This window comes from Chiloscyllium plagiosum, unplaced genomic scaffold, assembly GCF_037043375.1.
Source record: "Chiloscyllium plagiosum isolate Xiang-an unplaced genomic scaffold, Cpla_swu_hap1 HiC_scaffold_35, whole genome shotgun sequence".
In the NCBI taxonomy this organism is placed as follows: domain Eukaryota; kingdom Metazoa; phylum Chordata; class Chondrichthyes; order Orectolobiformes; family Hemiscylliidae; genus Chiloscyllium; species Chiloscyllium plagiosum.
Genome location: NW_028270173.1, coordinates 17,031,372 through 17,175,550, shown reverse-complemented (window position 1 = coordinate 17,175,550; position 144,179 = coordinate 17,031,372). Strand labels below are relative to the sequence as shown.

The following is a 144,179-nucleotide window of genomic DNA, read 5'->3' as shown; positions in this document are numbered from 1 at the left end:
CCAACAAGTCCACACCAACCCTCCGAAGAGCAACCCACCCAGACCCATTCACCTAACACTACGGGTAATTTACCATGGCCAATTCACCTGACCTGCACATTTTTAGACTGTGGGAGGAAACCGGAGCACCCGGAGAAAACCCACGCAGACACGGGGAGAATGTGCAAACTCCACATAGACAGTTGCCTGAGGCGGGAATTGAACCCGGGTCTCTGGTGCTGTGAGGCAGTAGTGCTAACCACTGTGCCACCGTGCCATCCAAACTGCGGTTATGTTGTGCACAAACCACGCATCTGCGGCAGTACTTGGCCATGTCTCTTCCCATTCCCTTCCACCACCACTCTCTCCCTCGGCTTACTATCATGGTCTCTCTACCTGTATGGGAGAGCCCGTGTTGCAGTTCAAGCAATGTGTTCTGTATGCACACTGGTGCTGCCACCTTGTCAGCGTGTCTCCAGACACCATCCTCCCCTTTGAATGGCCCCTGGCAGTTCCCATTTCTCTCTCTCTCTTCCTGCAGGGTGTCCTCCTGAAGCTACTGAATTTGGATAGCATCTTTTGCTAATTCAACAGTGGCTATTGCAGCCTTGTCAATGGCTTCTTGTTCTAGGGCTTTCTGAGCTGCTCAGTCTGCCTGGTTTCCTTTGAATTTTAGCCAACCTGGACTCTCCTTTTGCTGGCTCCTTTTGATGGGCTTTTATTTTTCTTACTGCAGCCTCTTTTGGCTGTTCACTGGCACACAATAGTGCCTGAATTCTTCATTGGTGTCTGATACGGGTTTCCCCCACAGTGGTGAACCCTCTTCTACCCCATGCCACCATATTAGTCATGGACTACACTACACCGAAGGCATATTGACTGTTTTGCCTTTTGCTAGTTCCAGTGCATTGGTGAGTGCTACCAATTTTGCTCCCTGTGCGGACTGACTTCCATCAATCCTTCCGGACATAACTGTTTATAACTTATCATTTACCACAGCCTATCCTGTTTGCGGCGACCCTGCTACTTATTTTCGCGACCCGTCTATAAAGAGTGTCTCCTTGGCTGTGTTTAGGGGGGTATCTTTTACACTCCCCCCATCTTCATCCTCATATTTATCCCCACAATTGTGGAGTTCCCCTGCATCTAGAATTCCCTCAGCTGAGTTTTCCCGTGTATCCCTAACTATTACCACAGACTGACTTGGGGATAAAAGAACTGCCTCCCACTTTGCCCTTTTCTTTCTGGAGATGGCCCTCAGTTTCCCCATGTTTAGCATCTCTACTGCGGTGTGTTTAGTGTGGAGGATGACATTCTCTGTCATTACTATGGGCTCGCTAATCCTAACGACCCAAGCAGCACAGTCTGAGGCTGCTATGCACCTGGGCACCCGGTGACTACTGGCCCTTCTGTAGTTGAGTAGTACCCTATGGGCCTTATTCTGCTACCATGGTCTTGGTTGACCACTGTGGAGTAAAACCCTCCCTTATTATTACAGTGGATGTGAAAATCCTTGTTGGGATCTGGCAGCCCTAGCCCAGGGGTGGATATGAGTCAAGTTTTAAGCTGACTCTAAGCCTCCTCCTGTTCTGGCCCCCTTGGTTACAGGTTCCAAGGCAGGTTTGCCTCCTTTTAATTAATCTCTGGATCGGTTCAGCCAATTTTGCGAACTTGGGTATAAAGCTCCAACTGTAGTTGAATAACCCCAAGACCTTTCTGACTCCCCTGACAGTGACAGGTCATGGCATCTGTTGAATGGCCTTCTTGAGGTCATTGGGCATTTCTTTGATCCCTTGGATATAAGGTGTCCCAAGTGTAAGAATTGTGTTGTGCCAATTTGTGCCTTTGTGGGACTAACTTTAAACCCTAAGGTTGCCAATTCCTGTAATAATAGACATAAAGCTTCCTGGTGTCCTGACTTGGACTCTGAGGCAATTAGGATATCATCTACAGATTGGAGGGCAGTGCCATCCTTCGGTATATATATATTCTCTTCAGAATGTTACTCATCACCCTGTGAAAAATAGTGAGGCTGCAGTGGAACCCTTGTGGCACCTGCACTGCCTGTCCCTTACTGTAAAAGGGAATTTATTCTGGGACTCTGGGTGTAATGGATAGACCAGAATCTGTTGGCTATGTATAAAACAGTAAAAACCTTGTATTTGGGGACTAAGGCATTTAAAATAGTGAGGGGTCTGCTACCATGGGGTGCAATTTGAGGTAACCTTATTTCGTTCTGTATAATCAATGGTGAGCCTGTAGCTCCCATTAGGCTTTATTACTGGCCAAGTTGGGGAATTAGTTGTACTTATGGTTTCTTTCAGGATTCCCTGTTTTGCTAGTCCTTTCACTATCTCCACAACTGCTTTTCCTGATTCGGGTTTTATTGGATATTGCCGGTGGGGCTAATGCTCCAGTCCGGGAACCCTTATCGGGTCTATGTTAACTAGACCTGTATCTAACTTGGTTTCTGCCCATGCTCCGGGCATGGAGGTGCAGATGGCTCTGAATCCCCCACTTTTCAAGGCTCCAGTCACTATTGGTGATGATAGCAACTTTAATAGTTTCAAGGTGACTTGTATATTTCCCAGTCTTGGTCTTTCGACCATCCTGTCTGTGCTAAATCAATTTCCCTTTTGCACAATCAGTTAGAACATTATATTCTCTCATGGGGTCATTGCCCAATATGGTGCCCTCGTTATTTTTGGCATATGTAGAATTTCATGGGGATATATTGTTTATTTCTACGAGGGTAGTTTCACTTAGGTAAGCCAGTGTTTATCCCCGCCTTCCCCAGGTAAGTGAATCATTTTATTTGTGTAGGGTAAGGGCAAGTTTGTGATGGATACGGCCGCTCCTGTGTCTACTAGCATTTCACATTTCCTCCCTCCTATTACTATGGGCAAGTAAATTCTCCCCTCTCCCTTAACCTCACAAATGGGGGCAGCTGGTTGTCAGCTCTGCTGACCTCGGGACCCCCACGGTTCTGCAGTGTTCCGGATGGTGGTTGGGAGTACCCCATGCTTTTCCCAGCACACTGCTTCTATGTGTCCTATGCTGTTGCAGTGGCTGCAGTATTTTACATTGTTCTCTGCTCTATTCCGTGCTCGTGGGGCCCTACGTTCTCTAGCAAAGTGTCCCTGTTGGCCACAGATGTAGCTGGATAGTTTTATCCTACTCTCGCCTCTGTTTCGGTCAGCTGCTTTGTCAGGCCTTGCCTTTATTGCAGGAGCCTCCTGCACCCCGCTAGCCCCACTGTGCTAGAGAGCCCATCTCTCAAAGCTTGGATGAATACCTGGTTCCCCCCCCCCCCCCCCCCACGATCTGGGTTTGCTTGCCCTGAGTATTCCTGAGAGACCCTAAATAATCATTTCCCATACTCATAGGCTCCTTCCCCTTTAAGTTACTTAGTGGTCATGATCTTTCTCCAGTTCATAGGAGCATTTCCAAGCACCCTCTGGATTTCCCCTTTAAAATTGGCGAAGGAGGCCTGCTGGGCAACTATCTGGGCTGTAAGGGCGACAGCATGTGTCCACTGTCCTCCCTAAAGTCTCAGGCTGCTGTGGCATCGGGTCCGGACCAGCTGGTGTATGTCTCTCAGGTGTGGTTGGTGCCCTGCCCATACACTACCCAGCTCTTCCCAGAACCTGGTGTTTGAGCTTCGGAGCTGTAATTTGCCGAGGGAGGCCATAATCTGCTGCCTCTCCCCTGGGGTGAAGGGTTTATAATTCACTTGGGGCTGTAAGTCTGTTCCTCCTCATAATTGGCGCTAAGTTATACTCTTGCACAGTTTGTCCACCAGAGGGAGCAGTTGGTCCCTGCTGGACGGCCCCCTAAGGAGGAAGCGAATCCATGTCTGAATTTTTGTGCTTGTTCCTTAGCTCCTGCTCTAACTCTTGTAATCTGTCCTCCAACTCTTTAATTTGTTCCTGGTCCTTTCTCCACCTACTTGTGGAGGCACTCCCATGTTCAATTAGGCCTGCTAATATTACCCCTATCTTTTTAGTTTTAGAGTCATAGAGCCATAGAGTCATAGAGATGTACAGCACGGAAACAGACCCTTCTGTCCAACCCGTCCATGCCGACCAGATATCACAACCCAATCTAGTCCCACTTGCCAGCTCCCAGCCCATATCCCTCCAAACCCTTCCTATTCATATACCCATCCAGATGCCTTTTAAATGTTGTAATTGTACCAGCCTCCACCACTTCCTCTGGCAGCTCATTCCATACACATACCACCCTCTGTGTGGAAATGTTGTCCCTTAGGTCTCTTATTCTGTTTCTGTTTACCTATCCACTCTCTCTGTTGTGCTAATGTCTTGGGATGGATCCCAACCACTTTTATTCATTTGTTCTGTCAACCCTTGTCTGTCTGCCTTGTGTTTCTCAATAAGGACAACCTGAACTATTCCCCTTAAAACTTTGATCTGCCATTTAACAGATTGTGTACCCCTCTGATATTACCAACAGTAAAGTGTTCCTATCCAGTGGAGACTTCTCTACCCCCCAGCCAATAATACTGTCCCAGCACCATTCGTACAGCTGTAGCAGCCTCCTAGCAATGTGTGCTCTCTACTGGTGGGACTGCTCTACCCTCACGGCCACCACTACTATTCGGTACCTACCAGTCGGCTGGGAATGCTGGCTCAGTAGGGTGTACTCTTTACCGGGAATCTTCTACCCTCCCGGCCACCTCTACTGACCCAATGCCTCCTCCCAATCGGCCCAGAAACCTACCTGTAGCCCGGTGTGCTCTCTACGATGGGACTCTTTACCCTCCTGGTCACCGCTACTATTCAAGCTCTGTTGTTCTACAATGGACTGACAGGGTATCACAGTTACTCACAGTGTCCACCCTCCCCACTATGGTAACATGTGCTCCACTGAGGTTTGGCTCTTGGTCAGAGTGATCAGCTCCTCTTCCTCACCACATTGGAAATTACAAATACAAACAGCACTCAACTTTTAACTTAAATTCTAACTGGACTCTGCATTGTTCGCCCCTACAGAGTCCAATGTTACCTGACTTTGCCTCACAACTCCTAGTGTCCTTGGTGCCTCAATTCCCACTTCAAATCCCAACCTTCGTGTAGTGGGGGGGGGGGGGGGCTACCCCTCTTAACAACCAGTTTAGGGTAGGGTTTTTGAGACAGGCACTACCTTGTCCTCTGGTTGTTTCAGCACAAGCAGCAGGTTCTTACAACAGTTAATACAGTTAACAGTTATTCTCCACAGACATGCACGTAAATGTTTTAGAAAGTTAGTCATTACAATTGGTATACTTTTTAATCTGTCTTTGGCCTGGACTGACTCTTCCTGTTTGCAGGTACAAATTGGTTCTCGCCCCAGCTCCCTGATTGTGGCCTTCCACCAGGGCACCAGTAAGAAGAACCCTGATCGCAGCACCAATTGTTGTGGGGAAAATCACCAGCCTCAGAGTCAGAGTTGGAGTTCAATGACAGAGTTTGTTGTACAAGGAAATATCGGAGCTCCGGGGAGAGAAAGACACCAACAGCACAGTGGTCAGATGCGAGTCTTCTCTCGACCCAGAGCATATGTCAAGATACTTTTATACATTTTGTAATATAATAGGTCAGTGATGAGACTATTGTCTTTGTAACATGGTTTGTTTATTGTAAACATTGCAGAATCATTGATAGTTTCAGTGCAGTCATTGTCAGTTCCAGCACAGCCTTTGTTAATTTCAGCGTGGTCATTGTCAGTTTCAATGCAGATATTGTCAATTTCAGCGTCTGCACAGAAGTCCATTGCTGTAGTAATGGACGCTAATCACTCTTCCAGAGAAGAATGATTACTACAGCCCTGGCTATTAGCACTTTGTATTGAGTCCATATCAAACTGTTAGCATTTCTATCAAAGGTGTTGGCCGGACCCGGACACTTAGTGTATTCGTGTGTATTCTCTCCCCCACCGGCCTTAAACTAATCAACTAGGTTGTGAGTGCATTGTGCTGGCATTCTGGTGGCCCCATGTAGTGTCTGTATTTGCTCTGTTGTCTCTCTCCATATGTGGTCTGGCAGCCATCTTGTGTGTCAAGTAGCCAGCTTATGGCTCAGTGGCCATCTTGTGTGTCTGTGTGTCTAGTGTCACCCTGCCCTGTGCCATCTCCCACTTTACCACCTTGGCAGATGATGAAATTTGAATTCAATAAAAGTCAAAATTGGGAATCTTAATGAAGTCCATGAATCAATTGTCAGGAAATCCCACCTGGTTCACTAATGTCCTTTAGGGAGGGATACTGCGGCCCTTACCTGGTCTGGCCTGCATGTGATTCCACACCCACAGCAATGTGGTTGACTCTCAACTGCCCTCTGGTCAATTAGGGCTGGGCAATGAATGCTGGCCGGGTCAGCAACACTGTTATCCTCTGAATGAATCACAAAACAAATGGTGGCCCAGTCAGTAACATTCACACCTTATGAATATAAGAATAAACGGTGGCTGACTAATCATCTCTGATGACTGAAGACTAGTTGAGGTAATCGAGGAAAGGAATGGAAAGGGAGCAATAGAGACAGAAAGAGATGGTCCAAGATTTTGCAAGCATTAGACCAATGAAGATGGGTCAACAGGTCAGACGATCAGAGACAAAGGAACAGGCAAGGGGACATAACTAAAGGTTAATGCAACATCTGGATAAACCTGACAGAATTAATGTTTCAAAATTGTATCTTCCAGAACAGACTGACAGCTCAGTCAAATAAAAGAAAAGGGCTGGAGTGAAAGACTGGGACTGGCTCAGAAATGAATGTCAGGATTATGAGTCTTCTTCTGCACCCCTCTGTCTCTCTCACCTTAGCTCTGGAATCTGTCCATGTTTTCACCAAGGCTATAATAAGGTCAGGAACTTTGTGGCCCTGACAGAACCTAAACCAAGTGTCTGTAAGAAAGTTATTGCTAAACATTTACTACTTAAGCTCACTGTCAATGACCACTTCCATCACTTACTGATGATTAAGAGCGGATTGAAAGGGCAGTAGTTGACTGGATTATTGTGTTTTTTTATTCTGGACAGGATTCAAGGGCACTTTTGTCCATTGCCAGGGTAAATGCCAGTTTTGTAGCAGTGTTGCAACAACCTGAGGAGAAGCATGGCTAGTTTTGGAGTACAAGTCTGCAGTCTTATTGCGGGAATTTTGTCAACCCCTTTGCAGTGTCCAGAACCCTTAGTTGTTTTTTGATATCACTTGGAGTGACTGGAATTGGCTGAAGGCTGGGGGGGGAGGTCATGATGTTTCATCCACTTGACACTTTTGGCTGAAGCTGGCTGCAATTGCTTTAGCCTTGTCTTTTTCACTAACATGTTGGGCTCCTCACCATTGAGGACGGGTGATTTGTTTGAAGCCTCCTCCCTCTCCTGGTGGCTGTTGGTTATCCACCACCATCCACAACTGGAATGTGGCAAGAGGTCTAAGAATAAGAAGCTGCCTGAGAAATGATCTCATGAAGGTGTCTAAAGAAACTCTGCAAATATAAGCACAGGGTAATACGAACGGTGGATTGATGCTAATGAGTGATTCTTCACACAGAGAGGCACAAGGATTGATTGAGACTTCAAACAATCTCCCAGCATAATGCAAACTAACACTCTGGAACTGGTTAAGAAACAACAAGTTTTAATTTCTGCACTAAATGGCCTTCCAAATTCTTCGACTTCCCTCATTCTTTTCTGTACACTCGTATTTATTCCCCTTTTCTCCACCTCTTTATCCTGCCTCTCAATCTCTTTTATTCTATCCTTTATCCACTCTATCCCTGTCTCTTACTCTCTTGGTAAGTCTGTCTCCTTTTTCTCTGTGGGGTGAATTTGGATTTTGAATATAGAGTCACAGAATCCCTACAGTGTGGAAGTAGGCCATTCGGCCCATCGACTCTATTCCTGATGAAGGGCTTTTGCCCGAAACGTCGATTTTCCTGCTCCTCGGATACTGCCTGACCTGCTGTGCTTTTCCAGCACCACTCTGATCTAAACTCTGGTTTCCAGCATCTGCAGTCCTCACTTTTTTCCACACAGATCCACCACCCCGCCTCCACCCTGCGTTTCCCATGTCTAATCCATCTAGTTTGTACATCTTTGGACTGTGGGAGTAACCAGAGAGTAGAATTGAATCCAGGTCCCTGGCCCTGTGATGGAGCAGTACTAACAACTGAGCCACTAGGCTGGCCTATATTTGATGGTGGATTAGCAGGTCATTTCTCACATTCTGCCTACTAACCTCCTTTGCAATTAAAAGCTGGAGTTATTGTGTGGGCTGCTCCACTGGCTGTCAACCACACAACTCTGTTATCCAGAGTCAAAATTAGACACTTTCTGTTTCCCTTACTGCTTTTGTCCAGCCCTGTGTCCTATTGCAGTCTCCTGTCTCTAATCAGCCCTGTGCAGCTTCAGTACGACAGTGAATATCAGATTCAGAGAGAGAGAGAGGGCAACTGATCAAACTGTGTATCAACACAACACACCCTTTCCAGTTTCAGGGGCTCTACAGATATCAGTGAATACGGAATGTAGAATGAAATTGCCAGTATGGAATCCCTCGCCTGACATGGAGAATATAGAGTAAATATAGGAGTATTGCAAATGTATGAATGTAATGTCTGGAGAAAATCTTATTGCCCCTTATGCAGTTTTCAATGAGAATGCTTTGGAAGGAACTTTTACAAATTTTATGTATAAAGGATATTTTTGGAACACAGAAGGATATGTCAGTGTGCCCCGTGCCCAGCATTCTGGAAGTTTTCCCTTACACTCCTCTCCTGAAGGGGTTTGAGACATGGCGGGACAAATGTATGCAAACAATGACCACAGTTTGCGACTTAACCAAAATGGCTGTGCTCCATACTCAAGTGCTCCATGTCAGTCAGGATATTTGTTCCAGGGTGAGGGGGGACATACATATCACCACCACTCCGCTCCACTTACTGGGTCAGTCAGTGGACAACAGTGCTACATAAGTCCAGGCAGATGCCACGGCTGAAGGTCCAACCCTGCCAGGTGAGGCAGCAACAGGAACTTGCATTGCCGTAGCACCATTAACATAATGAAGTATTGCGAAACGTTCACAGGAGCATAATCGTAGGATCATAGCAATATAGGAGAAGGAGTAGCTCATTCAGCATATCAAGCCAGCCGCACATTCAACAGGATCATGGCTGATCATCAATATCAATGCCTAACTCCATATCCCTTGATACAACTAGTCTCCAGATATCTGTCTTTTGAATCTGCTTAGTAATTAAGCTCCCTATGTCAATAGTTCCAAAGATTCACTAGCCCCTGTGAAATTCCACCTCACCTCTGTCTTAAATGGATTGCTCATTATTCTGAAATTACATCCCCTGATTTTAGACTCAACAACAGGATAGATGGTGGAGTAGTGGTAATGTTACTGGTCTAGTAACATTAGGCCAGTGACCCAGGTTCAATTCCACTCTCAAAACTGTTTGTATGGCATTTGCACATTTTCCCCATATCTGTATGGGTGTCCTCCCATACTCCAGATATGTGCAGGTTAGGTGGTTTGGCCATGCTAAATTTGCAGGTTAATTGAATTTAGGGTGGCACGGTGGCACAGTGGTTAGCACTGCTGCCTCACAGCGCCGGAGACCCGGGTTCAATTCCCACCTCGGGCGACTGACTGTGTGGAGTTTGCACATTCTCCCCGTGTCTGCGTGGGTTTCCTCCAGGTGCTCCGGTTTCCTCCCACAGTCCAAAGATGTGCAGGTCAGGTGAATTGGCCATGCTAAATTGCCCGTAGTGTTAGGTAAGGGGTAAATGTAGGGGTATGGATGGGTTGCGCTTCGGCGGGACGGTGTGGACTTGTTGGGCCGAAGGGCCTGTTTCCACACTGTAATGTAATCTAATCTAATCTAATCTAATAATGAATTAGCCATGGTAATTGCGGGGTTACAGGGCTAGGGTAAGGGGGAGATGCTGGGTCTGGGTGGGGTGTTCTTCAGAGGTTCAGTGTGGACTCAATGGGCCGAGTAGCCTGCTTCCACACTGTTGGGATTCTATAGTAGTAATCCAGACCCAGGATAATGCTTTGGGGACCTACATTTGAGTACTACCATGGGTAGATGGATTGATTTGAATTCAACAAAAATCTGGAAAACTGGAAGTACATTTGTCATTAAAAATAAACCACATCTGGTTTATAATCTCCTTTAGGGACGGAAATCTGCCAACCTTACCTGTTCTACAGGTGACTTTATACCACAAAGTAAGGTCATTAATTATAACTGCTCTCTGGCCAATTAGGAGTGGGCAATAAATGAACACCAACACCCCATGAATCAAGTTATAAAAAGGCAGACATCCTATCTGCATCCACTGTGTTAGAATTGTGTAAGGTTTCAATGAGATTACCTCACTTTCTTCAAAACTCTAGAGAATACAGGCCAGGTTTCCTACCCTCCTAAACGTTTTCTGCACTCTGTCTGTTGTCAGCAATTTCTTCCTTTGATCAGGAGAACAAAACTGCATAGAGAGGAACTTCAATTTTCCAAACAAGATGCGCGGGCATGATTTCATTCAGATAATTGATTATTCGGACAATCAATTTGACCTTCAACAAGGGAAGCCATGCTGATCTAACTCTGTGCTCTTCTGGAGAGTTTGTTTCAGTCTATAATTTTGATGAGCTTGCTATTTAAACAAACTAATCTTTGCATTCTGAAAATTGCAGGGTGAAGTGAGACTGGCTAAACCCTTACCATCACATAAATATATGAAATCCCAGCATTAAACAAGGTCCTGAACAGCTTCTACAATCATAAGAGCATTTGTCAGTTTCCGCCGAACTCAGTGTTGCGATCGAAAACCAGCCTTGTGCATACGTTTACTTTCTCCTCCATTTTTTTCATGAACGCCCAGTAAAGTGACAGGAGTGAAGCACTTACTTTTGCAAAGAGCTGTGTAACTAACCCACATGTAAAAAATATCCAGTCGCTGATGCTGAGGGTGCTTGTGTTTCTTTTTTTATTGCTATCATTTCCACATGTTCTTCAGCAGAGGTAATCCAAACTCACTTACCTCTTTAATGTAACATTTTTAATGGGACCTTGAGACCTAGTTTGGATAATTCGAAATTCAGTTAATTGAGATAATCAAGGTTCCTCTGTACAATATTCCTGGTGCTGTCTCTCCGTCACTTCCCCATTTTATACTTAAAATTCACCATTTTAACGGGTCCACATTTGACCAAACCAATAGTTTCTTTACACCTATGGAAAGAAGCTTTTACTGGCCAGCTTTATGTTTCTCAATAGCTTCCCAGCAAAACATTGACACAGTGTGACATCAAGAGATATTAGGATTGGAGACCCAAAGGCTTGGTTGAAGAAATAAATTTTAAGGAGTGTTTAAAAGTGAGGGTAGTAGATGGTGAAACGGAAAAGGAATTCTAAACTGATGCTTTAAGCATTATTTTGCAGTCTATCAACCTATTAAGCGGCTGGTGCGTCCTTCCACTACTTAGTCTTGTTCTTTGAGCAAAGCAGATGACTATAACTTGACTTGTGCAAAAGTACCTGATTAATTTTGGGCAGCATGGTGGCTCAGTGGTTAGCACTGCTGCCTCACAGCACCAGGGTCCCAGGTTCGACTGTCTGTGTGGAGTTTGTACATTCTCCCAGTGTCTGCGTGGGTTTCCTCTGGGTGCTCCGGTTTCCTCCCACAGTCCAAAGATGTGCAGGTTGGGGTGAATTGACCATGCTAAATTGCCCATAGTGTTAGGTGCATTAGTCAGAGGGAGATGAGTTTGGGTGGATTATGCTTCAGAGGGTCGGTGTGGACTGGTAGGGCCGAAGGGCCTGTTTCCACACTGTAAGTAATCTAATCTAATATGGTGACAACAGAACAAATGAAGTAAAGAAGGAATAGGAAAAGGACAGGCATTTGGAGAGACTTCTCCTTTAGCGGGGATTATAGGAAGAGGCACAAGTACAGAGGTTTCTTGGAAATCTGATAAAATGGCGTAAACATCAACAGCGTCACAGTAAGTGCTGAGGAGGAGCTCTGAGGGTTTAGGAATAAAACAAGTAATTCCTTTCCTGGATTAAGACAGTCTTCAGTCGTTGAGCCCAACAAGAAGGGACGCAAGATGACGGGTGAGTGGCTGCTGATTTTCTTTTCCTCTGACCAGATCAGACATTGGTGTTGTGTTTGTTTCTGTTAAGTTCAGCTATTTGAGTTGGGAGCAGAGGCATGACTGAACATTTTGTCCCAACATTGCATTGCATTACCCTAAAGGGAATTACTTCATGCATATTTTAGGAAGGATGTGAAGGCATTAGAGGGGGTGCAGTAAAGGATAATTTCAGGGATAAAGAACGTCAGATCCTCAAAGTGGCTGCAGGGGAATTGAGACTGTTACAAATCTCCAGCTGGAATGTGCCTTTGTAAAGGTGGTCTGGAGGGAAATGCAGTGGTTTTTATCAAGGTTCATCTGAAGCAGCTCCCTGATGCAGGACTCTGTGCTCTCCGGTCTGTTCCCTGGGATGCACACCGAAACAAACATTTGGAGGACCATCAACTCAGTGAAAGACACTCTTTGGTCTGCCCACAACTTGATCTCCCAGAGCAAGGGGTTGATCCCGACCAGGTGTTGCAGACTGGCACATCCCAAGGCCCAGGACTACATCCTGAGGACGCAGTAAAGACTGGGGCAGCTGCCGCCAAGGCAGACCACTATCTTGAGGTGTTACTGTTGAAGTTAAATGTGGGTCCGTTCAGTTATTGAAGGCTTCTTTATTCAGTTATTGATTGCCTCAAATACATGCAAATGTAATCTTGTTTATTTGTTGAACAGTGTCAAACTCCAATGTTTGTATGTTTCTTTGTGTGCTACTGTAGAGCACTGAACTACTTCAGTGACTATGTATGTACATAAAGATATTTTTATGAATAAAGTGTTTTTGAAATTAAAAAGACATCAGTACATTGTTAGATTGGAAAGGTTGCATCTGTTTGCAGAAAGAGATGACCAAGCAGCTTGGTAGAGTTCTTCAAACAACATGGGGTGTCCAGACAGAAACAATGGAGAAATGGTGTTCCTCTTGCTGGAAGGATCAGAAAGCAGAAGACATGGATTAGTGGAGATTGGCAGAAGCAAAAAATATATCTTCCTTACCTACACAGTGAGGTGATTTGAATTTGGAATGTACTGCCTGAGAGTTGTGATGAAGATAAATTCCGTTGAGCATTCCAACAAGAATTGGACAGGCATCCGATGAGAAAGGACTCTGAGGGAAAAGGGCCTGACTGGGTGAGTTGCTGAGGCAGGGGGCTAGAAGATGCTCAAGAAAGAGGGGCTGAATGGTCTCCTTCTGCGAATGTGACCACTGTTATGACTCCACGGGTGGTAAATTGCTTTAGAAGCCACCTCTGCATTCCCCTGGATGTATTGCCAAAAGGGACAGTGATAATGGAAAACAGTGTGAGCAAAAGCGACAACAAAAGTCCCTGTGAGCTGAGAGGAGCTGTGCCAGGAATAATTCTGAGAAGGCGATTGTAGGGTGCTGAGTCAGCGCCTCTCCAGGAATTGTAGCCACTGGTTTATCTCTTTTTGCACCTTTATCTGAGCAGACGGGCATGTATATAAATAAATAGGCATGTCAAAAACAAACACAGACACACAGATTATCTAGAGGAAACATTGGGAATTTCATCTTGAGTGTGGGAGCAAGGCCCACAATAATTTGCTTCTCAGGCAGAACATGAAATGAGCCTTTTTTTCGTATAAGCTTTCTTTTTTATTTAGCCAGTACTCAGTTGCAACTTCTAACCTTCTGCCACCTGACAATGGGATAATCCCTCAGCCTTGGGGTGGAGACCACTGCTCAGTGTAAGTGGAGAAATTCCACATCCATTGCCTTCACTCTTTGGGGAGTTCCATAGCAGTGCGGTTTTCGAGATTAGTCAGTGCTCACACCCAATCTCCATTTCCCCAGTCTCTCCCACACAATTTGTTGCCATTGTCTTGAAGTTTAATGGCTGCAATTTTTTCATTATTTTGATCTGCAGTTTCAGCGATGAACAAGTTTCTAACAGCCATGGGCTCCAGGAGGAAGAGAGGTCTCTGTAGTTTGAGACTGAATGGCAGTCTGATGTTGTGGTGCGGGTATCTCCTGTTCCTGGGACAATCCAGCCTCGCTGATGTGGTGAGAGAATATATGACTATTACAATTCTGTCATTCCCAGCAATGGAACAATAGCGCAGACTGGGAGTGAGGTAGACAAGGAATGACATCTGGGAATGAGATAGATGGGGAATATTATACCAGAACTGAGATGTATAGGAGCAGCGCATGGGAGTGAATGATATGGGAAGTAACAGAGTGGGATTCATCGATATGAGAAATAGCATTCTGAAGTAGTGACTAATATGTGGAGCCACTCCTATAATTATACAGACTAGGAATGAAAAATTATATTTTAAAAAAATAAAACCAGGAGATGAAAATCTCCTCTGGCAGGCAAAAAAGGTTTTTAAAAACCCAGGAAATTTAGAATCTCCTCAGTTCAGGGGACTGACTCTAAGCTAAAAAAAAGACTAGGAATGAATTACATCATAAGATGTAGGACTGAAGGGTCTGTTTCCGTGCTGTACTATGATTCTATGTAGGAGCAGAAGTAGGCCATTCAGCCCATTGAGGTAAAAACCTGGTCAGGTGCATGCCCCCCCTACGACCCACCCTCCCATCCTGGCACTTTCCTCTGCCACCGCAGGAACTGTAAAACCTGTGCCCACACCTCCTCCCTCACCTCTATCCAAGGCCCTAAAGGAGCCTTCCACATCCATCAAAGTTTTACCTGCACATCCACTAATATCATTTATTGTATCCGTTGCTCCCAATGTGGTCTCCTCTACATTGGGGAGACTGGGCGCCTCCTCGCAGAGCGCTTTAGGGAACATCTCCGAGACACCCGCACCAATCAACCACACCGCCCCGTGGCCCAACATTTCAACTCCCCCTCCCACTCTGCCGAGGACATAGAGGTCCTGGGCCTCCTTCACCACCGCTCCCTCACCACCAGACGCCTGGAGGAAGAACGCCTCATCTTCCGCCTTGGAACACTTCAACCCCAGGGCATCAATGTGACTTCAACAGTTTCCTCATTTCCCCTTCCCCCACCTCATCCTAGTTTCAAACTTCCAGCTCAGCACTGTCCCCATGACTTGTCCGGACTTGTCCAACCTGCCTAGCTCCTTTTCCACCTATCCACTCCGCCCTTTCCTCCCTGACCTATCACCTTCATCCCCTCCCCTACTCGCCCATTGTACTCTATGCTACTCTCTCCCCACTCCCACCTTCCTCTAGCTTATCTCTCCAAGCTTCAGGCTCACTGCCTTTATTCCTGATGAAGGGCTTTTGCCTGAAACGTCGATTTTGCTGCTCGTTGGATGCTGCCTGAACTGCTGTGCTCTTCCAGCACCACTGATCCACATTCAGCCCATCGAGTCTGTTTAACCATTCAATGAGATCAAGGTTGATTTGACAATCCTCAACTCCACCTCCTTTTCCTCACCGTCTTTGGTTCCCTCACTCATTAAAAATCTGTCTATTTTAACTTTGAAAGTTCTTAATGAGCCAGCCTCTCCAAATCTCTGCAGCAAATAACTTCACAGTTTCAATTATACAGGGAACAGCATCAGGTAGTGAGCTATACAGAGATCTGGGAATAAATCCTCCAGGTATAAATTTACGGAATAATACCAGGGATTGATCATTTAGAGAATAACATCTTGGAGGGAATTATTTTGACAATAAGACCTGTAAGGGGCGAATTACATGGAGGATAATCCTCAGAGTAGCTCATTTAGAAAATCATACCTGGGACTGAGGTGTTTAGAATATCACATCTGTGAGGGGATGAGTTCTTTGGAGAGTGGCACTGGGGATGGGTTATGTGGAGAACAGTAACCAGGAGTGAGTTATTTAGACCATGGCACATGGGAAGGGGGGAGTTCATTATAGATTAACACCTAGAACTGTAACATTTTGAAAATAAAACCTGGGAGAAAATTTCTGAGAGAATTAAAACTGGGCGGGGGGTATTTGAAGAAATAACTCATCCAAGGTTATTCTGACAATGATGCCAGTAGGGAGGGGGTTATTTAAAACATAAACACCTAAAAAGAGGGAATTATTAAACTGGGAATGAGTTACTTAGAGCAAGAAGCCTTTGGGGTGGGTCATTTAGACCTGGGAGGGAGGGAGATACTTCGAGAATAACACCTGGGGTAGAGAGTGTTATTTAGAGGTTTACAGCTCAAGGTCAAACATTGTGGAGAATAACAACTTGCAGAGAGTTACTTTAAGGATAACAGCTGGTGGGGTGAGGAAGTTATTTTGAGACTAATACCTGGGAATGAGCATAACACCTAGAAAGGAAATGTTTAGAGAGGAATACGATGGGAGTGAGATATTTAAGAAAGTAAGACCTGGGAAGGAGGTAGGTTTCTTTGCAAGATTAAGTCTGAGATTGCGTTGTTTGGGGATTAACCCCTGAAGACCTGCCCACAACATTTGTACTCATACTTCCTGTGTGGTACTGAGGGAACATTCAACTGTCAATGATATGACAGATTTCCTAATTAAAGTTACAGTCTTATCTCCCCTCAGAGACAGGCTATAAATGTTCAAGTAGTCACTAATTCTAAGAAGAGCAGTGAGTAACCTTCCCTCCAACATTTAGCAAAATAGATTCCTAGAGCTGAAAAGAGACTGACTAGTCCTTTACTTTCTGCTGTTGGTGGGATCCTGCTGTGCCCCATCACCAATTGAATTTCCCCACATTACGGCTTCCGTGGCTGTCACGTGCTTTATTGCAACAGGATAAGGTGCTGCATGAATGAAGATTTATTGTCTTCAGGGGAGATGGGAGTTCAAACAAACATCTAGGAAAATGACAGTGAAATCTGTGGCTTTAAGAAGTGTAGTTTGCCTTATTTTTTAAAAAAAGAGAGGTTTTAAGACAGAGGTATTGAGCTGCCTGCTTAGAAAGGTGGTAAACCTTGGGAGGCCTTGGGTGCTTTTTAAAATGGAACAATAGAAGCAGCCTGGCTGGGTGTGGCCAGCTCTCACAGACCAAGCTTTCTAATTTAGTTTTAGTCTTAGACTTAGCTTTAAGGAGCTGCTGGGGTTTTGAAGAAGTAGAGGCTATTTTTCCCTCACTCAGTTACAGCTGGAAGCTGGGGTTTCTCTCAGCTGCTGGGTTATCTGTGAGGCAAATCTATTTCTCTGAATTTTCTGTTTTTTGCCATGGGTGGTATTTATGGGATTTTAATATATTAGAACAGTTAATTTGTAATAGTTACTGCATCTATTATTCTGTTAAGTTTTGCAATAGAGTTAAGTTATTCTAGGACTCTTTTTGCTGTATTTTTAACTATAGCGTTTAAATAAATGGTGTTTTGCTTATGTTGAGTAGTTTGACCATTTGAATTGCACCTGGAACACAGCACGTTATGTTTAACATAAGAAAATGTTAGGGTTGAGGGTACTTTCTTATAATGTTTTGAGGGGGTCTGGTCCGGATCCTTGAAGAATCTCTTTTCTCCACAGGCAAAGTGCCCCGCACAGTGTCACTGCCCAAAACCCATGCCGTGCCATCCAAGCGTGCCCCTGGTTCTAGACGACTGCGGCTGCTGCTCAGTTTGTGCTCGGCAGTTCAATGAGGAATGTGGCTTGCTTCGACCTTGTGACCGTGATCGCGGGCTCCGCTGCCAATTGGAGGCCAGGACAAATGCCACAATCGGAATCTGCAGAGGTAAGGAGACCTGGTGGCCCCTGACTAAGACATTCCCCTTCCTCTCACACAACCAGCCACATCAGGAGACATTCAGGGCAATTACAGATCCACGGCACTAATTGAGGGCACTTACAGAATGACAGCAACGTCATGGTGCAAAAAGGGGCCATTCGGCCCAACGTGTCTGCACTGACTCTCCGATTGAGCACCGTGACTCGGCCCATCCTCCTGCCTTTTCCCCTGAAACCCTGTTTCTATTTAAACAATCATCTCAGATCCTCTTGAGTGCATGCATTGAATCTGCCTCCCCACACTGCCTGGAGGGTCATTCCAGACTCGCTGCATTGAAAAGTGAAATAACTCCACGGAGGCTGGTATCCCGTCACCAAGTCACCCTTTATTTACACATGAACATAGAATAATGGAATCCCTACAATGTGGAAACAGGCCCTTCGGCCCAACAAGTCCACACTGACCCACCCAGACCCATTCCTCTACCCAATCACTCTACATTTACCCCGACTAATGCACCTAATCTAGAATTTAGCACAGCCAATCCACCTGACCTGCGCATCTTTGGATTGAGGGAGGAAACCGGAGCACCCGGAGGAAACCCACACAGACACGGGGAGAATGTGCAAACTCCACACAGACAGTCGCCCGAGGCTGGAAGTGAACCTGGGTCCTTGGTGCTGTGAGGCAGCAGTGCTAACCAATAAGCCACTGTGCCAGCCCATTCTTGCAATTCACACTGCCTGTTCAGAGTCAGTTGTCAGAATGGCAGTATCTCTGACACTCCCCTTTTTATCTATCAGCCAAGGCTCCCTTATTGGACCAGATTAACAGCCCCAATCAGGGAACTCATATTCTAGAAGGTCCAGCCGAAAGTCTCTGTTTAAATCATTGTGTAAAGGATTGTTTTTTTAAAAAAATATTAGCATCACATTCACTGGCTTCAGTAAGTGCTCTTGTGACACAGTGTCTCCACCTCAGATGCAAAGTCCTACCTGCTCCAGAGGCATGTCATACCCTCCCTGAACAGGTCGATTAAAAAAAAGTACTGGTTTAGGTCACAAGAGCGGCATTTAATCTGACATCAATGGGATCAGCACACTATTCCTGCCAAGTAACCTTCCACTAGGATTAGCAGATGGATCAGAAAGGGTGGATCAATTTGACATTGATCAATTTGACAGAGGCTGTCATTGCTGAAAACATATCCCCCAACCCCCTCAGAAACAGGCCAGATATCTCAGAGATTGCTGGAAAAACTCAGCAGGTCTGGCAGCATCTGTGTTGAATGTCGCACCTGGAACACTGATTTCTCTCTACAGATGCTGCCAGACCTGCTGAGTGTGATTTTTCACCTCAGAAATTTCTGTTTCTGGGGAAACGAGACAGGGGAGGTGATGGCCTAGTGGTTTTATTACTGGACCGTTATTCCAGAAACCCAGGTAATGTTCTGGGGATCTGGGTTCGAATCCCGCCATGGCATATGGTGTGAAATTTTCAATTTGAACCCAATAAAAATTTGGAATTAAGAGTCTAAGGATGACCATGGTTGGAAAAACCCATCTGGTTCACTAATGGCCTTTAGGGAAGGAAACTGGCCAACACGTGACTCCAGGCCCACAGCAATGTGGCATGACTCTCAGCTGCTCTCTGGGCAATCAATGCAGACCCGAAAGGAATGAACAAAAGAAAACATTCCAGCATCTTTGGCTGTTTTTCCAGTTGCTACAATCCCTCCCACCCTCTCTCTCTCTGTCCTCTCCTTGCAGCCAGCAACGTGGGACGGCCTTGCTTCCTGAACGGCAGAGTTTTCCAACACGGCGAGAGCTTCATGAAGAGCTGCAGGCTGCAGTGCAGCTGCCGGGAGGGCAGGGCCCACTGCTCCCCGCTGTGCCCGGAGAAGCTGCCTGCGCCGCCCGCCTCCTGCGCGGACGCTCGGCCCGTCAAGGTGGCTGGCACCTGCTGCGAGCGCTGGAAGTGCGTGACGCCCCGCTCAGGGGACCGCAAGGCGTGGGCGCCACCCGAGTGGAGGGAGTTTGTCACCGGCCTCGCGAAAGCGGTCAAGTCGCCGAATGCAGCGCCCCGAAAGTTGGAAACAAAACACAAGGCCTTGAACCCTGACCGCCTGGATGTCAAACGCTACTTTGACCGCCCTGGTATTTTTTTGTTAAATTTCGAAACTATACTTTCTTCAGTTAAAAAAAATATACACACACACACACACATATATAAGTCACAAAAGCAGTTCGGTTCTGTACATCAGGAAACAAGCAAACACTGGATAAAGAACTGCTGATGCTGTAAAATCAGAAACAAAAACAGAAATTGCTGGAAAAGCTCATGCTGGCAGCACCTGTGGAGAGAAATAAGAGTTAATGCTTTGGGTCGAGTTACCTTTCCTCAGAAGCAAACATTTGACTCTGTCCAACAAGCCGACCCAAGGCATCTCTTACTTGTACAAGATTATATTTACATGGGAGGTCCCATAACTGAACAGACCCCCCTCCCCCTCCCCCCCCAACGTTTTCCTGATTTCTGATGAAGGGCTTTTGCCCGAAACGTCGATTCTCTTGCTCTTCGGATGCTGCCTGACCTGCTGTGCTTTTCCAGCACCACTCTAATCTCGACTCGAATCTCCAGCATCCGCAGTACCCACTTCTGCCCCATCTAACTTTGGCAGAAAGACCTCAGTCAGTGGTCTTGCGCCTTGGCGGCATCTGCCCCAGGCTTTAGTGCGTCCCTCTCAGCATTTCGTCTTCATAGCCATCGCTCGCACTCCGAGATCAGATGCAATTCAAAGGCCTAGCATTGTAGGGTGCAGGAGGAGACCACTAGGTCCTTTATCCCCGAGCAATTATTTTGAAGAAATCCTCGAATTAGTCCTATTCTCGGGACCTTTTCCCAGTGTGATCCCTTTTGATAACAATTCTGATTTTGTGGAATCATTACTAGGGGCATGGTTTGCAGGCAATAATTCAATTCTAAATTTAACCACCTCCTACACTTTTCCATACCACCTCTCCTCGGATTGGCTAAAGCCAGATCTCAATTCTATACAGAGACTGATTAATTGTATTCTCTAAGCAAGTTTAATAAAACATAACATGGACAGGAATATAAAATGAATATTTTGTCTGAACCTGTCAAGGACTAATTAACTCCATAGATATTAACATAGGCAGTTTCACAATTGACATGAAAGTAAAATGAAAAAAATGCATGAAGATAGTACTGGAGCATTTGTATGTTTGGGTGTGTCCATGCATGCATGTATGTCTCTGTGTGAGTATCTGTGTTGTGTGTGTAGTGTGCATGTGTTTCTGTGTGTGTATATGCATGTATACATGCTTGTGGGTGTGCATTTGTGTGTCCGCTTATGTGTGTATATTTGTCTGTGTCTGCATGTGTACATCTGCCTGTATGTATGTCTGTTGAGTGTGTGTCATGCAGCTGTTCACATCTGTGTTTGTTTTGTGCAGTTCGAGTTCTTGAAATTGTATGTGGTTGTGCACATATGTGTATGTGGGTGCAGTAGAGGATGAGATAGCCTGGTGCCATTAATTATGCTGTGAATGTCCCTGTGTGTTTGTGAATGTGTCATTATGCTTGCACTTCTATGAATTGTGTGTAAAATATCACAAGTGTTTATGTGTGTGTGTGTGGAGTGAGATCTTATAGTTGTGTGCTGGGGCATGTTTTGTGAGCGTTTATGCTGTGCACAAATGTAAATCCATTTGTGGAGGCATTTGTGTGTGTATGCTGTTTTTGTTGTTCATCTCTTTGTTGCTTCAGAGCTGAAAGGTCAATTGAAGAGACAAAACTTCAGCTATCCTGATTGCCTGGTCAGGAACACAAAGTGGTCGACCTGTTCGCAGACCTGTGGCATAGGAATTTCATCCAGACTGAGCACCAACAACACCTGGTGTCATCCGAAATGGGAGACTAGATTGTGCCAGATCCGGCCCTGTGATATGCTCAATGAGGTCAATCTCCAGGTTAGTCTTAGCAGAGGGAAGAACCACGTGGCAGATCCAGTTGAATCAAACATTATCATATCTTATTAATTACATTATCATTCCTTATTATCATATTAATCAATGTAATAGGCAATACATTAATGTCTTGTTTTGATCAATGTGACAGTTTTCACTGTAATGTGTTGTTATAGAGTCATACAGTCAAACTCAATCATGTCAACCAAGATTCCTGAACCAAACTAGACCCATAGTGTCTTCACTACAGTGTGCTGTTCTAGATCAATATAATAGTCTTTAGTGGCAGTGTGTTATTCTATAATAGTGTGGCAGTCTTTGCTGTGATGTGTTATTCTAGAACAATGTGAAAGGCTGCTTCGTAATGCTTTGCTGTTGTACAGTGTGAGGGTGTGCACGGTAAAATATAGTTCTACAGCAATGTGCAAAACTCCACTATAACGTTGAGTTTTAGATCAATATGACAGCCTGAATTTTAAGTGCAGTTCCACAATGTGACAACTTCCACTGTACTGAATAGTACTGGATGAACATGGCAGCATACCATGTAAGGTATAGTCCTGGATCAACATGAACCCTGAACTGTGAAGTGTATTTTTAGATCAATGTGACAAAATGAACTGTAATGTGCAGCTCTCGAACATGAGAACCTTCACTGCAGTGCATGGTTGTAGATTTTGTAGCAACCTTTGCTGTAAGGTATAGGTTGAGATCAACATGACATCCTTAACTACTTCTAGACCAATATCATAACCTGTACCATAATTGTATATTTCTCAGTCAATGCATCAGTTTTACTGTAAAATATTGCTCTGGATCAACATGACAGCTGAAGTGTAATGCATAGCTGTAAATTAATATGGAATCTAGACAGTTCTAGATCAATGTGACACTCTGAACCATCATGTGTAGTTCTAAAGCAGTATGGTAATGAACTGCATCATGTATTGATCAATGGTGGCATCTTCCACGATGTATTGCTGTAGATCAATGTATTGGGCCATACTGCAATATGATGTTCAGGATCATTTTCACAGGTTGCACTGTATGAGTGGAATGACTACAAATTTGTCTCAGAAGTAGCTTTCAAAGAGCACATCACAGAAGGGGGAGAGCTTGAAGGAAAGAGTTTCACAACCAAGCCCCTCAGCGGCTGAAGGTTGGCCACCAATCGGGGAAGTGCATGAAGCCAGAATTGGAGGAATACAGATTTGTCAGGAAGTCTCACAACACCAGGTTATTTTCAAACGGGTCTATTTGAAGTCACAAGATTTCAAATCGCAGCAGTGCTCCAAAAACTTGTGATTTCAAATAAACAGGTTGGACTATAAGCTGGTGTCACGTGACTTCTGACTTTGTCCACCCCAGACCAACTCTGTCACCTCCACATCAATTTTCAAGAAGTTGTGAGATGGGAGGAGATCATGGATAAGTCTGGGAGGGGCAGGTCAAGGAGAGATTTGAAAGTTGTTGATGTTTTGAAAACACAATAATGTTCTTCAAAAGGGACTTGACCTATTTTAGGAATCTTCACCCTGGCCAATTTTCACTGTGGGCCAAATCCTTCTGTGTTACAGGGAGGCAAGAGGTGTCGGAACAGCAAGAAGGAGCTAGAGCCCAGGCTGATTTCTTACCAAGGTTGCACCAGCCTGAGGAAATACAAGCCCAAGTACTGTGGCCTGTGCACGGATGGGCGCTGCTGTTACCCTGCTGAGACCAGGACCATGAGAGTGCGTTTCTACTGCCTGGTCAGAGGATTTATTGTCAAGCACGTCATGAAGATCAAGAGGTGTGAATGTAACTGGCAATGCCAGCACCAGAGTGCCCACTTCTGGTTAGACAATGACAAACCCTACAGGTCCATTAACCGACAGATGGGTACCAAAGGCATTCATGGAAATTTTTAAACCATTGTTGCATTCCAGTTTACAATTGACCTGCAGTGTTCAATGGTTTAATTTGGCTTGTGGATTGATCTATGATCACTGTGTTTGATTGATTAGTGCTTAGATGCTGCTTCTAAGCTTAATATAAACAGAAACTTGCAAAAATACCTAAGGAACTCATTGCAGGCTAGAGGGCCTGTTCTTGTGCTGGACAATTCAGTTCTAAGCCAGAGTTGTGAATATGATTTAAAGTTCACTTTCTACTTTGCGCTGAGCTAAACTGTATAAGCTCTACAGCAAGCCAGTGAATAAACAGTAGATTCCAAAGTTGGCACACAGGTCTCCCACTGGAGCGTGAGTGCCAACTGCCCTCTTTAAGGGGAACTATTTTGCTGCAGTATTGCTTTGCTTTAGCATTCCTCTGACCCAATTCACTTTCATGTCAGTGCCAGGGAAATCTTTCATATTTTAATAATAGATTCCTAAAAGCCTGGAAATAGCAATGCCCCTAACAATTAAACTCATATCGATTGTTAATTAACAATTTCCACCTTAAGACCACATCACAGCAACGTGTCCAGAAATTCAGAACTCCTCACAGTGATATCAAAGTCATTACTAACACCTTCCCTTGAAGGTAGCCAAGATTTTCAATCATATGAAAATTCCTGTCTCCTTTTACACCACCTTAGAAACATGCATTTATTGTCTAAGTCTTGCTGAGCTTGCTGCTGTGTGTTTTATATGAGATAAAGTCAAGAAACAAATGCCTGGACACAATCCATCACTGCGATCTCATTGTAGTAAATATCTGCTTCTCCAGACATTCAGGATCTGGGCCCACTAGCACGTAGACATACTCTGGCAATCCAAACGCCCAGTTGTGGGTGAAGGAAAGAATGTTTGGAGGCCATGACTGTCCTCTACTAGAGATTTATTGCAGAGAGCAGTATTCAGCCCGAAAGGTGAGGCACTATCGCCACCAGTTGGCAGGATCCCATATTGTAGGCAGCACTTCACTGTGTTGTGATATTCTCAATGTGTCTAGATTAAAATGAAAAATCACTCAACACCAGGTTATAGTCCAACAGGTTTAATTGGAAGCACACTAGCTTTCGGAGCGACGCTTCTTCATCAGGTGATAATGGAGGGCTCGATCGTAACACAGAATTTATAGCAAAAATTTACAGTGTGATGTAACTGAAATTATACATTGAAAAATTGATTGTCTGTTAAGCCTTTCATCTGTTAGAATACAGTGATAGTTTCACTTCTTTCATGTGTAAATCACAAAACCTTTTTTTTAAAGTTGCATTCTCGTGTTAGCTGTTAACAATGGTGATAGCTAGACAATATGTTGAAGGTGTTGGCCCCCTGTGTTCTCTGTCAGGAGCTTTCAGTCCTGATGAAGGGCTTTTTCCCGAAACGTTGATTTTCCTACTCCTCGGATGCTGCCTGATTTGCTGTGGCTTTTCCAGCACCACTCTAATCTAGACTCGGATTTCCAGCCTCTGCAGTCCTCACTTTTGCCTATATTCTCAATGTGACCCTGTACTGTGTAATCCCAGTTTCAGACAGTTACCAATAAATCAGTCAGGAATTCAGGAGAAACTTCTTGAGCCAAAGTGTGGTTAGAATGTGAAACGCTTCACTGCATTGTAAAGGGAAGGCTGAACAAGTTTGAGGGAGAAAGAATGTAATGATGTACTGATGGGGTGAGATAAAATCGAGTGACATGAAAGATGTTGATGTGGGCCTATCCCTGTGATGTAAAGTTCTCTGTGAACGCTGTGCTACATAGTATATGTAATCCCAGCAATAAATTGAAATGTATTCAGTGCCTACCCAGAAGAGATATTTTAATGAACATGTAACTGTGTGTAATTTTTTTCTACTTAATTTAACAGTGAAATCTGTACAGACCTACACACGGATGCTTTCTCACTAATCATTCTTCACACAACAGAAAACGTGAACTCAGAGTTCATCCACAAAACCCCCAGCCCTGTCAACCAAGGAATTCTTTTTTTTATATAGATATTTTTATTAGAAATTTAACATTTTTACAAGTTTACAAAAATAAACAAAACTCTCAAGTACAAACATTGATATACAATTAAATCTTAAATATATAATAACCAAAATTTAACAAAAGAAAAATACCGAGAAAGAAAAAAACAACTCAACTAACTACTAATCCAACCTACAACTAGCCAGAGTGTTTATTTAAGTCTCTTATTTGAATAATGTAAGAGAAAGAAGAAGAAAAAACAACGGATAACACAGAAATGGGTAGTGAGATACATGCTCAGAATGTGTTAACATCAAATGTAACAAAACCCATATTCGTGCGGGATTCCTCTCCCAAGGACCAGCCAGTTTCGTAATCTCAATTAAATAAAAGCCCTTGTTAGGATAGCCGAAATATCTGTATTCATATAATTCAAGAAGGGCTGCCATATTTTATGAAATAATTCGGTCTTTCGGTGCACCATATTTGTAAGGAAGTCAAGGGGAATAATTAATCTGTGCCAATTTGAAAGTCTAGGGGGGCCCTCAGCCACCCAGTTTACCGAAATATTTTTCCTTGCACAGAAAGAGAGAATAGAAAATAGTCTCTTCCTATGCATATCCAGGGAGGGTAAGTTCGAAAAGTCCAAAACGAGAGATACAGGGTCCACTTTAATTTCTGTTCCTAAAATTTCTGTCATGATACTTGCTACTTTAGTCCAGTATCTACAGATCTTATGACAGGTCCATAGGCAATGTACAAGAGTGCCCACCTCTATTTTACATTTGGAACACATTGGAGATGCTCCTGCCTTAAATTTTGCCAATCAATCCGGTGCTATATGGGCCCTATGAAGTATCTTCAGCTGGATAGCCTGAGTTCTGTTACAGATGGTGATTCTTCTGGCATTTTCCCAAATGTTATTCCACGTTTCTATAGAGATTTCTAGTCCCAATTCCTGATCCCATGTTTTAAGCAGATTGTCCATATCTCCCGATACTTCATCATGTAGTAAATGATAAATAGTACTGATGGAAAATACTCTCATTGGTCGTAGTACTCTACATTCTCTATCTGATTTATAAAGACTATCTAATAACGTAGTCTTCTTCTGTATATAATCTTGAATTTGGAAGTATCAAAAGAGGTCGCCATTAGGTAATCCGAATTTCTGACGCAGCTGTTCAAAAGACATCAGGATCCCATCTTTAAATAGGTCCCCTAGACATGAGATACCCCTGGATCTCCAGAGTTTAAAAGTGGCATCTGTAAACCCCGGTTGGAATCCCCATGCTCCCACTATCGGTGCATAGGGGGATGTTTTATGTGAGTTGCCCTCATTTTGCCACATTATATTCCAAGCTTTAATTGTGTTTAGTATTATAGGGTTTTTACAGTGATCCGTAATGATTTTCCTCTTGTCTGAAAATAAAAGGTTAATAAGTGGGCATTTTACTTGAGAAGCCTCGATGTCCAGCCAGATTGATTGCGGATCAGACAAGACCCAATCAGCTATGTAACTTAATAGGGAACTTAACTGATATTTCCTAAAATCTGGGAAGTCCAATCCTCCCCTCAGCTTAATGAGGGACCGTCTATGATTCCAGATAAAGGAACCCAACCAGCCATATAATTTACGTAGTGCCAGCCTTGGCAGCATCACCGGAAGCATTCTCATAGGGTATAGGAGACGGGGCAGGACATTCATTTTAATTAGTGCTATTCTACCCAGCCAGGAAATTGGAAGGTCTCCCCATCGCTGGAGGTCCTGCCTTATCCTTTCCAGTAAATGCACAAAGTTAGCCTTGTATAACTGACCAAATACTGGGGTAATAAAAATGCCTAAATATAAGAAACCCTCCAGGGACCAACGAAAGGGAAAATGGGATCCGTCCACTAAGTGGGGTATCATAGCAAGGCCACCCATTGGCATAGCCTCCGATTTTGAGAAATTAATTTTATAGCCTGAGGATGCACTAAATGTATTAATAACTTGGATTAAGTGAGGTACAGACATCAGAGGATAACTGAGGAATAGAAGAACATCATCTGCATAAAGGGTAATTTTATGTTTACCTGTACCAATCCTCAGGACCGTTATATTAGGATCAGCCTGTATAGCTTCTGCTAGTGGTTCAATTATTAGCGTAAATAACAATGGCGAGAGAGGGCATCCCTGACGGCAGTCCCTACCCACACTGAAGCTATCCGAACCTAATCCATTGGTAACCACAACTGCTTTAGGATCACTATACAATGTTGAGACCCATTTGGTAAACACCTTTCCAACGCCAAACCTTTCCAATGTGTAAAATAAATATGACCATTCAACCCTATCAAATGCCTTTTCCGTGTCTAATGAAACTACTACTCCTGGTATCTTTCCCTGATGGCAGGCTTGAATCATATTCAAAACCCTTCTAATATTATTGGATGATCTACGGCCCTTAATAAACCCCATCTGATCCTCCTTTATGATATGTGGCAATACCCTTTCTAGTCTCAATGCTAATGTTTTAGAAAGGATTTTAAAATCTACATTTAGCAAGGATATTAGTCTGTATGACGTACAATCTTCTGGATCCTTTCTTTTTTTAAGGATAAGAGAGATATTTGTCTCTTTCAGCGAAGGTGGGAGACAGCCCTGACTATATGCATAGTTATACATGTCCATAAGTGGACAAGCCAATATTTCTGTAAATTCTTTATAGAATTCAGCTTGAAAACCATCTGAACCAGGTGCCTTACTGCTCTGAAGTTGCCTGATTGCGTCAAGTATTTCTTGGACTGTTAGGAGAGCATTTAAGACTGATACCTGTTCCGGAGTTAGGCCCGGAAAGGTCAAATTTTTAAAAAATGATTGCATCCTCCTAGTCCTGTCTTCACAATCCTGCAATTTATATAAATCAGAATAAAATTTTCTAAAGATTGCATTAATCCTTTTATGATCATGAGTCAAAATACCTGTACTTTCCTTGATAGATGTGATAGTTTGAGGGGCCTTTTTTTCTTTGCAAGAAATGCTAATTATCCACCCGGTTTGTCACCAAATTCATATAACCTTTGTTTTGCAAATAATATTTCCCTCTTAGCCGTTTGGGTAAGCGTGGTGTTTAGAGCTGTCCTAAGGGCCGTAATCCTTTGCAATTTGACAATAGAAGGTCTATCAGCCTATGCTGTTTCAGCTGCTTTTAAGCGGGCTTCGAGCAGATGCTGTTGTTCTCCCTTTAATTTTTTCTGGGTCGCTGAGTAGATGATCAAACCTCGCGCGTAAGCTTTGATGGTCTCCCACATCATTGATGGGTTGCTAGCCGTACCTAAATTAATTTCTAAAAAAGTTTTAAATTCTTGAGAGAAGTACTTTACAAATTTACTATCTTTCATCAGGAAGGGGTCCATATGCCAACGCCTTGATTTCCATATATACAGCAGCATGATCGGAAATTGCTATACTACCTATTTTACAGGATGATATGGAATTTAAAAAAATCGAGGGGGCAAAAAACATATCAATTCTGGACTGACATTTATGTGGATTGAAGTAAAAAGAAAAATCTCTGCCCTGTGGATGAAGACATCTCCATACATCTACTAATCTTAATTCTTTGTTCAGATCCACCAATTGTCTAGATCTGGGAGATACTCCTGCAGTACTCTTGGGAATCCTATCTATTTCTGGATCCATAATACAATTAAAGTCTCCCCCTATAAATGTATGACGGACACCAAGAGCCATCAATTTTGAGAAGGCTTCCATTATAAATTTAAAGGGGTGTGCCGGGGGGCAGTACAAATTTAAAATCCCATATTCCTCTCCATTTATGAGGGCTTTAATGAGAATATATAGTCCAGATTTGTCTTTAATCTGATTTAGGATTTTGAAAGGGAAATTCTTCCGAATAAGAATAACAACTCCCCTACTTGTTGAGCTAAAAGAAGAAAAAAAGGCCTGATCAAATCCACCCTGTCGTAATTTCAAGTGTTCTTTATCCAACAAGTGTGTCAGCTATATCAACTCTTTCTTTCTTGAGATTTGATAATATTTTCTTCCTTTTGACTGGTGAAATACTCCCCTTGACATTCCAGGTGCACCACTTAGCCGACTGATCAACCATAATCGTCCGAGACCCCTCGGGAGGGGAAACCCCATCCAGAACATCCCGAGCATAGAGCATATAAAATTCACAAAAATAAAGGCTCTCTAATACACTCACACCAGTATAATAAAAAACTATTCCTAAATAATAAAAAAAATATAAAACGTATTTAAATGGGGATTTTCCCCCTTGTTCCCAGGGAGTGTCACTTCCTTTCCAAAGGTCCATCGTATCCTCTCCCAACCAGTGCCCCACCCTTGACCCAGGCGCTTCTCAATAGGATGAGGAGAATTCAGTTATACTACAAAGCTAGAGTTAACAGTGAGCACCCTACCCCCACCAACCCCCCCTCCCCACCCACACCAACACCTGGATATATTTGGTAATGTTAATACCACGTATAAACATGTATAACTATAAAATTACAACCTCAACGAATAATAATTAAATATAATAATACAAAATAACAAGGGAAAACAACCCTGCTCTGAGAGACAGAGGTAAAATAGAATAAGGTAACCACCTCCCACCACCAAAATTAACTAGACCCCCCAGCTTATTTATATATATATATATATATATATATATAATAAAATTAAAAAAAACCCAAGGGGAGGAGAAAATCGTTAAGTAGAGAACAAATGAATAAATCCCTCTCCCCACCCCCAAGATAATATTAAACAGTAAGGAAAAAAAAAGGGGGGGATATAAACCGGAATGGAGGGAAGGCAAACCAACATCCATTATCTCTTACAATTTATCTAAGAGAGTCCAAAAGTTCCTTAGCCTTTTCTGGTGATCCGAAGTTATACACGGATCCTTCTTGGTTAAAGCGTAGCGTCGCTGGGTAGCATAAGGAGTACAAAATAAACACTTCTTTGCCTCGTCGAATGCCTTCCTCTTTCGGACCAGAGCTGGGGAAAAGTCTTGGAATAACATGATCTTGGATCCTTTATAGATCATGGCTTGGGAATATTTTCCAAGATTTCTAGAGGCTTTTAGGAGTATCTGCCTCTCCTTATAGCTCTGCAGCCGGAACAGAACTGGGCAGGGACGCTGGTTCGAGCCGGGCCTGTGTATTGCGACCCGGTAGGCCCATTCCACCCTTACCTGGCCTGATCCAGCTTCCAGATTTAAAAGCTGTGGCAGCCACTGTTCGAGAAACGCTGTAAGCTGGCCTTCCTCTTCCCATTCGGGAAGGCCCAGCAAACGAATATTTTTTCGACGACTTCAATTATCGAGGTCATCGATATGATTCTCTAAGGTCCGGACTTGCTGTTCGAGAGTCCGGACCTGATCCACAGCCGACTGTGCTGTAGTTTTGGAGGTTGCGGCCTATAGCTCCGCTCCGACTCGGCACTCGATTTAGGAATTCTTGAAAGTTAACCGGAATGAAAAATTAATAAATCCTCCAAAATAATCTACACCCCAGAGAGTGTTGAAGGGGGCTAGAAAGATAACATAAGCATTGGTGTCTGTTTTAAAAAATGTTATAGCAAGTAACATATAACATCGTGGGTGGGCTGGTGATGGCCTAGTCTCATTATGGCTAAGCTATTCATCTAAAAACCAAGGTACTATACTGAGGACCCAAATGTCAATCTGGAATTATGAGCCTATTGATGACCATGAAACCATTGCATGAATTTCAGGAAAACTCCATCTGGTTCACTATAGCTCTTACCTTGTCTGGCCTACATGTCACTCCAGACCCACAATAATGTGTTTGACAGTTAATTACCCAAACCCATAAGATCATAAGAGATAGGCCATTCAGCCCATCAAGTTTGCTCCAACATTCAATCGTGGCTAAAACGGTTTTCAACCCCATTTTCCCACTTTCTCCCCATAACTTTTGATCTCCTTGGCAATCAAGAACTTACATATTCTGTCTTTAGATATACTCAACGATGTGGCCTCCACGGCCTTCTTTGGATTCACCATTTCTTGGCCAAAGAAGTTTCTCCTTATCTCTGTTCGAAAAGGTCTTCCCTTTACTCTAAGGCAGTGCCCTCAAGTCCTCATCTCTCCTGCCAATGGAAACGTCTTTCTAACATCCATTCTGCCCATTATTCTGAAAGCGTTAATCAGATCCCCCTCATCCTTTTAAACTCCATCGAGTATAGTCCCAGAGTCCTCAAATATTCCTCATATGTTTAATCCTTGAGTAATCACACGAGTAACCTTTTTTAATTGTCATTGAAGGAACTAGCATAGAAAGCTCCAGATGTGTCAGCTTAACATCAGGAAAATGTTAGGATCAATTATAAACGGCGTTATAACTGGAGATTTAGAAAATAAAAGTAGGATCTGGTGGAGTCAACATTCATTTATAGAACATAGAACATAGAAGAATACAGCGCAGTACAGGCCCTTGGGCCCTCAATGTTGCGCCGATCCAAGCCCACCTAAACTACACTAACCCACTATCCTCCATATACCTATCCAATGCCCTCTTAAATGCCCATAAAGAGGGAGAGTCCACCACTGTTACTGGCAGGGCATTCCATGAACTAACGACTCGCTGAGTGAAGAACCTACCCCTAACATCAGTCCTATATCTACCCCCCCTTAATTTAAAGCTATGCCCCCTTGTAATACCCGACTCAATACGCGGGAAAAGGTTCATACTGTCGACCCTATCTAACCCCCTAATCATCTTGTACACCTCAATCAAGTCACCCCTAAACCTTCTTTTCTCTAGTGAAAACAGCCCCAAGTGCCTCAGTCTTTCCTCATACGATTTTCCTTCCATACCAGGCAACATCCTGGTAAACCTCCTCTGCACCCGTTCCAATGCCTCCACATCCTTCCTATAGTATGGCGACCAAAACTGCACACAATATTCCAGATGCGGCCGTACCAGAGTCTTATACAACTGCATCATGACCTCAGGACTCCGGAACTCGATTCCTCTACCAATAAAAGCCAGTACGCCATATGCCTTCCTCACCGCACTATTTACCTGGGTGGCAACTTTCAGAGATCTGTGTACATGGACACCAAGATCCCTCTGCTCATCCACACTACCAAGTATCCGACCATTAGCCCAGTACCCCATCTTTTTGTTATTCTTCCCAAAGTGAATCACCTCGCACTTAGCTACATTGAATTCCATCTGCCACCTTTCTGCCCAGCTCTGCAGCTTCTCTATATCCTGCTGTAACCTGCCACATGCTTCCTCACTGTCAACAACTCCTCCGACTTTCGTGTCATCCGCAAACTTGCTCACCCAACCTTCTAGCCCCTCTTCCAGGTCATTTATAAAAATGACAAACAGCAATGGTCCCAAAACAGATCCTTGCGGAACACCACTAGTGACGGCACTCCATGAAGAAACTTTGCCATCAACTACTACCCTCTGTCTTCTTCCATCCAGCCAATTCCTAGTCCAAACCTCCAACTCACCCTCAATGCCATATCTCCGTATTTTCTGCAGTAGCCTACCATGGGGAACCTTATCAAACGCCTTACTAAAATCCATATATACCACATCTACCGCTTTCCCCTCATCAACCTCCTTCGTCACCTTTTCAAAGAATTCAATCAGGTTTGTGAGGCACGACTTGCCCTTCACAAAACCATGCTGACTATCCTTGATCACATTATTCCTATCTAGATGTGCATAAATCCTATCCCTTACAATTCTCTCTAAGACTTTGCCCACAACAGAAGTGAGACTCACCGGCCTATAGTTACTAGGGCTATCCCTACTCCCCTTTTTGAACAAGGGAACCACATTTGCTATCCTCCAGTCTTCTGGGACTACTCCTGTAGACAAAGAGGACATAAAAATCAAGGCCAATGGCTCTGCAATCTCCTCCCTTGCTTCCCAGAGAATCCTAGGATAAATGCCATCAGGCCCAGGGGACTTATCTATTTTCACCTTTTCCAGGATTTCCAACACCTCTTCTCTACATACCTCAAAGCCATCCATTCTACTTATTTGTGCCTCAGTATTCTCATCGACAACAATGCCCTGTTCCTGAGTGAATACTGAAGAAAAGTATTCATTCAGTGTCTCCCCAATCTCTTCCGCCTCCACACGCAACTTCCCCCTACTATCCTTGACTGGACCTATTCCTACCCTAGTCATTCTTTTATTCCTAACATACCTATAGAAAGCCTTAGGGTTTTCCCTAATCCTATCTACTAAGGACCTTTCATGTCCCCTCCTTGCTGCTTTTAGCTCTCTCTTCAGGTCCTTCCTGGCTACCCTATAACTCTCAATCGCCCCAATTGAACCTTCACGTCTCATCTTGAGATAGGCCGCCCTCTTCCATTTAACAAGGGATTCCAATTCCTTATTAAACCACGGCTCCCTCGCACGACCCTTTCCTACCTGCCTGACAGGTACATAATTATCAAGGACACTCAATAGTTGCCCCTTGAACAAGTTCCACATATCATTTACACTCTTGCCTTGGAGTCTACTTTTCCAAGCCACACATCCTAAGTCATGCCTCACCGCATCATAATTTCCCTTACCCCAGCTATAATTCTTGCCCTGTAGTACACACTTATCCCTCTCCATCACGAGTGTAAAAATCACCGAATTATGGTCACTATCCCCAAAGTGCTCACCAACCTCTAATTCTAACACCTGGCCTGGTTCGTTACCCAGAACCAAATCCAGTATGGCCTCACCTCTTGTTGGCCTGTCTACATATTGTGTCAGGAAACTCTCCTGCACACATTGAACAAACACTGACCCATCTAACGAACTTGAGCTATAGCTTTCCCAATCAATATCAGGAAAGTTAAAGTCCCCCATAACAACCACCCTATTACTGTCACTCATCTCCTGAATCACCTTCCCAATCCTTTCTTCAATGATTCTAGGACTATTAGGAGGCCTGTAAAAGACTCCTAACAGGGTGACCTCACCTTTCCTATTCCTAACCTCAGCCCAAACTACCTCAGATGGCAAGTCCTCATCCATCGTCCTTTCCACCGCTGTAATACTATCTTTGACAAGCAATGCCACACCTCCCCCTCTTTTACCCCCACCTCTAAACCTACTAAAACATTTAAATCCCGGAACCTGCAACAGCCAATCCTGTCCCTGTTCTAGCCATGTCTCCGTAATAGCCACAACATCGAAGTCCCAGGTACCAACCAATTTATGAAAAGGGGATACTGTTTTCGAGGACGTTATTGTAGAAGGTTCAATAATCACACATATTTGAATTTTCAGGAGGCTTTTCATAAGGACCCACACAGGAAGTTAAAAAATAAAATTACAGCACATGGGAATTGGGGGGTAATATTCTAATGTGGATTGAAAGCTGATTAGCAGATAGAAAGCAAAGTGTGGAAGTAAACAAGCCATTCTTCCAACGGCAGGCTGGGGTTACACAACGACTAGTTCTAGGTCCGCAGCTATTCAAAATCTATATTAATGGTTTCAATGTAGAGATCATCTGTAATATTTCCAATTGTGCTGGTAACACAAAATTAGATGGGAATGTAACTTGTGAAGATGATGCAGGGCTTCAAGCAAATTTGGACAGGTCAAGTAAATGGGAAAGAACATAGCAGATGGAATATCATATGAATAAGTATGAAGTTATGCACTTTGGTAGAAAAAAGAATAAATGGTGAAATGCTGTGAAGTGTTGATGTCCAAAGTAGACTGGTTAGTAGGGTTAGATTGCATGGGATCCAGGGAGAGCTACCCAATTAGTGATAGTAGAGGGTTGTTGTTCAGACTGAAGGCCCGTGACTAGTGGTGTACAGCAAGGATTGATGCTAGGTCTACTGTTGTTTACTGTTTTTACAAACTATTTCAATGAGAATATTGGAGGCATGGTTAGTGGATGATATCAGAATGTGTGCTATACTGAACAGTGAATAAGGTTATCTAACAGCATAACGTGATCTGGATCCACTGGGCCAATGAGTGGTAGCTGGAATTTCATTTAGATAAATCTGAGGTGTTCCATTTGGGTAAGACAAACCAGGGCAAGACTTACATTGTTAATGGTGGGGTCCTGGGTTGTGTTGTCAAACAGAGAGATCTAGGGGGGCAGGTGCATACTTCCTTGAAAGTAGTGTCAAATGTACACAGGGTGGTGAAGAAGGCATTTGAAGTGCTTGCCTTCACTGGTCAGAGCATTAAGTGTAGAACTTGGGACGTCAGGTTGTACCTGTACAAGTTATCGATGAGGCCACTTTTGCAGTACTGCGTGCAATCCTGATCACCCTGTTAAATGAAGGATGTTAGTTAATTGGAAAGGGTACAGAAAAGATTTACAAGGATGCAACCGAGACTGGAGGGTTTGAATTAGAAGGAGAGGCTGGGTAGGTTGGCATTTTTTTTCCCCTGGAGCATTGACTTTATAGAGATTTATAAAATCATGAGAGGCATAGATAAGGTGAATAGCCAGGGTTTTTTCCGAAGGGTAGAGGAGTCCAAAACTAGAGGGTATAGATTCATGTGAAAGAGGAAAGATTTAAAAGGGACCTGAGGGACAACTTTTTCACTCAGAGGGTTTTGTGTATATAGAACCAACAGCCAAAGGAAGTGGTAGAGGCGACTACAATTACAACATTTAAAAACTATTTGGACAAGTACATGAATAGAATGTTCTATTATGGTTGTATGGTATGATCTGCGTGTACTGCACGCAAACAAAACACTGAAGCTAGGTACACGTGACAATAAAAAAAGGTTTAGAGGGATATGAGCCAAACGTGACTAATTCAGCTATCTGATGAAGAGCAGTGCTCCGAAAGCTAGTACTTCCAACAAACCTTAGATTAGATCAGATCCACTACACTGTGGGGACAGGCCCTTCGGGCCAACACGTCCACACCGAACCTCCAAAGAGTAACCTAACACTATGGGCATTTTAGCATGGCCTATTCACCCCTAACCTGCACATCTTTGTGACTGTGGGAGGAAACCTGAGCACCCGGAGGGAACCCATGCAGACACAAGGTGCAAACTCCACACAGACAGTCGCCCGAGACTGGAATCGAACCTGGGACCTTGGTGCTGTGATGCAGCAGTGCTAACCTCTGAGCCACCGTGCTGCCCCAAATTAATGAGGTACTTTTGCACGTTATATTGCAAGTTATATTCATCTGCTTTGCTCAAAGAACATCCTCGCAGCCACAGCAGCGTTCCGGCGAGTGCGCAAGCTCGTCAGTTCCCTCCCGGTTGCACCGACGTCCGACTACGCAGACTCAAGACCGGCAGCCGGCTTCGCCCCGCCCCGCCCCCTCCTCACCACCTTGGGGTGTCGGGCGTATGCAATAGCGCAATGCATCATGGGAGGTCTGAGATGCCATTACACCTTTGCCGAAAGAACGGCGGTTGCTGGAATTCAGTAACAAAATCACAAATTGCTGGAAAAGACTATGCTTATCCAACACTCTCACGTGGAGTCATGAGAAGGGTAACGTAATAGGCTGCTGTGATACTATCTAGCACGCTCACAACTGAATGCACATCTATCAAATCTTTATATAACCACATCTGTTACATCAGAAAACAACCAGTCTGTAAAAAAAAATTTCCACAGTTCTGAAATTCTCCAGTTTCAGCAACATACTCTCCAACTGTCCTCTATTCTGTCGAACTTGATCACATCTTTTGTGTAACAGTGACCAGAACTATACATTGTAATCTCGTTGTAATTTAAATCGTGCCAAGAGGTAGAAGCATTCAAAGAGCTCAAATCTTTGAAGAGCGCAGGCAGAAATAAAATGAGTTTTATACAAGAGGCTGTAAATTAGTAACATAAGACTTAGACAATGAATACTAGAACATACTTTAATACAAGACATGTAAGAAATATGATGGATGAGTTGAGAGCACAGGTTGATACGTCATAGACATTATCATCATTACTGAGGCATAGCTAGGCAGGTATAGAACAACAATTCTGCTGCCAGGGTTTTCAGAGATAGAGGATGAAAGAAAAGTAATGGGAGATCATGTTGTTGAAACAATTACTGTGAGGAGGGGTGATTTAGTGGAAGGATCATTTATTTGTCCTATTTCCCCTTATTCCAACTCACTCAGTGGGTAGCAGAGGTCTGAATCTCACTGTCCAACGAAATGGTAGAGGAAGAAACCATCTTCACTTTCAAAAAGAACTTGATCTGATATTGTGCCTGCATCTCTGTCGGAGTGTGTCATGCCATATGTCTATTTCAACATGATTATCTCATTGCATTTGTGCATCATGTGTGTGTCTGTTGCTGTGATCCCATAGGAGTGTATTGCTATATGTGTGAGATTGTCTGAGCGTGCCACTGCGTCACTGTATATCAAGTGTTTTTGTGGCAGTTAAGAAGTCTGTATGTCACCCTCTATCTTTCTGCACCTGAGTGTGTGTTGCTCTATCGTCATCACTGTATGTCTGTGTCTCTGTTGCCAAGTATGTCTCATTGTATTTCTTCATCTTCAATACAATGCCACTCTAAGGATTGTTGTGCTCCCTATCTCTGAGCCAGGAAACCTTGATTCAAGTCCTACCTGCTCCAGAGATGTGTAATAACATCACAGACCAAGTTGATTCAAAAACAGATAATGCAACCTTCTGCTGAGTGCTTGATGGTATAACACTAGTGGAAGGGGAAATTATTAGTGACTCAATAAGACTGATTAATGAAAAGTGACAAAAGGAGTAAAAGTCATAATTTCACAGTGGAGATAGATAGCAAAGTATTCCTTAACACTACACTTGGGAAGCTTGTAAAGACTTTGATTAAGTTTGAAGCACTTTTGAAAAGGTTGATTTACATTGTGGTAAAACACATGGTATAGGTATGACTGGGAGAAGAGAAGAGATTTCAGTAAGGCGTTTGCTAAGGTTCCCCATGGTCAGCTATCGCACAAAATATGGAGGCATGAAATGGTCGGTGATTTAGCGGTTTGGATCAGGAATTGATTAGCTGAAAAAAAGACAGAGGGTGGTGGTTGATGGGAACTATTCATCCTGGAGTTCAGTTACGAGTGGTATACTGCAAGGATCTGTTTTGAGTCCACTGTTGTTTGTCATTTTTATAAATTACCTGAATGAGAGGGTAGAAAGATGGGTTAGTACATTTGTGGATGACACGAAGGTTGGTAGAATTGTGGATAGTGATGAACGACATTGTAGGTTACAGAGAGACATAGATAAGCTGTAGAGCTGGGCTAAGAGGTGGCAAATGGAGTTTAATGCAGACAAGTGTGAGTGATTCACTTTGGAAAGAGTTACAGGAATACAGAGTATTGAACTAATGGTAAGATTCGTGGTGTAGATGAGCAGAAAGATCTTGGTGTCCAGATACATAGATCCTTGACAGTTGCCACCCAGGTTGATAGGGTTGTTAAGGCGGCATACAGTGTTGTTAGCTTTTATTGGTAGAGGATTGAGTTTCAGAACCGTGAGATCATGCTGCAGCTGTACAAACCTCTGGTGCAGCCACATTTGGAGTATGACGTGCACCACATTAATAGGAAGGACGTGGAAGCTTTGGAAAGGGTTCAGAGGAGATTTACTAGAATGTTGTCTGGTATGGAGGGAAGGTCTTATGAGGAAAGGCTGAGGGACTTGAGGCTGTTTTTGTTAGAGAAAAGAAGGTTGAGAGGTGACTTAATTAAGACAATCAGAGGGTTAGGTAGGTTTGACAGTGAGAGCCTTTTTCCTTGGATGATGATGCCTAGCGTGAGGGGACATAGCTTTGAATTGAGTGATAGATATAGGACCAATGTCAGAGGTAGTTTCTTTACTCAGTAGTAGGGGCATGGAATGCGCTGCCTGTAACTTGCCAACTTTAAGGGCATTTAAATGGTCATTGGATAGGCATATGGATGAGAATGGAATAGTGCAGGTTAGATGGGCTTCAGATTGGTTCCACAGGTTGGTGCAACATCAAGGACTGAAGGGCCTGTACTGCGCTATTGCAACTGATACAGTTAAAAAGGATTTCAGAAATTATGAATAATTGAGCATTTGGGAGCAAGTGGAATTTATTTTAAAGAGTGTGCATGATTATAGACTCAAGCCTTTACAGCATGGAAGGAGGCCATTCAGCCTATTCTAGCCACGCCGGTCAAAGATCTGACTGCATTAATTGAAACTTCCAGTTTTTGACCAATAATCCTGCTCTTAGCCTTCTACCTCTTCCCTTTAATCTCTTCCCTCTGGTTACTGACCCCTGTACTAATTGAAAAGTCAGCTTCCTATCCACCCTATCTGTGCACTTCATTAACATCTCTCAGCTTCCCCCTCAATTTCACTTCTCCAAGCAAAACAAAATCCAATTATCCCTCACAACTCAGACCCTCTGCAAATTCTCTAATGAAATCACACTGTTCCTGTAATGTGGTGACCAAACTGCACACTACTCCTGTTGAGGCCTAACCAGTGTTTTGTCAGTTTCAGCAAAATCACCCTGTTCTTCTATTTTATGCCTCATCTAATAAAAGCAGATGTCTCATGTGCCTTCTTAACTCTCTTATTTACCTGCTCTGCTACCTTCAGAGATCTGTGGATCTGCCCAAGGTCCCTCTGATGTTCAATACTTTCCAAGCTCCAACTATAGGCCGGCATGGTCTAATCCCAGTATTGTTAGCCCTCCCAAGTGCATTACATCACAATTTCAGGTTGAATACGATTTGATGGCCTCTCATTTTTCTAGAGATAGGGAGGATGGAGGGTTGGGAAGGTTATCAAAGCTATTGTAGGTCAGCAAAGAGTAGAAGGGGGTGATCGATTAAGATACCAAGCTTGGAGTTAGGAACATGGGCAGTAGAGATTCAAATGAGTTGAATTTTACAAAGGGTACAATGTTTGTTAGGGTTGGAGAGGCAATAATATTTAAACACCACCAGGATCATTCACAATTATCTTTATTAACAGAGCTATGAAACATCTGTGAAAACAAACTGATCAACAGCTAAATCCAGTCTAAGCAAAATGACTGAACCAGTCCGTAGTCTAGTGCAATGATGTTGTGAGAAAGTGCTGGAGAATCTGGGTTTACAGCCTGGATATTAACTCCAATACTGTTTGCAAACATTTGATTTCTCATTCAGAAAAGTGCCATTCAGATTAAACCATTGAGTTACAGGATCTAGGAGGTCACTATCCAGTGAGTGACTGCAGACCACTGTTTATCATAATGGGGTGGAGGAGAGAAAAAAAACAGTTAAGATGTTTAAAGAGAAACATGATTATTCCAGCTGCTCAGTTTTGGAAGCTGACACCATAATTCACATGACTCACTCATGTCCAATGCACAGCAATTAAAAATGTTAAGCTTTCATATAAAATTCACTTTGTTCATCTTTAGAAGTAATTAGCATGGTATAAAAATCATGAGCAGCGATTTGGATAGTAAAGGACCTCTCACGATGAGCATTGGGCTGCAGCACAATCCCATTCTGACATTCAGTCAACTCTCAGTCCACTCATGATCATAATCTAAAATCTGAAAGGATTTTCCACCGAGCTCAGGTCTCGCTTAGTGTCATCCAAATTATTTTGTCCAGAAGCAAATTGTCCTCAGCTCGTCAAGCAGAGAGATGTACAAGGCACATCTTAAAACAATGGAAAATAACAATTACATCAACCGGATTGTAAATTTAATCCAAAAAGTGTCAAAGGCACCGAGGTCCAGACTGGGTCATCACAATTTGGCTCAGAGATAACCTGAGAAACCCCATTCCACCTGAGAAACACCATCCCCCAACCCTGTCACCTCCAAGGCACATGTTAAAGACAATTCAGACACTGGAACACAGGTTACTGTGCTCAGTGTGTGGACAAGCCCAGCAGTCTGTTCCAGGAAGTGGCTTCATGCAGACTTCAGGCCCTGCTGCTATCATTAGCCTCCTCAGTGAACAGGTTGAAGTGCCAGAGTGTCAATTCATTACAACAAACCCTCCTCCCTACCCCCCAAAAACAAGATTAAGAGGGAAGACCCTGTTCCCCCTTCTTCAAATCACTGGCTGCTTAAAGAATCTCAAAGTGCAATCACGGTTGGATACCAGAAACTGAGATACAGAGGTAGAGAGACAGAGAGAGAAAAAGGGGGGAAAAGAAAGTATTCTGATTGATCATGACGGGAGTGTAGGGTAACTACAAAACGCACACGGTCTGCATTCCCCATTTCCCAAACCCACCCAGAAATTTTCATTCAATTGGAAGTCACTCAGCTTGGAGTTGGTAAAGGTCATGTCACTGTAGTCGTAGAGAAGCTGGTCTCTCGTTGGAGAGGGGTGACTGTTGTGGTTTATCCCAAGGGTCATCACACCTTAAATGAGGGATAAGACTGAGGAGTTGGGACCTTCACTGTAGCCTTATCTCATGCAGGAATTGAACCCGCGCTGTTAGTGTCACCCTGCAGTGCAAATCAGATGTCCAGCCAGCCAATCTAACAGACAAGGTTACCCTGAAGGTTTTGCTTTAACTTAAACATTTAAGTATTTTTAAAAATCCGATTTTCATACCAATTAGGAATTCTTCAGAATTGTATTTAAAGCATGTTGGAACCCAGCAGTAAAATCACAAACAGCCCAAGGAGATTGCTATTAACACTAATATAAATGGGCTTCACAACTGTTACCATCATATGGATGGGGGTTTGATGGGGGAAGAACAAGAATTTGAACAAAATGTTCTTTGTTGGATAAATTGTGTAAAACAATCAAATAAATAATCAAAGTCGCACCCTTCAATAATGTGTGGAGCCTCAGCATGGTGCAGAGCTCAGTGACACCAAACAGCTGGTGCTGGGTTAGTGAAGCCAGTGACCTTGGGGCTGGGAAGATTAGTCACTGGTACAGGCTCTTAACTGAATGCTCAACAACAGGAAACAAGGGAGCCCCCTCCTCACTCATTCCCTCACCAGATGACAAGCCACATGCCCTGTGAAGAATCACCCCAACACAGAGAGATAGAATGAAAAAAATCAGAAGGGTTACCTTTTTGCTTGTTGCACAGAAAAAAAAACATTTGCCTCAGATGGGAGACATCTGAAGCTGTCGGTGAGTCCAACTGTTGATGGAGCCTAAGACTAACTGCAACGCTTGCAGATGGATTTTGTTTGGCTTTGATAATATATCCAGAAATTTTGTTCCGACCTTTGAAAGGTGGGAAATTACATTGACAGAACATACCTCTCCCACCCCCTGAAAAGGCGGAGGAAACAAAGGGATTTAATATCCAGTGAACATTACAAGACTGGGTGATTTGGGCGTTAAGGGGGAGTCAGACATCAGAGCAGCACAGACTCAATTACCGGCTGACTGATCTTGCCACCACAGCCCTAAGGGCATTCAGTTCCTGTCTCAGGCCCAAGGGCAGACTTTGAAAATCATTCCTTTTTGTGGTTGCTGTTCACCGAAATCCAGCTACAGCTATTCAGTCCATTGCAGAGAATGAGTCCATATGAGACAATGTCAGGCAAACTCTTGTGGCCCCCAAAGTGGGACTGAGCTGAACAAAGGCCAATAACTGCAGTACCAAGGTGCCACTTCACATCATCACCTTCCCTTAGCACCAGAGGGTAAATAAAGGCAGAGACTGGAGAAGGCTTGGCATTCACAGAGCTCTAGATCTGGTCCAGCTATAGGGGCTCCTGGAAGATTAAAGGGGATGTGCACAGCACATTGTCCCCTCCCATCCTTTTCTCTACATTGATCCCACTGGGACTATAATGTAACATGGTGGCATTAACAGAGACATTGTACAACACTGTTTATCGTGACATGGTCGACATTACATTGGGGTCTGAACACCGCTCTTGTCCTGGGCTTGTCTTAATTTCCTGTTTCTCTGCTAGCCCTTGACTTGGCTCAATGCAACACAACTATCAAAAGGAGTAGGTTATAAACTGACCCCTACCCTTCAGATCCCAGGTGACTGAGGAAGAGAGGGAAGGCTGGAGGCATAGGGGAAGGGAATGGAGGGAGGAAGCAGATGCTCAATATAGGGAGGGGGGAAGGAAGGAAACTGGAGGGAGGGTTATGGAAGGGAGGAAATAGGCAAAAAGAGGAAAGGAAGGAAGTGAAAATGCACATTTAAAATATGGTGTGAATGGGGGTGGGGGGGGGGGGGGGGAGTGAGATTTCACATTGGTGCTGTCTCAGGTTCAGACGTCAAGGACTTCCTGCCTGGCTTAGGCTGCTGTCAAGCTCCTCCATGTACTGAGGGCTCAGGCTGGTCTTATAACAAGAGAAAAATTTTCCATAATGAGGATGGTACATGTGGGAACACTGTTTGTGACCTAAATCAATCAGAATATTGTCTTATCCATATAAATGAGAGAGGAGGGCGAGTGACAGGAAATGAGGGAATGTTAGAGAGAAGGAGAGATAGAGTGCATTTAGTACAATTTACTTCAGGAAAAAAAAAGTTTTTTTTTCCCCAAAAGGCACAAGTTGTAAATATTAAGGTCAGGGAGGTCTGACTCAATAATATCCGTGGGCCAACCAATGTTAAATAAAATTAAAAACATACTTTAAGCAGCTTATGGGCTCTGGAGGGCATCACCGAGCCAATCCTGAACGTAGTTATTAAGGTGCCAAGAGTGTGTGCCAGTAGAATCCCTTTTATAGAACTGGCAAGGGAAGGGAAAATTGCCAGGATGGGGAGATCCCGAAACGCGGAGGTGCAATCCCGTTCATTTACAGAAGTGGAAAGAATCCCCATGTTATTTCTAATCTATTCCACGATGGGGCTGTTGATCTACACCCAGAGAGGGAGGGAGGAAGGGAGTAGGATTCTTCTGGAAGTCTTTCGGTTAACCCTCCCCAAGTCTGCTCTCTTCCCCTTGAACATAAAAGTAGTAACGAATGGCGTTCAACCGTCTTACAACGTCTGAACTTGCAGGCGGCCGGGAGCTTATTTCTTCTCCTTGGATTTGACGGGTTTGTTTTTCTTATTGAGAATTTTCATCAGGGATGAGGGCATGTAGTAAGGCTTTTCCGCCGAGCCGTCGTTCCTTTCGAGATCCTCCACTGCGGGCGAGAACAGAGAGAATTTTTTTTTAAAAAGGGGGAAAAAGACGGACTTGCATTGAGATAGCGCCCTCTGTGCTGCCGCCGTCGCCTTTACTAAGCAAGCGCCCCCTCCCGCCCCCGCAGTGAAGTGCTTTCTGAAGTGGGATGTGCAGTCGCCACGCGGGAATCTCCCTGCAGCAAGCTCCCCGGGAAGAGCGGCCAGAATCTAAACACGTCAGTTTTTTTCTTTAAAAATTCCAATTTAACTAGATTTTACTTTATTCACATTTAATTTTATTTTAATATCGTTTCCTCACGAAAAGTCCTGCCCAGACCCGCCTCCCGCTGGGGATGTGCAAGAAAGAGAACGTGTTACTTACAGAAGCAGAGGAACAGCGTGTCGACGCACATATTGTAAACACTGAAGAACCCGTGGGCAATCATATAGGAGCCGACTACCAGAGTCTGTGTAGGACACGGAGAGAGAGAGGGGGTGGTGTTAAATCACAGATTTCTTCCTCCTCCCACATTCCTGGCAACTAACTGAAAGAACTTTCCTTCTCTCCTCTCCACCTCCCCCCCCCCCCCACTTCCCACTCAGTTTTGTAAATGGACTGTAAGGGATTGGGCCTCTTCTGAAACTGTATGGTTCGGTGATTTCTTTCCCAAAAGGGCATTGGCGAACCCGATTAATTTTTTTTTACAACAAGAAATGAGAGGCTCACAGTCACTGAACCTAAAATTCTACCAGTTACCTTGGTAGGATTTGAACCCTGGCCCCTAAGAATTAGCCTGGGCCTCTAGGTTACTAGCCCATTGATGTTAGCACTCGGACCCCTTTCCCTGCACTCAGGCAGTTTCCGGATTCACACCTACCAGTATTGGCACCCAATAATAGTTCAAGGTAGGAACCTGGAATGTCGGGTTAGGAATTTTTATCCGTCCAGTGAAGAAGAAAAATGCCAAAACACCTAGCAAAGCAAAAACATGAGAAAACAAATTGATTGTATTTTTTCTTAGGAGGTGAAAGGCCAAAACTGCAGTAACAATGTCTATGTAAAGATAAGATGATTCTGTGAACTGGGATGGATTAGTTTGTGGTGAAATTTAGGAATCCCCCAGATGATGGCAACTCCCAAACCAATGGCATTTCATGTAATCCTTCAACATTCCTTCCTGCCATCGACTTCCCACAATTACTACATTCTCTGCAGAGAATGACTCAGCTTTTATTTGACCTCCAAATGTCAACACATCTCTTCCTGGTTGGCACCAACCTCTCGCCCCAGGACCTCCAATACATCCCGCCGGGATGCGGGAAGAAGTTATGACTGTTCAGCCCCTCTAAACAGTCATCCAAAACTCTGCTGGTTCATTGCCTACCTCACGACCAGTCCCGTTCCCCTACCTACTCTCGCTTGAACCAGGACGAGAGTTTGAGGTGTTATTCGAACACCCGTTACAGATTCCTCCGTGGCCTTCACCTGGTCAATGAGAGTCAGCAGCCAATGAGAGAGAGAGAGAGAGAGAGAGAGAGAGAGAGAGATATGTGAGGGGGTGGGGGTGAGGGGGTGGGGGTGAGGGGGTGGGGGTGAGGGGGTGGGGGTGAGGGGGTGGGGGTGAGGGGGTGGGGGTGAGGGGGTGGGGGTGAGGGGGTGGGGGTGGGAACGAGGGTGAAACGCCATCCACTGGAGAATGTCCACATTGCAGGTAGGTGGCCTCATGCCATGTTAAAGCAACCAGTCCCGTCCCACTCACATCATTGTGCCCACTCCAGCTCCATATTCCTTCATGGTGCCTGCCTTGCAACGGTCGACCAATGTCTGGTTTGATTCGAACAGTACAGGCTAAATTGAAGAGTTCCATGTACTATTGCCACTGTGTGAAGAATCATAGAATCTTAGAGTGTGGAAGCAGGCCATTTGGCCCATCAAGTCCACACCGACCCTCCGACAAGCATCCCCCACTCCCCTGACGCAACCCCCTATCCTAAATCTGTAACCTTGCATTTCCCCTGGCTAATGCACCTGACCTGCACATCCCTGGACACTATGGACAATTTAGCACAGCCAATCCACCTAACCTACACATCTTTCGACCATGGGAGGAAACCCATACAGACACAGGGAGAACATAAAAAACTCCACACAGACAGTAGCCAGAGGCTGGAATTGAACCCAGGTCCCTGATGCAGTGAAGCAGCAGTGCTGACTACTGTGCCACCCTTACAATGATCTTCTGAACATCTCTCCCAAAGAGTCTACCTCCAAACTTCTCTCTCGGTCCTAAACTCTCCAACCTGCAGGAATAGTTTCTCTACTCTCCGTGCAAAGCTTCCAACAGCCGGTGAAATCATTAACCTCTCATTAAGCAAAACTAAAACTTAAAGCAGGGTTTCTAAGATCGTGCACACAGCAGATTAGAAGAGGGATTTTCTTTATCTGCTCAACGCAGCACACTGTCAGTGAACTCACCTACACCACCAACAACAAGGAGCTTCCCAAAAAGCAGCAGCAGGTCTGTGATCTTGTCCAGCACCACCACCCTGATGGGATGAAGGAAAAGGAAAACAGGTGCATGGTGAATGGTTGCCAAGGTAACAATGTAGATCAGAATTTTGACACTCCAAACCCACCCCTCTCAAAAACACAAGGCACCCATTCTCTCCAGGATGCAAGCACTGTTTCCACTCTCCCTCTCCCAACACCATCCCATTCTCCCCAGGTGGCTCAGAGCCTACTGCCCCACAGGGTCTGAAGACTCAGGACACTGGGAGAGGGTGGGGTTGGATGGTCAGGGGAGGATGGAGAGTCGCGCATTTACAGTTCATTTAATATCAGATTCCCTTTAAGAGTCATTATTGCATGTGTGTGCGTCTGTCAGTCATTCATTCATTCATTCTTTCGGACAGCATGCTCGAATGCACAGCAATGCAGTTTTGATGAAAGGAAATCTCTCACTGCCTCCTGTGGATTCTGCTTCTTCACCACTCCCCCCACTCCCAAAATATGACTTTTTTTAAACATGTTAAAAGTACATTACTTGGCATATCAAACTGAACATTGCATAAAGTGAAATATAGACCAGTTTCATTCAACACAGTACATGAACTCCCTCACTCTACTTACATTACAAATATATACAATATATATTTCCAGTTTGTGTAAAACATTTTCCGAGGTTGTCAGCCTTTTCTCTCAGTACCCGAGAAGCTGGAAACTATCATAGAATTGATATTTGCCCCTTGTGCCCTGAAGCAACTGCCCCAAGCCTAATACTTCCATCAGCACATAGTCCTTGCCCATGGAATGTGCCAGGCTCCAACATTGGTCATCAAAATCATTGTACACTGGAAGGGGAGTAGGTTTCAGGAGGCTGAAAAGTGACTTTCAAGGGGTTGGTGGACCTGCAGCTGCAGTCTGTAGTTATCTCAGTGAGTACCCCAGAGAACTGCTCCAAGGATCTGCATCATGGAGTTACAGGTGACCAACCTCAACAAAAACCACTGCATCTTTTTGTTGACCTACTTTGTGGAAGAACAGGCAGCCCTGTGGAAGGGTTTGAGAGTTCTGACATGAAGGAAGGATCACCGGGGAAGAGCCTCTCTCACCAGCAGCTAAGATACACCTTGATGCTTGTTTAGCCCACTTTTCTGCCACCAGAAATCTTACTCACTACGATCAAAGGAGAAGCCCCAGACAGCAGCTTTCTCCTTACATTTCGCAATCCAATCAATGCTGGGTAGGAGGCATATGACATTTTCCAATGAGTATTCATCAAGAGAATCAAATCATTGAAAACAGTGAGAGAGTACAAGATTGCACCAGAGGGGCAGAGAGAGAGAGAGAGACAGAGAGAGAGAGAGACAGAGAGACACACACAGGCAGAGAACACGGGTCCTGGACTATGCCATGGAGCATAAGATTGAAGAGTTGATTTCCTCACAACTGCAACAACCCTCCACCTCTACTCTCGCCCCCAGATGCAAAAAGACAACACCGAGTTTGATTTCAGAGATTTCAGCAACATACACCTACCTGACCACATTCCTCATCAAGAGCTTGAATGCATTTTTGGCTGACACACAGAAATTCTTACCGTAGACAGCGATCTATAATGAGGCAGAGACAAAAAGGTGATGAATCACCTAGGAACTATTCAGTAACGTGAGGTTATTTACTATTACGGCAAACTCCTTACTCACCATGATGTAGGCGTTACGATTTATGAACTTGATAAATTTCTCCAGACACCAGAAGCAACACTTAAGACAACACAACAGGAATTTGGTAAAGGGATTATGGTAATCTGTGGGAAAGAAAGGAGCAGCAATGAGATATTGGGAAAGCCACAAACTGTTGGAAATCAGAAATTGTTTTCAGGATCACAAAACAAGTAAAAGCCTGTTGTTTCCACTGAGAGGAAGAGGTGTTCCAGAAGATACAAAGTTAAGATAATTGACAAGTGAAAATGAAGAAACCTTATTTTAGTTAAAAGAAAATCTCTAACAAATCCATTCTCAGCCTTTGCTTTTCAGTTAACATAGTCCTATGATCCTATTAAATCTTTAATTTGATCCAAGGCCACGCCAAAATAAAGCAGACACCCAGATTTATAAAAATTATTATTTTACTCCAGCCCAGTTAATGGGGCATGTTAGGACACACCTTCAGGATAGGCAGGACTTGAACCTGAATTTTCTGGGTCAGAGGTAGGAATGTTAACACTGCACCACAAGACCCACAATTCACCTGATTCTACCGTGAATCGAAAATAGTGATTCCCATAAATTCTGCAAGATGCTATAGATATTTTTAATCAACCTGTTCAAAGATATTGTTGCACACCTGTGGAGCAGGTCGGTCTTCAACCTGGGCTTCCTGCCCCAGAGGTATGGGCAGTGCGCCACGACCGCCTCGTAAAACAACAAAAGCTTCATCCCTAGATGGTCTTGAATCAGCAACCTTTTGATTAACCCTTCAACGCACTGGCCAACTGCACCACAGAGACTGATCCACAGGACATTACAAATATTGTTAATCAACCTATTTAGAGATTTACAACACACCTCTGAAGCAGTTGGGTCTTGTACATTGACCACTTTGCTCAAAAAAGATAGGAACACGACCACTGGGCCACAATAACCCCATAACACATTGCAATGTTCTGCTGAGGCAATAGTTCCAGCTGACTGCAGGAGATCTCAAACGATCGTAATCTCAAGCACAGCAAATTTCATTGCCCTGATAGAAGTTCAGTGAGGGAAGGATGACTCATGTCAATCCCTGCTTTCTCCCTTACACCCATACACACAGCCATATTACATCTCTCAAAGTGCAATGACAGAAAAATAAACAAAGTGTTGGAATTCAAGGCTCTTACGTTTCAGCTTGTGATCCAAGTATTCCAGGATAATTCTTATGAGCTGGACAATGGTTAGGATCAGTGCTCCAAAGGCCAGAGAGCCAGTGTGATACCTAGAGATAAGCAAGCAGTCAATCTCATCAAACCATGTTAACTTACAGCATGCATGCAGGAATCATCTCCATCCCAGTATACATATGATGCCAACCCTCTCAACATCTCACTCACTTGACGTTCCAGTGAGACACATGGGATAGGACCCAGGCATCTTGGGAAACCATGTGGACACTGAGGTGTCTGTCTCAGAGTTTCTAGCTGGGAAATCAGGTGAAACCAACAGGAGAAAGAACATCTGCGATATCGGTTTGGTATTCTGTGGGTCCTGCAGTGGTTTTTTAAAAATCTGTACATGGATGTGGATGTTGATGGCTCAGCCAGAATTGGTCTGGAGTCACATGTAGGCCATACCAGAAAACATCCTTCCCAAAGGATGCACGCGAACCAGATAGTTTCTTTTCACAACAGTCAATCATGATTACCGGATCACCATTAGACTAGCTCTTTTAGCTAATTCAAATTTTGCCATCTGGCCCATGGTGCGATTCAGACCCATGTTCCCCAGCACATTAGCCTGGATTCTGGATTAGTAGCATACTATGTCATCATCTCCCCACTGGGTGTGGATGTCAGGCAGGAAGACCCATGAGGTGGGCAAATAGCAGCACTTTGAGCCTCCATCATTATTTAGTCAGACCATGGCTGATCTCATCATGACCTGGACTCCACCTTGATGCTCCTTGCCCTCCTAATCTTTGACCTGCCAGGGAGATCAGAAATCTAAATCAGTCTTGAATATATTCAAAGACCTCGGCCTCCACTTCACTCGGGGTGGGGGGGTAAAGAATTGGAAGGATTAGCAATTCATTAGAAGTTCATCCTTAGCTCAGTCTTACTGACTCCAGTCAGTTTAGTGTAATCCCTTGATCCCAGGAATTGGCCGAGCCTACATTCTTTGAACTTTGTTTATTGAATTGTGGGATTCACTGGTTAGGTCAGCACTTATTGTCCATCCCTAATTGCCCAGTGGGCAGTTAAGACTCAACTGCATTGGAGTGACATGTCAGCCAGATCAGGTAAGGACATTAGTCAGCCAGGTGGGTTTTTTCCCCAAACAAAGTTTCCTGGTTGACATTTGACTCTGATTTCCAGTTTGGGGAATTTCAATTCAATAACCAATCTGCCATGGTGGGATTTAAACCCAGGTCCGCAGAGTATTACCCTGGTCTCTGGATTAACAGTCTGGGTCACTGCCTCCATGCTTCCAAGGAGACCAAAGCTGGATTCTGGAGTCTCGGAGCAGTCTCACCCTGGTCTGTACAATTGCAACAAACCTTCCCACTTTGTTACTCCAAACTCCTTGGAATAATCACCAACTTTTCTTTTGGATTTCTAACTAATGTTATGGACCAGACCAAACCCCCTCAAGAGGAAAGCCTAGACCCTGACTGTTTCTATTTTAAAAGGAAAGTGTAAGGAGTTGTGTACCTGATGCAATTCAATTTGTCAAACTACTGGGCTTGAAACAAAACACACATAGTATATATAAAATAAAAATATATATAAAATAATAAATATGAAAAATAAATAAGTAACATATATTAGAGCTGTTCCAAGATAGTAACATCCCATAACTACACCCTTGGCAAAGGCAAATTCAGTGAAATAGGTTATCTCACATGCAATATTTTTCCAGTCCAGGAGAGGGAAAAAAAAGAGAAAACTCAGAACTCAAGTGTTTTGCTATAGCAGGGAGAGATATATAGCAGCTTCCAAACCCCATAAACTACTGAAAGTTAACCTAAGATCCTGGTTCTGTGGGAGCTTGACCCCACCCATTCACACTGATTCTACTGTTCCAACTTTAAAAAAAAAATCCCCAAGGCCTCACAAGTTGTTTACTTTATTGGCTTGGAACTGATTGCTCAGAATCTCTGTCTCAACCTACACAAAAAACACTAAAACACTAGTATCTTCACATTACTTGCTAGACCTGCATACCAACATGTAACAATTAATGCACCAGGACACCAAACTTTTCCCTATACAGCACTGCAGCATTCTGCAGTCAGGGGGATCTGGGGAGAAATTAGAGGGCAGGTGGTGGCCTCGTGGTATCATCACTAGAGACTTTACTCCAGAGAACCAGGTAATGCTCTGGGGAACTGGGTTCGAAACCAGTTTCAGCAGACAGCTGAATTTGAATTCAATAAAAATCCAGAAGGAAGAGTCTAAGGATGACCATGGATCCATTGTTGGTTGTCAGGAACAGCCTATCTGGTTCACTGAAGTTCTTTAGACAAGGAAACTTACCTGATGTGAGGTGGCATGGTGGCACAATAGTTAGCACTGCTGCCTAATAGCGCCAGAGACCCGGGTTCAATTCCCGCCTCAGGCAACTATCTGCGTGGAGTTTGCACATTCTCCCAGTCTCTGTGTGGGTTTCCTCCCACAGTCACAAAAATGTGCAGGCGAGGTATGTTAAATTGCCTGTAGGGTGGGTCAGTGTGGACTTGTTGGGCAGAAGGGCCTGTTTCCACGCTGTAAGTAATCTAATCTAATCTATATGTGACTCTTAACTGTCCTCAGCAGGGGAACAAGTGGTATAATTAGGGATAGGCACTAAATGCAGGCCGAACCAGCGATGCCCACATCCCAAGAATGAGTAAGAAACTCCATTTACTTTTCTCCCTTACTACTCTACCTGCTGACATGGACAAGTTCGTATATTTCCCCCACATCGTATGTATTATTGCCACATGTGTTCAAATGAATCTTGAAATAAAAGACAGACAGACAGGTGTCCTGACCCCTTAAATTCTGAAGGAACTCCATTCCAGTGGTGGAGTGGAACGCTTACCTGAGGGAGCGCATGAAGGAACTAGAGACTGCAAAATAGGGAATGTCCGCTGGTTTCTTGAAGGCCCAGTAATAGGAGGCAAAAGCCCCGGCCAGGGTGCACTGGCCCAGTGCGAGGACAAAGTTCATGCACCATAAGAAGCCAACGATGTTGTAGATCTGGAGGTTGAAGAGGTTCCGCTGTAAGATTCCCTCGTCGTTGTACTTGTAGAAGGCACACTTCACCCCCTCACAGTTGTACTTGGAGGCGTTGAAGGACTGCAGAAGGAAGAAACAGTTGCAATTCACGAGGACCATTTCCACATCCCCTAGTCTCTCAGGCCAGTCTCACCACTCCTTCTGATAATCTGCAGAAGACCCTGATTTAGGCCCACGGGGTTGGAACATCAACCCTCAAGGCAGACAGGAAACGTGAAATAGTGAAAAAGACCAGGGAGGTTTGAGGTGGTTTCAAGGCAGTCTGATGAGATGGGCAGACTAACTTCAAACAAAAAAAAAATGAACAGAGATATTGCTGGAAATACTCAGCAAGTCAGAGTATATATTTGTGGAGGGGAAGTTAAAGTTTCAGGCAGGGATGATATCGCATCAGAAACAAGAGTTTTCCCGCCCTTTGTGTTTTTTTTTAATTTTGGATTTACTGTAATTCTGTAATTTTGTAATTTGATTGTGTGTTCTCGCAGCAGTAATGCAAGCACTGGCAAATGTGAAATGATGCATTTTGGATGGAAGGCAGAGAACAGCCAATTACAGGGTTAAAAGTACAATGATAAATAATTTACCACAGGAACAAAGTCCTGGGGATACATTCTGTTCTTAAAAAGGTTCAAGTCGGGGCTCGGAATCCGTTAGTCTAATCTACTTTGCTCATCCTCGGATGGCAATGAAGAATCACATTGGAGAAGGGGACATTCCCACATTGGGGAAGTGCGAGCTGTTGGTTCCTGGTTGGAATGCCAGTTTAAGCGGCAATGAATTTGGAAATGAAAACAGAAATTCAGACTCAAATACAGTTCTGAAGAAGGGCCCTAGACTGAAACATCAACACTGCTTTCTCTCCACAGGGAGTTCTCGAGTCAGAGAGATGAACAGCACAGAACAGACCATTCGGTCCAACTCATCCATGCTGACTAGATATCCCAACCTAATCTAGTCCCATTTGCCAGCACCCAACTCATATCCCTCTAAATCCTTCCAATCCCTGTAACCATCCACACGCTTTTTAAATGTTGTAATTGTACCAGCCTCCACCACTTTTCCTGGCAGCTCATTCCATACATGCACCTCCTCATGCAAGAAGAAATTGCTCCTTAGATCTTTTTTATATCTTTCCTCTCTCACCCTAAACCTATGCCCTCTAATTCTATTCTCCCCCACCCCAGGGAAAAGACCTTGTCTATTTATCCTATCCATGCCCCTCATGATTTTATAAACCTCTGTACGGTTACCCCTCAGCCTCTGACGTTCCAGGGAAAATAGCTCCAGCCTATTCAACCTCTCCCTGTAGCTCAAATCCTCCAACCCTAGCAACATCCTTGTAAATCTTTTCTGAAGCCTTTCAAGTTTCACAACATCAAGTTTCACACCAGATGCTGTCAGACCTGCTGATTTTCCCCAGCAATTTCAACTCTTTTGTTTCTGATATCCAGAGTTTGCAGTTCTTTTTTGTTCAATGAACTGTTATTTACGGTAAACGCCCAGAGAGAATGGATCGGTTTACGTTTCAATTGTAGTCAACGTTTTCAGATACATGAATGAAGTAGAGTGAATTAAGTATGTAAAGTGTGAGACAATAACAGAGTTGAAGCAACTGACCTTATAAACATTTCACTGTGTTCCTGTACTTCGATACTTGCATACACATGACAATAAAGGATATTCTATTCTATGGAGGTTTATTAAAATCATGAGGGGCATAGATAAAGTGAATAGCAAAGGTCTTTTCCCTAGGCTGGGTGAGTTCAACGTACAGGGCACATTTTTTAAAGGTGAGAGGAGAAAGATTTAAAAGGGATTTGAGGGACAACTTTTTTTTTAAAACGAGATTGGTTCATGTGTGGAATGAACTGCAAGAGGAAGTGGTAGATGCAGGTATAATTACAACATTTAAAAGACATTTGGATAGGTACATGAGTAGGAAAGGTTTAGAGGTTTATGGGTCAAACACAGGCAAGTGGGACTAGATTAGTTTGGGAAACGTAGATGGTAGATGGCGTGGAGGAGTTGGTCTGTTTCCATGTTGTATGAATCTAAGCTGTGCCTTTGAGGACACTTTCTGGTTCGGCAGGTGTCTGATTTCGTCTGGGATGTAGGGCAATGGGGGCCTTGTGAAGTTAAATTATTTTCTAAAGTAATTATGTGAAAAGTAAAAAAAAAAAGGGAATAATTTACTTCCTGTCTACTGGTGCTGAACCTGTGCTATGAGAAAAAATGGATACGTGGTTAACAACTTTAAAAATATAGTTTGCAAACATGAATACTCCTGGGTCTGGTTATTAACAGCTCCAGACAGTGGGCCTTACATCCAACTGACCCCAACCTCCTTCAGTCCAACAATCCTCTGAAATTGGAGCCCCCTTGGATTCGGAGGTTTGGGAATGTCTGATGTTGATGGATGCCACATTGGAGTTAGTGGCAATCGTATTCAAGAGACTTCTCATCTGGGGATTAATTGGACAGAGGCTGGAAGATAGTGAGGTCAGCATTGAAACCTTCTTCCTCACCATTACCTCCACACAGCATGTTCAGGGCAAAGGGGCAGAGGGCACCAGATTGCTCCCGATATTTCTGACAGATCTACTTACCAAGGGGTCACAGGTTTCATTGCCAGGGATGGCATCGCAGCTGGGAGTTGACTGGCCCAAGTTCACCACCCGATACAGTGGCTGCCCGGATGTGGCCAGATATCTGCATGGCATCAAACGTTAAAGAAACAGGCAGTGGCTGGAAAAGTAGCTTTTGGAAACAAAGACCATTTAAAAAATAAAAAGAGGAATCCCAAGTCAACCCTTGAATTGAAAGGCAGCGTTCAGATTCTAACCCCACAGTGGTCTTTTACAGTGTGGAATAAAGCCATTTGGTCCAACAAGTCCACACCAGCCCTCCGAAGAGTGACACATTCTCCTACCCTATTGCTCTACATTTACCACTAACTACTGCTCCTAACCTACAGGCAATTTAGCATAGCCAACTCAACTAATCTGCACATCTTCAGACTGTGGGAGGAAACCAGAACACCTGGAGGAAACCAACACAGACATGGCAACAATGTGTAAATTCCACGCAGATAGTTACCGGAGGCTAGAATCGAATCCAGGTCCTTGGCGCTGTGGGGCAGCAGTGCTAACCACTGAGCCACCTCTGCCACATTTGGTTGCATTGAATATGCTAGCAACATTCAGCTCTACCTCAGCACCACCAGTCTCTCGAATCCTCCACTGTGGCTAATCTATCTGACCATCCATCCCACACTGGATCAATGAAACGTCCCCTGCTTTGGGAAACTGACACTGTAGCTCTTGATCCAAACTCCACTGCCTACGCAAATCACTTCCATCCCTTTCCTTGGCGACAGTGCCCATCTCTGGCCTCAGTCTCAGTGTTACTTTTTAACCCTGAAGGTGTGGTCCTGACCTCTTCCCTACTCCTGCCAGCTCAGATACGTTGCCCGACTCTCTACTCCTTCCCCTGGCTATCTGTGCACCTTCAATTCTGTCCTCTCCGGAATGTGGCCGATTGGAACTGGTCCATTGCTGGTAGTCGTGGTCTCACTGGTTTGAGGCCTGAGTTACAGAGTTCACTCCCTACATTGCTTTGTTTTTCCACCCTCCTTTATGACACTCCTCAAAAATCTACCTTTTTTTGACTCGGCTTTTGGACACCCAACCTAAAGATTCCTTATGTGGCTCAGCTGCATTGCTGTTTGTTCTGCAATCCCCTCCTGCACATTGCCTTGGGAGATCTCTGTTAGAGGTGCTTTAGAAATGCAAGTTGTTGTTGGGTATGGGGAATGAAGGCAGTCAAGTCACTCCCCCTTACAACACACGACATGAGATAATGGAGACATTTCTATTGTAAGTTCAGGCCAGCGTAATCCCAAGTCTGCAGTGGTGGGACAGACCAAGCAGTGCAAGGATACAGAGCAGTCAATCCCCAGTAAGCCACACAAATCAGCAGTAGAACAAAGGTGACTAAGGGATAAAGTAGTGATGACATGATATGACCAATCGCCCTGTTGAATAAGAGAGAAATAAATAAGTTTTCCATACATCATTATTGGTACTGGCACTCATTTGTAAAGAACATAAATTAGTCTTAACTATCCATGTATAAGCACCATTTAAGATAGATATCACATTCAATCTCTTCCTCAAAAGGCCATGGAAGCCACGTCCTTTTTTTAAAAAGGGTAGAAGTGGACAGATTCTTGATAAGCAAGGGGTGAGACTCTGTCAAGAAGAGGTAGGCAGCAATGTTGAGTAATCAGAGCACCATGATCTTACAGAATGACAGAGCAGGCTAGATGGGCCGAATGGTCACGCGTCAAATAGGAAACGCAGCAGGAGTTGAGTGGTCCTGGCAGAACCCAAACTGGGTGTGACTGAGCCAGTCACTGCTGGGCAGGTGCTATTCGATAGCACTGTTGGGGGACACCTCCCATCACTTTGCTGATGATAGAGAGAGTGGACTGATGGGGCAGTAATCAACCGGGTTGGATTCGTCCTACTGTGCGTACAGAACAAACCTGGGCAGTTTTCCATATTGTTGGGTAGATGCCAGTGTTGTAGCTGCACTGGGTAGAGCTTGGTCAGGGGTGCGGCAAGTTCCGGAGCATAAGTCTTCAGTACTATTGCTGGAATGTTATCAGGGCCTGTAGCCTTCACTGTATCCAGTGCCTCCAACTGTTGCATGACATCACGTAGAGCGAACCGAATTGAAATCAGGCCAATCGGACTGTAGCCTTGACCTGGCGTTTCTACCTGCCCCATCAGTAACCCCTGACTCATTCGTTAATAGAAAATCACCTCAACTCAGTTTAGCTTAAGTGACCTCTTCCTCGACAAAGGACTGAGTGAGTCCTTTCAAAAACCACACCAGCACAATTGTGTGCTGGAGGTGAGCAGGTTGGACTTGTAGGGGTCTTGATAGGGGAGATGTATGAAAATGCTTCCTTTTGTGGGAGCATCTCAAAGTACGTGCAGTGTTTAAAAGTAAAGGGTACCCCCATTCAACAACAGAGGGGAGGAAGCATTTATTTTCCTCAAAGGATCAAGAGTCTTTGGAACTCTCTTACCCCTGGAAAAAAAAACAAAAGTCTGATTATATTTTAAGACCGAGATAGACAGATCCCCAGGAGTAGGTGAGATGCTCCCAGGGGCAGACAGAAATGTGAAGTCAAGGTGAAATTGGCTTTTTAAAGGTGGAGAAGGTTCAAGGGGCTGAATGGCCTACGGGCGTTCCTAAGCCATGCCTTGCTAAGTCTGGAGGAGTACGTCACCCATACCTTGGAGGATTAAGAAGTAGTGAAAAATGTGTTGCTGGAAAAGCGCAGCAGGTCAGGCAGCATCCAAGCAGCAGGAGAATCAACGATTTGGGCATAAGCCCTCCTTCAGGATTATTCCTGAAGGAGGGCTTATGCCCAAAACGTCGATTCTCCTGCTGCTTGGATGCTGCCTGACCTGCTGCGCTTTTCCAGCAACACATCTTTCAGCACTGATCTCCAGCATCTGCAGTCCTCACTTTCTCCTGGATTAAGAAGTGGGTTTGAAAGCCAATCGAGGCTGACGAGGGTCTTGGGAACAGCGATGGGTGCCCTGTTTGCCTTCTAGGCTCATTCAGCCCACGCTGACAGGGTGGCATTGGGAACTGCACAGTGACACACATCACTCAGTACCGGGGTGAGAGAGGACACTCTTCCCCAAGTTGGTGATTTGCCATGCCAGGCACACATTGCAAATGGCTGGGCACAGGTTGCAAACGCTCTACCTACTTGCTGGCCTCTTTGATGAGCGCGATTGCAATAAGGATTCTCTTCCGCAGGAAGATCAGGAGCAGCAGGATGATAACCTCCAGGACAGCCAGGATGATCACTGCAAAACAGGAATATTGTACACTCTCAGACCTAACTTCCTCTCCCTGTCACTAACCATGAGGCGACCCACACAACACGGTCAGGGACGCGACAGCATTAGCGAGATCACAGAAAAGATTTGCAGAAGTGGCTCACAGGTGAGTAACACAGGGTCGATTGGAAAAGCCAGGACCCCATTCCTTGGAGAAGGGAGGGCCAAGAGGAGTTCTGATATAGGTGGTCAAGAATCTCAAAGGGTCCAGGCAGGGGAGATAGGGAGAAAAAGTGTTCCCTTTGTGGTAAGGACCAAGAACCATGGGGGCACACAAAGTAACCCGCAAAAAGAAACAATAGCAAATAAGAAAAAACCTTTCCATGCAGCAAGTAGTTAGGATCCACTGAGCACTGGCAGAGAGTGCATTGGATGCGGTTTTAATTGAGGCATTCAAGAGGGAATGTCCAACGATGTGCAAGTTGGGTGTATTGGCCATGCCAAATCACCCATATAGTGTTTAGGAACGTGTCAGTTAGGTGCATTAGCCATGGGAAATGCAGGCTGATAGGGTAGGGGGATGGGTCTGGGTGGGATACTCTTCAGAGTGCTGTTGTGGACTTGTTGGGCCGAAAGGCCTGTTTCCACATTGTAGGGATTCTGTGGAATGGGATTATTATCCAAAAAAGGAAGAATGTGCTTACTCATGGGGAGAAGACAGAGGGAAAGAGCAGCGGGCCAGTTGAAGAGGCAAAGCAGACATGATAGGCTGAACAGCCTCCTTCCGCACTGTCCTGCAACTGTGAGATTTTCACTGGAGACCCTTCACAGGGTTACTCTAATGAAGAGCATGAAATTGAGAGTCAGCCCTTTTCCCACCTCTTCGTCAGGGCAGAATCTGGGAGATTACCCTCTTGCAGCAGGGAGGCGATTTTGTGCCTGTGAGTGATGCACACTTTTCTGTAGCTTTCCAGAAATACTCACATACAGCCAGCCAGGTCTCCTTAACTTGTCCGTAGACCCGGATATCTGTGGTGAATCCGATAGACGCGATGGTCGCCCCTTGCTTGTTGAGACTATCATACTCCCAGTAGCTGTGCCAGATCCCTGAAATGAGATGACACAAAGTATTGAAAGCAGCCATTGATTACAGCAAAATTGAGACCAGGGCAAGTGTAGAAGGTTTCTAAGCATTTTAATGAACGAAGGATTCCCAAAATCAGCCTATGCTGCTGAAAGCAGACCACACAACTGATGTGGACTTCAAAAGTGACTTTTGGAGCAGAACGATTGATCGAAAACTGAACCACTCTGTTAATTCCCTTAGAGAGAAATTACTCTGAACTGACAATGTTTGCAGCCTCTGGACAGATAGAGATGGACATGACCTGATCTGGATCACTCACACCTGAAGAACAGACCAATGCAAGAAAAGGAATTGTTCAATTTTCTTCACGTGCCTCTGCCTCTCTCCTGAGCTCCTTCCATTATCCCCATGACCACTGGTTGTTGAAAGGGCCCCTGTTGTTGACGGATTTCCAGCAGCATTGGCTGGAATCTCCTCCTGTGAAACATTGAGAAGGCAGCTTCTAGAGGTGCAACAGGAGGTGGTGGTGCAGTCATAGGGTTTGTACAGCACAGAAACAAACCCTTTGGCCCAACCCATCCATGCTGACCAGATATCCCAACCCAATCTAGTCCCACCTGCCAGCACCCGGCCCATATCCCTCCAAACCCTTCCTATTCATATACCCATCCAAATGCCTTTTCAATGTTGCAATTGTACCAGCCTCCACCACTTCCTCTGGCAGCTCATTCCATACACGTACCCACTCTTTTTGTGAAAACGTTGCCCTTTAGGTCTCTTTTATATCTTTTCCCTTTCACCCTAAACCTATGCCATCTAGTTCTGGAGACCCCCCACCCCAGGGAAGAGACCTTGTCTATTTATCCTATCCATAACCCTCATGATTTTATAAACTTCTGTAAGGTTACCCCTCAGCCTCTGATGTTCTGGGGGAAGGGGGAGGCGGGGGAAGGGGGAGGCGGGGGAAGGGGGAGGCGGGGGAAGGGGGAGGCGGGGGAAGGGGGAGGCGGGGGGGGAAGGGGGAGAGGGGGAGAGGGGGAGGGGAAGGGGGAGAGGGGGAGGGGAAGGGGGAGAGGGGGAGGGGAAGGGGGAGAGGGGGAGGGGAAGGGGGAGAGGGGGAGGGGAAGGGGGAGGGGGGGGGGGGAAGAGGGAGAGGGGGGGGGGGAAGAGGGAGGGGGGGGGAAGAGGGAGGGGGGGGAAGAGGGAGGGGGGGGAAGAGGGAGGGGGGGGAAGAGGGAGGGGGGGGGAAGAGGGAGGGGGGGGGGAAGGGGGAGAGGGAGAGGGGGGGGGAAGAGGGAGGGGGGGGGGGGGGGAAGAGGGAGGGGGCGGGGAAGGGGGAGAGGGGGGGGCGGGGAAGGGGGAGAGGGGGGGGCGGGGAAGGGGGAGAGGGGGGGGCGGGGAAGGGGGAGAGGGGGGGGGCGGGGAAGGGGGAGAGGGGGGGGCGGGGAAGGGGGAGAGGGGGGGGCGGGGAAGGGGGAGAGGGGGGGGCGGGGAAGGGGGAGAGGGGGGGGCGGGGAAGGGGGAGAGGGGGGGCGGGGAAGGGGGAGAGGGGGGGCGGGGAAGGGGGAGAGGGGGGGCGGGGAAGGGGGAGAGGGGGGGCGGGGAAGGGGGAGAGGGGGGGCGGGGAAGGGGGAGAGGGGGGGCGGGGAAGGGGGAGAGGGGGGGGCGGGGAAGGGGGAGAAGGGGGGGCGGGGAAGGGGGAGAAGGGGGGGCGGGGAAGGGGGAGAAGGGGGGTGCGGGGAAGGGGGAGAAGGGGGGTGCGGGGAAGGGGGAGAAGGGGGGTGCGGGGAAGGGGGAGAAGGGGGGTGCGGGGAAGGGGGAGAAGGGGGGTGCGGGGAAGGGGGAGAAGGGGGGTGCGGGGAAGGGGGAGAAGGGGGGTGCGGGGAAGGGGGAGAAGGGGGGTGCGGGGAAGGGGGAGAAGGGGGGTGCGGGGAAGGGGGAGAAGGGGGGTGCGGGGAAGGGGGAGAAGGGGAGGGGGGTGCGGGGAAGGGGGAGAAGGGGAGGGGGGTGCGGGGAAGGGGGAGAAGGGGAGGGGGGTGCGGGGAAGGGGGAGAAGGGGGGTGCGGGGAAGGGGGAGAAGGGGGGTGCGGGGAAGGGGGAGAAGGGGGGGGCGGGGAAGGGGGAGAAGGGGGGGGGCGGGGAAGGGGGAGAAGGGGGGGGCGGGGAAGGGGGAGAAGGGGGGGGGCGGGGAAGGGGGAGAGGGGGGGGCGGGGGAGAGGGGAGAAGGGGGGGGCGGGGAAGGGGGAGAGGGGGGGGCGGGGGAGAGGGGGGGGCGGGGGCGGGGGAGAGGGGGCGGGGAAGGGGGAGGGGGGCGGGGAAGGGGGAGGGGGGCGGGGAAGGGGGAGGGGGGCGGGGAAGGGGGAGGGGGGGCGGGGAAGGGGGAGGGGGGGCGGGGAAGGGGGAGGGGGGGCGGGGAAGGGGGAGGGGGGGCGGGGAAGGGGGAGGGGGGGCGGGGAAGGGGGAGGGGGGGGCGGGGAAGGGGGAGGGGGGGCGGGGAAGGGGGAGGGGGGGCGGGGAAGGGGGAGGGGGGGCGGGGAAGGGGGAGGGGGGGCGGGGAAGGGGGAGGGGGGGGCGGGGAAGGGGGAGGGGGGGGCGGGGAAGGGGGAGAGGGGGGGGCGGGGAAGGGGGAGAGGGGGGGGCGGGGAAGGGGGAGAGGGGGGGGCGGGGAAGGGGGAGAGGGGGGGGCGGGGAAGGGGGAGAGGGGGGGGCGGGGAAGGGGGAGAGGGGGGGGCGGGGAAGGGGGAGAGGGGGGGGCGGGGAAGGGGGAGGGGGGGGGCGGGGAAGGGGGAGGGGGGGGCGGGGAAGGGAGAGGGGGGGGCGGGGAAGGGGGAGAGGGGGGGCGGGGAAGGGGGAGAGGGAGGGGCGGGGAAGGGGGAGAGGGGGGGGCGGGGAAGGGGGAGAGGGGGGGGCGGGGAAGGGGGAGAGGGGGGGCGGGGAAGGGGGAGGGGGGGGGCGGGGAAGGGGGAGGGGGGGGGCGGGGAAGGGGGAGAGGGGGGGGCGGGGAAGGGGGAGAGGGGGGGGCGGGGAAGGGGGAGAGGGGGGGGCGGGGAAGGGGGAGAGGGAGGGGCGGGGAAGGGGGAGAGGGGGGGGCGGGGAAGGGGGAGGGGGGGCGGGGAAGGGGGAGGGGGGGCGGGGAAGGGGGAGGGGGGGCAGGGGGAGAAGGGGAGAGGGAGAAAGAGATGAAGGAAGGAAGAGATGAAGGAAGGAAGAGATGAAGGAAGGAAGAGATGAAGGAAGGAAGAGATGAAGGAAGGAAGAGATGAAGGAAGGAAGAGATGAAGGAAGGAAGAGATGAAGGAAGGAAGAGATGAAGGAAGGAAGGAAGAGAATAATGATGAAGTGAAAGGGATACTCACCGTAACCGATGACAACAACCAGGGCAATGATCATGATCCAGACCAGAATTCCTGCCAGGAACCTCAAGAGTACCATGAACAGCAGACTTACTAGCATAGCAATTACCAGGCCACTTTTCAAGGGAGGCAGTGAGGGATGAAAGAGAAAAAAAAAGCCTTAATTTTCACCACCAGTTACATACAGTTTGAACAGGAGAAGCAAGGGTCTAATGTTAGCTATTAAAGGTTTCTAACAGACAACACTGTGGGCCAGAATGCCGAGCTGCCTGAAATGAAGTGATCTGGGATAGGCACAGGGACAGATCTATCGAGAAGCAGTGATGGACATTGAAGGAGATATTTCGGAATACTTAAGATAAGTGCATTCCTACTATAAAGGACAATCCCAACAGGAGGACTCAATATTTGTGGTTTGCTAAAGGAGTTAAAAGCAAGCACCAAACTGGAGGGGAAAAAAACCATACTATTGCTTGAGAGGAATTGCAGATCAGATATTTGAACCAAATATAAAGAGAATGGTCAGATGATTAATTGGGTAGCACAGTGGTTAGCGCAGTTCGATTCCACCCTCAGGCAAACCGTCCCTGCGGAGTTTGCACATTCCCCCCATATCTGCTGGGGCTTCCTCCAGGTGCTCCGCTTTCTTCCCACAGATGTGCAAGCTCGGTGGACCGGCCATTGGAAATGCAGGCTTACAGGGATAGGGTGGTGGGGTGGGATGCTCTTCGGAGGGTCAGTATGGACAAACTGGGCTGAATGGCCTGCTTCCACATTGTAGTGATTCTATGATTCTATGAAAGGAATCAATTAGAATAACAGAGGGAGCTAGATAGGAATGTGAAAAAAAAAACAGATGGTAAGAGTTTTAGAATTAAAAGGAAGAAATGTAATTGGAGTGCTGGTCTCCGACAGAGTGAGAATAGGTAGAATTTATTAGGATAGAAAAAAGGAAACAATGGATTAAATGAATAAATATTTCACTTCTGTCTTCACAAAATACATTTCATTGACATCTGTAAATCTGGATCTGGTGGAGAGAGAAATGTTAGTGAAGTTACAATATTAGGAATGCGGTACTGAGCAAACTGATGTACCTGAAGGCTGATTGGTCCCTGGGTCATGATGAATTTCATCTGACTTAAAGAGTTGGGAAATAAGGTAGTGGATGCATTGGTGTTAATTTTCCACAATTCACTTGATTCCCAAATCACTGAAAATTCCTATCGGAAAGATGTTGTGAAACTTGAAAGGGTTCAGAAAAGATTCCTGTTGCCAGGGTTGGAGGATCTGAGCTATAGGGAGAGGCTGAACAGGCTGGAGCTGTTTTCCTAGCAATGGAGGCTGAGGGGCATGAGGGGGCAAGGATAGGATAAATAGGCAAAGTCTTTTTCCCTGGAGTCGGGGAGTCCAGAACTAGAGGGCACAGGTTTCGGGTGAGGGGGGAAAGATATAAGAGATCTAAGGGGCAACTTTTTCCACACAGAGGGTGGTACGTGTATGGAATGAGCTGCCAGAGGAAGTGGTAGAGGCTGGTACATCTGGATGGGTATATGAATAGGAAGTGTCTGGAGGAACGTGGGCCAGGTGCTGGCAGGTAGGGCTAGACTGGGTTGGGATATCTGGTCGGCATGGACAGGTTGGGCTGAGGGGTCTGTTTACATGCTGTACATCTCTATAGTGAATATATCCAAGAAGGGAAACAGGCAGTAAAAAAGAAAAGCATAGGCTGATTAGCTTGTCCTGGGAGGATGTTAAAATCAAGCACTAAGATGGTTATACAGTAATGAAACATGTAGAAAAACAAGGAATCAGCATGGTTTTGTGAAATCTATTTAACCAATTTACTTTGAAGGGGTAATGTGGATTATAGTAAAGGGGGGCTTGTAAAGAAATCAGAGTTCCAGAATTTCCAGGCGTTATACTGCAGTTATACAAAAACCTTGAATAGACTCCACTTGGAGTGCTGTGAGCAGGTCTGTGTACCACAGCCCAGGAAGGATATCTGGCCTCTGAGGAGCACATTTAGGTTCACAAAAATGACACCTGGGATTAAGTTATGAGGACAAAGTATACAAATTAGACCAGTTTTCTGTGGAATTTAGAAAATTAAAGGGAGATCTGATCAAAGTCTTCAGGGGTGGAACACTTAATGGTTAGCACTACTGCCTCACAATGCCAGGGACCTAGGTTGAATTCCAACCCTGGAGGTGACTGTCTTTGTGGAGTTTGCACATTCTCCCTATGGCTGTCTGGTTTTCCTCCACAGATATGCAGGTTAGGTGAATTAGCCACACTCAAATTGCCCACAGGAATGTGTAGGCTTAGTGGATTAGTCATGGGAAGTGCAGGGGTTACCAGTGATGGGTAGATGCCTTTCTGAGGGTTGATGTGGACCTAATGTGCCAAATGGTCTGTGCCAAAACTGTAGGGATTCTCTAGCAAAAGATGAGGAGAAATGTTTCCTCTAAAGGAGGTTGTACAACTTTGGGACTCTGTCAGGGAATATTGGAATGGAGCGTTCCAATATTTTTAAAGGCAGAGGTAGATAGTTTCTTACTTGGGAAGGGAATCAGGTTGTTGGGGACAGATGGAAATGTGGAGTTTGCAACAAATAGATCAGCCAAGATCTGCACCTAATTCATATGTTCATACATCCATAATCTTATTCCCATGTTATCAGCTCCATTCCAACTCCAAGCGACTAGAGTCCTCGCAAATCATCAACATCTCAATGTGATAGATGGTCCACTGATTGCCAAAGGAAGCTGGTGGATTGTGCAAATAGCAGATTAGAAACAATCCTGGGAGAGGGCACACACTATAAAAGGTGGTGACCTTGACCATACCATCTAGATGGCCTCTGACCTGAGGGCTACCCCACAGAGCACCAGAAGAATGACATGATGTGACTACACAAGAAGTCCCCCAGTTGGAAATGGAGGGAAGTTCAGTTTAGGAAGAGTAGGAAGCCCCTTGTTCTATCATTCAATGAGGTGGTGGCTAATTGAATTGTTGCCTCCTCCAGCCTGTTGCCCCATATATCCTTGATTCCCTTATATGTCAAGGCACAGAACGAAGTCATTCATGCATAGCAGCCAGTATTAAAAACATTGAGTCTGGCCTGCCTTAACTGGACAGTTAAAAACTGTCCCATTGCTTGGAGTTGGAATGGAGGGAAACCTCAGAGAAGGTACACAAACTGGGTGGGAAATGAAATTAAAAAGGACAGCAGCAGGGAAATTATTATTGATGAAAGAAGCAGTGTGTTAGCAGTCCCAGTTAAGTCTGGTGTGCATGGTGAATCAATGGATGCAAAGGGAACTCACATTAATATCCAGTACCAGGACTTGGTAAAATCTTCAAAAATCCTCATCCCCACCTCCCTGGCATTGAAGCTACCCAACAAATCCCTGGAACAGACAAGATAATAGTTAGCATTCAACACAAGTAACATCAAGAAATGATCTCACCTCCCCATCTGCCCCCTCCCAGCAAACCTCATACAAGAACCCCCACCTCAAACAGCAACTCAACATACAGTACCTTCAACATTGTACATGGCCCCAAGATACCTCACAGGAGGCTACTATTGCAAACATCTGGCATGAAGCCTTGGAAGAAAAGGGGTACGGATGGGTTTGGGTTTGGGGTGGTGGATGGTGGAAAGGGAAAAAGTAGTTTCAGAAGTGCAAGGCAGAAAGGAACTGGGGCCCAAGCAACAGAAGCCCCTGGCGGCCAAAGGAGGAGTGATTGAAACGAGAGGCACACAGGAGCAAAGAGTTAAAGGATTCTGCAGAAAAGACTGGTGCACAGTGGTATCGTCACTGGGCTAGTTATCCATTGATCCAGGTCATTGAGGGCATGGGGTCGAATCTCACCATGGTGGATGGTGAAATTTGAAATCAGTGAAAATCTGGAATTAAGATCCAGCCTCATGGTGAGCATTGTTGATTTCCAGTGCCCTTTAGGGAATCTGCCAATTGATTCCGAGTCTGACCTACATGCAACCCAGACCCACAACAACGTGGTTGATGACTCTTAACTGCCCTCTGAAATGGCCCAAACCAGCCAGTTATTTCAAGTAGCAATTAACAATGGGTAATAAATGTTGGCCAGCCAGCGATGCCCTCAGGGCTGAATAGGCTGGGACTTCTCTCACTGGAAGTTGCCTTGTTAGTTAAGAACAAAATTAAATCTATGGTATTGAATGACATAGCGTCAGATGATGTGGAGTCTGTGTGGGTGGAATTGAGGAACCACAAAGGCAAAAAAAACATAATTGGAGTTGTGTATAGACCTCCTAACAGTGGTCAGGACCAGGGACGCAACATGTACCGGGAAATAGAGAAGGCATGTCAGAAAGGCAAGGTTACATTGATCATGGGAGACTTCAATATGCAGGTGGACTGGGTAAATAATGTTGCTAGTGGATCTAAAGAAAGGGAATTCATGGAATGCTTACAGGATGGCTTTTTGGAACAGCTTGTCATGGAGCCCACAAGAGAGCAGGCTATTCTGGACCTAGTGCTTTGCAATGAACCAGACTCTATAAAAGATCTTAAAGTAAGGGAACCCTTAGGAAGTAGCGACCATAATATGGTAGAGTTCAGTCTGGAGTTTGAAAGGGAGAAGGCAAAATCGGATATTGAATAAAGGTAATTATGAGGGCATGAGAGAGGAACTGACTAAAATAGACTGGAAGCAGAGGCTAACCGGGAAGACAGTAGAGCAAAAATGGCAGGAGTTTGTAGGTATAATTGAGGACACTGTACAGAGGTTCATTCCCAAGAAAAGAAAGATTAACCGGGGAGGGATTAGACAACCTTGGCTGACAAAGGAAGTCAGGAAATGTATTAAAGAAAAAGAGAGATCCTATAAAGTGGCTAAGAACAGTGGGAAATCAGAAGATTGGGAAGGATACAAAAGCAAACAGAGGATAACAAAGAGTGTAATAAGAAATGAGAGGATCAAATATGAAGGTAGGCTAGCCAGTAATATTAGAAATAATATAAAAGTTTCTTTCAATACATAAGAAACAAATGACAGGCAAAAGTAGACATTGGGCCACTTCAAACTGATGCAGGAAGCCTAGTGATGGGAGATAAGGAAATAGCAGGAGAACTTAACAACTACTTTGCGTCAGTTTTCACAGTGGAAGACATGAGTAATATCCCAAAAATTAAAGGGTGTCACGGGGCTGAGTTGAATATGGTTGCCATTACGAAAGAGATAGTGCTAGAAAAGTTAAAGAGTCTTAAAATTGATAAATCTCCTGGCCCCGATGGGATACACCCTAGAGTTCTGAGAGAGGTGGCTGAGGAAATAGCAGAGGCATTGGTTGAGATCTTTCAAGAGTCACTGGAGTCAGGAAAGGTCCCGGATGATTGGAAGATGGCTGTTGTAACCCCCTTGTTCAAGAAAGGATCAAGGCAAAAGATGGAAAATTATAGGCCAATCAGCTTAACCTCGGTTGTTGGTAAAATTCTAGAATCCATCATTAAGGATGAGGTTTCTAAATTCTTGGAAGAGCAGAGTCTGATTAGAACAAGTCAACATGGATTTAGTAAAGGGAGGTCATGCCTGACAAACCTGTTGGAATTTTTTGAAGAGGTAACAAGTAGGTTAGACCAGGGAAACCCAGTGGATGTGGTCTATCTAGACTTTCAAAAGGCCTTTGATAAGGTGCCACACGGGAGGCTGCTGAGCAAGGTGAGGGCCCATGGTGTTCGAGGTGAGCTGCTGGGATGGATTGAGGATTGGCTGTCTAACAGAAGGCAGAGAGTTGGGATAAAAGGTTCTTTTTCAGAATGGCAGCCGGTGACGAGCGGTGTCCCGCAGGGTTCGGTGCTGGGCCCACAGCTGTTCGCATTATATATTAATGATTTGGATGAGGGAACCGGGGGCATTCTAGCGAAGTTTGCCGATGATACGAAGTTAGGTGGACAAGCAGGTAGTACTGAGGAAGTGGGGAGGCTACAGAAGGATCTAGACAGGTTGGGAGAGTGGTCCAGGAAATGGCTGATGGAATTTAACGTGAGCAAGTGCGAGGTCTTGCACTTTGGCAAAAAGAATAAAAGCATAGACTACTTTCTAAATGGTGAGAAAATTAATAAAGCCAAAGCACAAAGGGAATTGGGAGTGCTAGTCGAGGATTCTCTAAAGGTAAACATGCAGGTTGAGTCCGTGATTAAGAAAGCGAATGCAATGTTGTCTCTTATCTCAAGAGGGTTGGAATATAAAAGCAGAGATGTACTACTAAGACTTTATAAAGCTCTGGTTAGGCCCCACACCTCAGGAAGGACATACTGGCACTGGAACGTGTCCAGCGGAGATTCACACGGATGATCCCTGGAATGACAGGTCTAACATATGAGGAACGGCTGAGGATACTGGGATTGTATTCGTTGGAGTTTAGAAGATTAAGGGGAGACTTAATAGAGACGTACAAAATAATACATGGCTTGGAAAAGGTGGATGCTAGGAAATTGTTTCCGTTAGATGAGGAGACTAGGACCTGTGGACACAGCCTTAGAATTAGAGGGGGTCATTTCAGAACAGAAATGCGGAGACATTTCTTCAGCCAGAGAGTGGTGGGCCTGTGGAATTCATTGCCACGGAGTGCAGTGGAAGCCGGGACGCTAAATGTCTTCAAGGCTGAGATTGATAGATTCTTGTTGTCTAGAGGAATTAAGGGCTACGGGGAGAACGCTGGTAAGTGGAGCTGAAATGCGCATCATCCATGATTGAATGGCAGAGTGGACTCGATGGGCCGAATGGCCTTACTTCCACTCCTATGTCTTATGGTCTTATGGAATGTTCAACGTTGAGAGTCGACCTTAAGAAGTTTATAAAATAATGAAGGGTATGGATAGAGTTAATGGTAGTTGTCTTTCTCCTAGAATGGGCAATTTCAAGACTATGGGGTACATTTGTAAGGTGTGAGGAGAGAAATTTTTTAAAAAAAGACATGGGGGCCAAATCCTTTTTAGACTGAGGGTGTTTAGTGTGTAGAATGAACTTCTTGAGGAAGTGATGGATGCGGGTGCAATTACAACATTTTGAAGACATTTGGATTCATTGAATAGGAAAGGGATTGGAGGGATATGGGCCAGGAGCAGGATATTGGGGACGGGTTTAGTTTAGGTCAGCATGGATTAGTAGGACCAGAGGGTCTGTTTTCATGCTGTATGACCATGACTTTATGAATAAGAATGAAATTGTGGTTAGATATCTCAGGAGGTCATGGAGGACATTACACGGATTGGGGTGGGGAGAAATGGGATTCAGGCCTATGGGAAACTGAAAACAGAATGTGTATTACAAAATCCAAGGTTGCCAACAGAGGTCAGTGAGCACAGAGAGTGGAAGCAGTAGGAGTGGAGGTAAAATGGCAGAAGACACTGAGCTAAGACATGGGTTGCAGTGTTGTGAATGAACTGAAGCTTATGGTAAGTGGCAGGTGAGAAGGAAGGAAGGATGCCTTTGAATTAGTCAAATTTACAGGCAATGAGGACGGGGGCTGAAAGAGTCAGTGGCAGACGAGTCAAGAGAGGAGGTAAGTCGGGGAAAGTGGAATAAAGCACCCTTGAAAATGCTTTCAGACAGACAATCACACCTCTACATAAGCCTTCTCCATGGACTTACCCAACAGCAGTTTTCACCTCTTCAGCTGTCTCATTGGCATCGTCAACATCATTAAGGGTAAAGTTGGCAGGGAACACACCACCTATCTTTGGCACACACCGACCAAGGACTGCAAATGACAAACAGAAGCTGGTGATTTAGAGATTCAGCACAGAAACAGACCCTTTGGCCTAACCCGTCCATGCTGACCAGATATCCTAAATAAATCTAATCCCATTTGCCAGCATTTGGCCCTCTAAACCCTTTCTATTCATAAACCCATCCAGATAATTTTTAAAAGTTGCAATTATACCACCTCTTCCATCTCACCAGGCAGCTCATTCTGTGCACAAACCACCCCCTGAAAAAGGTGCTCCTTAAGTCCCTTTTAAAATCTTTTCTTTCTCACCTTAAACTTAAGCCCTCTTGTTTTGGACTCACCTACTCCATGGAAAAAGACCTTGTCTACTTACCCTACCCATGTCCCTCATGGTTTCATAAGCCTCTATAAGTTCTCCCTTCAGCTTCCGACACTCTGTGGGGAAAATAGCCCCAGTCTATTCAGCTTTTCCCTGTAGCTTAAACCCTCCAACCTTGGCAACATCCTTATAAACCTTTTCTGAATCCGATGTTTCACAACATCCTTCCAATAGGAAGGAGACCAGAATTGCACACAATTTTCCAAAGGTGGCCTAACCAATGTCTTGTACAGCTGCAACATGACCTCACAACTCCTATACTCAATGCACCGACCAATAAAAGAAAGCATACCCAAATGCCTTCATCACCCAGTCTACCTGCAACTCCACTTTCAAAGGAACTATGATCTGAGAAAAAAAAAGCGTAGTGTTTTTACACTGTCAACCCCTAAGTCCCAGAGTACACAGCACTCAGCACTTGGGAGTGAGAAATCACTGAAGGAAATCTATGACAAGCAAGATCTCCCCAACGTCTGCACAGTTAACCGCTCAAAAGCCCCTGCACCACACACAATTTGACTCTTGGCATTCAAATCCCTCCCTGTTGCCCGCCCATTTGGAAAGTAATTAAGAAGTTCCCAACCCTTCAGAGAACATTCCTTCCTCATTGCTGAAAATCAGATGCTGAAATGGAGTTTCTCCTACAACCCGTGAAACTGCTCCTTAAAGTACAGATACAGGGACAGCAACATCCCCAAGGAAACATCAGACACTTACACGGTGTGCTTGGAATTGTGTATTTTGGACACAGTTCTTTCAGCAAAATATCTTGTGGTGTCTGCAATAAAAATAAAAGTTGAAGACGGATTTAGTTTGTTTACTTTTGTTTCCTGACAACACACATGACGGACACTCACTGATATTTTGATTGAGTGTTGTGTGTCTATGGTGCAGAGGGAAGGGAGGATACTGAACAGTGGTGAAAGGGGTTCAATGAAGAAAAAAAAAGGAAAAAATTTTTAAAATCCTTTAATGGGACGGGAGTATCCCTTGCAAGGCCAGCATCCTGAATGGCTCTGGTGAGGAGTGAAAGGCCAGCCACAATGCTGTGGGTCTGGTCAACAAGAGGAACTACTATCATCATATGGTTCAGTGGTACCCATAGGTCTTCACAAAAATTGATGATAGGTTCACAGCCAATGAGAGCTTTTCATTATTTTAATTAAAATAAAGTTCCACCAGAAGATGTGGTGAGATGTGAACCTGTTCAAGGCTTGTGTAAAGATTTGTAGCGCAGGGTGCCAGTTGCTGTGGTTCGCCGAGCCAAGAAGTTGATTTGCAGACATTTCGGTCCCTGCCTAGGTGACATCTTCGGTGCTTAGGGCCGGCCAGTGGCCAGCGCTTCTGCCTCACAGCGCCAGGGACCCAGGTTTGATTCCAGCCTCTAGGGGCTGTGTGCGGAGTTTGCAATTCTCCCCGCGTCTGCATGGGTTTCCTCCCATAATTCAAAGTTGTGCAGGTTAGGTGAATTGGCTACGCTAAATTGCCCATAGCATTCAGGGATATGTAGGTTAGCTGCATTAGTCAGGAGTAAATATAAAGTAATAGGTTAGGAGAATGGGTTGTTCTTCGGAGGGTCAGTGTAGACTTGTTGGGCTGAATGTTTCCACAATGCAGGGACTCTAACGATACTATGTTTTGGAGCCTCTCGTGAAGCATTGCTGTACTGTGTCTTCTGGAATTTATTTGGTTCTGTTTCTGCCAGTTCCGGTTATGTGTTGTAGTGGCCGGTATATTGGGTCCAGGTCTGTTAGCTTGTTGATGGAGTCCGTGGCTGAGTGCCATGCTTTTAGAAACTCTGTCTGTCCTGTGTTTAGCTTGTCCTATGATCATTGTGTTGTCCCAGGCAAATTTGTGGTCCTTATCATCTGCAGGTATGGCTACTAAGGACAACTGGTTATGGCATTCAGTGGCCAGATGCTGATTGCTAGTTGTCTGTCTGTTTACCCTATAACAGGTGTTTTCTCCACACCCACCCAGCCAGTGTTAGCCTGGGCTGGTGACTTGCTAGTCCAGCGACATTACCACTATGCCACCATCATTCTCCCCCCCCCCTGTCAGCAAGGAGAAAATAGTCCAGTCTCAGGATATCCCTGAGCAAAAAGCAATGAACTGATTACATGCCTCAACCTGGTTTGTGCACAGCAAGCTCCCACAGGCAGGATTGATTCCACTGGTAGGAGAGTCTACGACCCAAAGGCACACCCTCAGATCGCAGGGACACCCCTTTAAAATGGAGAGGAGGAGGAGGAATAATTTTAGCCAGAGGGGGGTGAATTTGTGAAACGTATTGCTGCAGAGGGCTGTGGAGGCCAAGTCATAGAATGTATTTAAGACAGACATGGATGGGTTCTTGGTTGGTGAGGGCATCAAGGGTTACAGGGAGAAGGCAGGGGAATGGAGGTTGAGAAACAAATTGGCCATGATCAAATAGTGCAGCACACTTGATGGGTTGAAGGGTCTAATTCTGCTCCTTTATCTTATGGGTGTTACAATCCATGTGATCTGTTACTTTAATGATGTTGTCGCAGCAATAAAAATGGTCAGGAATCCACATTTGGTGTAGGAGGGTTTCTTGTAGTTGGTGGATCTTTCCCGTCATCAGACAGGACCTTGGCCAGAGCACCGCCCCTCATGATTGACAGTGGACTGTCATAACCTTGATCTTCAAGCTCAAGGGTCTGGTGTGAAGTTCCAACACACAACTTTCCAATTCCACAGCAAGACTGACTCACTGAGCTACTGCGACAGACACTCAGCACAGAATAGTTAGTTAACAAACAGCAGGTAGGTGGTACTATTGCTGGACTGTTAATCCAGAGATCCAAATAATATTCCGGGTTCAAAACCCGCCATGGCATTTGGTGGAATTTGAATTCAATAAATATCCAGTATTAAGAATTTAATGATGACCATGAATCCATTGTCGATTGTCAGAAAACCCCATCTGGGTCACTAATGCCCTTTAGGGAAGGAAACTGCCATCCTTACCTAGTCTGGCCTACATGTGTGACTCCAGACCCACAACAATGTGGTTGACTCTTAACTGCCACCGGGCAATTAGGGATGGGCAATAAATGCTGGCTTGGCCAGTGATGCCCTCATCATGTGAATGAATAAAGAAAAAAAGGTATCAAGCAATCACACGAGACACTGTTCAAGGAAATGTTTGTACACAGCCAGGAGAAAGTGACGACTGCAAATGCTGGAGAAGCGAGTTGAAAAATGGTGGCTGGAAAAGCACAGCAGGTCAGGCAGCATCTGAGGAGCAGGAGAGTCAATGTTCCAGGCATAAGTTCTTCATTAGAAATCTTATCCATGCCCCTCATGATTTTATAAACCTGTATAAGGTCATCCCTCAGCCTCCGACCCTCCAGGGAATATAATCCAAGTATGTTCAGCCTCTCCCTGTAGCTCAAACCCTCCAATCAGCCATACTCACCAGGGTGGTCGTTGTCAGGTCAATGGAAGGATTGCAGTATTCCTGTTCGAAGACAATTGAAGGCGAAATTCCTGATACAAATGATGTTACTGGAAGCCAGAATTTATTGGGACATTGCGAAACACAGACCTGCCAAGAAAGAGAGGTGGAGCATTTCAACTGGGGTAAAAGAGGGGAACAGCCTGTGAAAGTGCATGGGTCCTCTGACGTACAAGAGCAGGATTAGCCTTATATTGATATGGTCAGCAATAAAGTTAAAATCCATTCCATTAACATTGCTGAGAAATTTTTCAGCGAAACCAGCATTGGGACAGCACAGGAACCTCAAGCAAGCCCCTTGATGATCATGAAAAGGAAAACACTGGCAATTCTGGTTCATAAGGGACACTGTTTCAAGACTCTAGCTGAGCGAGACATAGGCTGAACGTTGTCGCAAATTTGGTTCACTTGGAATTCAGTGCAGAGGGTGTAAATGGTGTTTTAAATTTGGTTTATTGCAACTTGTAAGGGGTGTTAAATATTAGTCAGATTTATCAGTGGAAGTAAGGTTTTATTAATAATTGTAATTCATTTGTTTATTAATACTGATAAGACTTGGTTGGCAGTAGCAAAGTTAATAAATAAAGGAATGGCTTTGACCATGAGAACGCATAACCTGCTCCACGTGGGAATTTCAGGATGTTCCCTATATCCTGGATAGTCACTCGTGCAGGGAGTGTCATCAGATGCAGCAGCTCATGCTCCGGGATTCAAAACTGAAGCAGCAACTGGGGTCATGGCCGTGCCTCAGCAAAGCTGAGAGCCACACGGAGAGCAGGTCAGCTAGCAGCAGAGGGATAGCAAAAGACAGTTGAAAAAGGAACATGCAGGCAGTACAGGAGTCCCCCTAAATACATCCCACTCCTCAACCAGGATTCCCTTCCTAAAACTGATGAGAACAATTGTTTGTCAAGGGGCAGCAGCCAGAATCATGTCTAAGGCACTGCAATTTTTTTTTTTAAATCATTTGTGGGGCTTGAACATCACTGGCAGGGCCAGTATTTATTACCCATCTCTAGTTGCCCTTGAAAAGGTGATGGTGAGTTGCTCTCTTGTTATGAAGGTGTAAGGGGTACTGTACCTTTAAGAGTGTTAAAAACTAGCAGAATGACCTGACAGCACCAAGTGTTCTGAACAAGGTAATAATGTAACATTTGGTTGAACAGCTAGATTTGGGGGTGGGGGGAGGTTTCAAAAGAAATTCAATAAACTGTTCCCTGGGGAAAAAGGGTGCTCTTATCAAGAAGAGCTGAACAGGTTGGGCTTTAATTCATTGGAGTTTTGAAGCACGAGGGGTAATCTTATTGAAACATACAAGATTCTCACAGAGGGTACTCGACAGGGTAGATGGTGAGAAGACATTTCTACTACTCAGGGAATCTCAAATCAGGGAAGACAGTCACAGAATAAGGGGACCTTCAGGGGCATGGATAGGATAGTCAAAGTCTTTTCCCTGGGATGGGGGGAGTCCAGAACTAGAGGGCATAGGTTTAGGTTGAGAGAGGAAAGATCTAAAAAGAGACCTAAAGGACAACTTTTTCCATACATGCACCACCCTCTGCATGAATGAGCTGCCAGAGGAAGTGGTGGAGGCTGGTACAATTGCAACATTTAAGAGGCATCTAGATGGGTATATGAGTAGGAAGGGTTTGGAGGGATGTCCGCTGGGTGCTGGCAAGATGGGACTAGATTGGATTGGGATATCTGGTCGGCATGGACAGGTTGGACTGAAGAGTCTGTTTCCACGCTGTACATCTCTATAACTCTAAAACTGAGATGCGAAGGAATTTCTCAGAGGGGAGTGAATATCTGGAATTCTTTACCTCAGAGAGCAATGGAAGATAGATCGCTGGTAGTATGTAATGAGGAGAAGGATGGATTGTGGATATTTTGAGGAGTTAAGATGGGATGAGAAGGAGAAAAAAAAAGAGAACTTAAGGCCTAAGGCAGATCAACCATTATCTTACAGAATGGCGAGGAAGGATCAAGGGGTCAAATGGCTGACTTGTACTCCTATTTCTTATGTTCCTCAGACTCGGGGGTGATGCCAGAGAACTACATACTTACAAACAATGTGCTTCTTCAAGAAAATACAGACAGACAGTTTAATAATATTCACATGGGCAAACGGGAGTTAATTGAACAGAACCAGCTTCTCCCGGGAAAATCATAACTGACTAACTTATTGGAACTTGAAGAGGGCATATAGAGTTGGCCAGGGCAATGTGGATGATGCGGTGAGCATAGACTTTAAAAAAGGCTGCACAATTACAGCAAAGTTACAGGTCGTAGAATATAAGGGACAGTAGCAACATGGATACAAAAATTAGTGGGGGACAGGAAACCGAAAGCAATGGTCAATGGATGCTTTTCAGCCTGGAGGAAGGTTTGTTGCAGGTAGTCCCAGGGGGCAATGTTGGAATCCTTGCTTTGTGATATATCCAGACCTAGGATACAGAGCACAATTTCAAAACTTGGAAATGATATGATATTTGGAAGCATTGTAAATTGTGAGGAGGAAAGTGCAAACTTCAAAAACAGGTATGGGAAAGTTGTTGAGTGGGCAGATAAGTGGCAGATGTAGTCCGATATGGAGAAATGTGGGGTGATTGGTAGAACATAGGGAGACAGTAAATTAAGAGGGTACAACAACTCAAAAGGGGTTGCAGGAGCTAAGAAACCCAAGTCTATATGTACACAAGTTATTAAAAGGGTGACATGGTTAGTGGACAGAGCAATTACTAAAGCAAATGGTATCCTAGCATTTATTAATAAGAGTGCAACTATATATAGAGTGAGGTGAAGAAGTTGACCTCAACTGAAGTATTCAATCTAGCTCCGAACACCTAATTTTAGGATTGAGGCGAAGAATTGGAAACAGTGCAGGTGAGGTTTACAAGGATGGACAATTTCAGTTATGATGATAGATTAGAGTAGCTGAGCCTGTTCGGTTTGCAGAGAAGGCAGCCAAGAGGACATCTGATGGAAGTATTCAAACTCACGAGGGGTCTGGAATACAAACACAGAATGTTACCACTGTTGCAAAGATCAAAAATGAGTGGGCTCAGATTTAAAGCAATTAGTACAAGGAGGAAAAAAGTGACATGAAGAAGATCTTTCGCGTGCAGCAAGTGGTTAGTGTATGGAGTGTGCACTGCCTGAGAGTAAAAAGGGGGAGGAAAGTTGATCAAGGCATTAATTGCTTGGATGTTAAGAAGGAAACAATGTATGGGGTTACTGGGCAAAGCAGGATAACGGCACTGGGTAAGATGCTCATTTGGAGAGTTAGCACAGGCACGGTGGGCTGAATGGCCTCCCTCTACACACTAACAATTCTGATTCTGTAATACGTACTATTGTTAGGACATCTGTCAGGGCACTGGTTGCAAGAGGTGACATACAGCAAGATCTGTGCATCCTTGTGTAGTAATCACAAAACGTTATGTACGTACAGCAAGTACTTAAGAAGTTAGTCTTTATTACAAGGAGACTTGCGTATAAACAAAAAGTATAGAAATCCTTTTACAATCATACAGGACTACTGGAATTCTGTGTACAGATTTAGTGTCTGTACCCAAGAAAGAAATTATTGCCCTCCAGGGTGCAATGACAGTTCACCATGCTGGTTCCTGGAATGGGGGAAAAATTGTCTGATTTGGTGAGATTGAATAGACTAGGCCCTTATTCCTTTAGGTTTAAAAGGATGAGAGATGGTTTTACGGAAACTTCTCAAATTCCTAGAGGATTGACAGAGTAGGTCATGCATAATTTCTTCATCTAAATGATTGCGACTCTTTCGTGGATTTGTCTACCTCAAGGTCACTTGAGCACGGAGGGGCTTCGGGATATAGAGGGTCATGCTGAAAGCTATATTCAAGGTTGAAAATCACTCATGATGTCAACGGAAGGGGAGACATATTTGCAGGCCTACCCCTATTTCTTGTGCTGCAACGAACAATCCTCACACGGACATTACCTGAGTTGTTGGACACTGAAGGCCATTGAGGGCAGAGGCCAGGATGCCTGTCGGAGAGGCACATTTCAGGATGTCAAAGTAGAAGACATAGGGTTTATCCCTTGGAAAATAAAATGCATGTGTTAGGGTGTGGACTTCCAAGAAACATTGAAACATTTCTTCATCACCATCCCAGCACAATTGATAGGTGTCTGGGATGTCAACTAAGCGAAGCGAACACTTGTACCCAACCCCTTAATCCCATCATCTCGTCAATGCACCGTTAGTTTCATTGGTAACAGGCAGCTCTGGTACCAAGCTTCACAAACTCACTGCCAAGTTATTTGACTGGAGGAACCATCACCTTGGAATCTACACATATTGCTAACCTGACAGCAATTCACAGGACAGGATTTCCCAGCGGCTGCTGATACCGCTGTTTTGTCTTTTGATGCTATCTCAATTCTGAAGAATAAACTCAATATACAGAGAAGTAGGTGGTGTTACACTTTGTGAGGAAGAACAGGGAGAGAAAATAGGGGCTGTATGAGCAGAGGAGATCTATGTATCTATGCATTGAAATGGATGTGGACATACTTGTAACCAACAGGTCCAGCTGACTCCCGCAGTACACTCCCAAACCCCAATGCTAAGGTGATATAATGCACATTGAAGCTGCAAAGTCTTTTGGTGCCATTACCCTCTAAAACCCAGCACGGCTGCTACTTACTCATTAGTGCCAATGCCACAGTACAAGCCAGTGGAGTTCCTGGGATAGATCACTTCACGTGGGTCTCCATATAACCAGGCTGGAAAAATACCACAACAAACAGCCAACAATAAACACTGATAATAAGCTCATTTCAAACAGTCAGACTTGCTGAAATAAATGGCCAACAGGCCAGTGCCAAATGCAAATGGGAAGGAATGTGTATTTCAGAGAAAGGTGTGCGCTATTTTGTCCAATCTGTAAAAGGACAGGAGCTGATGGTTATTTGAATATATATCCCAGGTGACAGATTCATTCTCACACTGCAACCATGTGCTGAGTAACAATGCACAGTATCAGCTTACTGAATACAGGGAGAGCTGAAAGAAATACACTCCATGTAGGTCTAATGTTTCACACCTAAACTATGACTATTTCTAGCTTTTGGGAACCAGAAGACAATAAAAGAAAATAATCGAAAGAACTGCAGATTCGTCAGAAACAAAACAAAATCAGAAATTGCTGGAAATGCTCAGCAGGTCTGGCCACATCTGGTGGAAAGAAAGTGGAGAGTTAATGTTTTGGGTCCAAGTCCAGGTTTCAGGTCCTCAGGAAGGGTCACTAGATCAGAAGAATTAACTCTCCACTTTCCCTCCACAGATGCGGCCAGACTTGCTGAGCTTTTCCAGCAATTTCTGTTTTTATATCTGAAAAGACATTTTGTCAAAAGTTTTCATCTTGCACTCATCAGGACAATTTGCAAAGTATCAAGATAAAGGTAAATCAACATTTTGTACTTTGTGGGGGGGGGGGGGGGGGGGGGAAAGTGTTGATAAGTTGAAAAGTGGACACTGATTGCAAGGAGGCATTGCCATTGTGGATGCACCAGTTAATGATGACTGTTAGCTAATGGTCAAAGTGTTATTGCAATTTTAAACCAGACAGGTTGAATGGTGATTAGTTTCTAACGGCAATGCCCTGACAAATGAAAATAGTTGTCACCCATTTCCTTTTGCTGAAACGGGCACACAGTGTGTGTACATGTTTTTTTCCCCTGTCTGCATACAATAGAGTTCCATGTATTAGTACCAATATGCACACATGCACCACACTAAAACCCATCTGACAATATAAATTGGCTTAGCGTAAATCTACACACAAGATTTAGCAAATGTGGTCCTATTACATATCTAATGTTGGACACTTGTGTGATTTCAAAGCATGGTCTGGTTGGGTGCAGTTAGTTACTTGCTTGTTGTGAACAGATGCAAGTATGCATAGTTTGAGATAAGTGTACATTGTTTGAGATGAGCAGCCAGTCTTTGGGATGTTTAGTCTGCATACTTGGTATCACACCAGCACTACGCTATGTTATTCAATTGAGAGGTGGGCAGAACATCTTTCTGAATGGATAGCCACATCCTATTAGAGGAAAACGTGCAAATTGTCCTGACGAGTGCAAGACAGAGACCATGCCAAAAATGTCTTGAGTTTAGCAATGCCTGTACTGAACAACAAAAAGAATTGAATGCACATTTAGGAGGAGGAAATAATGAGCAGAGCTGTGTGAGGAAGAGTAGGGAAAATCAGAGGATTCCTTCAGTGGTTCATGATATTTTTCGATTTTTATTGAAATTTTACAGAGAGAATCCTCCCTACGTGAGAAACTATTCCTACAATCGCCACGTTTAAATTCCCGGGAAAAGTTGTATAGCTGCAGTTTCATCTTGCTACCAGTTGGGGGAAGTATGGAATTAGTGTGACAGGTTTATTAGTTAGACAGCATTATATATATAAAAAAAAAGAGGACACAGGAATTTTGAATGGGATGTTCAAAAAAAAAACTCTTGGGATGTAGGCGTCACTGGCAAGACCTGTTGCCCATCTCGAATTGGTCTCATGTGGTGGTGGTGAGCTACCTACTTGAACCACTACAGTCTGAAGGCATTGTCAAGCCAGCAGCAGTTTGGTACAAAATGTGGCTTGCCTGGTAAATTCAAAGTGAAATTAAGAATTGGGCTCATTGCTGTGGGTCTGGAGGAATCACATTTAGGCCAGATCAAGTAAAGAAGGCAGATTTCCATCCCTAAAGTACATTCAGGAACCAGATGGGTTTTAATGACAACAAGCTTCATGATTATTAGTACCAAGAATAGTTTCTCTAACTCTACATTTTACAAGCTGAGAACAAATTTCCAAGTTGTTGTGGTTGGACTTTGATCTCAAGAGGAGAAGAGTTAGTCTGCAGTCCAAAAACAGTAATGTGACCATGGCACCACCATCGGGCCCAGAGGGTGTTTGGGGATAATTTGGGGACAGAAAGGCAATCTGGAGTGTACAAGGCAATGGGACAGAACTCCTCTTTCAGTAGAGTCACACTGATCCCATGATGCAGTTGATAAAATGTCCAAGAAATGTAATCATTGAGGGGGAGGGATCCTTGGTGGCTCTCTCAGTACCAGCCCCTTTGGCAAACAGAACCACTTTATTTAAAAAGGAAGAACAAAAAGCAGGATATCTCAGTGCCATGAATTAACTGGTCCCAGCCCTGTCCTGCTGTGTAAATATTAGGCAGGATTCCAAAGATGTTCATGTTTGTGTCATAAACATTCACCGAGCTCAGTCTTTGCAGCATTCACAACCCATCCAACAGTGTAAACATCCACAAAACACCTTGCAAATGGTGTTCTATACCTGTTGAACAGATTTTCAAAATCTCCTGGGAAAGTCTAAAAAATGATGGAAATTAAGGTTAAGCCAACTGCGGTGAGGGTGGAGTGCAGCTTTTCTTTGCAATTATGCAATCAACTAATGGTGGTGCTTGACTGTTGAAAACAACAAATGTCCAATTCATCTTGCAGACATTAAAACACACTGCATCAAAACAGGTGCTTCGAGTGAGATGATGTCAAGCTTCCCAAGTGTTCTTGGAGCTGCACACACCGAACAAGTAGGGAATGTTTCATCACACTCCTGACTTGTGCCTTGTAGATGGCAGATAGGAAACAGGGAGGTGCATTATGCATTGCAGAATTCCTAGACTCCGCCAACACACCATACCAGTGTTATTGGTCCAGATCACTTTCAGGTCAGTCCTGGATCGAGAGACATGGGTTTAATGCAATAACGTGGATTTTAGGTAGGAGATCAATTGTGATTGGATCGAGTGGTGAAGGAGGATTGAGAGGCTGAGTGGCCTCTTTCAGAGCCCATTTAGGAGATTCTTATAGATAGACAAGGTGCAATTTGTCTTGATGCTCTTTGGGTAACATACAGGGTGAGAGAAGGCATAACAGGTAATATTCTTCCTCTTCCCCAAAGATTGGATCCACTGATCACCTGCCATTTTAGATCAAAAGATACGGAAGTCACTCAGGTGTAAAAGGTTGGAGTGGAAGGAGAGAAGGTCTGCGTGTGATGGAGGAGACCACAGGGTGGGGGTTTAAATCAGATATAACAAATCATGGCAATATAGTGACTGAGGAAGACAAAATTAAACCCAATGCAATACTTACCCAATATCCCCACGATCATGTAACCCACAATGAAGACCATAAACAGCACGCAGCAGAGGATGTCAGTGCAACTCCTGCAGGCAAAAGATGGACAGAGGTATTGAAGTCCGTAACCAGAAAAAAAAAATCAATGATTGAAATGTCCGCTCAGCAACTGGAGAGCACTGGCCCCCAGCTAGCTCCACAGATTAGTACCATCCAAGGGCATTGGAGACAGTCCATCAATTTTATTTTTTATTCATTCATGGGATGTGGGTGTCACTGGCTAGACCAGCATTTATTGGCCATCTGTAATTGCCCAGAGGGCTGTTAGGAGTCAACCACATTGCTGTGGGTCTAGAATCACAAGTAGGCCAGACCAGTTCAGGATGGCAGTATCCTTCCCTGAAGGACATTTCTTTCCCTGACAATTGACAATGGATTTAGTCATCATTAGACCTCTAATTCCAGATATATTTAATTCCACCATCTGTCTTGGAGGGATTTGAAAATGGGGTCCTCAGAACATTACCAAGGTCTCTAGATTAACAGTCCAGAGACAAAACCACTAAGCCATCCCCTCCCCCTTACTCTGAGCACCACATCCTTACCTTCCCAGTGTACATTTTGTGTTTCGGGATCATAGTTATCTAATATAAAAAGTGAACCATTCATAAGGAGTTTTTAAGATAGTTTATTACGTTTGTCAAGATGCAACAGCCTACATGTGATATATTACTTAAATCAGACAGAAAACGTAATGGGATCAACTTTACAAATGTTTAGACTCGTCAATAAGTTATGGTCATTTATTTCATGCCCAGGTGCATTGTGGTAAACTTCATATCATGAGGTGTAAAACTCACTCTGGTGGGTAACCAAACATCTTTGTGCAGGTTACCGCATATGTATTACAATTCCCACACTTCAATCAAATATCCACATGTCTCATGCTATCTTGTCTTTACACAGACATCGTCTGTTCTTTTACCTAAAGCTCTGACCGCATGACCTCGCTAGTAGCCTTGACAATTTGAATATCTCATTTGTTAAACATTTCTCTGCTCGAGCTTTGCTTGTTACAGCTAAAACTTTAATTCCTAATTTAAACAATACACGATAGTCGAGGTTAATTCACAAATGAGGACAAACGAGGTAGCTCCACAAAATGTCTTGATCACATTAAAGTGAAGGAGTGAAAGAGAATCCTGCTCTCTGGCCATGCCAATCAAAAACTCTTCCGAGTTTTCCTCCTACTTTTCCTGGTTCATCTTCCAGCTGAAGACATCAGCTGCCTGTTGAGCACTGCCACTTGACTAGGACTGCCCTGGAATCTGAGCACTTTCCTATATACCCTACGTCCAAGACCTGGCTGTTTACATTGTGTTAGCCACATGCCTGAATCCTTCTAGTCAGAGAGCACAGGAAAATTGCTCACAACATTAAAGTAACTGTCGCTCCCATGCTCAACCCCTCAGCTGGAGTCAGCTTTCATGATGTACAAATAGACTTTTGTTTTCCCTAAAGGACTGGGCTTCAGTGGCCTGGTAATCTTCATCTTTAAAATGCCTTTTGTCTTTGTTTTGAGAGAGATGTTTGGACATATAGGGAAAGATTCAAAACTTTCAGCTAAAAGGTTTCAAACTTGGCAAAAGGAAAAACGAGGGCCATAAATCCTTACACCAGGCCTCTGATGGGGGTAACGCAGCCCAACCTCTACGGGGACCCTTCACGCCAGCACCAACAAAAACAAAAAGCAAAATGTTGCAGACATTGGAAATCTGATGACAAAAAAATGCCTAAGATGATGGAAATTCTCAGGTCAGCCAACACCACTGGAGCGAAAAGCAAACTTAATGTGTCAGGTCGAGTTGACCTCTCACTAAAACACAGGCCTATTTTCAGCAGTGATGTAGAGGAGCCAGTGTTGGACTGGGGTGGATAAAGTTAAAAATCACAACACCAGGTTACAGTCCAACAGGTTTATCTGTAAGCATTATCTTTCGTAACACTGCTCCTTCAGGTGGTTGAAGGAGCAACGCTCCGAAAGCTAGTGCTTCCAAATAAACCTGTTGGACTATAACCTGGTGTTGTGTGATTTTAGTTTGAGCAGGTTTTGTTAGTGTCTCAATTGAAAACTCGTTTTCCTCACAGGCAAAGATACTGAAAGTGAATACTTGGCCAGGATACAATTCTGGCTCGCTTCAACCTGCCACCATGCCTATTTGGGATGGGCTTCACAAGGTTTTTAAAAAAAAAATCAGGAAAATGCTGTACAGAGAACAAGTCCCACGCACTTGTAACAACATTGCGTTGTACTTAGACTGCAACCTGATGTGTATCAATAAGGAGGTGGTCCCTTCATTCCCAGTTTATAAACACCTTTGCCCATAATTGGTTGCTTAACTAAAATGCCTGAAGCGCCTTTAAAAGGGAACGCCTCTATTCCCTTTTAAAGGAGCCACAGGATAATTGCATTTAAAAAGCGCCTTTAGTTAAAGCAATCTTCAGGTGCAACACAGGAGCACAAACAAAACTCAGTTCAATACCAAGCCACATGAGACGCTTTTGTAAACCCGTTCTAATATCCTGATCAACCCAAAACACTGACCAAGCGACCAAAGTATTTCACACAGTCAATTGTACCCTTCCAAGGCGAAAGTGAGGATTACAGATGCTGGAGATTACAGTCAAGAGAATGCGGTGCTGGAAAAGCACAGGTCAGGCAGCATCCGAGGAGCAGGAGAGTCGACGTTTGGGGCAGAAGTCCTTCATCAGGAATCACTCCTGCTCCTCGGATGCTGCCTGACCTGCTGTGCTTTTCCAGCACCACGGTCTCTCGACTGTACAGTACCTTTCTAATATCAGTGAAGCTGAATCTTGGTTTGAGGGGAGGTGGGAGGAAGGTTGTGTGCTCTGACAGAGAAAAGGAGAGGCAAGAAGATGAAAAAACAAACCAAAGTAAAAGTAAATTGAAAAATAAAAAGAAAGCAGCTATGGAGCACGGAACATAAAAAGAGACTACATTATGCCGCGCCCATTCCAATCACGTTATTGTACCCGGTTAAAACTGGGAAACAGTACATTAAACAGTGCTGCTTTATAAATAGCTGGGGGAGGGGGGGAAAGAGTCTCTTTCATAGACTTTTCATGGGTATTTTTATCTCCACAGTCATCTGCGAAACTAATAATCCCAAGTTTCAGACTCCTTCCATTTTTAGGAGCGAAGGTGAATCCCTAGTTAATGCATACACTTAAAAACAATTCATGTTCAATAAACAAGCATCGGAAAGTTAACAAAAAGGGAGATCTGAATTAATGTAGGCGGAAGTGAGGTCTGCAGATGCTGGAGATTAGAGTCGAGAGTGTGGTGTTGGAAAAGCACAGCAGGTCAGGCAGCATCCGAGGAGCAGGAGAATCGACATTTCAGGCATAAGCCCCAAAATTCCTCAAAAACCTTAATATAATGCACTTAGGCCACATTGTACCTTGGGCTCGCAAGTTGAAGAAGTGTGCGTAGCATTTGAGTATCGATCCTGTCCAAATCTCATCAGGGCACATCGAGAAACGGAATTCGATCACCATGGCACATTTGCAGACTCAGTCAGTGCCTTCCGACCAGGAACACACTGGGGAGTCTCCAAGAATTAAAAACTGACTGACTTACGAGCAAAGTAAGATCAATAGCTTATTTCGATGTCTGTTAACCGGTGTTTGCAGGTTTTGTATCAATAATTTAAAAGGAAGGAGTGAAGGCTCACTGGGTTGATTTGACAGATGTGATGCACAGGGTTCGAGTCAGAGCCAGAAAGTCAGGTCTTCAGCACTGAAGATTGCTGAAGGCCGGTCGGATTCAGGCCAGTCAAAAAGAACGATGTTCTACAATGGAAAGCTGAGTAATTCAGGTCATCAGTTGCTGGAGCTCAGAAGAATGGGAGGTGCATTGTACCGAAATGTACAAGCTTTTGAAGGGGCTTGATAGGGTAGCCAGTGAGTAGCTGGTTGGGGAAGCTAAAGCGCAGAGATCATTCAGCACCATGGTGGGGGAAACCTCTCCATCAAAAGACTCTTTGGGATTATCCACCCCAGAGTTGTGGGGACAGTACACGTTTTGAATCTTACCTGTTTTTGATTGGACCCCTGAAAGTCGGATCATATTTGGCTGGTTCCCCTGGTAACAAAACGGAAATATGAAGTGTTAGAGCAGCCTGCGTTTCAGCTGTTAGCTACAAATGCAACACCGCGTTCCACACCGCGCCACCCACCCCCACAACAACTTCCCTCACCAGCCCCCTCCCAGTGCCCAACAAACCCAGCTCCGTCTCAGGGGTTTTAAAACCACAGAAAAAGGTCAACACAGCAGTCAAACCAACCAACAAATTCACAGGAAAGGTGCAAGTAAACCAGCGGTAAGACTGCCTGAGATTCTAACTTTACTTACATTAAACCAGGACCGCTTAAGTGTCAAACGATTAGATGGGGGTGGAAATTCCAAAGTGCATTCAGGAGAGCTTTTTGTGCTGATCTGTACATAGTGCTACTGGGGATGGGGACAGCCCTAGACGTAATCCTGGGGAATGAAGGCAGCCAAGTGGTTGAAGTTAAAATGGACATGCATTTTGGGGATAGTGGTTGTAACGTTAAGTCTCAACGTCATAATGGAAAGGGAGAAGGAAAGTGCAGAAGTTGGGGTAAGGCCAATTTGCCTATCATTAGGCAGGATCTAGCAAACATGGACCGGGAGCAACTACTTGCAGATAAACCTATGTTTGCAAAGTGGGAATCTTTAAAACGTAGTATAGCGAGAATTCAGGGCCAGCGTGTCCCTCTAAAGGGTGACCGGCGAGGGCAGCAAGTCTAAGAAACCCTGGATGTCGAGTGACATTGAAAGTTTGGTTAAAAAAAAAGGAAAATTAAACATTGGTTAGGCCACAGACAGAATGCTGTGTGCGCTCAGTTCTATTGGAAGGATGTGACTGCACTACAGAGAGACACACAGAGAGACACACAGAGAGACACACAGAGAGACACACAGAGAGACACACAGAGAGACACACAGAGAGACACACAGAGAGACACACAGAGAGAGAGAGACAGAGAGAGAGACAGAGAGAGAGACAGAGAGAGAGACAGAGAGAGAGACAGAGAGAGAGACAGAGAGAGAGACAGAGAGAGAGACAGAGAGAGAGACAGAGAGAGAGACAGAGAGAGAGACAGAGAGCAAAGGAGATTCACCAGGATGGAGTTGAAAAATCTCAGTAACGAGAAGAGACTGGACAGGCTGGATTTGTTTTTCTAAGAGAGAGAGAGAGAGAGGAGGCGTACAAAATCATGAGGGGCATAGGCAGAGCAGATCACGAGAATTTGAGGAGGCTTCAAAGATCAGAGGGCAGACGTTTAAGGTGAGAAGCAAGTGGTTTAGAGGAGGATGGAGAAAAACAAAATATTTTCACCCAGAGAGTAGAAGAACATGAGACCTGAGGGGATGGTGGAAGCAGGTACTCAAGATTTAAGAAGCATCTGGATGAGCAATTAAAATATCAGAACATTGAAGGCTATTGATCAAGTATCGATTAGTGTAGTTTAGCATTTGTTGGTTGGTTGGTAGAAACATGGTGAGCCAAAGGGCCTGTTTCTGTGCTGAGAGATTAAGGAATGGCTGTTGATAAGTTGATAAAAGAAGATTTTAGTTTCTAAAATTTAAAATGAAAAGAACACCATTCAGTATTCCAAAACAATCATTGCACCAAAGCTTATTTTAAAATGCACTGGAGATTTATAAAAATGTGATATGCATTGAAAAAGAAGCTGCTTTACAGATGGAGACTATGTTTCAGGCACTGATCATGTTTACATCGATATTTTGAAAACGGATTTCATCTTTAAATAAAAAGGCTGTACATTTAAAAGGGGAGATTGGAGCATTCACTTTTACTTTGAAATCCAAATTCCCAAATGACAACAACAATATTAACAATAATACAAACATTCATCCAGAGTTACAACACTAGCATCTACCTGGTGGTGTGGAAAACTGTCCAGATATGTCCCATCTACAGGACAAATCCAACGCAGTCAGTCAATTAATGCCCCAGTCTACTCTCAGTAATCAGCAAGGTGAGGAAAGGGGTCATCGATAGTATTATCGAGTAGCACTTATTCAGCAATAACTTGCTTACAACTCTGTCAGTTTGAATTCTGCCAAGTCTACAGAGCTCCTAGAACAGCTGAACTCACAGTAGGAAGTGTGCCTGCCATTAATATCAAAGGCAGCATTTGACTGAGTGGATCAAGGAACCCTAGAAAAACTGAAGACGTGGGAACTGGGGAGGGGTGTGGGGAGAAGGAGGAGCTCTCCCACTGGTTAGAATCATATAGAGTCATACACCCTGGAGTCAAAGAGAGTCATACTTCATGGAAACAGACCCTTCAGTCCAACCAGTCCATGCTGAACATAATCCCAAACTAAACTAGTCCTACCTGCCTGCTCCTGGCCCACATCCCTCCAAACATTTCCTAATCATGTACTTATCCAATGTCTTTTAAATGTTGTAATTGAGGAAGACGGTTGTGCTTGTTTGAGGTCAGTCATCCAGGACATCTCTGCAAGAGTTCCTCGTGATAGTGCCCTAGGCCTAACAATCTACAGCTGCTTTGCCACTGACGTTTCCTCCATCTAAAAAAGGTCAAAAGTGGGGATGTTTGCCAATGATTGCACAGTGTTCAGCACCATTTAATGACTCCTCAGGTACTGAACAGTTCAAATGCAGCAACTGGAAGTCAGAGTTGTGGTCACAGACTTCAAGGAGCCATTCTGCAAAACACTCAACTATACACATTCAGCCAAGCCATTGTGAAAGATTCCAGGTCATGAACAAACTGAATCAAAACAACTGTAGGTGAATCACGGTTTCATTTAGAAGGTGGGATGGTGATAAGGAAGGACATGAAGTGTTGCATTTCTGCTTTTTAATGTTTAAAAGATATCATAGAGAAGGTTTGGCAGTGACTGAGGAGGATTGCATGAAGGCTTCTACCCAGTTACTTCCTCAAGATTCAATAAACATTGGCTTCACAAGACGTGCCCCTTTTAACATCATGTTGACTATTCATTAATTCTATTCTGTCAAAGATCAGGTTTGCTGAAACCGACAGCACCAATGTATCGGGGAATCAGCTAAACCAAAACACACAAAAAGACAAGCCAAGACTAGGAGAAAGTGAGGACTGCAGATGCTGGAGATCAGAGTTGAGAGTGTGGTGCTGGATAAGCACAGCAGGTCAGGCAGCATCCGAGGAGCAGGAGAGTCAATGTTTCGGGCATAAGCCTTTCATCAGGAATGTGGGCCACGTTCCTGATGAAGGGCTTATGCTTGAAACATCAACTCTCCTGCTCCCCGGATGCTGCCTGACCTGCTTTGCTTATCCAGCGCCACACTTTTTGACCACAAGCTAGGATTAGTCTAGTCTCAAGACCAGATTTGCAAAACTGGGATCAGTAAGGATTAGGGTTAGATAGTTGGGAGGACAGCCCAGTTGTAACACTGGGGAAAGATCAACATGATCTCATTGAGCAGGAGAACAGACTCAAATAGACCTACTTCTACATTTTATGATTTAACATGGTGGCATATTGGTAATGTCACTGGACTAGTTACCTGGAGGACATGGTGAATCTTCTAGGAAAATGGGTACAAATCTCAACATTATTGGAATTACCATTCAGTTGAATGGAGTATAGAGTTAGTCTCAGTTAGAGTTATCATCAATTGTTTGGAGAAAAAGAAAAGACTCATCAGGTTCACTGATGTGCTTAGGGAAGGAAATCTGCCTTCGTCACCCAGTCAGGCCTACATGTGACTCTAGACCCACAGCAATGTGACTCAAACATCCTCTGGAATGAGACCACACTTGGGAATGGGCAATAAATGCTAGCTTGCCAGTGACATCATCATCCTGTTGAGGCCTGAATAAAAACAAAAACAAGTCCCTGAGTCACTAACAACTAAAACACAATTCTATACGTTAGAGCAGACTGCAGATCAAAGTCCTAGCAACAAACACAGCATGTTACCTCAGGGAAACCGATCTGCGATTGAGAAAGGCATGGAAATCTGAAGAACATTAGCATTTCTGACTGTGTACTAATTTTGAATTAATCACTACCATTAAACTTCTGAATAATTATTCTCTGTAGTCTTATCAGACAAAGTGGTCCACTTCAACAAATCGCTCTCTCCAGCACTGATACACAATGGCAGCAAGAGTTTACACACAAGGTACATTGCAGTAATTCACAAAGCACCCTTCGACTGAACTAACCCACCATCTAGAAGGACAAGGGCAGCAGGTGTGTCGGGAACACCACCATCTGCAAGTTCCCCTCTGAGAAATTCACCACTGTTACTTGGAAATATGTCACTGTCACTGGGTCAAAATCCTAGAACGCCCATCCTAATGAATCTATCACAGCACAGTTCAAGGCAGCAGGCTACCACTACCTTCAAGGGCAACTAGGGATGGGCATTATATGATGGCCTAGCCAACGATACCCACATCCCATGAATGCATTTTTCAAAACTACTGTTATGGACTAGGCCACACCACTCAAACACTTTCTTAAGCAGGAAGCCCAGACCATAACGTTGCAATTTGTTTTGCTAAGGGTACAGTGAAAATTACCCAGAGTCAGTTAGTGATGCTGATTTCCAGGTTTTAAAAACAGAAAAAACGTTATTCACAAAATTACACAACGAAACACAAAGGACAGAATAAAGAACCCCTACAGAACTTAGTCTATCCAATCTAGCCTTAATTATGCTGTTCCAAATATACACAACAGTCCCAGTAAGCAAATCCACCCCCCCCCCCCCCCCCCGACTTAAAATACAGTTAAACAAAATGAAATAGATGCTTACAGGTTGAAGTCAGAAGGGCAGAAAGAGAACGTTTAGGAAACGGTTTCCACACAGCCCACAGTTGAACTCCTAACTAGTTCTGGACTGAACTGCTCAGCTAGAGAGCTGACCACTCCCCTTCCATTATATAGGTCTAAAACATAACCACTTTGGCCTGAAGTCTCATCTGTTTACATACAAAGGTCTCTCAAAATCCTTTTCATATCTGTACCAAACTAGTCTAAATTGGAGACTGGCCTGTTTACGACCCCTCTGAAAAAAAAAATCAAGGACAAAAAAAAAAAGAGACCAGCTTTGTGACACTACTTTATCGTTCCTTCACTGTTGCTGGGTCAAAAACTTGGAACTCCCTCCCTAATAACACAGTGGGTGTTTCTATACCTGAGAACTGCAGTGGTTTGACAGGGCAGCCCACTTTCTCCAAGATAAGTGGGGATGGGCACTAAATGCTGGCCCAGGCAGCAATGCTCAAATCCCATGAACAATTTTTTTTAAAAAATGAACAAAGTGATCAATTTGACAAATCAAACTGTAGTTGACCTTTACCTCAATTTTATATCCCTCAAAACCCTTACTTTCAAACTTCAATTCATTTCGCTCAGTCTCAAAAATTTCAAGTCACACAGATCTTCCTCTTCAATCTTCTATCTACTTTCTCAACAGCATTTGAGTTCCGATGTGCATGATGGTGTGTATATAAAGCACTATCCTCATGTCACAATCACTGATAGTGCTTATGGTTCACGAGTCATTTTTGGGCTGTCAGAAGGCATCGAACTCACCTTTCACAGTCTCTAACACACTGATCACTTATTGTGAAGAGCAGGCCTTAGCAACACACTCCTCACTGCTAAAACAGTGTTAAGATATGCTTCAAGACAAAGGAATGTAAGCAAGCCATCAAGTCTTTTGTTCTGCCATTGAAATGAAATCATAACGTAATTAAAACTCAACACCAGGTTATAGTCCAGATTTATTGGGAAGTACTAGATTTTGGTGTGCTGTTTCTTCGTCAGGTAGCCAGTCAGGACTAGCTGCCTGAAGGACCAGTGCTCCGAACGTTAGTACTTCCAAATAAACTTGTTGGACTATAACCTGGCATTGAGAGAGTTTTAACTTTGTCCACCCCAATCCAACACCAGCACTTCCTCCTCCTCATCATCTAACAGTGCTCAACTCCACTTTCCTTCCCTATATCCATCATCAGTGATTCCCTTATGGATTAAAATGTTGCCAGTTTCAGCCTTGAATATACTTGATTTCCCAGTCTCGCAGACCTTGACAATAAAGAATTCCACAAACTCACCACTCCCCATGAGAAGAAATTCCTCATCTGTCCCAAACGGACGAGCTCTTACTCAGATTATCCTCGTTTCTCTCTTGTGGGAGAGTCTCTTTATGCATCTACCCTGTTGTGAAGTGTCCTATGAATTTTCTATGTTCCAATAAAGATCCCCTCCCAATCTTCTGTATTACAAGCCCGAGCTACTCCTCACCCCAAGATAACTGCTCCAAACCCAGGAGCAACCGACTGAACCTTCTCTGGACTCCAGTTCGTTAAGATCTTTCCTTAGATAAGGGGTCCAAAAACTGTTCACAGATACAAAGTGTGGCCTGACTAGTGCCTGGTATAGGTTTAGCAAAGTATTGTTTTACTCCAAGCAGTTTTATTCATCTCATTCTCCCAGCTCTCTCTTTCTGCCGCCCGCCCCGCCCCCCCCCCACCCCCACCCCCCACAAATCTATGGGCTGTGGGCAACTTCAGCATTTGTGGTTCATCTCTATTTGCCTAAGAGAGCAGTTAAGAGTCAAGCATGTTGTTATGGGTCACATGGTACACATATGCTAGACTTTGGCAAGGATGGGATTCCAACAAATTAATGATCGCTTCATGGTCTCTCATGAAATTTTGATTCCAGATATATTCAGAAATTATTTAAGTTTCGTGGTGGGATTTGAAACCATGACCCTAGAGCTTTAGCCTAGGCCTCTGGATGAACTAATCCAGGGACATTACTATCACAACTAGCTCAAACTAAGTTTTGCTTTCTCACCATTCAGTCTAATCTCAGTCAATCTTTCCGTGCTGTATGACTCTTCCTCATCTGCCGACCATTCTGCCCATTAACTCTCACTGGACTATACCCGCTAGAATTTGAGGTGGGGGAGGATCTGATAGAAACATATAAAAATTACGAAGAGATTAGATGAGATAGAAGCAGAGAGGTTGCTTTCAAAGGGTGAAACTAGAGGTATAGCCTCAAAGTAAGGGGGACCAGATTTCTGACAGAGTTGAAGAGGAACTTCTTCACCCAAAGGGTTGTGAATCTGTGGAATTCCCTGCCCAGTGAAGCAGTTGAGGCTACCTCTCTGAATGTTTTTATAGGCAAAGATAGATAGATTTTTGATTAGTAAAGGAATTAAGGGTTCAGATGAGCGGGAGGGTAAGTGGAGTAGAGTCCCCAAAAAGATCAGCCATGATCTTATTAAATGGAAGAGCAGACTGGAGCACCAGATGACCTATTCCTGCTTCTTTTTCCTTCCTCCTTAAACCTCTCCCTTCTACACACCCCCTGTATTAAAATCATTACTAATTGCAGCAGCCCTGCTCCCACCCCCAACACCAATAACCGATTTACCCCAGAACACAGAGTTGGACAGTCTGAAAACGGAATGGGGGGCAAACAATTACTTCCTCAAACACCAAAAGCGAAGAAAACATTTCAGTGATGCAGTCAGGTAACAGCAGCTCAGTTAGATTGTACACAATTCACAGTCCACAGGGAGCAGAGCTGTCCCTTCAGAGGATTGACAAACAGATGGTGCAGCACACAGTAAGTCTCACCACAGCCTCACCTCATCGGTAATACCGAGCACCGCAGTTTACCAAACAGACAAGAGCATTGCAACCCTGGATAAATATTGACAAAAGAACCACACAAACTCCCCACCCCAGGAGCACAATGTTCTCCAACCAATCCACATCCAAATTGCAGAATCAAACCTCCTCCCTCCTCAGCCACCAAGACATGCCATCCCAGGAGTAGAGCTCTTTTGCCAACCCTCCCACCCTACCCTGAGCCCGGCCCTGTAACAAACATAATGGCTCACCAGTTGGTCAGAGACCCACAGAGCCCCAATATAATGAACACACCCCTAGGAATTGAAGTTTGTAATTCTTAGACATGACGCCTCACTCACTGCATTTTAACAGTTATTCTTATCAGAACACAGTGGCTGGCCAGATATGGAGGAGGAGGCTTCAAAGTGGGAGCCTACAGATCTTTCCCCCAAAGTTTCTCTGACATCCACGCCTCGAGATGAAATGCAAGCCGCAATGTGAAAGAAGAGTTTAATTTTCTTTAAAAATCACATTCCTCAGGCTCTCTATAAATTCATAAAGGTAAACCTCAACAAGAATACTTTGATGCAACGGTAAAGCAGACCCTCCTCACAAAAGATTGAGGGAGTGCCACACCGTTAGTGGCTCTGTTAAATCACCATCCTGTCTCCCCCTCTCTGGAAAACGTAAACTACTAAGTAATCTAATCTAATCTAATCTACCTCATTGCAATGATTTGGAGAGGATGCAGATTAGATTCTCCTACAGTGTGGGAACAGGCCCTTCAGCCAAACAAGTCCATACCGACCCTCCGCAGAGTAACCCACCCAGACCCATTTCCCTCTGACTAATGCATCAACTACCATGGGCAATTTGGCATGGCCAATTCACCCTGACCTGCACATCTTTGGACTGTGGGAGGAAACCCACGCAGACACTGGGAGAATGGGCATCTGTCTGTGTGGAGTTTGCACAAGGTGGGAATTGAACCCAGGTTCCTGGCACTGTGAGGCAGCAGTGCTAACCACTGAGCCACTGTGCCACCCACTTGAGGCTACAAGAAAATCAGTCACATGGTATTCTTGTGGTGCAGTGATCATGTCTCTACCTCTAGACCATGAGACGTGGGTTGAAGTCCCACCTGCTGCAGGAATGTATAGTATCAGGCATTAGCTTATTGACTGGTCGAGCAGGCTTGACAGGCTGAATAGCCTACTCCTGCTCCTTTTTCATAAGGAGTAGGATGTGGAGTGGGCCATTCGGCCCCTTATGTCTGCTGCACCGTTCACCTTGATCATGGCTGATCTGCCCTAGGCCTCTGTTCCTCTTCAATGCCAATTCACCTTTTGATATTTCAAAAACTTTTGTACCTCTTTTCAAATGCTTTCCACGATCTAGCCTCCAGAGCACGGAGGTAGAGAAAATGACATTCATTACCCCTCTCTGGGAGAAGAGACTTTCTTGCAACTGTTTTAAATGTCTGTTCCTTTATTCTGTAACTATGACCTGGAGCTGAGATTATCTGGCTAATGGAAACTTCTTCCCATCATTTAACCATCCCTCAGAATCTTGTGAATTTCAATAAGATCATCCCTCATTTTTCACACGTTTGTCAGAGCACAGGGATTGTCTGCAGACTGGGCAATATTTATCCCTTAATCAAGATGATCAAAAAAAAACCCTAGCAGCTGCATGTCCGTTACCTCATTGCTGTTGTGGGATTTTGCTGTCCACAAAGTCTCAGAGCACATTTCGTACATTGCAACATTACTTGACTACACTTCACAAAGCTCTTCATCGGCTGTTAAAGACCTGAGCTCAGGGAAGGCACCGCTGCTTCTGTCTTGCAAATGATTCGAAAGGAGGGCTGTTCTCTGCGAGCAACACAAAACTAAACGCATGGACACGCGGAGACTTGTTATATCCGCGCGGCGCTCTGACTCCTTTAGAAATTCAAATCAGGCGAGGCTTTCGGAGACTTGCTCCTGGTTTAAAAATTAATCAGAACAAATCGGTTACCCGAGAGGCAGCTATGCAGAACAACACAGTACAGTTCCGCACGGCTGCTCGATTAACAATGAGCGCGGTTGCATTCATAATGAGAGAGCTCAAGTGTTAACAGGGATCAGAGACAGCGAAGGTTAACTCTCAGATAGGGGAAAGGCAGTGCACACAAGCAAAACCCACAGTCATTCAACACTATTTCACAACAGTTGAAATCGCATCACGCTTCCAGCTCTGAATTTGGACACGCTCAAAAGACAGAGGGAAGTCATTCAACGATTGTAATAGGCCTAACCACAGCCTCTTCCCCTCTATTGCTGTCGCTCCCGGGCCTTACAGCTGCAGGCGGAGGTAGAGAAGCCAAAAGCTTCAGGGAGGGAATTCCAGAGCGCAGAGCGGAGGCGGTAGACCCGGGTGACAATCCCAATGCAACGCGGAGGGAATCTTTCAGATGTGTTGTCAAACCGACATCCTGACTGCTCTCTTGGGTGGAGGCACGTTACCCTTTTTAAGGAAGAGCAAGTTTTGATTTGATTTGATTTGATTTATTATTGTCGCGCGTACCCAGGTATGGTACAAAGTTCTGTTTTGCGAGCAGTACAGGCAGGTCATAACATACAGGGGGATAGAACAGAGCGAGGAATACAACGTTACTGCTGCAAAGAAAAGTGCACCAGGGAGAGATTGACATTAGGTTTGAAATTTGAAAGGTCCACTCAGAAGTCTAGGACAAGTCATGAGGACAGTGCTAAGCTGGAAGTTTGGAACTGGGGTGAGGTGGGGGAAAGGGGAAATGAATAAACTGTTGAAGTCCACATTGATGCCCTGGGGTTGAAGTGTTCTGAGGCGGAAGATGAGGCATTCTTCCTCAGGCATCTGGTGGTGAGGGAGTGGCGAAGGAAGTCCAGGACCTCCATGTCCTCGGCAGAGTGGGAGGGAGATTTGAAATATTGGGCCACAGGGTGGTGTGGTTGATTGGTGCGGGTGTCATGGAGATGTTCCCTAAAGCGCTCTGCTAGGAGGCGTCCAGTCTCCCCAATGTAGAGGAGACCGCATCGGGAGCAACGGATACAATAAATAATATTGGTGGATGTGCAGGTAAAACTTTGATGGATGTGGAAGGCTCCTTTAGGGCCTTGTTGGACAGTGCTGAGCTGGAAGTTTGGAACTGGGGTGAGGTGGGGGGGGAAAAGGGGAAAATGAGGAAACAGTTGAAGTCCACATTGATGCCCTGGGGTTGAAGTGACTTGTCCTACCTGCCTATCTTCTTTTCCACCTATCCACTCTACCCTCCTCCCTGACCTATCACCTTCATCTATGCTACTTTCTCCCCACCCCCACCCTCCTCTCACTTATCTCTCCACCCTTCACGCTCTCTGCCTTTATTCCTGATGAAGGGCTTTTGCCCGAAACATCGATTTTACTGCTCCTCAGATACTGCCTGAACTGCTGTGTTCTTCCAGCACCACTATTCCAGAATCTGCAGTCATTGTTTTTACCTTATGCCTAAACATCTATTCTCCTGCTTCTGGAATGCTGCCTAACTTGCTGTGCTTTTCCAGTGCCACACATTTTGACTTTAATCTCCAGCATCTACAGTCCTCAATTGCTCCTGTTCTTTGATGATGTTGACAGAGGCAGCCAGAAGTGTAGGTGAAATCAAATGGATGGGAGGTTGGCTTGCATGGACTGGACTGTATCAGAGCACTCTGTAGTTTTACAGTCCTGGGCAGAGCAGTTGCCATAGAAAGATGTGATGCACCCAGCTTGAATGTTTTCTATGGTGCAGAGATAAAAGTTGGAGAGAGTATCCTTATAGACATGTCAACTTCCTTAGCCTCCTGAGGAAGTAGAGACACTATTGTATCTTTTTGATGTTGCATCAATATGGGTGGTCCACGACAGATTGTTGGTGATTGTCACCCCTAGGAGCTTGGCTCAAAAACACAACTCCCACAGCTACCTGGACTACACCTCCTTCCAGCCTATCTCCTGTAAAAAGATCATCGCTCATTACCAATTCCTCTGCCTCTGCTGTATCTGTTCCCAGGATGTCCAATTCTACCACGAAACATCCCAAATGGCCGCCTTCTTCAAAAACTAATTTCCCCTTCCACATGATCGACAATGCTCTCCAGCATATCTCCACCACTTCCCACTCCTCCACCCTTGATCCAAATGGGATCAATGTGGATTTCACCAGTTTCCTCATTTTCCCTCCCCCAACCTTATCTCAGTCCCAAAGTCTCCAACTTGGCCCCTCTCCCTTGACTGGTCCTACCTGTCCCTCTTCCGCCCTGCCCATCTGCTCCACCCTTCCCTCCAACCTATCATTTCCACCCACACCTTCAACTATCTATCACATTCCCAGTTACCATTCCCCCAGCCCTAACCCCCTCCCATTTATCTCAGTCCCCCTGGCCCACAAGCCTCATTCCCAATTAAGGGAAACTGCCCAAAAGGTAGATTCTCCTGCTCCTCCGATGCTGCCTGACCTGCTGTGCTTTTCCAAAGTCACACTTTAAAAACCTATCCAGTCATGATTGAATGGTGGAGCAGACTCAATGGGCTAATGGCCTAATTTCTGCTCCGCTGTCATGTACATGAGTGCGCACGTGTATCGATCAGGTGCTCTGGTTTCCTCCCACAGTCCAAGGATGTGCAGGCTAGGTGAATTGGCCATGGGAAATGAAGGGTTCCAGGGGTGGGGTGGGGTGGGTATGGGTGGGATGCTCTTCAGAGGGTCAGTGTGGATTCAATAGGATGAATGGCCCGCTTCCACACTGCTGTTTGTGGACTTCCTACATTCCAACAGTGAAATATATGTCGGAAGGGCTTCAAGGCAGACAAATCTGTCTTTCTAGTGCATATTAGATCTCCCAGTCCTGGATTCATGTTCAAATTCCCTGGCACAAGTACAGAAAAGGGCTAGGGAAAGTGAGAAGAGAGAAACAAGTGGTTAATGTTTGTCTGGTATGACTGTTCTTCAGAATTTTTCCAGCATTTGGTGTGTTTGCTTCAGATCTCTAGCATCTGCAGTATTCTCTTTTCATTCAAATACCTTGGATACCTCTGGGGACTGTAGTCCCCATTGTCACCAGCTCCCCCAGCATAACTGAGCTCATAAATCCAAGTTAGATCCTTCCGTTTTGATGAAGAGTCACCGGATCTGAAACATTTAACTCTGCTTCCTCCCCACGGATGCTGCTAGACCCGCTGAGTTTCTTCAGCGATTTCTGTTTTTGTTTCAGATCCTGCTGCATTTTGTAACAATCGGATCCCAAAGCTCAACAAATACTTTAAGATCTACATCGGCACTGGAGAAGGGAGTGAGGTGAAGTTAAAGCAGTGGTATGACTGTAATATATCACTCTGAAGTGCCAAATTCCTTTAATACTTTTTGTGACAAGATTTGTACTTGTATATAGCAATTCAATGGGGGGGAAAAAAGTGGGCAGTATTGTGGGCTCAAGAATAGACAATAGGTGTAGGAGTAGGCCATTCTGCTCTTCGAGCCTGCACCACCATTCAATATGATCATGGCTGATCATCCTTAAATCAGTATCCTGTTCCTTCCTTATCTCCATAACCCTTGATTCCACAATCCTTGAGAGCTCTATCCAACTCTTCCTTAAATGAATCCAGAGACTGGGCCTCCACTGCCTTCTGGGGCAGAGCATTCCACACACTCACCACTCTGGGTGAAAAAGTTTCTCCTCATCGCTGTCCTAAATAGCCTACCCCTTGTTTTTAAGTGTGTCCTCTGGTTCAGGACTCACCCATCAGCGGAAACATGTTTCCTGCCTCCAGAGTGTCCTTTCCTTTAATAATCTTATATGTCTCAATCAGATCCCCTCTCAAGTCTTCTAAACTCAAGGGTATACAAGCCCAGTCACTCCAATCTTTCAACACAAGACAGTCCCACCATTCCAGGAATTGACCTTGTGAACCTACGCTGCACTCCCTCAATAGCTAGAATGTCTTTCCTCAAATTTGGAGACCAGAACTGCACACAATACTCCAGGTGTGGTCTCACCAGGACCCTGTACAGCTCTTAGAAGAACCTCTTTCCTTATTTTCTCAATCCCTCTTATTATGAAGGCCAGCATGCTATTAGCCTTCTTCACTACCTGCTGTACCTGCATGCTTGCCTTCATTAACTGGTGTACAAGAACACCCAGATCTCTGTACTGCCCCTTTACCTAAATTGACTCCATTGAGGTAGTACTCTGCCTTCCTGTTCTTGCCACCAAAGTGGATAACCATACATTTATTCACATTAAACTGCATCTGCCATGCATCTGTCCACTCACCTAACCTGTCCAGGTCACCCTGTAATCTCCTCACATTTCACCCTGCCACCCAGCTTAGTATCGTCAGCAAGTTTGCTAATGTTACTATTAATACCATCTTCTATATCATTAATATATATTGTAAAAAGCTACGGTCCCAGCAGAAATCCCTGTGGTACCCCACTGGTCACTGCCTGCCATTCCGAAAGGGAGCCGTTTATCACTACTGTTTCCTGTCAGCCAACCAATTTTCAATCCAAGTCAGTACTTTGCCCCCAATACCATGCACCCTAATTTTGCTCACTAACCTCCTATGTGGGACTTTATCAAAGGCTTTCTGAAAGTCCAGGTATACTACATCCACTGGATCTCCCTTGTCCATCTTCAGAGTTACATCCTCAAAAAATTCCAGAAGATTAGTCAAGCATGATTTCCCCTTCATAAATCCATGCTGACTCTGACCTACCCTGTTACTGCTATCCAGATGTGTTGTAATTTCATCCTTTATAATTGACTCCAGCATCCTTCCCACCACTGAAGTCAAACTAACTGGTCTGTAATTCTGTTTTCTCTCTCCCTCCTTTCTTAAAAAGTGGGACAACATTAGCCACCCTCCAATCCGCAGGAACTGATTCTGAATCTATTGAATTCTGGAAAATAATCACCAATGCGTCCACGATTTCTAGAGCCACCTCCTTCAAAACCCTGGGATGCAGACCATCAGGCACTGGGGACTTATCAACCTTCAGACCTAACAGTTTCTCCAACACCAATTCCTGGCAAATATAAATTCCCTTCAGTTCAGGTCCTTCAGCCACTGTTATCTCTGGGAGATTGCTCGTGTCTTCCCCAGTGAACACAGACCTGAAGTATCAATTCAATTCTTCTGCCATTTCTTTGTTCCCCGTAATATATTCCCCTGTTTCTGTCTTCAATGGCCCAATTTTAGTCTTAACCATTTTTTTCCCTTTCACATACCTAAAAAAGCTTTTACTATCCTCCTTTATATTATTGGCCAGTTTACCTTTGTACCTCAAAATTTTCTCTGCGTATTTCCTTCTGAGTAATCCTCTGTTGTTCTTTAAAAGCTTCTCAGTCCTCAGTTTTCCCACTCATCTTTGCTATGTTATACTTTTTCCCCTTTTGTCTTTATATGGTCCTTAACTTCCCTCGTCAGCCACGGCCACCCCTGCCTCCTCATAGGATCGATCTTCCTTTTTGGAATGAACTGATCCTGCATCTTCTGCATTATACCCAGAAATATCTGCCATTGTTCCTCCACTGTCATCCCTGCTAAGGTATTGCACCATTGAACTTTGGCCAGCTCCTCCCTCATAGCTCTATCGTTCCCTTTATTCAACTGAAATATTGTCACTACCGATTGTACCCTCTCCCTTTCAAATTGCAGATTGTAGCTTATTATATTATGGTCACTACTTCCTAATGGTTCCTTCACTTCGAGGTCCCTGAACAATTCTGGTTTGTTGCACAATACCAGATCCAGAATTGCCTTCTCCCTGGTAGGCTCCAGCACCAGCTGTTCTAAGAATCCATCTCGGAGGCACTCCACAAAGTCTCTTTCCTGAGGTCCAATACCATCCTGATTCTCCCAGTCTACCTGCATGTTGAAATCCCCCATAACAACTGTAGTAACATCTTTGCGACAGGCCAATTTCAGCTCCTGATTCAACTTACACCTGACATCCATACTACTGTTTGGGGGCCTATAGATAACTTCCATGAGCGTCTTTCTACCCTTAGAATTTCTCAGCTCTATCCATCCCGATTCTAGGTCTCCCCGCGCAAGGGACAGAATATCATCCCTTACCAACAGGGCCACCACACCCCTTCTGTCCGTCAGTCTGTCATTATAACCTTGAATATTCATTTTCCAGGCCCTGTCCACTTGAAGCCACGTCTCAGTTATCCCCACAATATCATAGCTGCCAATTTCCAAAAGAACCTCAAGTTCATCCATCTTATTTCTAATACTTCTTGCATTCATATATAGTATTTTTATATATAGTAACCAGACCTATATAGTGGCTCGACTGGTTTATTTGGAGATTAAAAAGCAGTGAGATTTAAACTACTTTGCATGGAGTATGAATTGGGAGGTCATGTGACTATACAGAACACCGGTTAGGCCACATTTGGAACAGTCTTCAATTTCCTGCTAAACGAAGGATGTTATGAAACTTGAAAGGGTTGAGAAAAGATTTACAAGGATGTTGCCAGGGTTGGAGGGTTTGAGCTATATGGAGAGACTGACTAGACTGGGGCTGTTTTCCCTGGAGTGTCGGAGGTTGACGGGTGACCTTATAGAGGTTTACAAAATTATGAGGGGCATGTGTAGGATAAATAGACAATGTCTCTTCCCTGGGGTGGGGGTGGGAAAAAAAAAAAAAGGAGAGTCCAGAACTAGATTAGATTACAATAGATAGATTCCCTACAGTGTGGAACAAGCCATTTGGCCCAATACGTCCATACCAACCCTCCAAACAGTAAACCATCCAGACCCATTTCCCTCTGACTAATGCACCTAACACTATTGGCAATTTAGCATGGCCAATTCACCTGATCTACATGTCTTTGGAGTGTGAGGAAACCGGAGCACCCAGAAGAAACCCACACAGACAAAATGTTCAATCTCCCCACAGACAGTTGCCAGAGGCTAGAATTGAACCCAGGTCCCTGACACTGAGGCAGCAGTGCTAACCACTGAGCCATAATAGGTTTAGGATGAGAAGGGAAAGATTTAAAAGGGACCTAAGGGGCAACCCTTTCATGCAGTGGGTGCTGCAATGTATGGAATGAGCTGCCAAAGGAAGTGGAGGCGGCTGGTACAATTACAACATATAAAAAAAAGGTATCTGGATAGGTATATGAATAGGAGGGGTTGGGGGGGGGGGCGGGGTTTGAACCAAATGCTGGCAAATGGGACGAGATTAGGTTAGGATATCTGGTCTGCATGGACAAGGTGGACCGAAAGGTCTGTTTCCGTGCTGTGCACCTCGGACTCAGGAGGGGGAAACAGGAAAGTCAGGTTTCACTGGGAGAGTGGGAGGCCACCAATGGGCAGGGAACAAACCCGACAATCAACATTCGGGGATTGGTTCTCCTGAGAGGATCACAATTCCCGCTCCTTTTCAAATGTAGGTAACCGTCCAGTTGACTCCTAACTTCCAGGAACAGCCAGCCACCCAGTCAGTAACATGCAGCATTTCCATGACAATCAAACTCGGGGGGGCAGGTAGATTGATTCTGGGCAAGAGCAGGAACATCGTTTGGAGAGAAAATGTTCAGGCACGGAAAGCAGCCGTTCGGCCCATCGGTTGAACGTACTAGCCACCCATCCTCCTCCCACTGACCTAGGGCTACAGTGCTTCAGGTAGGCACACCAATTCATTTGAAATAGGTTTCGGGTTTCCACTGAGCATAATGCAGACACAGCCCCGGTCTGCATGACAAAACATTTTCCTCACAAAATAAAAACACACATTGCTGGAAAGGCTAAGCAGGCCGGGCAACATCTGGGAGAGAAATCAGAGTTAATGTTTCGGGCGGAGTGAACGTCTCTCAGAATCAGACCTTTTCCTTGCAGTTTCTGTGTTTGTACCGGATTTACAACAGGTTTTATTTTTAAAATAAAAATGCTTTCCTCATTCGCGTTCTGAACATGGGCAACTGGAGCCAAAACGTTGACTCGGTTCCTCTCTCCTTAGATGCTGGTTGTTCACATCACCCCCCCACCCTCAAACAAACAAATAAATGCTGCTTTTGCTGAGAATTTCCCTGGAATCCCCTCTAACCTTTCTTGGTATTTTCTCACCAATCTCTTCAGACACACTTCTGCAGAAGACGGGCCTTGAACCCAGGCCTCCCAACCCAGAAGTATGGACATTACCACTGCCACACAATACCCTTCCCCACTGATTCTTCTCCGGTTCATCTTCAGGACAGAGCACCTGGTGACTGACTCACCACTAGAGGAAAACAAGTCTTCCTTGCCCATTCTGTTCAAGCCCCTCGTTATTTTGTTCATCTCGATAAAGTCACCTCACTGCCCCAAGAGGAGAAATAAAAGACAACCCTAGCCCCTTAAATCTTTGCTCAAAAGCGGCTTCTTTTGAGCCCTGGCAACGTTCTTTGGAAATGTCCTCTTACAATGGTTAGCACTGCTGCCTCACAGGTTCGATACCAGCCTTGGGCGACTGTCTATGTGGAGTTTGCACATTCTCCCTCATGTCTGTTTGGGCTTCCTCCTATAGTGAGAGAGACACATGCGGGCTAGCTAGATTAGCCACAGGAACTGCAGGGTGAGGTGCTCTCTGGAGGGTCTCGATGGGCTGAATGGCCTCTTATAACAAATTGACAGTACTGACACTCGACAGTAATGGGACCCATCTGTACTCAGTCTCTCTCACACTACCAGATTAGGTTCACTACAGTATGGAAACAGGCCCTGCGGCCCAACACTTTCACACCGACCCTCTGAAGAGTAACCCACCCATTCCCCTGCCCTTTATTTATCCACCTAATCCATAGTGTTAGGTGCACATCTTTGGACTGTAGGAGAAAACCCATGCAGACATGGGGACAATGTGCAGACTCCACACAGTCAGTTGCCAGAGGCTAGAATCGAACCCAGCTCCGTGGTACTGAGGTAGCAGTGCTAACCACTGAGCTATTGTGCCAACCTCATTCTTTCTGATCTTCGCTGCCATTTTGAACAAGTCAGGTAAACTCCAGAAACTTTCAGATTTAGGAAATGCCTAGCTGAAACAACTTTACAGCATCAACTCCATACATTCCATTCCGTAAATTATGCACTTCAGTTTTTTTTTAAAAAAAGATTTCCCTTGCACACAACAGCACAGGCACGTTCAGAAAGTTACATCTTTTCTTACCCGATCTATAATCCTCTGTGTTGAGTGTGGTGCTGGAAAAGCACAACAGGTCAGGCAGCATCCAAGGAGCAGGCATTCCTGATGAAGGGTTTATGCCCAAAACGTCGACTCTTCTGTTCCTCGGATGCTGCCTGACCTGCTGTGCTTTTCCAACAACACATTCTCCAGTCCACACTTTCTCCCGCAATCCCAGTGGTCCTTAGAGGATTCTCTTTTCTGTCATTTAACCCCTTCCAGCCCATCGCGGACCTGTCCTAGCCATCCCTGCTCAATTATATCTCCAAATTCTCTCAATCCCGGATCGGAGACAAACTGAAATGTTCTAAGAAAAAAAAAGTATTTTTAAATGGTGAGAGGACAAAGATTTAAAGAAAAAAAGAGTGGGGGGCATTTTTTAAAAAAAAAAACATGGAGTGGTTCCTGTGTGGAATGAACTTCCTGAGAAAGTAGTGGATGCGGTACAGTCAATGTTTAAAGGCATTTGGGTAAGTTCATGAATAAGGAATATTTGGAATGATATGGGCCAAGCACAGGCAGGTGGGACTACTTTAGTTTAGCATTATGGTCAGCATGGACTAGTTGGACCTAAGGATCTGTTTTTGTGCTATGACTATTAAGTGTGTCAAATGAAAACTGCAGATGCTAGAATCCAAAGGTAGTCAAGAACTTAGCAAGCCAGGCAGCATCAGGAGGTAGAGTAGCCAATGTTTTGGGTGTAACCCTTCTTCAGAGCTTGGGGGTAAGGTGAGCTACAGATAAAGGAAGGGGGTTGGGAAAGGGAGAGGGGTGGAGTGGTGAAGTAGTGATAGGTAAACACAGGTAGAGGATATGGCCTGGTTGGTCAATGGGAGGAATGAATCAGATTGGTGGCTGGAAGGGTCAGTCAGAGGGATGGATGGGAGAGCGAGGGGCTGGAAGGAGTGTTAGGGATGGAAATAGAGGTTATTTGAAATGGGAGAACTCAAATGTTGAGTTCTGGGCTGTAGGCTGCGCAGGCGGAAGATTAAGGTGTTACTCCAAGTTGTGGTCTGATTCACTGTGGCAGTGGAGGAGGCAGAGGATGGTCAGGTCAGAAAGGGAGTGGGAAGTAGGCGGTGACTGGCAACTCAGGTCAGCCTCTGTAGGTCCAGCTGAGATGCTTGGCAAAATGTGCCCTTACTTGACATTCAGTCTCACCAATGTAGAGAAGACTGTTTATTCTCTCCAAAGATGCCATCTCCTGCTCTCATATTTCTTGTTTTAGAAAATTTCAGATCTCCAGCAATAATGTGCTTTTTGGGTTACACTTCCATAAATTATGCACTTTAGGAATTGTATTGTCCTATAAACTAAGCCAACAGGGCGAGGGAAATTTCAATTCTGCCAGATCAACTGGAAGCTGCACTTCTAGTAATGCAAAATATTTACCGTTCAGAAACAGGCTCTTTAGCCCATCTGTTCCATGCTGATGTTTATTCTCCACATGATCCTCTTCCATTATGTTATCGATGGACCGTTCTGTTCACTTCTGCTCCAAACACTTTTCTAGCTTCCCATCAAATGCATCTCTGGATGCCCCCATTTTGTCCCACATTTCCAAGATGTGCAGTGTAGGTGGATTGGCAATGGTAAATTGCCCCATAGCGTGCAGGGGCATGTAGGCTAGCTGTGTTAGCCATGAGAAATGTGGGATATCTGAATGGCCTTTAACTGCCCAATAGGGATTCTAGGACTCCATGTAGAACCACTCCCAGTCACACCCAGTTCCATATTGACACCATTCTCTGGCTAAAGAAGGGAGAGTTGGAAGTTTCCACTGAATTTATTTATTTATTAATGATTTTCTTACATTGGTGACCTCTGTTATGACCCTACAGTGGAAACATCTTGTCTGTACCTCCCCCATTGAATGCCGTCATAACCTTCAAGCCCCGTCAGGTTTCTCCACCCCAAACAGTCTTTTCTCTTGCTCGAAGGACAAGCCCAGTCTGTTCGTTCTCCCATGCTTTCAGTGTTCAGAATCTCAATTGCAACTTCCCCAAGGCTGTTTTATGTCCCTGGTAATCTTGGTGATCAGAGCACTGCACAATGCTGATAAACTTGGTTATTCCCAAGATCAATTCAGCATCTCCCCTGTTGTGACTTTTGAGCGGCGTGCACTCCTGTGTTAGATGGCAAGGTTGCCAACAGTACTATGGCCTTTCACTCTCTCCTCAAACAGACTGCTTATTAGATCAGACTTAGAAACAGATACATTATCAAACTTCCTGGAGATATCCAGTGACAAAGAGCATTATTATACAAGTATTTGCATATGTACATTTAATTAATCACTATCTAACTCTGACATGATACTGCCACTCTAACAGGAGTGACAAAAAACCCAGTCATTGAATATTAAAGATATACAGCATGGAAACGGACCCTTTGGTCCAATCCGTTCATGCCGACCAGATATCCCAACCCAATCTAGTTCCACCTGCCAACACCCGGCCCATACCCCTCCAAGATTACGAGAGAGCTTGACTCATTAGAAGCGGAGAAGACTTTTACCCTCACTGACAAAATCAGGGTTAAGGGACATCAATACAACAGTGTCACTAACAAATCCTACTGGGGAATTCAGGAGGAGCCTCTTGATCCAGAAAGCGAGAGTGAGACAACTCACCCACACAGAGTGGTCAAGGCCGCTGGATTCATTCAGAGGGGAGGCTGGAGGGTGAAAACAGGAGAAGGCTAATGTTGGCAGGGTTTGATTGGGGGGGGGGGGGGGGGGGGGGGGAAGAAGGAGGAAGGGAGAAAAACTCGAGCTTTGATTCAAGCCATCACTAACACAGTACTGAAAGAGTTCTGCACTGCTAGAGATGCCATTTTTCAGATAAGACCGCATATTCTTTCTTGGTTGGATGCAAGATTAAATCCACTAGGCAATTTTTCCAAAAGAAAAAAAAAAAGAGAATTCTTGCCTAGTCAATATCTATTCTGCAAGCCATACCACTAAAATAACCAGGATCCATGTCAGTTTGTGGGATATTGCCGTGAAGAATTGAACCACTGCATATCCTGTGGTGGTGATTATACCTCACAGGGGAACATATGTGAAGCACATTTGAATATCCTGAGGTCATAAAAGTCACAAATGGTCATTATTACAGGGTACTGTGAAGTGTTTTCTAACATGAAAGGATCATGCAAAATTCCCCAAGTTATAGTGAGATATTTTCAATCAACCTGTTCAGAGATGGTCCACTGCTTTTTGTAATTTCAAAATAATGCCTTGGAAGTGAACACAGGAGGTATGATTAGCAAGTTGCAGAGGGTACCAAAATTGGAGGGGTAATGGACAATGAAGAAGGTTAACACAGTACAATGGGATCTTGATCAGATGATCAGGTGGGCAGAGGAGTGGCAGATGGAGTTTAATTTAGACAAATGTGAGGTGCGGCATTTTTGAAAGGCAAATCAGGGCAGGACTTACACACTCAATGGTAAGATCCTGAGCAGTGTTGCTGAACAAAGAGAATGTGGAGTGCAGGATCATAGTTCCTTGAAAGTGGATTCACAGGTAGATAGATTAGCAAAAGTGGCGTTTCACATGCTTGCCTTTATTGGTCAATGCATTGAGTAGGAGTGTTGGGAGGTCATGTTGTGGTTGTACAGGACATTGGTTAGGACACTTTTGCAATATTGTGTGCAATTCTGGTCTCCCTGTAGGACGGTGTTGTGAAACTTGAAAAGTTCAGAAACAATTTATAAAGATGTTGCCAGGATTGGCGGGTTTGAGCTACAGGGAGAAGCGGAATAGTCTGGGGTTGTTTGGCCTGAAGTGTCCAAGGCTGTGGGACAACCTTATACAGGTTTATAAGATCATAAGGGGCATGAATAGGGTGAATAGCCAAGATCTTTTTCCAGGGTAGCGGAATCTACAAATAGAGGACAGAGGGGAAAGATTTAAAAAGGACCTAAGGGGCAACTTTTTCCACACAGAGGGTGGTGCATGTATGGAATGAGCTGCCAGAGGAATTTGTGGAGGCTGGTTCAGTTATAACATTTAAAATGCATCTGGATGGGTATATAAATAGGAAGGGTTCAGAGGGACATCGGCCAAGATTAGGTTGGGATATCTGGTCAGTTGTACGAGTTGGACTGAAGGGTCTGTTTTCGGGCAGCACAGCTCGATGGCTCTTACTGCCCACTTCTGGATTTGAACCCAGGCTCCTTGCTCAAATGCAAGGACACTGCCATTACATCACAAGAGTCCTTTCCTGGTTATAGGTAGCTGTCTGCTGTGAAATTCCCTTCAGGTGATAAGGCATTGCCACAAACAGTTTTATCACTAAAACTGCTATAAAATGCTAGCGTCATAACAATTTTCTAATTAGTTCAGTTCCATTTAATGACTGCTTTACTCATCACAGAGTCCCATGTTCCGAAGGAACTATTTACTGTTCCCCTTAGATCCAAAAGTCCATTGAACACTAGTGGCAGGTTAAGCACAGCCAATCCCACCCAACTTGCTCATCTTTGGACTGTGGGAGGAAACCCATACAAATGCGGGGGAGAACGTCTGTGTGGAGTTTGCACAGTAACCAGAGGGTGGAATCGAAACCAGGTCCCTGGTGCCATGAGGCAGCAGTACTAACCACTGAGCCACCATTCCCATCAGTTGCACCAGGGGGGGAAAAAAAAAAAATCACACGTCTGCTGGCCTCCCAACTGCAGTCCCCTTCCCAACTGGTTTCACCAACAGACCTTGCTGATAGCCTGGACTGATCTCTGAACTCCAGCCTCCAAAGTCACCTCTTCCCCAGTGCCCATAGTGGCCAACACTCAGACTTGATGTTGCTGAAGTTGCAGGGCCACTAGGCATGGATTTTGCTAGCACTCCCTTTACCACCCACCTTTAAGCATCCTGGTTGGGGGAAGGTGAGGAAGAAAACAAAATTCCATGACTGAGGTACTGGTGTTGGACTGGGGTGTACCAAGTTAAAAATCACAACACCAGGTTATAATCCAATGGTTTATTTGGAAGCACTAGCTTTCAGAGCGCTGCTCCTTACCACCTGATGAACAAGCAGCACTCTGAAAGCTAGTGCTTCTAAAGAGACCTGTTGGACTATAACCTAGTCATAGAGATGTACAGCATGGAAACAGATTCTTCGGTCCAACCTGTCCACGCCGACCAGATATCCCAACCCAATCTAGTCCCACCTGCCAGCACCTGACCCATGTCGCTCAAAACCCATCCTATTCATATACCCTTCCAAATGCCTCTTAAATGTTGCAATTGTACCAGCCTCCACCACTTCCTCTGGCAGCTCATTCCATACACATACCACCCTCTGTGAAAAAGTTCACCCTTGGGTCTCATATCTGTCCCCTCTCACCCTAAACCTATGCCCTCTAGTTCTGGACTCCCCAACCCCAGGGAAAAGATTTTGCCTATTTACCCTATCCACACCCCACATAATTTTGTAAACCTCTATATGGTCACCCCTCAGCCTCCGACGCTCCAGGGAAAACAGCCCCAGCCTGTTCAGCCTCTCCCTGTAGCTCAGATCCTCCAACCCTGGCAACATCCTTGCAAATCTTTTCTGAACCCTTTCAAGTTTCACAACATCTTTCCGATAGGAAGACCAGAAATGCACGCAATTTTCCAGCAGTGGCCTAACCAATGTCCTGTACAGCCGCTACATGACCTCCCAACTCCTGTACTCAATACTCTGACCAATAAAAGAAAACATACCAAACACCTTCTTCACTATCCTATCTACCTGCGACTCCACTTTCAATGAGCTATGAACCTGCACTCCAAGGTCTCTTTGTTCAGCAACACTCCCTTGGACCTTACCATTAAGTGTATAAGTCCTGCTAAGATTTGCTTTCCCAAAATGCAGCACCTCACATTTATCGGAATTAAACTTCGTTGAATAAAATTCTATGCTTAGGTAGAAATGGAACAGGAGCAGTTTAATTGGTGGTAAAATGATTGGGCAAAGAGTAAATTAGTTGAAAAATCAATTTTAAAAAACGGTCTTTGAACTACAGCCAAAAAAACTGGCAAATAGATAATAATGTGGGCAAATTTGGAGTGGTTCACTTTTGAAGGGAGAACAAAAGAATAGAATTTTGAGTAACTCGAGAATAGCTGCAACAGAGGGGGACTTGGGGTTACTTGTGCACAAAATACAGAAAGCTAGGAGAGGGATGCAGCAGGTAATCAGGAAGGCTTCTGGAATATTGGCCCTGATTTCAACTGGGGTGGAGGAGTATACAAAGAAGTTCAAAAGTCTTACTTCAACTGCACATAGTGCTGGGGAGACCATACCTAGAGTACTGTGAACAGGTTTGGTCCCCTTATTCAAGCAAAGATATCATTTCATTGGAGAAGGCTCACTGGAGTGATCCCTGTTCTTGGGTGGGGTAGGGAGCAAGATTGATTTGTGAGCAAAGGTAAGGAATCTACTCCCTGGACTTTAGGAGAACGAGGGGTGATCATTCTTACCACCTGATGAACAAGGAGCACTCCAAAAGCTAAAGATGATGTAGCATTCTTAAGGGACTTGACAGGCTAAATGTGGAGAGGATGCTTCCCATTACAAGGGAGTCTGGGACCAGAGAGAGAGAGAGAGAGAATAGTAGTCTCAGAACAAAAAGGATGCTAGTTTGAGAGGAGCTTTTATCCTTTCAGATGTTTGAGTGTCTTTGGAACTCCTCACCACAGGGAGCTGTAGGGGCAGAGTCCTTGTGTATGTTTCAGGTTGAGATAGATACATTCTTGATCAATATTATAATTAAGGGTTACAGGAAAAGGGCAGGAAAGTGGACCCCGAGGAATGTAGTATCAGCCATTATCCTATTGAAGGGTTGAATGGCCTACTCTTGTACTTCTTACTGTTAGTCAGGATTTTTTCCTGAAACTGGCATTTGGAGTAAATTCGGCAACAAAGGAACTGTTGTCACGGACATTTTTTTTTTCTTAAATTCACTTTTCACCCGAAGGGAATTTCTCAGGAGACGGCTGGTTGTAACTCAGGATTGTAGCGAATCGCTTTGGTAACAGAGGAGAGGTTTTACAATCTACAACAGTCACATACTTGCAGTCCTCTCGCAACCTTCTCGGGCTCTCAGGGAGGTCAGTGTGACAGGCTTCTGCGGAGAGTGGCCACTCTTGCGGGAATTTCGACGCACAGCAAGATCCCACAGGCAGCTGTGTGACGCTGATCCTGTTTTTATGCGGCATGGCTTGCAGGATGAATATTGGCCCAGGACACCGGAAGAATTCTCTCTCTCAAAAAAAGAAACGTCGTGCCTGAAAGACAGTGCGGAACTCCCCTGGATGCAGCCCTGGTTAGAGTCCCAGGCTCGCCGTGGATTGAGCTGAACCCTTGAACTCCTCAGAGCTCACTGATTTCAAACTATGGTCTGCATTTTGTGCATTGAGCCAGTGTCTGAGTTTGCATCAGTGAATGGTGGGCATGTGAATCCCCGGGAAACTCTCAAGCTTGCCCAAGTTCCAGACCCTTACATGTGCGAGAGGGTCCACTTCTGAAAATGCATGATGGAGAAAAGAGCAATGATTACTGACAATGGACTGTCCAGGGATTCCCCCGCCAGGCCGCCAACTGACATACGGTTCTCAATAAAAGGTATTTGAAAGTATGACATTTCTGTAGGCCACAGACCATTCCCATCATCTGACTGATGGAGGAATGCCACTGATCTCGACCTTATGTCCGGGTGTGTTGGATTTTAATTGAAATCCACATCCTGGTTCACTGATCCCTCCCCATCACGTTCCTGCTACCTCGCTGCATGTGTCTTTTTGTTACACTTCCACTTGTTTGCATATTTTTTTGCCTTGATGACTCAGTCCTTGCGGGCTGTTCAATCGCCAATTCAGCTTCCGGGTGGCGAATGCAATTACTTCAATTCAGAGTCATAGAAATGTACAGCACGGAAACAGACCCTGCGGTCCAACTCGTCCGTGCCAACCAGATATCCCAACTTAATCTAGTCCCATACCACTCCAAACCCTTCCTATTCATCTACCTATCTAGATGCCTTTGAAATGTTGCAACTGTACCAGCCTCCACCACTTCCTCTGGCAGCTCATTCCATTCAGGTACCACCTTGTGTGGAAAAAGTTGCCCCTTATGTCGCTTTTATATCTTCCCCTCTCACCCTAAACCTATGCCCTCTAGTTCTGGACTTTCCCACCCCAGGCCATTTACCCTAGCCATGCCCCTCATGATTTTATAAACCTCTATATGGTCACCACTCAGCCTCTGGTCCTGCAAGGAAAGCAGCCCCAGCCTATTCAGCCTCTCCCTATAGCTCAAATCCTCCAACCCTGGCAACATCCTTGTAAAATCTTTTTTGAACCCTTTCACAACATCCTTCCGCTAGGAAGATCAGAATTGCATGCAATATTCCAAAAGTGGCCTAATGTCTTGGACAGCTGCAACATGACTAATAGAGGAATGCATACCAAATGCCTTCTTCACTATCCTATCTACCTGCAATTCCACTTTCAAGGAGCTACGAACATGCACTCCAAGGTCTTTGTTCAGCAACAGTCTCTAGACCTTACCATTAAATGTATAAGTCCTGCTCTGATTTGCTCTCCCAAAATGCAGCACCTCACATGTATCAGAATTATACTCCATCTGCCACTCCTCAGCCCATTGGCCCATCTGGTCAAGATCCTGTTGTAATCAGAGGTAACCTTCTTTGCTGTCCACTACACCTCCACTTTTGGTGTCATCTGCAAACTTACTAACTATACCTACGTTCATATCCAAATCATTTATATAAATGACAAAAAGTAGAGGAGCCAGCACCAATCCTTGTGGCACTCCACTAGTCACAGGCCTCCAGTCTGAAAAACAACCCTTCACCACCACCCACGGTCATCTACCTTTGAGGCGGTTCTGTATCCAGATGGCTAGTTCTCCCTGCATTCCGTGAGATCTAATCTTGCTAATCAGTCTCCCATGGGGAACCCTGTCGAACCCTTACTGAAGTCCACATAGATCACATTCACCATTCTGCCCTCAGCAATCCTCTTTGCACTTTTCAAGATACTCAGTCAAGATGGTGAGACATGATTTCTCACACACAAAGCCATGTTGACTATCCCTAATCAGTCCTTGCCTTTCCAAATAAGTGTAAATCCTATCCCTCAGGATACCCTCCAACAACTTGCCCACCACCGACGTCAGGCTCACTGGTCTATAGTTCCCTGGCTTGTCCTTACCACTTTTCTTAAACAGCAGCACCAAATTAGCCAGCCTCCAGTCTTCTGGCACGTTACCTGTGACTATCACCTGTATCAGCAAGAGGCCGAGCAGTTACTTCCCTCGCTTCCCATGTGTTGCAAACTTTGAAAAAGGTCAAGTTTCTTGATTTTGGCCCAGGCAATTACGCTGAAACTTTATTGCTGGAACAGCACAGCAGGTCAGGCAGCATCTAGGGAACAGAAGATTCGACGTTTCGGGCACATGCCCTTCTTCCTGAAGAAGGGCATGTGCCCGAAACGTCGAATCTTCTGTTCCCTAGATGCTGCCTGACCTGCTGTGCTGTTCCAGCAATAAAGTTTCAGCTTTGATCTCCAGCGTCTGCAGACCTCACTTTCTCCTCCGCCCAGGCAATTACACCTCACGTTCGCATCGTGAAACTGAAACTAGCCTGCTCAAAGAGATTAGCAGCCCCTTCTCAAAGCCAGAATGTCTGCACTTTCTGTTTTGCTGCCATTCTTGAAGAGGTTTGAAATATCTTGCATATCTGGCCTGACCACCTTGTTCTTCTGCTATGTCTCAGCAGTTCACCAGACTGAATCCTCAGTTACAAAGTTGCATTGACATTTATGCACCCAAGTTAATTATATATAAAGTTTATTTTTGTGCGTTGTGAGTGTTCATTTTCACATGGCAGAAACAAAACCAAAAAAAGTAAGCCTATGTTGTAATGCTCAATGGTACTTAATTGCAGGATAAACCAAGTACAGTACTGTAGAAACTGAAAATAATCTATTTTCCCCAACTCCTTCCTGAAACAAGGATCTGATCCCTCCCATCTAACCACCTCATTTGGTTTGCTTTCCTTCAGACTTACCAGTTTGTTTACTTCACAAAGCAGTGCTATCAAATATTGAAACTCCATGACCACAATATCAACTACAGTACAATACATTCCATTATACTGTCAAACAGTTCTCCAAACATTTCCTATGCTTGTTATTTATGTACTGCTTCTCTTTGCTGATTTTCATGGGCCAGTTTCATAGAATCCCTACAGTTATGGAAGCAGGCTATTCTACCCAGAGTCCACACCGATCCTTTGAATGGCTTCCCACCCAGCTCCATCTCCTTATGGGTGGCACAGTGGTTAGCACTGCTGCCTCACAGCGCCAGAGACCCGGGTTCAATTCCCGCCTCAGGCGACTAACTGTGTGGAGTTTGCACATTCTCCCCGTGTCTGCGTGGGTTTCCTCCGGGTGCTCCAGTTTCCCCCACAGTCCAAAGATGTGCAGGTAAGGTGAATTGGCCATGCTAAATTGCCCGTGTTAGGTAAGGGGTAAATGTAGGGGTATGAGTGGGTTGCGCTCCGGCGGGTCGGTGTGGACTTGTTGGGCCAAAGGGCCTGTTTCCACACTGTAATCTAAATCTAAATCTAAAAAAATCAAAAATCTACCCTCTTTCTGCAACCTTGCATTTTCCCATTGGCTAATGTACCCAATCTGTACATCCCTCAACATTATGGGTAATTGAGCATGGCCAATCCACCAAATGTGCACATCTTTGAACTGTGGGAGAAAACCGAAGCACCCGGCAGAAAACCACAGGATACAGGAGAACGTGCAAATTCCACACAGACAGTTGCCCAAGGGTGGAATTGAACCTAGGTCCCTGAAACAGTGAGTCAGCTGTGTTCACCACTGAGTCACCATGCCACTCCAGCTTCCTTTTGTTGTTCTTTTGTGGTATGTGGTCCTTACTGGCAAGGGCAGCATGTGTTGCCATCCCTAAATATCACAAAGAGTCATGGTTATGGTGAGTCATACATAGACCAGACAAGGATGGCAGCTGAGAACTTAATTGAGAATGGATTGGCACCACATCCAGAAATATTCCCTCCCTCCACGACTGACACTTTATAGCATCTTTGGGTACCATCTACAAGGTGCACTATGGAAATTCATCAAGGTTCCTTCGACAAAACCTGCCTTCACAACTATCTAGAAGGACAGAGACAGCAAATAAATGAGAACCACCTGAAAGTTCCCCTCCAAACCACTTACCATTACTGAAAGTGGAAATATATCACAGTTCTTTCTGTGTCACTCGATAAGAATCCTGGAACTCCCTTCCCAATACCATTGTGGATGTATCTACGCAAAATGGACTGCAGCAGTTCAAGAAGGCATCTCACCTGCTCAAGGACAAGTAGATAAATGCTGGCCTAGCCAGTAACACCTACAGTTCATGAGTGAATAAATCTGGCGTTGAAAGCCTTTTCCTTAAAATTAATTGAAATTAAATTCCACAAGCAATTGTGATGGGACTCAAATGATACCAGAGTACCAGTTTGGGACTTGAATACTAGCCTATTGATATTACCATCAATTCCACATGAAATAAGCTGTTTGTCCTGCCCCTCCAGCTAAGTGCCTGAAACCCTTCCAGGCTGTAGGAGGGTTTGGGTTTTTTTTTTAAAACCCTAATTTGCCCTCAGCTGTATGCGAGGTTGAGGAGTGAGGGCATGTTTTGGGCTATGTCTCCTTCCAATTAAGGAGGTCAGCTATTCTAGCTTTGGTGAATGGCTTCCAGATGATTCCTGAGATCCTCCGTCTCCACCAGTCGGTTTTCCAGTTGAGCTAAATTCATGATTTCTCCTTTTGCCCAGCATGGGCTCCAATCCTACCCAATCCCATCAGCCAAACCCCACCCTTCCATTGGACTTAGACTCCTTATGGAGTTGTTAACTCTAGAACAATCTGGGCCTAACTGCAGAGATAGTGGGAATGTCACTAAATCTTTTTATCTTCATGTTCTTTCATGAGATGTGAGCATCACTAACATGGACAGCATTTGATGCCTATCCCTAATTGCCCTTATATGGAGTTGATTGCTGGGCAGTTGTAAAGAGCAGTTAAAAGTCAGCTACATTACTGTGGGTCTGGATCACATGTATGCCACACTGGGTAGACACAGAAGATTTCCTTCTCTAAATGAAATTAGTGAATCAGACTGGCTTTTATAAGACTGGCTTCATGGTAATTATCTGAGGTTGGCTTTCAACATCTGAGTTGTTAACAGAACCAAAATTCCACAGCTGCTAGGTGGGGATTTGAACTCATATCCCCAGATGATTAACCTTGACCTCTGAATTATTAGTTCCCCAACTCTCCAATAGATTAGCAATCCAGAGATTCAGATGAGTGCCCTGGGGAAATGGGAGTTCAAATTCCAACACAATGGCTTGTTAATTTAAATTTTAATAATTAATTTTAGAGTTAATAAACCACTCTCAGTAGTGTTGACCATAAAGCTATCAATCATTATAATGTCTTTTAGGTTTAGGACATTTGGTCTATACAGAAGTGGAGGGGCTTGGGGAGTTAGATTTAAAAGGGACCCAAAGGGAAACTTCATGCATAGGGTGGTGTGTGTATGGAGTGAGCTGCCAAAGGAGTTGGAGGAGACTGGTACAACTACCAGTTTTAAAAGGCAACTGGATGGGTGCTTGAATAGGAATGGTTTAAATGGATATAGAATAAAAGCAACTGGTTTAATTGAGGATATCATGTTAGCTTGAACAGGTTGGATTGTAGGATCTATCACTATGGTACACATGTGGCTCCAAATCAAACAAATGTGGTTGAATGCTGAATACCCTTTCAATCTCAGTTTAAGGGCAATTAGAGATGGGTACCAAATACTGGCTTTGCCAGCAAAATATCTCAAAATAATAAACAAAACAAATCCAGATATCCAGAAACACCCGAGGATACAAACCAGTGGATTCCTTTCGTCCAAAGGGTAGGGAAATTTTGCATCAAGAATGTTTATGAGTAATAGTAAGTTAAGAAAAAGCTAACATCATAAAATTAGCAATTTAGAAAAAATATAATCTGCTAGATTGTCCTTGACCTGGTATCATGACATTTCAGTTTCTTATCACTAAATTGCAAGGGCTAATTTGCTTCACAATGCATTTTAAGAGAATCATCAGCTCTCTTTATAGTTTTATATAAGTACTTGATGTAAATTTAGATAAAGTTTGTAAGATAATGCTCTTAATAAGACACATAGGATTCCAGGCAGAGAATACAAATGCTAAGACCTTCCATTAAAATTTGCATCTTGACAAGCCTCCGTGCTTTTACGTCCAGTTCTAGGTGTTGTTCTTTAACATGGATGTAAAGGCATTTGATGGGAGTGCAAGGAAGACACCAATATGCTTCCAGGAATAAGGACTTTTAGTCATGTAGTCACATTAGAAAAGCTGGGACCATATTCCTTGGAAAAGTGAAAGTTGAAAGCAGATTTTAAAAAGTCTGTTCAAAACCAGGAATGTTCTGCTGGAAGGATTGAGAACAAAAGAAGCAATGATGACAGGAGGAAACACTCTTACGCAGCAAATCTAGATTATGTTGCCTGAGAGGGTGTCGTGGAAGCAGATTCAATCATGGCTTTTAAAGAGATTTGTATCGTTACCTGAAGAGGAAGATAGGTTCACGAGTATCAAGGGGTTCAAGAGTCACAGTGAGAAAGTTGGACAAAGAGGTTGAGAAAGTTATCAGCCATGATTGAATGGCAGAGTAGATTTGATGGGCTGAATGGCCTAATTTGTGCTCTATGTCTTATGGGATGAATTACAGTGTTACAGGGAGAAGTGGTGGTAGTGGGGAAATGTTTGCAGGAAGGACAAGTAGAGCAGATCTTGAAGAGAGATGTGTCATGGACATGACAGAAAACCAAAACACTTAAAATAAAAAGGTTTAAAAAAGACCTGGTGTTAAGTTGGTTCAGGGCTAATACACTGATTGTTAGGCCAATTTTGGAATATTGCATGCAATTCTGGTCTCCTTCCTATCAGAAGGATGTTCTGAAACTTGAAAAGGGTTCAGAAAAGATTTACAAGGATGTTGCCAGAGTTGGGGAATTTGAGCTATAGGGAGAAGTTGAATCGGCTAGGGCTGTTTTCCCTGGAGCAGAGGCGGAGGAGTGACCTTATAGAGGTTTACAAAATTATGAGGGGCATGGATAGGGTAAATAGACAAGGTCTTTTCCCTGGGGTGGGGGAGTCCAGATGAGAGGGCATAGAATTAGGGTGAGGGGAAAAAGATTAAAGAGAGACCCAAGGGGCAACTTTTTCCCACACAGAAAAACAGGTAGGTGTATGGAATGAGCTGCCAGAGGAAGTGGTGGAGGCCAGTACACTTGCAACATTTAAAAAAGGTTGCTGGATGGGTATATGAATAGGAAGGGTTTGGAGGGATATGGGCCAAATGCTGATAAACGGGATAAGATTAGGTTGGGATATCTGGTCGGTATGGACGATTTCTTGCTGTACGTCTATGACTCTGTCACAATGAAGGAACCAACTTATTTTGCAAGTCAAAATTGAGGAGGAGATCTTCTTATGAATGTGACTGTGGCCAGAGATAGGATTGTCTCAGAGTAGCTGTTCGGTCACAACAGCAACATGTGGCAATCACCAGTATATTCTCAATGCCCTCCCTTCAGTTTCAGTTAAAATAAAAGTAATGTGGTCACAGACAGAAAAAGGAGATGCACAGAGGCAGACAGTCATGAAGGAATTTGAATTGAATTGAAGAAACTTGCAGGCTAATCATTTTGGCAAAAGTAAAAGCTGAGAGATTCCAATTGTGTTCAATGAATTGTAGTTAAATAAATGTCAGTGACAGATCTTTGGGTTAGAAGACAGACATGTCAGTTACACAGTTACTGCACCCGATAGGGACAGCTGGTTTTTGAGCAAGGCTACACTTCTCATCTATCTCCAGGAAAGACTGCTTTTGTGGGAACATTAATTTGGAGAGAATTGTCTTGTATGTTGGGCTGCTTACTTTGGTTTGGCAAAGGTGAAGGGGAGCATGGCATCTAGGAGGGGACAGGATATCCAAGGTGGGTGTACTAGCATGCTGGAACAGCAACTCGGGTCAGGATTCAATTTGATTTGTTTTATTATTGTCACATGTACCAGGATACAGTGGAAAAATATTGTTTTGCATGTTAACTGGACAAATCAAACCTTACATAAGTACATCAGGATACTAGAACAGTGTTGCAGTTACAGAGAAGGTGCAGAGAAAGAGCAACTCTAATAGGAGATGTCCGTTCATGTATCTGATAACAACGGTGAAGAATCTGTTCTTGAACCGGATGTGTGTTTTCGCATTTTTTTTGTCTCTTCAGCCTGATGGAAGAGGGTGGAAAGAATATAATGGGGTTGAGAGGGGTCTTTGATTCTGTTGGCTGCTTTCCCCCAAGGCAGCAAGACGTATGGTCAGAGTCAATGGAAGGAAGGCTGATTTTCGTGATGGACTGGGCTACATTTATAATTCTCTGTAATTTCGTGTGGTCTGGGCAGAGCAGTTGCTCTACCAAGCTGTGATGCATCCAGGTACAATGCTTTCTAGGGTGCATCCAGAAAAATTAAATTGACTGTGTAATGTTGCATGATTAAAATTTGCATACCTTGGCATAAAGAACCATTCTTTCATTAAATGAACTTCAGGGAAGGGGGCTTATCGTGCAATGAAATGATTTGTGACACTGCATTAAATGGACAGTACAGCACTGAGCTCCAGTAAAGAGAAACAGACTCGAAGCTGGGTTGTTGAGTTTGGAAATGCCTGCTTGCAAGCTGCATCTCGGTAAATAAAGATTGGGACTGGCAGGTATGCCATCGGCCTTCACGGCAACTTTATTTGGATGGACTGAAGTACAGGTGAATGGGAGAGGAAGGAGATGACAGGATGGAATGATAGGGTGGCATGATGTGCAGGAGGGGGGACTGAGCTGCTACCAAATTGGAACTGCCTGTCATAGTCCCCACTCATTCTGCTAAATTCTTCATAAATCACTCGTAGGGAAGGGCTGGAGCACTTCTGGGTGCCACACTTTAGGATGTCAAGGCCTGGAGAAAGGTAGGAGGAGATTTAAAAGAATGGTACCAAGGAATGCAGTTAATGTGGAGAGACTAGAGAAACTGGGGTTAAATGCCAGTGGAAACAGATTCAGTAGTACGGTTTCAATCAAACAAAAAAGCCAGAAACTGGATAAGTACCTGAAAGGGCAAGAGAAAAAAAATCTGCAGCATTTTGGGGAAGCACAAAATGCATAAAGCACGACTAAGTGGAACCAGCACAGACTCAACAGTATCCTCTCCTGCAATGTCTCATCCATTAATCAGTGAACTGTGCCTGCCTCAGGATCCTAATTTGCCGGAGGTGATTAGATGCCCTACAATATGGAAACAGGCCTTCTGGCCCAACAAGTCCACACCAACCCTCAAAACAGACCCATTCCCCTACCCTATATTTACCTGACTGATGCACCTAACACGACAGGCAATTTAGCTTGGCCAATTCACCTGACAGGCACATCTTTGGATTGTGGGAGGAAACCGGAGCAAACCCACGCAGACACAAAGAGATTGTCTATGTAGAGTTTGCACAGTCAACTAAGGTGGGAATCAATCCCAGGTCCCTGGTGCTGTGAGGCAGCAGTGCTAACCACTCAACCACCATGCCACCCCACCTTTGCACGTCTTTCTACATTTCGCCGTGCTGCCAAGAACATAGATGTCACTCCCTTTTATACACCTAGTGCTGACAGCTTTATCTTTCTGGCCACAATCACCATATCCTGGAGTGTCTCTTCACTTTTAGCTGCGTGCCTTCAAATGAGCCTTGATCTGTCTGACTGATGCACAAACTCAAAGGGCACAGCCCAGCAATTTGCATGCAATATAACGTGCACTGAAGTTCAGCAGGGAAAGTGAGGACTTGGATCATTTACATGCAGCATCCTAAAAGTTAAAGAGAAATCCCTGTCTGCTCTCTCAGGAAGACATAAGTAACCTCATTCCAGTATGTCAAAGGAGAGCAGGGGATAGTCCAAGGCCAGTGCCCATCCACAGATTGTGTGGCTTTGGGAGATAACTGGATGTTCATTGGCTGCCTTGATCCCCATATCACAACTGCACTTTTCAAAGTACTCCACCAATTGGAAGATTTTTTGAGATATCTTTTGTGAATGGGATTGTAGAAATGCAAATATTTCTTTAGTGGTGCCAAGCACAAGCACACAGCCACCAACAGAAGCAGATACAGGCTTACTGAAGAAATATCTACACTGCGCGTGTTTGACGCTCAGGGCAGATATGGCTGAGGAAGGCTACTTGGCCCATTTAGCTAGATTCTACACCACCCAATTGTCCTTTTAGTGATCTCAGACCTATTGGCTCCAATAATCTTCATGAACTACTACTCACATACCTGGAAGGAGCTGTTGAACTGACCTTTTAATGCACTTAAATCAACCATGGAATTTTAAAGCAGTTCTTGGAATTAATTTTTCCACACATGGACATGGAAAAGTTCCATGGTGACAGACAGATTTTCATTTCCTTCTTTGCCTCTTCTACAGCTTGCATGCAATCAACTTGCTGGTCGACTCAGTGTTTCTTTGACACATGGAATGACAACTATTTATAACCTGTCTCCAGTTTTTCTACATCGCTATATAAATACAGTGGCTCCATGAACATGTCAGACTCTATTGAATAACTGACTTCCCGAGTTCCCAAACCTGTCCATTGTTTACAAGCCACATGTCAGGCATGTGATGGAATAACCGTCACTTGTTTACATGAGTGCAGCTCCAACAAGAAACTCAACACCGTCCAGACAAAACACATTCACACCAAATCAACCAGTATTAACATTCACTCCCTATACTGTTAATGGACAATGGTAGCAGTGTGTACATCACTACACTAGTCACCACTACGCTACCATCTCCCCATCACGTTGTCCAGTAACAAGGCTTGAAGCTCACACATTGACAATTATTGCCTGGAGGTGGATTTGCACTGGAGTATCAACAACTGCATTAGGGTTGGGAGTAACCCGCTAAGGCTCTTTCCACAGAATCTTTCAAACACATTACTTCTACCACTTAGAAGAGGCAACAGAGACGGACCATCTGCAAATTGCCTTCCAGGAGAATGCATCATCTGGTTTGGTACTGGGTCAATGTCTGGGGTCTCTCTCCTGAAGAACATTTTGTGTGCACCTTCCCAAAAGGGATAGCAGCCAGTGAAGACAGCAGCTCACCTCCAGCTTGTCAAGGGCAATGAGAGATGGGCAGTAAATGCTGGACAGGTTTAGTAAATGTTAATATCAGATGGTTAACTCCAAATCCTAGTCCTAGCCCTAATAGACTAGCCCACACTCTGGTCCTAAACCCCATCCAGATAATAAGTTTATGCTTCAAGCCTTGCTACTAGATGATGTGATGGAGAAATGGTAGTATGGTGGTAAAAATACAGTGATCACTGGACTAACAATCCACAGATCCAAGCTAATGCTTGGGTGGGTTCATTTAAAGCTGAAAATGTGTTGCTGGAAAAGCGCAGCATGTCAGGCAGCATCCAGGGAACAGGAGAATCGACTTTTCGGGCATAAGCCCTTCTTCAGGAAGAAGGGCTTATGCCCGAAACGTCGATTCTCCTGTTCCCTGGATGCTGCCTGACCTGCTGCGCTTTTCCAGCAACACATTTTCAGCTCTGATCTCCAGCATCTGCAAACCTCACTTTCTCCTCATGGGTTCATTTAAATCCAACATGACATTGCTGAAGTTTAGATTTAGTTAATGATCTAGAATATAAGACTACTCCCAGTAATGTTGACCTTGGCAACAATCAAATATCTTCAAAATCTGACTAGCTCACTAACGTCCTTTAGTGTGGGGGAGAAAATCTGTGGCTCTGACCTGGTCTGGTCTTCATGTGACTCCAGGCCCCCAATAATACATGCCAAGCAGGTGCTGACTAAACCACCACATTGTCTGTTTTTTAAAATTCATTTTCTTTTATTCATTCATAGGATGTGGGTGTCACTGGCTAGGTCAGCATTTATTGCCCATCCATAGTTGCCCTTGTGGTGGTGGTGATAGCGATGGCGATGTAGACTCAATGCCAAGTCTAGGATTTTGACTCAGCAACACTGGAAAGGATGAAAATATGTATTTGGAGGTCAGGATGGTGAGTGACTTGGAGGAGAAATTGCAGTTGTTGGCAATTCCATGTACCCAGTGCCCTTGTTGTGGATGGAAGTGATTGAGAGTTTGGGAGGTGTTGTCTATGGAGTCTTCTTGCTACTACTGAGTATCAGTGGTGGAGGGAGTGGATGCTTTTGGATGTGGTGCTAATCAGGTGGGATTCTTTGTCCTAGATGGTAATGAGCTTCTTGAGTGTGTTGCTGGAGCTGCACTCATCCAGGCAACTGGGGAGCATTCCATCCTCACTCTAGGATTCCTAGCCCCTGATTTACTAATATAGCCACTGTATTTATGTAGCTAGTCCAGTGTATGTTCTGGTCAAAAGGTAACCACAACACTTAGAGGAGGATTCAATGATGGTGCAGCCAAAACCAAGGGATGATAGATTCTCTTATTGGAGAATGGTCATTGCTTGGCATTTGTCTGGTGTGAATGCTACTTCCTTTCAATTCACAACTGGATATTGTCCAGGTCTTGCTGCATTTGGACATGGACTGCTTTAATATCAGAGGAGTCGTGAATGGTGCAATTATCAGAAAGCATCCCACTTTGACCTTATGATAGAAAGGAAGTTATTGACAAAGCAGCAGGATATGATTGGGTCAAGGATACTACCCCGAGGAACTCATGTGAAAGGTATCCTGGTTAGCCTTCATCCTCGGTCCAATATTCACACAGATTAACTGGCTGACTATATCATCACAGTCACAGACCTTTCTGAATATGTTGCTGAGAGAATGAATTGAAAGCTGTGAAGCACTAATGGAGGTTTTCAATAGGAAAGGCCTTCACTGCCACTGGAAGATTGAGGACTTCAGAGGCTGCTTGACTCAGCTGCTCAAGTCTCAATATGGCTTGGTGCAACATGGTGCCTCAGAGGTTAGCACCATGGACCAGGGTTCGATTCCACCCTTGGGTGAATATGCGGAGTTTGCACATTCTCCCAGTGTTTCTGGGTGCTCTGGTTTCCTCCCATAGTCCAAAGCGGTGCAGGTTAGGTGGATCGGCAATGGGAAATTGCATGTAATGTTCAGGGATGTGCTGGCTAGGTGGATTAGCTATGGGAAATACAGGGTTACAAGGATGAGGTGGGTCCGGGTGGGGTGCTCTTCAGATAGTGGACTCGATGGGCCAATTGGCCTGCCTCTGAAACCGCACAAATACAGTTCCCATTTTACAGCAAAAGGAAACTGATGAGGAACCAGATCCAACAGTTAATATAACAGGGTTCAGATAGGGAATTCCACAACTCTGGATTGCTCAAGAGACCAGAATTAGAGGAGCATAGATATCTGGGGATTGAGGGGCTGGAGGAGATTGGAAGAGATTTGGATGGTGGTGGGGTGATGCAGTCACGGAAGCATTTGAAAACAAGAGAACAATCTTAAAGTAGGGGGTGGGGTGCTCTTGATTGGTAAATGAGATTTGCTTTGTGTTAAGACACAGGCAGCTTGGATGACCACATGTTTACAAAGGGTAGATTGTTGGAGACCAGTCACAAGTGCATTAGAATAGACAAGACTCAAGGTACCAAATACTTCAGTCATCTCAACCCCTTTTGGACACGAATAAGCAGTCTGATAATGAAACAACAGTGGAGGAGTCACAATATGTGGTGTTGAGGGAGACAGGATGTTATCAGTACAAATCTGAAAGCAAATGCTGCATTTTCAACTGATATCCAGATTGGGAATGATTTGGTTTCCTATTGAGCACGATCTCTCCCATCCAATTGGCAGAGTAGAGTCATCGAGATGTACAGCACGGAAATAAACCCTTCAGTCTAACTTGTCCAATCCTAAATTAATTTAGTTCTATTTGCCAGCATTTGGTCCATAGCTCTCTAAACCCTTCCTGATCATATACCCATCCAGATGGGCTTTAAAATGTTCTAATGGTACCAGCCTCCACCATTTCCTCTGGCAGCTCATTCCATAAATGCAGCATCCTCTGCATGAAAAAGTTGCTACTTCAGTCCCTTTTAAAGTCTTTTCCCCCTCACCTTAAACCTGTGTCCTCTAGTTCTGGATTCCCCCACCCAAGGGGAAAAGCTTGTCTATTTACCCTATCCATTCCCCTCATGATTTTATAAATATCTACAAAGGTCACCTCTCAGCCTTCAATGTTCCTGGGAAAACAGTCCCAGCTTATTTAGCCTCTTCCTATAACTCAAGACCTCCAACCCTGGCACCCCATTCTTGCAAATCTTTTCTGAACCCCTTCAAGTCTCACAACATCCTTCTAACAGGAAGGAGAAGAGAATTGGACACAATATTCCAGAAGTGGCCTAACTAATGTCCTGTACAGCCATAACATGACTTCCCAACTTCTATACTCAATGCTTTAACCAATAAAGGAAAGCACACCAAACAGCTTTTTTACTCCAGGTACTCTGGTTTCCTTCCAAAGATGTGCGGGTCAGGTGAATTGGCCTTGCTAAATTGCCTACAGTGTTAGATGCATTAGTCAGGGGTAAATATAGGGTGGGTTATTCTTCGGAAGGTCTCTGTTGGGTCGAAGGGCCTACTTCCATACTGTAGGGAATCTAATCTATCTACCCGAAACTCCACTTTCAAGGAACTATGAACCTGTATCTAACATCTCTTCCCATTAAGTGTATAAGTCCTGCCCTGATTTGCTTTTCCAAAATGCAGCATTTCATATTTATCTAAATTAAACTCCATCTGCAACTTCTCAGATCACCACACACCATCACAGCATCACATCTAAGAAACCAGTCCTTCAGGCTTGCTCTGCCATTCAACAGGATGACCATGGCCACTTCAGATTAAAGCAGATGATGTTCTCTGTGTAGTGGAGTCAATGTCTCTACCAGGTTGGTTCAGATGCTCCATATAGCCTCTGGTACTCAGTGGGTCTTGCATGGATGAATATCCATTCCGAGGTGGTACCAGAGGGGCATCCCAGGAAGCCAAACCAGAAAACAATATGCTTGGTGCTGATAAACACAGCTGGCTTCCCTGAATTTGTCAACGAATTGTCAATGAACTGTTCAAGCTTGGTTGAGGCATAAGTAGCAATGAAACAAGAGATTTGCCATTGCTTGAACTAAATTACATCACAAACACAGATCGAGTCACTTCTGTTTGTGGGTGTCTGCTGCACACAAAGTGGCTGCTCACGTTTCAGCAGTGACAGTATTTCAAATCAACTGTGGAACATTTATGCAGGAAGGCAGCTTGAGGTCGTGCGCCCTGCCACAAAAACACTAAAGGCACAAACTGGAGACTTTTCAAAAAAAAAGTGTTGTTTGCTTAAAAGGTCACACCAGGAATTTGAACTCAATACACAAAGATTCCCCTTGGGCATGCAGCAAACAATAAACACCAATACTTCCTGGAGTTTGTTAGATCTGAATCTAGGCAGGAGGCCAATTAAAATAGGATCAAGAGTATTTCTGTTGTGCAATTACAAAAATAGATGCTAACTTCTCAGTAATAGGATGATAAAATCATTGTCACGTAAATGCCTGCTTTCTACAACCTTAACAATATCAGGTTTCATTCATTCAATCAAATACTCCTCTGGACAACTGATTGAGTTTAATTGCATTACATCAGTGGCCTTGCCATTTATTTTCCATATTCAAGCAAAACTTTCATATTTGTTTGTGGGAGGTTAGCATTGCTGGCTGTGCCAAAGTACACTATCCACCTCTATTTGCCCTGGAGAAGGTGATGGTGAGCTGCCCACCTTGAATCATCAGAGTCTATGATGTGTCAGTATGCCCATAGCATTCTAAGGGAGGGAGTTTCATGACCCTGAAGGAACAGTGATATAGTTACAAGACAGGACACTGCATGACTTGCAGGTGGCAGTGTTTCAAAGCACCTGCTACCCTCGCCTTTCTCAGTGGTAAAGGCTGCTGGTTTGGGGGAAGCATATATTCATCCAAGTTACCACTGGGTCCAAAACATGATCAATATCAGGTTTCATTCATTCAAACACTCCTCTGGACAAATGCTTGCATTTAATCCCATTAAATCAGTGGCCTTGCCATTTATTTTACATAATTAGGCAAAGTTTTCTTTTCTCTAATTTCCATTGGAGAGATGACTGCCAGATCCTTTAACTCTAAAATCCACTTCACGGTATCAGCAGCATTGTTGTGGCCATGCTACTTGGTCCAGGACTTAATCCTGTGGGCTGGATTAAGACCCAAGCTGGTCTGTTCTACATTCTTGAACACATTGTGTCCCTTGCCCCAGAAGGAGTGCAAGTAAGTTTCACTAAGGAGACTCTCCATGGCTGAACAGCATTTATGGATGACTTTGGCTTTTTAATTTGGTTTAGAGTGACAAGTGGTCAGGTTCTGGGATGCAGAGAGAGAGAGACAGAGACAGAATAGTCTCCTTCTGCAATGAAACCATGTTATGTTGGAATATCTTCACCTACTTACAAGGAGAGGACCAGTTGGGTTCAGGATTGCAATGCTCCAAATATGTTACCTCAACTAGCATGCGCTGATAAGTGCACAAAGGCCTACCTCTATCCATTCAGTCTCACAATCATGCAGCATGGAATCAGACCCTTCAGTCCAGGCCAACCATGTTCCCAAACTAAAATAGTGCCACCTGCCTTTGTTTAGCCTATATCCTCCAGACCTTTCCTATTCAAGTACTTATCCAAATTTCAAAATGTTTAAATGTACCTGCATCCACTGCTTCTGCTGGTAGCTCACTCTCCTAATGAACCATTGTGTAAAAATGTTGCCCACATCCTTTTCAAATCTTTCTCCTCTCATCTTAAAAATATGCCCCATAGTTTTGAGCTACCCCACCTAAGGCAAAATACCTTTGCTATTCACATTATCTATGTCAGTCATGATTTTATAAACCTCTACGGTCACTGCTCAACCTCCTACGCTCCAGGGAAAGGATGTCTTAGCATATCCAGCCTATTTTTATAACTCAAACCCACCATCTCCTGCAACACCCGTGTTCACAGAAACATCATACATATCCCTATCCTAGCTTCACCTCAAATTGATTTCATTTCCACATTGACAACATTCTTTGCAAAATTCAAATCTACCTCGCAACTCACACACTTAATTCCCTTCTCTTCAACCTGTGGGCAAACGACACACCCTGACATTCAGTGAGTGAGAGCCCACTGGTGTCTACCTGTAACTAAGTAGTGATTGGACACAATGCTATGCAAAAAGGGCCAATGAGGGTTGAATGGAACTCGAGCAGCAGTGTGGATCATCAATTATTTGGCTCTTGAGTAGGTCATCTGGTCTCCTTGCTTGTGGATTTAAAAATTTGCAATAATCATAAAATGGAGAGAGCACTTTCAACTGAAATGGGAGCAGGAGCCTTCAAATTCAGACTTAGCAAGATCATGGCTGACCTTAACCCCACCTTCCTGCTTCATCCCCAGTGTCACTTAATACCTCATTATGCAAAGATCTATCAATCTGAAATATGCTCAATGATTGAATCAAGAGAGTACTGTGGATACTCTCAATTTAGTCAAGATATTTCTCATTTTAGTCCTAAGCCACTAACCCTTTATTCTGAAAGTGTGACCCCATTTTCCAGATTTCCCAAACATTGTCTTCTGCAATGGCAATTTTCCTTCCCTTCAGGATAGTAGTGAATGAGATGACGTTTTACAATTGACGATGCTCTGAGTAATGAAGCTAAGTTTCCATTCCAAATTTACTTCATTGAATTTAAAATTACACCAGTTGCTGTCATCATGGGTTTTTAAACCCATGACCCACAGTGTATACACCTGGGTCTCAGAGTTCCTAGTCTGGTGACATTACCGCTAAGCCACTGCCTCCCCACAGTGAAGACTCATTGCACATCTTCTGGGGTAAGTACAAGTTTCCTTGCAATGTTGCACTTAGGTCTTTGAACTTCAGAAGCACAAGAATGAGTTAAACTGTTCATAGTTCTGGAAAACTATCAGTGTATCACCTGGTTGCACATGAATTCTCTTCAATATCAAAGGAAGAGGAACTGCTAACAAAGGAGCTCCACAATCAGCATTTTAACATTGATGGCTAAAGTGTAACTATGACTGTAAATAACGCTCAACTTGACAATGATTGAATTAAAGTTAGTCAAGTCATTGATGGCGTTTGTTACTCCACACTAGCACTACAATATTTCAGAAACAGCTCTACATTTCCACCTACATTGATTTTGAAGAATTTTTAAAGTTTGAGCCAGACTCTACAATTGTCTATTTCTTGACAGCCATAAGTAAATTGTGGATAGTATAATTTAAACTCCCGGTCTCCAGGTTTCTACCATCAACACTGCCACTTGGAGATGTTGAACTACACATTTCATGCTCAAACTTCAGTGAATTTTCTAGAGAATCAATGTTAAGGTTCTTGGTTCCTTTGCCAAGTTGCTTTCTGGTGACACACCCACTGCAGTCCAGTGGCCTCATGACTTCACATGTATTCTTCAGTTTGCTAGCTACAATATGGTTCCCAGTGTCTGCTCAAATGAGTCACATTCCACTGAAGCTGTGACTCCAGAATTCATTGTATTCATCTGTGAACCGCAAATTGCAGTGTGGTTTGGACAGGAACGCTCAGGAGGCAGCTTTCCCATATATTGGCTGATTTTATCCTTTTAGATTGTAGGGACTGTTGGATTGGAAGGGGCTGTTGAAAACAAACCTTAGGGACTAACAGCACTGCATCTTGTAAATGGCACACACGACTGTTACTTTGCATCCATGGTGAAGGGAGTGTATGTTCAAGGTGGTGGATGAGGTGCCAATCAGGCTTACATTATTTCGATAATATCAAGCTTCTTCAGTGTCGATGAAGCTGTACTCATCAGGAAAGTTGGAAGTATTCTATCACACTCCTCACTTGTGCCTTGTATATGGTGAACAGCCTTTGGGGACAAAGGAGGTGAAATATTCCCTTTTTATTCAAAAAAGGTTTCCTTTAAATAATGCAATGTTCAACTTCATAAGAAACATGCATGATTATTTGGATGGACAGTGATTAATGTCTTCCATTTGCAATTTTTGTACCCTCCCTCCTCCTAAGGAATTGTTCAAAGTCACACAAGCGAGATCAGAAAACAGAGATTAAATCAAACAAGTATTGCTTGTTGTGTTGTGAAACCTATCATTATTAAGTTACCAGTTCAAAACTCTTACCATTGCTAAGTTAGAGTCACTGTGTAAATGCTAAGGAAACTTTGAAGACACCACTAACTTTCATGTGAAGCTCTAATGAACCAAATAATCATTTAGGGGCAGGAATGCACTCATTAATTTCATACTTTAACCACTTTGCACAACAGTCTGCTAGGAAATCATGTGGAAACATTCAATCAAACACCACCATATCATGAGTCACATTACCCCATAGCCCTGGGACCATATGTACTATACCTGCTGACAGTAAATCACACACACCATGGTTACCAATAGTGCAGAGTCCTTTCATACAGCACTTACAGACTACAGTCAAACATTTCCTTAAAAGAAGAAGAAATACGTTGTAGAACAGGAACAGCTAAGAATAATGAATGTCAGAATTGACTTTTGGGAACAGATTTAAAGAAGGTGACAGAAGTGGAAAGAGAGAGTTACATTGAGATTGACATTATTTCAGACACTGAGCATGTCTCAAGCCAGATTTCCTGACTTAAAAAAACAAATAATTTGTACATATGAAGTCAAAAGGGAATTATTCCCTGCTCACTTTCAAACTCCATATTGCACACTATCCAGTGACTACCCAACTCCTCTCCTATTCCATACCCTACAACTCAGTTCCCAATCATTGTCTACAGCCTTCTCAACTTCAGGTTCACCCAAAAAAGCCAATTAACCCAGCCCAATGATTGACTCACACTCCATTCTATCCATATTCAAGCTCATCCAATACCCTACACCCAATAAACCCACTTCTCAACATCTCCTGCTTATTTCCACCCTATTCTATGCCCATCAAGCCATTCCCACGATTCATTCTTTATTTCAAGCATCCCTTTCCCCAACCCAGTCCATGATCAACCATTACCCATGTTTTACTCCAGCCCTGTCAACATGCCTGCCTGTTTTTCTCCCACTCCTCTCTTACCGTATGGCTCGGAGGTGCTCTCTGCCTTCTTTTTCTTGCCCATCCTACTCCTGTTGTTGCAGCTACCGGTTGCTCAGGACCGCTCCTTGGCCCTCTCTCCACAGAGGCACGGCACGGCTGAACAACATAGACACAACTCCCCACTGTCTGCGTCAGCCGCACCACTCCCCTTCCTATGCACACCTGCCGACCCCGCCCACACCAACCAGCCCCGCCCACCGCCACCTGCCGACCCCACCCACACAACCAGCCCCGCCCACCGCCACCTGCCAACCACGCCCACACCAACCAGCACCGCCCACAGTCCCCTGCCCACGTGCACCTACTGGTTCTTCCCACAGATACCTGCCCACGTACACCTGTCAGCCTCTCCCAAATACACCTGTCAGCCCCGCCCACAGTCATCTGCCAACCACGCCCATCCCGCTCGTGCCCACGTGCAACTGCTGGTCCCTCCCATAGACACCTGCCGGCCCCGCCCACACGCACCTGCCGTCCTCCAGCTCGAGAGAAGTTGCCTTTAAGGTGAATCCGAGTAACCCCTGACCGCATCAGTAATTAAGAGATGCAGGGGAAGCACACAAATACAATGTTAACTGCAGCTTATTTTGGTGCTTAAGTATAAATCTTGCGGATGCTTTTAATTGCTCTCTCATTGTTCTCTGATGTCCTTGATCTGATCATCATTGTTTTGGCATTTCCATTCTAAACAAATACTTCGTCCCGTCACTACAACTATGACCACTCCCTTCCATGACATCTTTGTAATTTAATCTCTGCCGCCCTCTAAAATGAGAGCAAAGCACTGCAGATGCTGTTGACCTGAAATTAAAACATAGGAAAATGATGGTTAGCTACTATTTCTTATAGTACTCTCTCTTTAGGAATCAGCCTTTTCTTTCAAATCTGTTATAATCACATCCTACTCAAAAATAATCTACCCTTGATCATACTATCCTTGTAAACTATTATGGTATCTCCAACATTCCTTTCCTCTCCAAGACTTTTGGATGTGCTGTTACTTCCTGCATTCAAGCCTTTTTAAAAATTCACTTCTGGGATGTGGGCATTCAAGACTGAGCCAACATTTATTACCCTTCCCTAGTCGCTCTTGAGAAGCTGGTGGTGAACTGCTTTCGCCCTTGTTGAATGGCTGCAGTCCATGCTTTGTAGGTATAACCAGAATGCTGTTAGGGAGGGAATTCCAGGATTTTGAACAATTGGTAGTGAAAGAATGGCTTGGAGACGAATCTTGCAGGTGGTGTTATTCTCATGCATCCAATGCCCTTATCCTTCTATATGGAGATGATCATCGGTGTAAAGGTGCTTACTAGGAATCTTTGACAAATGTTTGCATTTTGTCATGGCACACTGCTGTGGCTGACCATCACTAGAAGAGGGAGTGGATGTGGTACCAATCAAGTGGACTGCTTTGTCCTGGATGGGTGTCAACCTTCCTGAGTGTTGTTGGAATTGCACCCATCCAAGCAGATAGGGAGTATTCCATCACAGTCATGACTTGTGCCTTGCAGATATGTAGACAACATGGAGCAGAGCCAGGAGGGGAAATGAGAAGCCATTGACAGATAGAAAGCTTTAGGGTTTTCCTTGATCCTATAGGTATATCAGGAATAAAAGAATGACAAAAGAAAGGTTAGGGCCAATCAAGGATAGTCATGGGAAGTTGGGCGTAGAGTCCAAGGAGATGGGGCAGTGCTAAATGAATGGAAAAAAGACATTTTTATCGAGGAGAACACTGAGATATAGCTACTAGATGAGACAGGATTGAGGTTCACAGGAGTAGGTGTTTAGCAATTCTGGAAATGGTGAAAATAGGTAAGTCTCCTGGGCCAGATGGGATTTATCCTAGGAATCTCTGGGAAGCCAGGGAGGAGATTACAGAGCCTTTACCTTTGATTTTTATGTCATCATCATCTACAGAAATAGTGCCAGAAGACAGGAGAATAGGAAATGTTGTCACCTTTTTCAAGAAGGGGAGGAAAGACAACCCTGGTAATTATAGACCACTAAGTAAAGTGTTGGAAAAGGTTATCAGAGTTAGGATTTTAAATCATCTCGAGAGGAAGAACTTTATTAGGAATAGACAACATGGTTTTGTGAAGTATAGGTCATGCCTCACAAACATTGTTGAGTTCTTTGAGATGGTGACCAAACAAGTGGATGAGGGTAAAGCAGTTGATGTGGTACATATGGATTTCAGTACGACATTTGATAAGGTTCCTCATGGTAGGCTATTGCAGAAAATATGGAGGCTTGGGATTGAGGGTCATTTGGTGGTTTGGATCAGAAATTGGCTCGCTGAAAGAAGTCAGAAGGGAAATGTTCATTTTGAAGTTCAGTTACTAGTGGTGTACCACAAGGATCTGTTTCAGAGCCACTGCTGTTTGTCGTTTTTATAAATGACCTGGATGAGGGCATAGAAGAATGGGTTAGTGAATTTGTAGATGACAGGAAGGTCAGTGGAGTTGTGGATAGTGGTGAAGGATGTTGCAGGTTATGGAGGACATTGATGAGTGGCAGAGCTGGCCTGAGAGGTGGCAAATGGAGTTTAATGTGGAAAACTGTGAGGTGATTCACTTTGGAAGGAGCAACAGGAATAGAGTACTGGGCTAATGATAAGATTCTTGGTAATGTAGATGAGCAGAGAGATCTCGGTGTCCATGTATGTAGATCCCTGAAAGTTGCCACGCAGGCTGATAGGGTTGTTATGAAGGCATATGGTCTGTTAGCTTTTATTGGTAGAGGGATTGAGTTTCGGAGCCAAAAGATCATGCTGCAGCTGTAAAAAGCTCTGGTGCGGCTGCACTTGGAATACTGCGTATAGTTCAGGTCATCGCATTATAGGAAGTATGTGGAAGCTTTGGAATGAGTTCAGAGGAGATTTATTAGGATGTTGCCTGGTATAGAGGGAAGGTCTTATGATCCAACACTCATCTCTCTTTCTACCCATCTAGCTGTTATGAACATTTCCTACCATTCCCACACCATAAAACCAGTTGTCCTCCTTTAATTGTTGTCCTCCTCTAATCACTTCTGTTGTGGGCAAAGTCTTAGGGAGAATTGTAAGGAATAGGATTTATGAACATCTGGATAGGAATAATTGATCAAGGATAGTCAGCATGGTTTTGTGAAGGGCAGGTCGTGCCTCACAAACCTTATTGAATTCTTTGAGAAAGTGACTAAGGAGGTAGATGAGGGTAAAGCGGTAGATGTGGTGTATATGGATTTTAGTAAGGCGTTTGATAAGGTTCCCCATGGTAGGCTACTGCAAAAAATACAGAGGTATGGCATTGAGGGTGAGTTGGAGGTTTGGATTAGGAATTGGCTGGCTGGAAGAAGACAGAGGGTAGTAGTTGATGGTAAAGGTTCATCTTGGAGTGCAGTTACTAGCGGTGTTCCGCAAGGATCTGTTTTGGGACCATTGCTGTTTGTCATTTTTATAAATGACCTGGAGGAGGGGCTAGAAGGTTGGGTGAGCAAGTTTGCGGATGATACGAAAGTCGGTGGAGTTGTTGACAGTGAGGAAGGATGTGTCAGGTTACAACGGGATATAGATAAGTTGCAGAACTGGCAGAAAGGTGGCAAATGGAGTTCAATGTAGGTAAGTGTGAGGTGATTCACTTTGGTAAGAGTAACAAAAAGATGGGGTACGGGGCTAATGGTCGGATACTTGGCAGTGTGGATGAGCAGAGAGATCTTGTTGTCCATGTACACAGATCTCTGAAAGTTGCCACCCAGGTAAATAGTGCAGTGAAGAAGGCATATGGCGTACAGGCTTTTATTGGTAGAGGAATTGAGTTCCGGAGCCCTGAGGTCATGTTGCAGTTGTATAGGACTCTGGTGCAGCCGCATCTGGAGTATTGTGTTCAGTTTTGGTCGCCCTACTATAGGAAGGATGTGGAGGCACTGGAACGAGTGCAGAGGAGGTTTACCAGGATGTTGCCTGGTATGGTAGGAAGATCATATGAGGAAAGGCTGAGGCACTTGGGGCTGTTTTCATTGGAGAAAAGAAGGTTTAGGGGTGACTTGATAGAGGTGTACAAGATGATTAGGGGTTTAGATAGGGTTGACCATGAGAACCTTTTTCCACATATGGAGTCAGCTATTACGAGGGGGCATAGCTTTAAATTAAGGGGTGGTAGGTATAGGACAGATGTTAGGGGTAGATTCTTTACTCAGCAAGTCTGAAGTTCATGGAATGCCCTGCCAGTAGCAGTGGTGGACTCTCCCTCTTTATGGGCATTTAAACAGGCATTGGATAGGCATATGGAGGATAGTGGGCTAGTATAGGTTAGGTGGGCTTGGATCGGCACAACATTGAGGGCCAAAGGGCCTGTACTGCGCTGTATTTTTCTATGTTCTATGTTCTAATTCTTTGGAATCCAATTTCTATCTTGATTGCAATACTCCACATTAGCTACTCTGCTAGACATTTCTTCAGCTTCACTTTGGAATTCTAGATGCTCAGTAAACCACTGGACATGTCTCATCAAAGACTACCTAATCTCAATGTTCAAAAGTGCTTTGAAGCCATTTATTTACTTTTTGAAATGCAGTCACTATAGGAAACGCAGGAGAAAGCTGTACATCGCAAAACCTCAAACAGTAACAAAATAAATCACTGCATATTATAATAATACTGAATCAAGGATAAACCTAACAGGGACAAAGATGCTGCTCTTCATAATAGTGCCTCTGCTTTGGTTGTGCTGGCATCGCAGGCTAATACCCACATTCCACCAACATTTACTTTTATGATGCATGTGATTAGCAGTAATGACTAAATAAACTGCTCTTTTCAGAGTGTCATTATTGGCCAGGGATAAATTCTAACAAGGAATCTTATACATCCACATGAAGAGGTAGGCGGGCATCAGTTTAATAAATGCAATTATCAGCCCTGCAATGGGACTTGAACTTGGCAGCTTGCAGTTCAGAGGTGAAATTAGTACCAACTGAGTCACAGCTGTCACATAAATACCCACTAACTACAATGAGCTGGAATTAAACTCCAAGCAACCCATGGACATAGACTTTGCATTCCTGTACAGTCCTCAGAGGTTTAATGTGACTTTGGAACACTGTCTCAGAAGGCAGTACACACAGGATCATTGAATATGTTTAAGACAGAGGGGAATTCTTGATCAGCAGAGAGAATAAAGTGATGTTGGGGTAGTACAGGAAATGTAGAATCCAAAACACAAACAGGTCAGCCATGATCTTATTGGATAGAGGTGAAGCAGGTTTGAGGGACCATATGGTTTACCTCTGCTCGCATTTTCTGTTGGTGTGTACTCTGTTGTACCAGCTGAGTTATCAAAGAAAAGCTTTCAATGGGATCGTCTACAATGGGGGGTGGGGGGGGTGGTTGGTGTCCTAACACAGTTCTTCTGATAGTGCAGCACTCTTCATCCCTGCTACTGTTCTGACTCATTATTGAGGGGGGTTAAATAAATTAGATTCAAGGAAAAAAAATGCTGTAAAAGTTATAATGCTGCACAGATATAGATACCCATGCTACCTTGGAATATCTGTGAGACCATAATCAAATGGAAGAATTATCATGGCATTGTAAATTGCAATTATAATTGCCATATTGCTGGAAAATGCTTACTCAAAACAATATAGCTAGCATGTTGAGATCTCAAAAGATTAATGAATCAGTTTCCTTGTGCAAATTATTTATTGCTTTAGAGGTCATATGCAAATAGTTTACTCCCAAAATTCCAAGTAGCACGTTGCTCACCTACTTCCTGAAGAAACGTTAATGGATTACTATTTTGGCTCTGTGTCAGAGGAGCCTGAGACACAAGGATTTCCTGTTGCTGACTTTTAGCAGCAATAGCCACTGTGGTGACAGCATAATTGTAGTGAATAAAGACTTCAAATTTCAGTGAAACAGGACACCCATGCACAAAAGTTGTACATAGACAGAAGACACTTGGTGATAAGAAGTCAATGGAGGGGGGGCTCTTGTGACGTAGTGGTGGGTTCCTACATCTGAGCTAAGAGGCCCAGGTTTAAGTCCCAACTGCTCCAGAGGTATGTAATAACATCTCTGAACAGATTGATTAGAAAAAAAATATTTGAAACCACAATTATGGTTCTGAGGAACAATTATAGTGAGCCTAAGCATTAGCCTCAAGGCATAACATCACATGTCCTATTCGGCCGATTAAAATGTAAAATGGTGTTTTGAGGAATTCTTTTTTGCATGGTTAAGTTCCATATTAAATAACTTAAGAATATGAGTTATTTAACTCATATGGGAGCAGGCTATTCAACCAATTGAATGTACTCCTTTATTCAATAAGGTCCAATAATGGAGAGATAGTAGCCAACTGGTTATGTTGCTGAACTAGTGTTCCTGATGCTCAAAGCTATTTGCTAATATCTTGGGACTGGGGTTCAAATCCCACCTTGGCAGATGGTGGAATTTAAATCTAATTAGTCAATAAAATCTGGAATTGAAAGCCTGTCAGTAATAGTGACCATGAAATTATCGGTTTTTTAAAAAAAAAATCAAGTTTACTAATGTCCTGTGGAGATAAAAATCTGCCAATCTTACCTGATCTGGCTTACACGTGACTCCAGATCCACAGTATTGTGGTTCATTCTTAACTTCTCCATGTAACCACCCAGCAAACTACACCATTTAGTAATAATTAGGAATGGATAACAAATGCTCGCAATGCTCACGTACAATCAAAGAATACAAAACAAAACTTATCTGAATTCCACTGTTCCTCTATAATCCTCAGCCCACCTATCAATCAAAAAACTAACTCAACCTTGAATATATTCAATAACCCTGCCTTCATTGCTTGTTGGACAATTCCAAAGATTAGTGACCCTCAGAGAGGGGGAGAGAGAGAAAAAACATCTCCACCTGAATGGGATACCTCTTATTTTGGAATTGTGCTCCCAAGTTCTAGTCTCTCCCTTAAGGAGAAACATTTTCTCAGGTTAGATCCTGTCAACACCCTCACGATCTGATATTTCAATAAGATCACCTTTAATTCTTCTAAACTCCAATGAAACCAGTTCAATATCCTTCATTTCATAGAACATAGAACAATACAGTACAGAAAAGGCACTTCGGCCCACGATGTTGTGCCAAACATTTGTCCTAGCTTAAGCACCCATCCATGTACCTATCCAATTGCCGCTTAAAGGTCACCAATGATTCGGACTCTGCCACTCCCACAGGCAGCGCATTCCATGCCCCCACCACTCTCTGGGTAAAGAACCTACCCCTGACATCCCCCCTATACCTTCCACCCTTCACCTTAAATTTATGTCCCCTTGTAACACTCTGTTGTACCCGGGGAAAAAGTTTCTGACTGTCTACTCTAAAGGCAACCTCTCCTTGTCAGGCAACCTTGTAAGGCAACCTCTCCTTCCCCTTAAAATCAGCCGAATTAACTATCTCTGAAGTTATTTATTTCCACCTCTTTATAAATTTGCATCATTGCATTTGCTCAGTTTACTTTCTTAATTATTTTGAGCCTTTCTTTGTAACCTGGTGCCATATGGAGCTACAGCAGTCACACTCATTCTGCAGATTCATACCCTTTAAGGTTGAAATGGACCAATTCTGCTTTCTTCGTTGTTCTCTTTTGCAGTTTCAGCATGAATAGTCTCGGTGTCTCCTTATAACCATCGCATCATGCAGCATTCCATTGACAAGCAACCTTCTTGATCCATTACAATTTGTGCTGTTAGGAAAAATTCCAAGATTTTTACTTAGCGAAGGAATGGGACTTTTTTTTCAAGTCAGGGCAGTATGAAGCTTAGAGGGACACTTGCAAGTGGTGGTGTTCCCTTGTTGCTGCCTTGGCTCTTCTGGTAATAGAAATTATGCTTGGAAAATAGTAGTGGTGTGCCAGAGGGGTTGACGCTAGGACTTCAACTGTTTACAATTTATAAAAAATACAGATGAATGTATTGAAAGTATGGCTGCCAAATTTGCCGATGAAACAAACAGATATGAAAGTACACTGTGTAGAAGACACAAGAAATCTACAAAGCAATTGGATAGATTAAGCGAGTGTGCAAGAATAAAAAAAGCATGTTATCTAAAATACTGATAGACTGGAGAGCTCTGAGATACAGAGTGACCTGGCAGATTGAGTGCATGAATCACAAAAAAAGTTAAGTATGCAGGTACAGCAAGTAAGTAGAAAAGCTAATAGAATGTCACCAGGAAAACAGAATACACTTTAGTTGTGCAGGGCATTGGTGAGAATGCATCTAGAGTACAAAGAACATTACAGCATAGGTCCTTCAGCCCTCACAGTTGCGCTGCCCTCTGAAACCAATCCGAAGCCCACCTAACCTACACGATTCCATTCTCGTCCATATGCCTATCCAATGACCATTTAAATGCCCGTAAAGTTGGCAAGTCTCCTACTGTTGCAGGCAGTGTGTTCCATGCCCCTACTACTCTCTGAGTAAAGAAACTACCTCTGACATCTGTCCTATATCCATCACTCCTCAATTTGAAGCTATGTCCCATTGTGCTAGCCATCACCATCCTAGGAAAAAGGCTCTCACTGTCCACCCAATCTAACCCTCTGATTATCTTATATGTCTCAATTAAGTCACCTCTCAACCTTCTTTTCTCTATCGAAACAGCTTCAAGTCCCTCAACCTTCCCTCCTAAGAATTTCCCTCCATACCAGGCAACATCCAAGTAAATCTCCTTTGAACCCTTTCCAAAGCTTCCACATTCTTCCTATAATGCAGTGACCAGAACTGTATACAATACTCCAAGTGTGGCCACACAAGAGTTTTGTATAGCTGCAGCATGACCTCATGGTTCGGAAACTAAATCCCTCTAATAAAAGCTAACACACTGTATGCCTTCTTAACAGCCCCATCAACCTGGGTGGCAACTTTGAGGGGTCTATCTACACGGACGCAGAGATCTCTCTGCTCATCTACACTACTAAGAATCTTATCATTCACACAGTGCTCTGCAATTCTGTTACTACTTCCAAATTGAGTCACCTCAGTTTTCTGTATTAAACTCCATTTGCCACCTCTCAGCCCAGCTCTGCAGCTTATCTCTGTCCCTTCGCAACCTACAACATCCTTCATCATTATCCACAACTGTACTGACCCCAGTGTCATCTTCAAGTTTACTAACTGTTCCTTCTACGCCCTCATCCAGATTGTTTATAAAAATGACAAAAAGCAGTGGACCCAAAACAGATCCTTGCAGTACACCACCAGTAACTGAATTCCAGGATGAACACTTCCCATCAACCAGCACCTTCTGTCTTCTTTCAGCTAGCCAATCAAACCACTAATCACCCTCAATCCCATGCCTCCATATTTTCTGCAATAGCCCATCATGAGGAACCTTATCACACACCTTACTGAAACCTATATGCACCACACCAACTGCTTTACCCTCATCCAACTGTTTGGTTACCATCTCAAAGAACTCAATAAAGTTTGTGAGGCACGACCTCCCTTCACAAAACCGTATTGATTATCTCTAATCAACTTATTCTTCTCCAGATGATTGTAAATTCTATCTCTGATAACCTTTTCCAATACTTAACCTACAACTGAAGTAAGGGTCACTGGTCTATAATTAGCAGGGTTGTTTCTACTCCCCTTCTTGAACTTGCTATTCTCTGGTCTTCTGGCACTATTCCTGTAGACAATGACAACATAAAGATCAAAGCCAAAGGCGCTGCAAAGCCTCTCTGGCTTCCCAGAGAATCATAGGATAAATCCCATTTGGCCCAGGAGATTTGTCTATTTTCACACTTTTCAGAATTTCTAACACCTCCTCCTTGTGAACCTCAATTCCATCTAGTCTCGTAGCCCGTTTATCAGTACTCTCCTCGACAACTCGCCTTTTTCCAGTGTGGATACTGATGAAAAATATTCATTTAGTGCTTCCCCATATTTAGAGTCATAGAGATGTACAGCACAGAAAAACAAACTTCAGTCCAACTCATCCATGCCCACCAGATATCCCAACCCAATCTAGTCCCACCTGCCAGCACCCAGCCCATATCCCTCCAAACCCTTCCTATTCATATACCCATCCTGATGCCTTTTAAAATGCTGCAATTGTACTTGCCTCCACCACTTCCTCTGGCAGTCCATTCCATGCATGCACCATCCTCTGCATGAAAAACTTGCCCCTTAGAGGTTTATTTTATATCTTTCCCCCTCACCCTAAACCTATGCTCTCCAATTCTGGACATCCCCACCCCAGGGAAAAGACCTTGTACATTTACCCTATCCATGCCCCTCATGATTTTATAAACCTCTATAAGATTACCCTTCAGCCTCTAACGCTCCAGGGAAAGCAGACCTCGCCTGTCCAACCTGTCCCTTTAGCCCAAATCCTTCGACCCTGGCAACATCCTTGTAAATCTTTTCTGAACCCTTTCAGCTTCACAACATCCTTCTTCCAATGAATCCATGCACAACTTCCCACTACTATCCTTGATTGGCCCTAATCTTTTTCTAGTCATTCTTTTATCTCTTATATACCTATAGAAAGTTTTAGGGTTTTTCCTGATCCTATCCACCAACTTCTCATGGC

At 44.6% G+C, this 144,179-nt stretch overlaps 2 protein-coding genes across 4 annotated transcripts; one reads left to right on the top strand and one right to left on the bottom strand.

Moving 5' to 3' along the window:
* The first annotated feature begins 12,052 nt into the window (after positions 1-12,052).
* LOC122541413 (CCN family member 1-like) lies at positions 12,053-25,499 on the top strand. 2 transcript variants are annotated; one of them, XM_043678171.2, is made up of 6 exons: positions 12,053-12,111; positions 14,027-14,163; positions 17,572-17,776; positions 19,540-19,926; positions 21,563-21,765; positions 23,340-25,499. In XM_043678171.2, exons 1-6 carry the CDS (start codon positions 12,105-12,107, stop codon positions 23,667-23,669), a joined length of 1,269 nt encoding a protein of 422 aa, XP_043534106.2. In that variant the 5' UTR covers positions 12,053-12,104; the 3' UTR covers positions 23,670-25,499. The 2 variants fall into 2 exon arrangements, with proteins under 2 accessions (XP_043534106.2, XP_043534107.2); XM_043678172.2 differs by lacking the exon at positions 12,053-12,111 and adding an exon at positions 13,673-13,847.
* A 15,092-nt stretch (positions 25,500-40,591) lies between these two features.
* On the bottom strand, positions 40,592-133,712 carry slc44a4 (solute carrier family 44 member 4). Of its 2 annotated transcripts, XM_043678175.2 has the most exons (23): positions 133,586-133,712; positions 87,352-87,400; positions 83,251-83,324; positions 79,757-79,835; positions 79,048-79,147; positions 75,033-75,161; positions 72,308-72,368; positions 71,133-71,241; positions 66,815-66,898; positions 63,489-63,601; positions 60,030-60,152; positions 58,973-59,072; positions 57,122-57,214; positions 55,788-55,890; positions 52,985-53,241; positions 50,086-50,180; positions 48,908-49,011; positions 48,741-48,814; positions 47,178-47,248; positions 45,580-45,674; positions 45,084-45,168; positions 44,577-44,721; positions 40,592-41,298 (listed from the first exon to the last, which is right to left on the bottom strand). In XM_043678175.2, exons 1-22 carry the CDS (start codon positions 133,626-133,628, stop codon positions 44,606-44,608), a joined length of 2,157 nt encoding a protein of 718 aa, XP_043534110.1. In that variant the 5' UTR covers positions 133,629-133,712; the 3' UTR covers positions 40,592-41,298; positions 44,577-44,605. The 2 variants fall into 2 exon arrangements, with proteins under 2 accessions (XP_043534110.1, XP_043534109.1); XM_043678174.2 differs by having other exon boundaries at positions 40,592-44,721.
* Between the last annotated feature and the right edge of the window lie 10,467 nt (positions 133,713-144,179).

Excerpts from the sequence above, each read along its gene's own strand:
- LOC122541413 (XM_043678171.2), top strand. Across the intron at positions 14,164-17,571 it reads AATCCAGCCTCGCTGATGTG|GCAAAGTGCCCCGCACAGTG; the intron begins GTGAGAGAATAT and ends TTTTCTCCACAG. Across the intron at positions 21,766-23,339 it reads TCAATGAGGTCAATCTCCAG|GGAGGCAAGAGGTGTCGGAA; the intron begins GTTAGTCTTAGC and ends TCTGTGTTACAG.
- slc44a4 (XM_043678174.2), bottom strand. The coding sequence starts at position 133,628 with ATGGGCAAGAAAAAGAAGGCAGAGAGCACCTCCGAGCCATACG. Across the intron at positions 72,369-75,032 it reads ACCTGACAACGACCACCCTG|ACACCACAAGATATTTTGCT; the intron begins GTGAGTATGGCT and ends TTTTTATTGCAG. Across the intron at positions 53,242-55,787 it reads ATGAAACCTGTGACCCCTTG|TCCTTCAACGCCTCCAAGTA; the intron begins GTAAGTAGATCT and ends TTCCTTCTGCAG.